This window comes from Ambystoma mexicanum, chromosome 5p (genome assembly GCF_040938575.1).
Source record: "Ambystoma mexicanum isolate Mex_15411 chromosome 5p, UKY_AmexF1_1, whole genome shotgun sequence".
NCBI lineage: Eukaryota > Metazoa > Chordata > Amphibia > Caudata > Ambystomatidae > Ambystoma > Ambystoma mexicanum.
The window spans coordinates 146,399,159-146,543,337 of NC_090930.1; positions in this window are offsets into that span (position 1 = coordinate 146,399,159).

Consider the following 144,179-nt stretch of genomic DNA (forward strand, 5'->3'; position numbering starts at 1 on the left):
ACAGAATAGGAATGAATTTGAGAAATGGCAGCGTTGTGTTGTCACAGGTAGACCAAGTGATTTGAGCTCGCTACTGATTCGCTGTTTGGCTTGATTCCCCACGCCATGATTTCGTAGTGAGCGGGAACGGTCGGGAGCTGAGTTCCACTACTTTTATTTTTTCTGTGTCCATTCCTCTACTTTCTACGACCAAATTCGCCATTCTATACTGAGGATTTGTCCATTCATGTCCCTGTGCACGTGTAAAGTTGTAATAGGAGCCTTAGTTACTAGTCACTTGGACTACTGCAATGCCCCGACCGCAACACCTTGCCACATGTTGCACTATGCTTCCACCTACCCTCTCCCCTGAAGGTACCACAGCTCCACTACTTTTTTCTGTACACTGGTTTCCCATGACACATGGGGGTGTCGCCTGGTACCGAGAACCTGTTTTTTCACTGCTCCCCAACCCTTAGTGTCTGCCCTGAAGTCTCCCTTTCAGATACAGAGCAGTTAAAAACAGCCTTTCATCCCGTGGCTAAATTGAAAAGAGAGGGCCAGGAGAACAGGACACTCTATTGGACCTAAATTAATTCCTCACCTTTTCTGAGCATGAGATCCATTAAAGACACAGGGCCTGGTTCCCAAAAGTGTTTTTTTAATGAGGAAACCCCTTTGAAAAATCCTTAATAAATCATGAGCATTTACACATTTGCCAGAATTCAATTTCTAAATGATTTTTTTAGCCAATTGTTTGCAAATGTTGAATTTATTTGTGACGTGGGCTTGCCTTTCTAGGGAAATAGGTTTTGCACATTTTAACGAATAATGGTGGCTCTTGACAGATTTGAAAAGGAAGAGGAATGAAAAATTAACAGAGTTCATGAGAATTGACAGATATTTTAAATTTTGCAGAATCTACATTTGGACAAAAATCTGCTCTTCCACAGTCCACACTTTCTGGAATGAGTGAATCAGGGTTGGGAGTGATTGTAATTGGTTATTTGTAACCCACTTAATGCCCAGAGGTTTCTAAGCGCTGACCCAGGGATCGAACCGCTGTTGCTCTGTCGTTTTGGTTCCAAGGCGAGCGCATTGCCCCTGAGCTATCCTCCCGAGTGGATTCGCTCCAATATAGGCACAGGAAGCAGAAAGAAGACATGTCCTACGGTAATGAAGCATCCTTTGTGACTTTCCACAGCAAACTGTGCGAGTGATACCGGGAGTGTGCTTTGAGGAAATATGTGGCAAACTGCATTTACACAGGACAGGGCATAGGGGAGACACTGTTACTCTTCCCTTCCTCCCTGTGTCTTCAAGTAATTCAAAAACAAAAAATCTATCTCCAGTTATCAGTGTGACAAGGATTTGAAGCCAGATTGATGGGCTTGTAAGCTAGGGGAGTGCTGTGGGGAGCTTGAGGGGGGGGTTACAGCCCCAGGTATTTTAGTTGTAGCCACAGATAGAAGCTCAGGTGCTACAACCAAAAGGTTAGCTAGCCCGAGTCCCGACAGTCCCAATATTAGCGTATTGACAGATTTTTTCCAGACCTGGCAACACCCCTGCATGGAGGCCAGTCATTTAGGCACAAGGCTATCCGAATTGCTCATCCCAACCTGTGAACACTCTTATATTGATATTATGCTACATAGGGCATGTTTTTGCTACAGATTCTTAGACATAAAAGGAGCACACCTTTTTATACCTAGCCATCATGTTATAGGAACACCTGTTCTCTTGGCTAATGTTGTTTCCTGTGTGCGTTCTTCAGTTGGGAAAGACAAACTGAAAGAAATGTGGATATTTCACTTTAGGATACGTTTGGTTCCTCTGATGTCACTTCCCATGCGTACGTCACAGTCCCCCGCATTGTTTATAGACCCTGACTGGGCCAGCACGTTGTTGGAAATTCCCAGATACCCACTTCGCTTACTGGCCAATAAAGCTAGCCCATTACCGTTTTTGCAGGAATAACTCAGACTTTCATAAGTTGATATTTTCAGAACCAATGCATTTAGCAATAGCGCACTGCAGCACATCCAAAACACCAACTGTGGCACACATGCATTTGCAGTGGCAATCTATGCAGCTATAAAAGGGAAAGCTGAGACCGATCTGGAGCAGTGGTCGAAATGAGTGGGAACGGTCGGGAGCGTAGTTCCACTACTTTTAATTTTTACTGTTAACGTTTGCAGTAATTTTTGCAACTATTTTATCCCACTGATCTGGAGTCTCAACATTGCAGGTAGGAACGTCAGATTGTGTTAAAAATGTCAAGGATATACAGCGGGAACACAGCTGTGGATCCTCCGACAATTAATCAAATGTGGGGCTGATTACCCTCCCTAAATTGTAACCTGTGTACCCGCTCTCTTTCCTGGACCTACCGAGGGCACCCTTTCCTGTATCCATCGGATCATATTCTGGCTAGAAGCCCTGTTACTCTATTCAATTGTTGTACACCGAACTAATGCTAACCGCTCGGTTCGTGCAATCGTGCTACTACACCCCGACAAATGCACACAGCACATGCATATGCACTTTTTGCGGAATTTTACGCACATTTTGATGAATGTTGGTGATTTGTGACCCATTTTGAAGGAAAGGATAGGAGGAAAAAAAAATCAATTAATAAAATTTGGAAATATTTTCAAATCAGCAGAAGTGCACAAAACTTCACATTAGTTGAACTCTGAAAAAAGGAAGAACTTGACAAAATTGCTCATGGCCTTAATAAATGGAACTAGTTTGAGTGAACACTAGTGTGTGTTGCAGGACGGCGTCGGTGGATTCTGCGGCACACTCCACACCATCTACCGGAGCCGACTTCCGTTAGAGTTCCATTAAACACGGGGGATGAATTGTCTGATTTAAGAATTATCGATGGCGACATTATGCCGCAATGCGTATTGGGTCTGTTATTGTTTAATTTTCTTATCGTGTTGTCCTTACTTCTGTAAGAAATTGCCCCCCAAATTGAGTAAGGAAGATATTCAATTCAATATCTGGCGAACATTGATGATATCATGCGTTTTGATTTTACCCCGGATGACCTGGAGAGAAGCTTTTTGGCCATTACCAGATATTTGGAAGGACTGACGCTAGAAGTCAGCGGGGTTAAGACTAAAATCATGTTCTTCCCTACAATGAAGATTGCACAAAAATCTCTGGGAAAAGGTGGTGCGAATTCTATTGATTCAATTGACAAAATGTGCTACTTTGGTACTGACCTAAAAGTTACAATATGTGAATTTACACAAGAAGAAATACTGTAAAGCTTGGATCAAAATTAACTAGTTAAGGCCTTTCGATGCCAATCACAGTGGTTTCCCTCCGTTACCTCTTATTAAGGTTTACCAGCAAAAGGCAATACCCACTGCAAAACTCATCTCAATACTTGAATCCCTTCTCCTGGTGTATTGTTCATTGCATTGTCTAACTGTGTATAAGGTCACTGTTGTAGGCCATATTCTGCATGACTAATGCACCCTGAGACTAATGAATGAATATCCCCTATAATAAGCGCTATCAGTTTATTCCAGTCCCTTCCAACACCAATCTTGAACACCAACAGGGTCATGCACTATGTTCTCCCTTGTCTCTGAGTTTTAGTTTCAGAACAGGTCTGAACGTCTGGCCAAACAGCCTCACCAACAGCCTCCAACACCAAGAGAAATAACTGTAACGAGGGCACAACCCAAACAGCAGAGAGGCTAAAGAAGTCAACCCTCCCCACCAATGAATCAAAAGGACAATAGACCTTATAAGATGATCAATCCAACCCAGCTACAAGAAACATCAGCACTGACCGCCAGGACATTCCTGCGATAACACCAACATCTCAAAATACCTCACGAGATGCCAGAAACAATCTGCACCAGTTTCACAACCATAGTTCCAGGAAACCCCATAGATAGAAGAAGAGAGAGTTGAAATGTTTACCTCCAACAGTCCTTGAACCTAGATCCTTAGCTTAGTCTAAGAATAAAAAAACAACCCCTGGGAGAAAGGCAGCCCATGAGTCAAGGACACTTTCCCCCATACTTTGAATCACCTCAAATGACATAATTCATCAGTAAAGATGCCCCCACACTAACATAGAATAGAGCCAGGAAGCCAATGTCAACACTCAAAGGAAGAAATTACCCCCTAACTATGAATGAATCCAGTACAGAAAGACCACCCACCAGCATCATCCCTTACATCAAACAGCTCAAAGAACCCACCCCAGACTCACAGAGGGGGCAGAGAGCAACTGCACAACGAACCACTGTCTCCGCAGTCACTGCTCCATATCCAGGCATAGCACAGACATCAATAACCTTCACATTGAGGAAAAAATGGGCTTACTCTTCACAACCAAAACCCGGCTAGCACAGGATCATACGAGCAGTAATCCATGAGGCACATCCAATCAGGCTGTATGATCAAATTGTAATCTGCAGTAAAATAAGACAAATCACACCTGTACAAAGATTTCTACAATACACATTTATAACCCTAATGCATCAACAATTTTGGATTACAATTAACTTGCTTTTTTATTATTTTAATTTGGTTTATTGCAAACCTTTCATAAAATCAGTTACATAATTCCATTTTAAAATCTCACAATTTACATCATAATTCATGTTTCTTCAAACAAACCATATTTCATTGTTCCCCAACGACATCTTTTGACTTCCAATTGACAGAGAAAAGAGACGGATAGGAGAAGATAAAGAATAGGAAGGGTCTAATTCACATTCTCATCAATTAATACATTTGTTCAGTTTTGATTCTTACAATTTCAATACATCTGTTAAATACTTTGTTACTGCTAAAATCATGTTGGGGTTTCCCCCCACTAGTAATAAATCCCACCATTCATCCACACTTAATGAGCTACTGTCACTTTACTCAAAAATCGCTGTCTTTCAGGTGCAAGACTCTCACACTCACTTACCAAATGTTTTGTGGTTTCCACTTTTCCATTAATTGCATACAATCTACAAGTTGGGCCTTCATCAATAGTTGGCTTTCTCATTCCAAGAATCTCTCTCGTCGGTAAAACGTTTAATCTTAGACGCATAAACGTCTCTCAATGTTTAAGACTTGGAGACTTTTCTAGGTTTCTCGGCAGTTGGTTCAAAGTTCTTATTTCGTGGCAGAGGTCTAGGGATGCTTTATACAAACTTCTCTTTTTCAGAGTATTTATCCAGTCTTGCATTTTAATACATAGTTTGATCTTTTCTGGATTTGATGTTAAGGTTTCTTTAGAATGATTGAGTGTGTCAATACAAGCTTGGCACTCAGTTTTCCATTTATCAATCACTTGTTCTATTTTGGAATTGTCTCTATTTTTTTAGTATCTCAAAGGGCAATAATTCCTCTTTTTCAATACACTTCCGATATGGATCAATTTTACGCCATTTGATCATGGACTTTAAAGATTGCAGTCCTAGTTTGAATTACATTGCAGATATCGGCCAGCATGTGGTAAATGCAGGACTTTTGTTCCAAAATTGACATTCAATAAAATCCCTACTTTGGTATCGTAATTGCTGTTTTTGCTCCATATTTTTGGATAGGTGCAACCTTTTGTTTGTAGGACACAACTGCCGGAATTAGAGTACATTTCACACATTTCTTTAGTATTATAATTGCCTGGTTGGTCAAACTCAAGCATTTACCTCTGATGCAATCTATCCAGCTTTTGTCTTTGGAGGTACAATTCACTAGTACACCCAATTCCATTATTCATTCCACTTTCTCTAATGTTTGATTCACAAGTGTCCATTTAAATTCACAATTACTTCCACCCGTTTTAGTTTCCAAAATCATTTTTTTTTGTTTTCTTTATGTTTATTCTCATGTCATTTCCCTTGATATAGATGTACAATTGATCCAACCGTTGTTGCAGTCCAATTGGAAGTAGGTCCAACATGACCAGGTCATCGGCGTATAAGACCCATGGAATTTCCTGGTCATATATTTTAGGGGCAAATGTCGTTACCTCTTTTTGTGTGACTGCCATATCAAATATTAGGACAAATAATATTGCAGCTAAGCGGACACCTGGATGACATTGAATCCTTCTTCAGTATCATTTGGCAATCTGATGAGCTCCCAGCGCACAATTTGACATTTGCTCTTGTCTGGATGCTGGGGAGAAGGGGTGTGAAGAAAGTTTCTACTGAGCTAAAAAGTTTGTATTTGTCCGGTATTTGCGCCAGGAGATCAGAAGAGTCTTGAGATATGTAATTGGAGGCGCGCTTTTTTCTTGATATTTGATGATGTGGCTCTTGCTCAGTAAATATTTGGTAAATAGGGTGTTGTGCTTCGGTTGGTTGAGGTGTCTTTGATCATTCTTGGGGCACCTCTCCCCTCTTGATGTGTTCTTCAGGTATCACCAGCAGTGCGAAATGAAGTGTTGCAAGCGGACAATAAACCCCTCCATTATGGTGGGAGGTGTAAGTACGCCCGTTTGCTGCACACCCAGTAATAGTCCATGATGGCAGTCGTGCCTTTCCGGAGATCAGGAATGACGAGGGTTCTGTTGCAGTGTGTGTTAGAACCCATAGGCACTTTGCCTTTGCCACAGAAACACAGTTCATAACTCTCTTTTTGACAGACCTTAATTGGTTTCCCAAGGGCTTTGACCCAGGTTAGCTTTGTGATGTGGTCCGTCCACATTTTCGCACATGTTCTATCCATCCATTCTAGTCTTGCATCCGATAATCCATGTAGTGCCTCTGCTTTGCACATGTAGGTCGACTCTAATCGTTTGTTTTCTGGAAAATGTGTTCCTTCAATTTCCAGATCCCGTTCCTTGAAACAGTTTGAACATGGTGACCCTTCTTTGCAGAGTTTTTCATTTTGCGGGAGGAGTTTCAAATTCACTATGCATGCTTGGAAGGAGTTTTTTATTCTACAAAAATGTTGGTGTTCCAGAAGCGTGGGGTATTAATGAACACACATAGCAACTGCTGTTGGCTGTTCTTTTCGAAGTTGCACTCATGTCAGAATACCACCTGTTAGATTGCCCAGAGTGACGCAAGTCTTCAACCGTGTCTAACCCCAGCCCATGGTATGCATCATTTCGGTGTTGAAGCGTCTGTCTCTTTCATCTTCTATTAGGCAAAAAGAGATGGTGGTGCTTGTGTACATTTTCTACACATTTCATCATTAGTACATAGTAGTCCCTGAGCTGTTATAGTGTGTTTGCTAAACATTGGAAAAATATAATCATTTACATTTTCATTAGCACTAGCAGCAATGATATGTCTGTACATGGTAGGAGAAGGGGACACAATTTTTATAATAGAGGCTGGGGTATGAAGCACACTGTTTTTTCTACTGAATGATGAGGTAGGCATTATAGTTAGTTGAGAGGTAACTTGTGTCTCTGTAAACATAATTGGAGTATGGCATTTTCTACATTAGATACACTCTCAGTTTTATTAGTTGCAAATGCTCCGTAATCTGTGATTGTTCTTGTTATGTTTTTGTGCAGGGTGGTGAGGTTTGGGACCGCTTTATGATTCCATGTTAGTTTTACCCCCACCCTCCTTCTTTTAGATGGCCCCCCACATAAAAAATGCCCTCCAATAAAGCCCCAAGCCCAACATTATGATAGTAAATACTATTGCTATAAAGTTAATGCCACAGTCATAGGTATATGCTTTAGTGGCACTTATTCTGTTCATACTGCTATCTAACTCTGTATTTTCAGTTGTAAGTGACTTTGTCTCCACCATTGTAGTACCTACAGAGAGGGATATAACAGGATGGGGAATAACAAAGTTTTGAAACGGAATAAGCAATAAGAGAAGAGGAGAGCAAGAAAGAAGGAAACACTTCACATTTCAAAATATACAATACTTTGTTATAATATATTTATGTCTATTTCATTTATATATTTACATCAGTTTTCTCTCTTATTTGTTATACTCAGAAATCTTTTTAAGGAACTGCCACCTCTTTGTCACAGCTGTGTGACGTTTCTGGTGCTACGCTGTCGTGGGCCTTTCTAACATCAAAGAGGTGGACCCAATACCTGAGCAATAGATGACCTGGTAGAGTCTGTAGAATCTTGGGGAGTTCCATTTTCTCACGAAACTCCGGACATACACTAATTCTCCTGGCATTAGAGAATGCATGTGGCTGCCGGCTGCTACAGTTGTTGTGTCAGTTTTGTTTTCCCTTGTAAATGGAGGTGCAATTTGTTTGGTAGTGCATCTCACCACTCTAGTGAGCTGGGTAAGATACTCTTTCAACTCCTCTCCTAGTACTGCAGGTTCTCTGTGTGCAGGCCAGTTACTATGTCATGGGGGAATAGGCGGTGATCTTTGCTACTCTAGCTGTGCAGCTGAAAGAGGGCTAAGGGCAAGAAATATACCCAGTTCTTTTTGAGGGAATGGCATAGTTTTGATAATCTACACTTCATAAGGCCTTTGATTTTCTCTACCCCTCTGTTCACTTGTGGGTTGTAAATTGAGCACATTTTATGTTTTATCCCTAATAATGTTATTACTTCTTTGAATAGTTCATTTACAAATTGTGTTCAGCTGTCGGATCTTATGATATCACATATTCCCCAACCATGGAACACTTCTCATACAAGAAATCTAGCTGTGCACTTCGCATCAGGGTGGGCACAGGGCCCTGATTCAACCCATCGCGAAAAGGTACAGACGACCACAATCAAATAAGGTGCCCTCTTGCATAGGTCCCCCATGTCTGCATAATCAATGTGTAGTTCACGGAATGGTCCACTGGGACGGGGCAAAGTTCCACTCAATGTTTTAAGAGTCATCCCTGCGTTAAACACTTTGCATGTTGTGCATTCTATCACCATTTTATTCAGGTGTTTATGAACATTCGGTATAAACCAATCTTCCTGGAGATCAGACGCTATGTGCTGTTTAGAAGCATGTGCCAGGAAGTGTAATTGTTCAAATGGCACACCTAGTGATTATATGGGCATTATTACCTTCCTTCCTACTAGTTTTGTCACCACAGCAAATCAGTGGGATATTGGGTACACCCTCTTTAAATCCACAACTATAGCTCTGTGGGTGGGGCCCTTTTCTGAAGGTGAATTATTTTGGTGATAGGTAATGAGTTGAATCCTTCTTATTTAGCTTATTCCTGCATGTTTATCATTATGCACTCTGTGGACATTGGGATGGGCAGATATGCCACCTCTTTATCTGGCGCGTCTGCTGCAGCGTTTCCCAAAGATATTTCGTCATTGTTATGGGTATGTGCTTGGCATATAGGGTACTGCCAGTGCTTTGATTAACTTGTTTAATAGCTCTGCATGCTGTATTGGAGACTCGTCCGCTCTTCTAAAGCCCTTTCAGCTCCATCCGGACAATCCGGCATGTACCATGATTGTTACGTATGCCGAATCAGAGTATATTGTCACAGTACAACCCTTTGCAGTATGGAGTGCTTCGATCTGTGCTACTAGCTCTACGGCTTGGCCATAATAATGCATGGGCAATCATTTCTTTACTCGCACTTGATATTCCCCTTTCTCCAGTCTCACTACTGCCGCCCCATGTGCCTTTCTCCTGTTTCTGGGCATATTGATGCTGACTCATCTACAAAGTGCACTTCCCCCTCCTCTAATGCATTCTCTCATGCCTTTGGGATGTCATGCCCTTCACCCTCGTTTGTGGCACAATCCTTTACAGTGCATTGCTCTGTCAAGAATGTAGCGGTGTTCACTGTTTTGCAGCGTACTACATGAACACTGGGGCTTGAAAGAATAATTTCGTACAATGTGGCTCTCTGTGTTGCTAGGGTAGATTTTGAACTTTCTAATATTGCAACAGGGAGTGTTCAACGAAAAAAGTGACAGAACATCCCATAACAATTGTTGAGCTCTTTTCAACAACAAAGGCGGCGGCTGCGAGGGCTTGTTTGCACGTGAAGTGGCCTTGGATTACTGAATATAGCATACCGCTGTAGTATGCCAATGGTTTGTAACCCAGGGATGATTTTCGTGTCAGCACTGCTGTCATGAGTGTTCCATTGGAGTGTGAGAACAGGAAAAATTCTCTGTCATAGTCAGGTGTGGCTAAGACAGGGGTTGTGCTGATCAATTCATTTCATGCTCTCAAATGCTTGTTGCATATCAAGTGTCTATTTTATGTGTGTCTTATCTTTCTGTGCTTCTTTTAGACCTTGGTAAAGGGGCCGTGTATAAGCTGCATAGTCAGGTATCCAGGCCCTGCAGTAATTCCATATTCCAAGGAACTTCTGCATATCCTTAACTGTGTAGGGTCTGGCTGAGGCACACACTGTTGCCGCCCTGTCTGGTATTATTAGTTTACCATCTTTTTAAATCAATTGGCCTAAGTACAGGACCTCAGTCAGACAGTACTGCAACTTCTTTTTGTCCACTTTATACCCCTTGTGGGCTAATAATTGGCACAATGCAATAGAGTCTCTTTGACAATTTTCGTCATTCTCACTGCAGACAAGGAGGCCGTCTACATACTGTATGATTGTGCTCGGGTCTTGAATATTGCCGAAGTCTTCATGCAATATCCTATTGAATATACTTGCGCTCTTGCAGTAGCCTTGAGGCAACCAGTGGTGTCTGTATCTTCTCCTACCCAGTGTGAAGGCCATGAGATATTGTGAGTCAGGGTCGAGTGTACCAAAAAAAAAGAATGCGTTGTTTAGGTCCACCACAGTAAAATGAGTGGCTTGTTTTGAAATGCTGCACAAAATAGAAGCAGGGTTGGGGACAAGAGTAATCCTTTTGCACTATGTCATTGAGGGGGCGGAGGTCTTGGACCATACACCACGCCCCCCCTGTCGCTTCCTTAGTCGGATACACTGCTGTATTACATGGAGAGGTCGAGGGGACAATTATACCTTGCTGGAGCAATGCACTTATTGTTTCCTGTATCCCTTCCTCCGCCTCTCGGGACAATGGGGATTGCTTCACCCTGGGTAAAAGTGATCCTGGTTTTAGGGTACATTTCACAGGTGTTACCTCCATTAGCAATCCTACATCATGGGGGTTTGTGGTCCACAAGTGAGGGGGCACTTGTTGCATGTCTTTGTCATTGTAGGGGTGGGGTGCACTGACTACGGCCATGAGGGGGCTCGGCACCTTTCTGTATTGTACCATTTCTTCACAAGGGATACTTATTTCCAAAATAATCTCCCCATCATTGTCGCCATCAGTACACAGCTCCTCATCAGATAATTCACGTAACGGTATGCTTGGGTCAGTACTGTGCGTCACTTGCATCCATGTGTGTCCAATCCTATTACCACTATTATCTTGGCAGATACTTGTACTCCCTGTAAGTCCAATGATAATATTGTGCCAGCAACAATCTCAGGTGCTGCTACAGGTCGGAAAACAAAATCTGAGGGTACTCTCCATTCTTTCCTAGACAATTCAGGTACAGCCCTGGCTAAAACCCTGATCCCACATACAAACATGTCAGGCTCTACTGGTACCCCTCTTACCTTAAGTTCATTAGCCACAGAATGTATCAACAGCATTGCTCTAAGGGGGCACATACCAGGAGTGGAACAAACAATCCCTCTATCAGTAGATTATACTGTCATATTCAGTTTGCTGAGCAGATCTCGCTCTAGTAAGTTAACAGGTGAACTTTCATAATATAGTAGGGAGGCTCGTAATATTTTTCCCCCCACCTTAACATCCAAATCTTCTGTAAAAGGATCCGTTACCACAGCCCCAGAGAACCCTTGCATTTCAAGATTTTTGTCCGATAACCGAAAATCGCTGTCACATATACATGATTTCTCCCCCCCCCAGAGTCCACCATAAAGATTAACTGTTTATTTCCTATCTCTGTCCCCACCAGTGGTTCTTCTTCTGGACTTAAGGTAGTGGATATGACTGGACACGCAAGTGCTCTCTGTGGGCTGTCCTAATCTGGGTGGGTGTCTGAGCCGGGGTAGGAGAAAACATTTTCGCTGACCACGCACGCTCCCTGGTATGGTACTGGTGTACCATTTGGGTAGTGGCAAAAGGGTTTTTATGCCGATGGGCCATCTGGGTAGGGCGGTTTGGCTGTGACTGCATGGCATGTGGGGGGTGTCAGAGGGAGTTATAACCTCATATTGGTCTACTATTTGGCTGGTCGTCTTGTTTGTAACTTCCCTGGTGAAGGCAGTATGGGCTACCCGGGTATGGGTGCCCACATTGCGGTTGATTATGGTATTCCTGATTGTACTGATAATTGCCCCCTTGCCTGCTGCAGCATTCCCGTGAGAAATGGCCCCACCTCCCGGACGACCAACACTATTCGGGCCCTCGGCCCTTGCCCTCCATATCTCCCTCCTTTCTGATTCCGAAACCCACCTCGTCCTCTTGCTGTACTTCATTGCCATAAAGGTCCCATATATTGCTGCTCCCCTCCCCACTGCTACTGTCCATTGTCTGTCCACAGTGCAGCCATTCTAGCTTGTGTAGCCACAGAGATGCCTCCCTACTGCCCTGTCGGCCCTGTGGGCAGCGCTGCTGTTACTGCAGCGACCTTCACCAGTTTTGTCTGTACTAATTTTGCTTCTTCAGCCAATCGTCTCTGCATTGTTGCCCTCTCTCTTTCTTTGATCCTCCTTCAATGGTGCACTATGATGCTTTGACTCTCAGGCCAATCTTTGGCATCTATCCCAGCTATTTTACCAAGGGCCTTCTGTACTTCCTTTGGTAGTCCTCTTTTAATTAAAGAACATAAGCGGGGGGAGGGATTTAAGGAGCTTGTTTTTATCCATCTGTGCCCAAGGTACATATTGGGGTCATCCTGCTCCTATGTGAATGAGGGGCATTTGGAGTTTTCATTTTACCTTTCCATTGCTCACTTTTGTTCTTTTCTTTTTTACTAAACCTATTCTTGCCATCCTAGTTCGGAGCCTTCCTTCCCACCCTTCACTCACTGTCTGTTGCACTTGCTGTATTCCTCCCACAGCCCCTCCTCTACTTTGTCAAAATCACTCCAGTATTCGTCATCCCGTATTGATGCTACTATGTCGCACCCTCCACTATCTACTTCCCCCTCCCTCGCCCTCGGACTGTTTTTATGGGGGTACGGTCTCCTCTGAAAAGGAAGGCCCCTGATTTCCATTCTTCCTCTGGTAGAAGAGAGGAACTTTTTAGAGGTTGCTGACCTGTCTCTGATGTTTGTGTCGCTTCACATGTTGCTCTCAGACGAGCTAATACCGTTCGGGTGGACGTCAGTGCTATTTCAAGATTTTAAGTACTTGGCCCTGTGGGGGTCATGGTGGTGGCTAATGGATCGTAAGGCGGAGGTGGGGCAGTGCTAGGTGTTGTTGGAGTACTACCTCTGAGTACATAGTCTGGGTCTGTGTATCCCTCTGCTGGCCTTGTAAGCAAAGGATATATCTTTTTGGGTTCTTCCTCCCCCTTTGCTTTCTCCCCTTCCTCACCTTTCATTACCTCGGGGGACCCCAATCCTGTCTCCCTCTTATTTATGACCAGCACTGCCTCAAAAATCCTCCACAAATCCAACACTTCACGTCTGTTTTGACGTTGTTTTCTCTTGTATTTTGCAATTACATATGTGGAGAGGTGTTCTAATGTTCCCTTAACAAAGGACCCCTCTTCTGGCCAGTCATGAGAGAGTCCCTCCCCCTTTGTTTCCTTTACCCATTGATCGTGATATTTTTTTATTTGTTCACTATAGGGGGGAGATGCTTACAAATATGTGACAGTGGGGTATCCATTCCCCTATCTTCTATTAATACTTTCTTAGTCCCTTATCAGGCCTTCTTCCCCTTCCCCTTCCCTGTGTTACCTTGTGCTTTTCTTTTCTGAGGTATTGAATGATATCTTAAAACCTCTGTCTTCTCAATCACAATGCACAATATTATTTACACATAAAAACATTGAACGTTTTTTAGAGATCCACAGAGACGAACTGAAAACAATAGCAAAAAAAATACATATATTGAACACACGGAACAAATAGACAAAAATACAAATACCCACAACTCTTCTCCCCTGCCTTTCTTCTTTAGAGCATATTCCCTATCTCACTCACTAAAACCTTCACATCACCTCTGCCCCTCCTGGGCCTAAAAACAAGGGGGGTCCTGGGAGTCTCTCTGCTAGACATTAGTCCTGGTTGTCAGAGCCTTACCCAGATTCTTTAGCTCACTATCTTTCACAGGGGAGAAATAGCCCAAACATATCAGTCTTTGTCCTGCCCTGGGGCAATCCAGCACCGAAATGCTAGGCAATTCTCCTCTGAACAAGAGTACCAACAGCAACCCCAGACACGTGTTTCGGTCTGGTTGGACCTCATCAATAGGGTGTGTTACACTCACCTTGTCTCTGCAGGGGCGTCGGGCGTTGCTAGGCATGAGGAAGTCTTCAGGATGCCAGGTTCGGGCAGTTCTGGAGGTCTGGTCTGCTTGGAATCTGCTCCTATGATGGATGAGGAGAGCGGGGTTCAATGAGTGCTGCCGGTGCTTATGTCTGGCCCTTACTTCCTTCCCCCTGTGTCACATCCCCTTTCCGCGTGCTAGACTCCCTTCCTTGGTTGCTCATCTTGTAACTGTTTGGTGGACTCTCCATCCTGCTTGTGTTTTTGCAGGGGCTCTGTTGCAGGGTGCAGGCTCTTGTGGGGCCGCGTTGCGTCACTGGTCCGCTTTGGTTTGTATAATAAAGTCAAACCCAGGCCAGCTGTTGCTATGACTCGCCTTGCCCTGACTGGCTATTGTAGCCCTTGCTGTGCGGCTGTAGTTTGCCTTCTGTTGCTTTCTTACTTGTCTTTCCTTCTGTTGTCTTATCATTGTCCGTTCATCTAACATTTGTTTTCTTGTTGTTTCCTGCCTCCGCAGATGCTGGAATGGGTGCCGTTGCCAGCCTGAGAAACTAGCGATCACCGACCTGGTCCTGATGCTGAGTGGAGGACGGGGTGCTTTACCAAGCTGAGGTGACAGATAAGTGTTGGTGCGCAAAGCGCTGGCGTTGTGGAATGCACGCGAGCTATCCTAAACTCACGTTCTGACCTGTTGTTTTCCTTTTCAGGTGCAGAGGGTCTGCAGCTCTGTGGAGCGATGACAAACATCAGAAGTTCTAACGGCAGGTGTCCGGATCGCAGTGCAGGGAGCTCGTAAGATATGCTTTTTTCCAACAGTGTCTTGTTTGTTCTTCTGCAGCAGGCTGACAGCTGAATTCGGTAAAGTTTCCTGAATTCAACAGAGTGAAGGGAGCTGTTTGCGGTGAATGTCACGCTGCTGAAAAGCAGAGCAACGTGAAGCACGCTTCTAGGCCGGGCGTGGCTTATATAGGCAGCCACGCCCGAGAGTCCCACCACACCCAAAACACTAGTCTGCATAGTTTGCATGGTCAGACATAGGGAAATAGGACTGTGGCTCTGTTTCCTCCATGTTGGGATATTCAGAGGTATTTGAGCATAATGTTCAACACCATCACTTCCCCATTTATGAGCCTAGCGCCAAAGGCACCACGACAAAGACCAATCGACCCTTTTCCAGTTTCTAAGGGCGGTGAGGGTGGCACACCGGTGTAGTGACCCACTGACCGTGACAGTGTGGAGCTCTGCCTCTCTAAGAATAGTGAGCAAGGGGTCCATGTCTGGATTCCCCTCTTGACTTAGGGTGAGACCCAAAGTTACTTAAATATGTTATGTTATGTTATGTTATCTTGCATTTATATAGCGCCTTATATACCATTGGTATGGTCTGAAGGTGCTGGTAGGTTGAACACCCTTGGGAACCGAAGTTCAGATCAGTAGAGAGAGGAGAGAGAGTCAAAGGGTCATGTGAGCACCAGGTATGTGTGCAGCTGGTGCGGGATTCATGTGATAGCTGCTTTTTAGCGGTAGGTGTGGTTGTTGAGGGATCTGTAGTATGTGTTTGTTCTGGCAGTTTTTATCCTGACCGAATGTGGCTGCGTTAGGCCTGAGGAGAACGCCTGGCTGGGGTGTGTGTGACCAGCAGTGTTTACTTAGAATGATGGGAAGTGAGCGGCAGGTATAGGTATGAGAACAGTTATACCGAATGGTGTCATAGTATCTCTGTGTTCTAGTTGAGTGGTGGTGTAAAGAAGAGAGTAAGCATGGTGGTGAGATATGATGGGTTATATGCTCTTTCAAACGATCCCAGCATTCCAAACCATGACATGTATGTCACGCAATTCAATGCGCTCCAGTCTGTTCCCTGCATTCTTATTCGTTCCCCCTCTACGCATACACCCCCTCTACACACTCACCCCCTCTACGCACTCACACCCTCTATGCACTCACACCCTCTACGCACTCACACCCTCTATGCGCTCACCCCCTCTACGCGCTCACCCCCTCTACGCACTCATCCCTCTACGTGCTCATCCCTCTACCCGCTCATCCCTCTAAGCGCTCATCGGCTCCATGCACTCATCGGCTCCACGCACACTCATCCCCTCCATGCACTCATCCCCTCCATGCACTCATCCCCTCCACGCACTCATCTCCTCCACGCACTCATCTCCTCCACGCACTCAGCCCTTACCCGCATTCATCGCATTCATCACTTCTACGCATTCATCACTTCTACGCGCTCATCCCTTCTACGCGCTCATCCGCCCCCGTACTCATCCGCCCCCATATTCCACCACTCCTTGCACTCCTGCGCTCCCTGCACTCCTCCACTATGATCACTCATCCGCTCCCCTCACTCATCCGTTCCCATCTGCTTCCCGCACTTATCCGCTCAAGCACTCCTCCGCTCTATGCAATCCTCCGCTCCATGCACTCTTCGCTCTATGCACACCACCGCTCTATGCACTCGTGCTTTTCCATGTTTTCAACTCCTCCGCTCCTCGCAGACGTCTGCTCGGCTCACTCATTCGCTCTGTTCACTCATCAGATCCCCGTACTCATCTGTTCCCACAATCATCTGCTTTATGCTTTTAACTCATCCGCTCCTCGCAGTCGTCCGCTCGCCTCATTCGCTCGCCTCATTCATCAGCTCACCTCACTCTTTCGCTCCCCGTACTCATCTGCTCCCTCCTTCATCTGCTCCATACACTCATCCGGTCTATGCGCTCATGCTTTCCACGCCTTCAACTCATCCGCTCTATGCACTCATGCTTTCCACGCCTTCAACTCATCCGCTCCCCACGCAATCGTCCGCTCTATGCTCTCATCCGCTCTAGGCACTCATCCGCTCTGTGGACTCCTCCACTATATAGATCACCGACTCTATACATTCATCCATTCTATATATTCATCCGCTTTATCGACTCATCCGCTCTATACATTCGCTCGGTCTGCACATTCATCAGCTTCAGCGAACTACACATTTTCCTAATTTCCGTACTCACCTGCTATCCACACTCATTAGCTTTACATATTCATCTGCTCTGTGCTCTCATTTGCTCTACATACTTGTCTGCTCTATATATTCCTCCGTTCTACATGCTCATCCTCTCAGCACACTCATCCGCTTTACATACTTATCCACTCTACATACTCACCCGGTCTACCTACTCACCCGCTCTACATACTTATCCGCTCTACATACTCATCTGCTCTACATACTCATCCGCTCTACATACTCATCCGCTCTACATACTCATCCGCTCTACACACTCATCCGGTTTACGCTCATCCGTTCTCTACATTATCCTCGTTTCTCTGTATTTACGCACTCATCCCCTCTGCACGCTCGTCCGTCCTACACGCCTTCTACAACCGCTTAATACGTTCATCCATTTTATATACTCATCCGGTCAACATAGTCATTAGATTTACATACTCATTCAATCTACAGTCATCTGTTCGACCACTCTTGTCATCTTCCACTCGGCGCATTCGTCTGTTCCGCACGATTCATCCGTTCTAATCATTTCATCCACGCCATTCACTTTGTTCGCTCCTCATACATTATGTTCATTTCAGCAGTTTAAGTCTCTTTACTGTTTCTTGTGCTTTAATCTTATGATCCACTTCACTGTTTTGATCTAGTTTACTCGTTTACTTCAGGTTGTCCTTCTAGTTCATGCTCGGGATTATTGGCTATCATTTCCGCATGAGGTAGTTTGTTGGATTGGTGTCATTGAGATGCCGTTATTCTGATTGGGTTGGTTTTGTACCGGTTGATTCTATGGGAAAAGCCAGGTTTTCAGCAGTTTGTGGAAAGACGTTAAATCCTCAGTTAGGCGGATGTGATGTGGGAGCGAGTTCCACAGGGTGGGGGCTAAGGCTGAGAATGATGATCCGCCCAACTTGACTGAGTTTGTTTTAGGTATGACTAGGAGGCCGGCTGAGCTTGATCTTAGGGTGCGTGGGGGGTGATAGGGTTTTAGCTTGTCTTGAAGGTATTTAGGTACGGTTTTATGCATTGCTCGATGGGAGCTGCATAATGTTTTGAAAGTCACCCTTCAGGCTACTGGAAGCCAGTGTAGCGTTTTAAGGGCTGGCGAGATGTGGTCTCTTCGTCCAACGGCTAGTAGCATTTTGGAAGCTGCGTTTTGTGCCCTTTGGAGTTTATTCATTTGGTACGCGTGGATTCCGAGGTATAGGTGATTTGCGTAGTCTAGTCTTGATATAATGATTGATTAAACCACAGAGAGTCTGTTGGGGAAGGAGAGATACGGAAAGATGCGCCTAAGGGTTTTAAGGTGGTAGTGGCAGGACTTTGAGTCGTTGTTGACTTGGCGCGAGAGTGTTAGGTCAGAATCAAGGGTGCATCCAAGATTTTTCACTGAGTTGCAGGGAGTCGGTGAGCTGCCCATGGCGGGTGGCCAGGTTAGTGGGTGCGGAAGAAGCCCGGAGTTGCCACATACCATGATTTCTGTTTTGGAGGGGTTTAATATGAGGTGGCTTTGGGTCATCCAGAGTTCAATGTCGAGGAGGCAGGAGGCTAGGTCAGGTCGGGAGTTGGGGTTTGAGTTCATTAGGTTAAAGAAAAAACAAGGGGGGTCCTGGGAGTCCCTCTGCTGGACATTAGTCACAGTTACAGGAGACTTACCCAGAGTCTTTAACTCACTATCTTTCACAGAGGAGAAATATCCCAGTCATATCAGTCTTTGTCTTGCCTAGGGGGCAGTCCAGCACCGAAATGCTAGGCAATTCTCCTCTGACCAAGAGTACCAACAGCAACCTCAGGCACATGTTTGGTCTGGTTCGATCTCATCATATTATAAAAACACTCAAAAATAACTAAAACAACAACCACTACTTATTCCCGAGCCCACTAATTATAGAGGACTCCTAATTTTTTCTCTTCCTTATTTTTCCTCTTCACTGGTCCGGACAGTGTACAGTGGCACCGCCTTGCACCCCCTTTTGGAGCTAGGTTCCCATATCAGCTCTGTATTTTCACCTTTTTTCTCTTCATATAAAAAACTAATGGCCATAAAAAGAAAAAAGCGCTTTAGCTTTACTCAATCAACCTTCTCATTCATACATACTCCTTGCGTGTTCCCTTCAATCATTCTGCTCTTAATTCCCCAAACTTCCCCATGATTGTCATTCCTTGCAATTTATATTCATGTGCCCATGTTCTTCCAAGAGCCTCCGTTCGCGGTCTATCCTCAACGCCTAGGCCTCTCCCTTGGGGCTCAGGTGAGCAGCAGTGTATTTGCAAAGTCGGTACCCACAAGAACCTCTTTCTTCTGTGCATGCATTTTTTGGGAACTGGTCAGCCGTAGGTGTTGGAGGCCCTGCCGGAGAAGCCCTGGATCTCGCCGCAAGTACAGGGGTCTCGAGGAATATCACACAAAGGGGTCACCAAATGAAGGTAGGCCCCCTTAACACACGTGATTTCCAATAGACCAAAATAATGGACACACCCCATTAGGGAATGAGACTATGAGATGAATTGCAAGGATAAACAAAACTTTATATAAAGTAAAGATTGCAAGCAAAGAACTCTGCTGCCCGAGAGCGCTCGGCCAAACAATACATGGACAGCACATTAAAAGGACATATAGCGTCATGGATGACGTTAACAAATACTGCCATCTGATTGGGGGGAGGACTATGCCACAGTTGATACCATAAGGGAGGCAGGATGCTAAAGGTCGTTGCTCCCAGTCGCTCCTGGCACACATGGGTCTCCTGGGCTCATCTCTGCGGTGTGAAGGTCAGGTCAGGTGTGCAGTATAACTATCTAACTAAACTAAACAACAGGAATTGATAATACGAAAATAATGACCCACATGAAATCTTGCATGAATGGAGGTGGTTTGGTCGAATGAACTAATATATTGGCATTCCAATCCTTTCACTCAAGGTTCTCTTTGATACCTTTATCCCAGCCCCAGGTGCCCACCCCAGGGGATTGACCTGCCATCTGCTTCGTTTGAATTTGTCTGATATAGGTAGGTGTGTGTTACTGTTAGGAGGATATACTGCGGTTTTAGGATTAGGCCTGTGGTTGGTGTTCTGGAATGAACAACGTGAGGTGGTCGGTTGGGTCTCAGCATGAAAGGGGGTGAGGGGCTGGGGACTGGTGGGGTGGGAGTTCAAATGTTTGTCGTATTTTGGTTGGACCTGCATTTAGGAATCATTTAAAAACACAAGATCTGAGTGCAATGTGTATTTTTGTTTTGTAATTGTAGAGTGCACATTACAAAATGAAATGCTCACAGGTGAGGTAAGATCTCTGAACGAAGCAACAACAAATTCAGATTCGATAGGCCTACAGAGCCTTATAGGAAATCAACCCTCTCCTTCCGCTGACACATATGGGCCATTTACACGACACATGGGGATCAAAGTCAGATTCCACACCAGATGAATATCCCGGTTGACCAGTTGAAAGTCCACTGGAAAAATAAAAATACCACCTCAAATTTGGATTTGCATTTTATTGTGCTTCTATTGCACTTCACGTCAAAGTGTTGTATATAATGTATATGAAACGGTACATAGTGACTAATATGAGAATTGCAATGCAGAACAACAGAGAAGAAAGGATCGAGACCAAGGAAAATACCATAAGAAGTGAAATTTAAAGAAGTCCAATAAACTGACCAATGTAATGCAGTAGTAGCCAATTTGGCAGCCAGAAAAGCTGCTCTGTGAGACAATGAAACAAAGCCCACCAGTCCCCACAAGTGAATGAAGAAGGTGAAGGTCAGGAGTTCACCCCCGGAGTGAAATCAAATCAGAGGAGGTGAGGGGGCAAACATAGAGATGGCAAAGAAGGAAAATATAGCACAGCATATCCAGACAGAATGTCAGATACACTTAAATAAATAGACACAATTTGCCACTGAGGATAACCACTTTCAAGATGCCAGTGGAAGCAACTGTAATTTTCAGCACAGCAGTTCAGAAGATGTCCGAATACCCAAAGGGAAGCAGCAGGATCCAGTAAAATCCATTTGCACCTGACAACTAGAACATCTATCCGGACTGTTTGCTAATGTGGAGGTGCTCCTAGCATTGGGATTTTAGGGCATGTACTGGCAAGTTATCTTTGTGAACTAAGCGCTGGCTATAGATCCTCTATTTCCGCCTGCAGGAAACGGCTGTGCATCCCTGCAGGGCTCAGTGTATCCCTTCTCCTTCCGGGATCGAAACATTTGGTGATCGGTAAAATTGGTTCAAAAACCTACTTATAAATTTTCAGAAAGTGCATTGTAAAACTTGATGTTATCAATGTACACTGTAACTAATGCCAGAAATTCATCGCTTCTCCTCAAGGGGGAGCCCCCCCATGAGGCCAGGGAGGTGAGGCCGCTCTGCAATACCCTGCCTAGGGGTAGAGGCAAGAGGGCACTCACCAGGAGAGACTTTCTCTTTGGGGACAAGGACTCCAGTTCTGATGAGGGACTCCTGAAATACCCACTTCATGATTCCTCTGAGAACCTCTAATGTAGAACCATTCATGAGGAAGAAACCAGTATCTGCTTTCATGCAGAAACCATAAAAATCTCTTTAAATGGAATTTCCCATTCAACTCGGATGAAGAGACCAAGCGAAAGTAATAACGAAAATCCCATGCGTACGCCGGGATAGTTCCAAACATATGCCATAATGACAGAGGGAGGAGCCTCGGAAAAGAAAAAGCATGTGACTTACAAAACACGGTTGTTGCCAGTTGCTGGGAGAAAAGTGGATGCACAAAGTCTTACCTGGCAGAGAGAGGAAGAAGCAGACACGCAGCGTTTTACTGGGAGGAGAGAAGGAGAAACAGACACCTGACATCTTACCTGGAAGAGAGGGGAAGAATTTCATTCACAGCGTCTTACCTGCAGAAGAGGGAGAAAATTGGACACCCAGCATCCTACAACTAAAAGAGAATGAAAAGCCTAGACAGACGTGCATGTCTTACCTGGAGTAAAGCCAGAGAAGCAGACGGATGCAGAGTGTCCGGGAGTGCAGGCAGAGAGAAATACATTGAAGGTTGTGGCATGACCACAAAAGACTTGCGGTGGACCGGGAGTCCCACAAACAACACCGAACCAACCTCACAGGCAAAACCACGGACCATAACCTCATAATAATTGTTCTTTTATAATGTGCTTTATGCCAGAGACCAGTTTCTAAACGTGAGACCAGGATTCAAACCTGAGTTGCAATGCGTTGTCTAGCAGGAAGTACCTTATTACCATCCTCAACATCAACAAGGAAAAGAAAGTCTTAATGGAATAAGAAAGAGATACCTAACAGTACAGAAAACCAACCCGAGCATCAAGAAGCCCTGGTGATGTACCCCCAGAAGTCTCAGGTAAAGAGAAGGAGAGGAGACCCGGAAGGGAAGTGAGAATCGTTATGGGACTAATTATACTCATCCCAGTCAAAGTAAAGAGACTGTTAAACTTGAACCAAGAAGGGATTCTTAATAATTATGAGACCGATCTTACTAATCTCAGTGAATATAAAGAAATATAAATAGTGAAACCTCAAGAAGTGAATAAGAATCAATACTGTACTATTCAGTCCTATAGGTGTAATGCCCAACAGAGGAAATTATCAGGAGCGACTTATACATTGTGGAATTGTTTATCTCAGGAAGAGAGAAGAACAGGTTCATATAGGATTAATCAAGGAGAAAGTGATCAAAAAATCAAAAGGATAACCATCTAAGAAAGGCAAAGCCAAGCCATATCATATATGAACTGCATGAACTAATTAACACTGTACCCAGAGATTACTTGAAGATTAATTATTGAAGTGAAAGTTTGAGAAAAGCAAAACACACACCAGGAGGAGAGAGTCATTCCCCTGTCTTTAGTGGTTGTTGTAGTGGTTGGGTCAGTGAGGTTAGTTTTGGAGTGTGAACAATTTATGTAAAGACGTTAACGGATGACTGACGAGCACCTTAGTTGTGTTGGGTAGCGACGCTTTATAGATCGGGAAAGATAGGCTTTTTTCCCTTTTCTTTAATAAACCTGAATAGGAAGGTGTACACGCATTTTGCCGAATGAAATGTCATCTTGGGACATTTAATCGCCGGAATTCTCATCGCCAGAAACCCTTTTTAAAAAAAATATTTTTGGGGGGTGTTTTGTGCGGGTTGGGGTATGATTATTAAAGTAGAGGGGGTCTGGGGGGGGAATCCCCCCAAAAATAAAAAAATAAAAAAATACAGGGTTCTGGCGATGAGATTTCGGCAATGAAATGTCCCACGATGACATTTCATTCGGCAAAATCACGTAGAACCAATAGGAAATGGTTCATCCGAAGCCCGCCTCCTTCGTCTGACCGTCCACAGCACCCACTTTCTTCAAAACCCACAGAAGAAAAAATCGTGCACTCGCTTTACCATAATCATACAGCGATATGCATATGTTGTCAAAAGTTACTATTGTTAACATTCAAGTTTGGTTGATAGGTTTTGATGTCAACATCCTATGTAACTGTTTATTAATTGTATTGTATTATTATTGTATTATTTATTTGATAATGCGCACAAAACCCAGGGGTAGCCGGGCTCAGCAGTCATAAGAATACTTGAGCTTAGGTTACATACATGGAATACATACAGGGAGTGCAGTTCATGAAGAAATTACAGAGCAGGTGTACAGAGTGCATTCGGTGCCGGATAAGTGAAGTACAAGTTCCTAGTTTGGTAAAAATTTTGGTAGGTCCTGGCCTAACGCTATTGTAAGTCGTCGTTGGTCCAAAGCCAACTTTTCACTTTGCATCTAAATCTGGTGTAGGGTAGGTTGGCTCTCAGTGCGGTGGGCAGTGCATTCCAGGCGTGAGCAGCTCTAACCGGGAAGCTTGCCCCACCCGCTTTGGATAGTCTGAATCTGGGTGTTTCAAGCAGAAATTGGTTAGCAGCTGTAGTGTGTTGAGTGGAGGATTTTCTTGTCAGTCTGGCCGAGATATATGGGGGCGCATTGTTATTCAGGCCTTTGTGGGTGAGGGATAGTGTCTTAAGAAGAACTCTTTCACTGATTTTTAACCAATGCTGGCCTTTTCTGATGTTAGAGATGTGGGCTCTATGGGGTATGTCCAGAGCTGCTCTAAGAGCATTATTCTGAAGTATTTGCACTTTGTTTATGGCAGTTTTGCTAGCTCCTGCATAGAGGGCATTGCAATAGTCCAGTTTTCACATTACTAAGGCATTGGCTAGGGTGATGCAATTAGATTTCGAGAGGTAGGGTCTGCAGGCCCTGATTACTTTGCAGGTGTAAGCTGTGGAGGACGCTAGGGAATTAACTTATTTTTTGAGAGATAGCGTGGAGTTGAGGTAGAAACCTAGTGTTTTTACCTCTGTTGCCACTTTGATTATGTTGCCATCAATGTTAAAGGCACGGTAGTTTGGGCTAAGTTTTCTAAGGTTGGAGTCGGAGCCCAGGATCAGTATCTCAGTTTTGCCGTCATTCAGGCAGAGGCCGTGGGAGGCCATCCATGCCTGAATGATGAGGTAGATCTTATTTACTAGAGCTGTGTCTTCGACAAAGTTGCCAAATAGTGGTAAGAGGATTTGCGTATCGTCCGCATAGTTGGTATAGGTTACCCCTAGTCTGTCCAATTTGTCGAAGAGTGGCTTAGTGAAGATGTTGTACATGGTAGGTGAGACACATGAACCTTGTGGGACGCCACAGGTGATATGTATTGGGTCCGCTGAGGCTAAAGGGGAGAACACTCTCATCGTACGGTTGGCTAGAAAGGATTGTACCCAGGCTATAGCTTCACTTGAGAAATGGGCGGCAGACGCTAGGTGGTTGCATAACACTGCGTGGTCCACCAGGTCAAAGGCCGCTGATGGATCAAGGAGGAGGAGCATAGCTGTTTTACCTTTATCCTTCAGCTCGTCGATTTGTGTTTTGAGATCGATAAGGGCTGTTTCAGTGCCATGTAATGGTCTGAAACCAGATTGGCGAGAACCTAGTAGTTGGTTTGTCTCCAGATAGTTTTGGATCTGGAGGTAGGCTACTCTATCAATGATTTTGAGGAGGAATGGGACTGTGGTGATTGGCCTATAGTTGGTAGGGATGGCTGGATCGAGGGTCTGTTCTGTTTTTTAAGGAGGGGTAGTATCCAAGATTCTTTGAGGTTAGATGGTACAATGCTACATTTAAATGAAGCATTAATTAGTTTAGCGATGAAGGGTGCTAAATCTCGTGCTGCGTCCTTAATGGCTTGTGCAGGGCAGTTGTCACCTTGACAGTTAGAGGGCTTTAGTGATAGGATCACCTTTTCGGTTTCTAGGATGGATATGTTGGTAAAACTGAAAGGTTGGCAATTGTATTGGGTGGCTGTTCGGTGTGAATTAGTCGAGTGGATAGTGTGGGCTTTAGTAGGGCTCAAGGTTGCTTTCTTCTTTGCAATTTTGGTTTGCAAAGTTGCAATTTTGTTAGCTAGGGCATTTTGGATGCTAGTGCACCACTGTTTATAATGAGCCTACTTATAAATTACCAGATTATTTATTTGACATTTTACCATTTATATAGATCACACCAATAACTGAACTGTCTGGTGGTCCTTCTTTTAATAAAACTATAAAACATTATTTCCAACATAACCAATATACATGTAAATGCATTTAATTTAATTTCAATAACATCATTAATGACCATTTAACAGATGGCATGCATTCATCAAATACCTTAATACGTCATATACATTTTTTCACCTAAAAATTCCTGGATTAGTATTTAAATTTGTACGAGTGCACTAATTAATGTGGCTAAATGGGCATTTATGAGCTTTGTCCAAAACTATTCAATCCCAAAAAAAGTTGTATTGATTACAAACCTTTGAAACTCAGCAGCTCTAATGTTAAATGTTTTAACGGATGCTGTTGTCCAATGTTTTAATGTTTCAGTATGAGCATACTCCTTACATAATCAACAGTATCTATCTTCCTTCTTTATACCTCTAATTGGCCCCCACCTATTTAAGGTTCCTAATAAATGAAACCTAAATCGCATGTAGAAATGTCTGTATTTATATCTAGGGAACCGCATGACATATAGTGGGATACTGTTCTTTTTTATAGAACTTAGATGTTTATTGACATTTTTTCAGAATTACAAATCGCAGGAATACGACACAAAGGGAGTCATTACAAGCATGGCGGTCCGGGAAATATGCCACCGGTAAGCATGCCGTAGTTCCCGGACCGCCATACTACGTGCTCGGCTCGCGGGGACTGTTTCACCCACCAGGTTTTTCCTGGCGGGTGTAACGGCACCCGCGAGCATGGCACGTCGGATGCACCGGCACAACTCTGAATGTGCCGGTGCATCCGACGTCCCCATCCCCATTCAGGCCTATGGGGCAGAATGGGGATGGGGAGGCCCTTGATTCGGGCACCCGCAAATGGGCAATTACCGGGTCTGCCAAGCTCGGCATGACCCGGTTCTTGCCCATTCGCCAGCCCCGCAAAAAATGCAACTCCGGCGGCAGCCGTGCTGTTTTTAACAGCACGGCTACCCCCTGAGTTGTAATGAGGTCCAAAAACTGTAAAAACTTCCTTGAACAAGCCCCCCTTCCCACCACCCACAGTAAATTACACACTGTGACTATTCTACCAGACAGGACAACAGGTCAGTTAGTTACATTAGAACAATAGAATGAAATTCAGTGCCGGCACCGGGTCATTGTATTCCCCTTTTTTTCCCTGTGGTTGTTGGCCTGGTTTAGGGCCAGCCCTTTCCCCTCATAGCGAGTAACATTTTAGAGGTCAAAGTTTCAGCCTGTCACTACCCCATTTCAGGATAAAAGTACCCATTCAACATGAACCGACCCCACACAGTCATTAACTATAGCCAACAGTTTCTCATACATATATATATCCAAGAGTTTGTTCATCCAGTCTTTTTTAGAAGGTATAGAGTTGTCTTTCCATTTTGGGCTAGGGCCGCCCTCCCCACTCTCAGCATGGCGACACTAAGATTTGGGAATCTTTGCTCATTACTGTCCTCGTCCGAGACTCCCCAAGGCACTTGCTGAGGGAGCAGGTCAGGGGCTATTCCCACTGTACCGGTAATCCAACTGAGGACTTCTGACCAGTAAACCTTAACCTTTGGTCAAGACCATAGGGCAGAGGGGGGAGGTAGGAACATCTTGGAAATTCTCAGGGGAGGGAGGTGTCAGCAGTGCAGTATTTCAAAGTTGTGCTCCATCGCAAGGTATAAAGGTTGCCAGAGAACATCAGTTTATAGATTTTATCCCAGGTCACTTCAGAAATCTCCCTCCATGATTGGCCAAAACTGCTTGAAGTTCTGCCTCCCTTCTAGTTCTGACGTGACCATCACTTTGTGTATTTTGTACAGGATTCCCTTTCGTGAGGTGGCTTCGTTAATGACTTTCTCAAAGTGGTCGAGAAATGGGAGTGAGTGGTCGAGAAATCTTGGAGAACCATTTTGGGTCGGATAAATGGCCTTGAGGCTGAGGCATTCAAAAACACGCAGTGAATCAGCTCCCAGGGTCTCAGACAGGGGAATGTACTAAATGAAGTGCCCTCAGTGAACAGTTGCCCAGCTCTTTCTAGACCTTTGTTGGACCATTTTTGGGTGTGGCGGAAGCCCCTCCCACCAACCTCCAACGGTGAGCCCCACACTAAGCTCAATGGAGATGGCCAGGAAGAGAGGTGGTTATTGCGTTTACCCTTCTTCCATAGACTACACAGGATATCCAGAATTGGGCGTTTCCTAATATGGTTGGGGATACCTTTCGAAGTCTTTGACTTTCTTGGGGTGGTTATGTAGGTCTTCGATGTAGGCCCAGTATGTTCCTAGGTCACCTCTAAGGTGCTCTAACATGACACATATCTGGGCCACTTTATAGTACAACCAGAGGTCAGGGAGGCCAAAACCCCTGAAATCTCTGTGGAGGGTTAAAGTCGACAGTTTCATTCTAGGCCTCTTCCCTTTCCATATGAATTTGTTTATCATCTGCTTTAGTTTGGCAAAGAAGGATTCTGGGAGAGGGGTCAGAAGGGCAGTAAACAAGTACAGCAGCTGGGGTAGTACGTTCATTTTAACTGTCACATTCTCCCAAACCAAGAAAGAGTTAGGGGGGGCAATCATGTAAGGTGTGCTATAAATTTCTTTACATGGGGGTAAAATTGCACTCTACCAGTGATGGGAAGCCCCTGGGAAGAATGATTCCCAAGTATGGAGTAGCTGTATTTTCAATTCTCATTCCACTTATGGTTCCCTTATCTCTGGTTGTGGAGTCGTTGGCTACAATGGGTATTATGTTAGATTTGGAGATGTTTATTTTAAGGTCTGAGAATTGGCCAAACAGTTTAATTTGAGAGAGAAGTTCCAACAGAGACTTTTCTAATGTCTGTTAAATAACACAGGATGTCGTCCTCAAACAGGGAGAGTTTAAATTCAAGGACCCACACTGAATCCCTGAAATCTTTCGGTTTTCCCTGATTGCAATGGCCAGGGGCTCTATAGTGAGGGCGTATATCGAGGGGGAGATGGGACAGCCTTGTCTGGCTCCTCGAGTCAGGTGGAAAGGGGCTGACGTAGTGACATTCACTACTACTCTAGCTACCAGGTCACTGTAGAGAACCAAAACCCATTGCGTAAAAAGTTGCTATGAAACCCCATCTTTTGCAGGACCTTTTCCATTTAACTCCATTCTACACGGTCAAAGGCTTTCTCCGAGTCTATTGAGACCAAGTAAGCAGTCATCCCCTTGTTTTGCGTCTCGTACATTAAGTTAATTGATTTTCTTATATTGTCCGAACCTTGACGCCCCGGAATAAACCCCACCTGGTCCCAATGAACCAAGGAGGACATTGCATGATGAAGTCTATTAGCCAGCACTTTCACCATTATCTTTACATACTTATTCAACAAGGAGATAGGGTGGTAGGATTTGCATAGGGACGGGTCTTTGACTTCCTTAGTGATGACAACTATGAGGGCTGACAGCATAGATTTCAGGAGCAGGCCAGTTTCCAGAGCATTATTAAACATTCTGGTCATAAATGGGGCTAGAGTGGAGCAGAAGCTTTTAAAGAAACGGACCGTGAAGCTGTCTTCCACTAGCAGCGTGCCCACCCCTTAATTTTACTAATGGTATCAAGAACCTCCTCCTCAATAATTAAGGCTTCCAATGCAGCTACATTGTCTGGAGTCAGACACGGGATGGGGGGTTGTGCCAAGGGTTTCGTAATAGTAATATTTTCGAAATTCATCTGCTGTCCGATCATCGTCTAGGAGTCTTTCTCCTCCCACTGGTGTGATTGCAGCTACCCTTCTAGTATTTCTCTGTTCCCTTAACCTCCAGGCTAAGATTGTATCAGTTTTTTCCCCCTTCTCCGTGTATTTGTGTTTCAGGAATGCCAATTTATGTTCCGTTTGGTGAAGGGCTTTCAATTCGGCTCTGTATTTCTGGAGTTTCTCCCGGTCACCAGGCAACATTTGGGCTTTCAATCCCTCCCACCCCCGGTTGCAGCTTTCTATTCCCCTTACGGCTACCTCTTGCACTGCTCTGTCTCTCTTCTTTTTGGCTCCCATTCCCATAACGACACCTCGGATAGTCACCTTATATGCCTCCCATATTCCCAGAATCCCCACCTTACCATTGTCATTGAAGTTAAAGAATTCTCTGATCGACTTCAACAGTGTTTGGGCCAGTTCTTTATCTTTAAGCAACAGGTCATTCCAGGAGCATCTAGAGTTGTGTCTATCCGAGAACCATTCCCCTTATCTGATTTTGACCAAGTCGTGGTCTGACCACGGTATGGGCTCCATGGTTGATTCCAACAGTATGTTTTTAATGGCCTTTTAATTAGGAGGTAGTCTATCCTTGAGAATGCACCTTTGAGTAAAAAGTGAATGGGGGTCCTGCCTACTCACCTGGGGGAGGGAATCCACCACCCCTAATTCCACATTAGTCTGCTGAAAGCAGAGAGCCTTCTTGTACTGCATTTGGGATGGTGTGTGCGGGTCTGCCCTTTTCCTATCTATGTCATGGTCAAGGACCTTGTTAAAGTCACCGCCTATGAGCAAGAAACCTTCGACAAATGATTGGATATTACCCTTTGTTGTGTCCCAAAATTGGTCTTACCCATCATTCCAGCAGTATACGAAGACCAGGGTAATTGCATTGTCTTTTACTTCTGCCTTGAATATTATATATCTAACACCAGGGTCCTTTGATTCTGCCTTCGGGACAAAATTAAGCTTGCTGGCCACCACAATTGCCACCCTTTTCTTCTCTGACTGGTTGGAGGCGTGCAAAACCTTATCTATAGCTTTGGCTCTCATGGCTGGTTCATTCCCCCTCTGCGAGTGAGCCTCCTGCAGAAACATGATATTCAACTTAGATCGGTTAAATTCATGTATCGTCAGAGATCTCTTATTCAGGGAGTTTAAGCCTATTATATTCAGTGAGCCCATTGCCTTTGTATAATCCACCTTATCAATGTAGGTCTGTGTTCGGGCCATTGTTCCACCACATGCTAGAGCTGTCTGACTTGGTAAATAGGGTCTGGAACCCAACATTGCTGTGTTTTAGTATCCCAACCTTCGGGAGTCTTAACTAAGGTTTTTAATGTAACCACCCCTCCCCCCTGTAACCAGCCCCAACCCCAACTTTCCCCCCATCTCCATCTGGCGTCTGTTTGTTTGTTTGTTTTATTTATTTCTATAGCACACCTAACCCGTGGGTATCTGGGCGCATTAGAGCATAGATATAATTGTTAGAGACAGTCAAATTACAGTTACATTTGTAGAAGAAGACCTAGAGCTCATTAGGACAAGAATGCAGTTGTTACAGGCATGGGCACGCAGTCAAAATACGGTTACATTTGATGAGGAAAGGCAGATGGCAAGTTGTGAGCAAGTGCCAATTTACATTACAAGCAACAATGGAATCCGCTAGAAGGACAGGAATACAGATTATACGTTGCAGTCTGTGCCTTATAAAGTAAAACTCTTGAGTTTCGTTAGTTCTTACTGATTAGCCAGGAAATGGCGTTTCTCCTGAAGTTTGTGAAAAGCTGGGTCGTCTTGATAGCAGGTGGGAGAGTATTCAACAGTTGGGTCGCCATGACAGGGAAGCTGCTCCTTCCTGATTTTTTAAATTTATATCTAGGGACCACCAGGTAGGACATGTTAGGTGATCTGGTGACCTGTGTGGAGGATCCGATAGTGAATTTGTCAGTTAAGTATGGTGGAGCTGTGTGGTGCAGGGATTTAAAGGTAAGATACAAGGTTTTCAACTCTCTAACTTCCTTTATGGAGAGCCACCTGTGTTGTCTGGGTTCTCAATGACATCTGGGTCACCGTTGGGCAAGGCCACCATTTGCTACCCCACCACTGGGCCTTCTAACAATGCATTGCCACCTCTGAGCCCCTCTCAGTAAGCCCCCCTCCATTATGACTAATGTAGATTCTGGTCCTCCCACCCCCAAGAACATACCAGAAACAATATAGGGAGAATAACCAGTCAATCGCGTGAGACTTCAGAGTCCTCACAGCACTTTCAAAGCTGGTAAAACACATGCATGTCTCCTAACGTTTGGACTGTTCGCTGGTTTCCTCCCCAGAACTGCCAAAATGCACCACAACCCCTCATGATTGTGGGGGGGATGCCGGGTTTAGCTTCTTAAATTTTCAAAGCCCCTTGACACAGTGTCTGTTCATAGTTCCCTTGCATTTTGGGGCCGTACTCTGCAACCCCTCCGGACTCAGAGGGCAGCCCCTGGGGCAGCATCTCCAAGCACCTCATGCGTTGTGTTGATGTCATCCTCTGTGACTAGGTTATATTTGTACCCCTCAAACTCAAAGGCGATAGAGAAGGGGAACCCCCATCTGTAGTTCAGTCCCTTTGTGGTGAGCCATTTTGTTAGGGGGTGCAAAGTCTTCTCCGGGACAGGGTGAAGGCTGTCAGGTCCTGGAATATGGTCATTTGTGGGGCTCCCGGGGACACCGGACCCTTCTTTCTTGCCATGTCCAGTATCTTTGCTTTCTCAGAGTAGTAATGGAATTTAGCCAGCACTGACCACGGCCTGCGGGTACTCCATCCTGCTCTTTGTGCTCTCTATCGATGGTGGGTTTGGTGGTGTTGTCGTCATTGACGACTTGTCTGATAACGTCGTTTAGGCTTTGATTATGTCACCTTAAATTTCTGCATCCCTTTCTGGAAAGCCAAAAAACATCAGGTTGTTCTGGCATTCTCAGTTTTCAAAGTCGTCCATTTTCAAGGCACACTGCTCTTCCCTCCTTTCCAATTCAGAGATTCTCATATCGTTCTTTGTGTCTAGAATGTCGATCAAGGTTTGGTTTGCCTCCAGAGCCTGGATTCTGTCATCCATATTGACTACTTTCTTGTCCAGCCCTTGAAGCCTTTTGCCAATGTCTGACCTGAAGCTCCTTATTTCCTCCAGCAGCACCGCCATGTCCTTCCTCATTGCTTGGGAGTCCTCCATGACCGGTGTCGGTGAGGTGGGCGTAGTCACCTGGGGTTGCCGTGGTCCTGCTTCATAGTGGTATTTTTGGAGCACAGATGACCAACTCATGGGTGCAGGGCTCTCCAGGGAAGGCAGCAAGATGGCTTCATATGCTTTACTCAGAAAGGCTCCTGCCCCAGACCAATGACCACGCTGATGGGTCAGTAAATCTGATGTGGGCTCCAGTGCTTCATGCCCTTGAGGTGGGATTAGGCCCGTAGATAATGTGCCTGTGCAGGGGGAGAAGGGCCACGGGCGAGCAGCCCTCAATGAATGTGCCTTCTTGCTCAGGATTCTCTCAGGGTCAGTTATAGGCAGAGCAGTGTACTTATCCTTATGCTGGGTGTAGTGAAATAATGGACGGGAAGCCCCTGCGTAACAAGCTTAATTCTTTATTGTTGAACTGCCACATATATTGCTAGGCATACAAAAATGTATGGCATAAAGTCCATGGGCAAATGGCCCTCAACTGTGCTGGATGGTGCAGTCCATAAAGTATCCATAGTGTGTTTGTTTCCTCACAGGAGAGGAGCTCCGGGAGCACGACCTGATCCGTGTCGTCTGCTCCTTCGTATAGCGCTTCACGCTCACGCAACCCAGCTCTTCCAGGTTACGTCAGAGGTCTTGCGAGACTAAGCATCACGCAAGATCTCCACACACTGCCCCTTGATAATGCAGCAAAGATTATTGCATAACCTAGTCATTATACTTCACCGGTCCTCTGTGCTCCCTTCCCTTATTTCCTGCCACTGGTGTCCAGTATCTGACTTGCTTCATGGGAGGCTTCCGATGCATCTCCTTCTGTTCCTTCCCCCATGGTCTCTCTCACACTGGCTTCTGGTTCTCAGCAGTCTCTCTGTCAGGGCCTGTGCAGGGGTTGTGTTCCTCTTGTGACCTTTCTACTTTGTGATGCTTCTCAAACATGGCCCCTCGCTCCATGTTCCATATGCGGCCATCCTCGATGTGGACGTGGTTTGTCCCTCGATGGATAACTCGAATTGGTTGACTGAACTTCAAACCTGTCATTTGGTCCTTGTTTGGTAGTCGTATTTTGATCCAGTCTCCTTCTTTGTACTCGCGACATTGAGCTGTTCTTCTTTGATTGCTCCATCTTTTCATGCGTGCTTTGCTATTTTCCAGTCTCCACACAACTTCAGTCATATCCACCTCTTCATCCTCTCTTAGTCTGGTCAACCATGGTGGTACCAGTGTAGATGCTGCTCTCCTCCCTCTCAACATGCGAAATGTCGAAATCTGAGTGATCGTGTTGGGAGTTAACCTGTGAGCCGCAATGGCTTCCTTGACCGTTTTGAGGGGATCCATACCTGAAGCAGTTGCTAGTTGGATGGCTCCTTTATTGAACCTAATGGCTCTCTCCACAAGTCCATTTGCTTGGGGATGGTACAATGCAGCTTTTCTCTGATTAATGTTGTTTCTGTGCAGGAATGACTCCATATTCCTTGACACTAGCTGTACTCCATTGTCTGTGACTAGCTCTTTGGGAAGCCCTTCCCTCTGAAATATGGATGTGAAGGAGGATTGTGGCAGTTGTGATGTTGGGGATGAATTCAGCTTCTACCTACTTCGACAGTTAGTCCACCAGTACTATGCCATACCTATACTCGGGCCTCATTGCTTCCAGCGGTCCTATAAAATTTAACCCCACTTTGGACCACACTGCTTCAGGGATATCTGTGAGGATCATCGGGGCTTGCCTTGTCCTCCAGCGATTATCACTGTTGAGACGCTTGTGGCATCTCTCTAATATTGCACAAATTTCTTGATCCATGGCGGGCCACAGGACGCTTCCCTCACTCTTCGCCATGTCATGGTGTTTTCTAGATGCCCTGAGTGGGCTCTGCACAGAACAAATTTTCTCTTCCCCACCGGTGGTATCACTTGATTGCTTTTCATGATCAATCCATCCACCTCTGAAATTTCTTCTGCCACTTTTCAATACGGCCTCATTCCTTCAGGTAGAGACTTTTCACCTGGCCATCCATTCCTAACCCACTCTCTGAGTCTCACCATCGTGGGGTCTTTACTGTCTTCTTCATTCCAATGCCCCACGCTTAGTTCTTCGGAAATCTGGGCCCCTAAGGTGTTGAATTGACACTACAATACATTCATTCTGCAGGAAGGTGGAGGCTTTGTCTTTGTCCTCTGCTAGCCTTGACATGGAGTCCGCCTGGGCATTTCTCCATCCTGCAATGTGGTTAATTTATTTAGTGTATTCCTGCAGTTTGGCTGCGATGCGTGCCAACCAGGGTGTCGACGATTTTGTCCCTCCTGCACTGAGCATATGAAGGAGGGGTTTATGGTCGGTGACCAGTTTAAATGTGGTGCCCCACACATAAATCCAAAATGTTCAACAGCCCATGCGCAGGCCAGCATCTCTTTCTTCACTATGGAGTAGTTCTTCTCAGCCATGGACAGAGCTTTAGAAGCAAATGCCACAACATGTTCTGTGTCCCCTTTTTTCTAGGTGAATACGGCACCTAACCCGCACGCACTGGCATCCGTGGTGATGGCTGTACTCCATTCAGGATTGAACGGCTGTAGGAACGGTGCTTCCACTATGCGCCCTTTTATATTCTCAACAGCCCCCTTTTGGGCTTCCCGCCAGGTGACCTCTGTGCCTTTTTTGAGTAGGTCTTGCAGTGGCGTCGTGATTAGTGAAAACATGGGGATGAATTTGGCATAATATTCTGCGAGTCCTAGAAACAACCTCACTTCTTCTTTGTTAGTTGGGTCAGGAGCCTTGATCATGGCTCGTATCAGGTTTTGTTTGGGGCTTATGCCCTGGGATGAAATCTTGTACTCCAAGTATTCAATTTTGCGTGCCCTTAAGACAAACTTTTCATACCCTTGACTCCGGCACCCTGTAGCTTGGTGAGGACTTTCTATAAAGTGACGTCATGTGCATGTTCGTAAGCAGCCTATACCAGTATATCTTCCTGGAAGTAGGACACGTTTCCTATGTCTCGTAATAATGAAACCATCATTCGCTGAAAAGCCAAAGCCGCAGACGACAGGCCAAAGGGCATCTTGGTGAACTGGTAGGTGCCGAATGGTGTGATGAACGCAGTTAGTGGCTTGGAGTCTCTGTGCAAGTGAATTTGATGATACGCATCCCTCATATCCAACTTGGAGAACACTCTGGCTTCTTTCATCCTGAGGATGAACTCATTTATGCTTGGAAGGGTGTAGCTGTCTGAGATGACTTCCAGGTTGAGTCTGAGGCTTTGACCTCTTCAATGGTGCCCTCCTTCACCATTTTGTCAAGCTGAGTTCTGAGTATGTCTCTGGCTGTCGCTGGCACAGGCCTTACTTTGTGTTTTACGGGGACTGCATTTGCTTTGAGCAGTATCTTATATACGAAGTTCTTCATTTTTCCTCGCCCCTCTGAGAACAGCTTGGGGAAATCTTCTTTGACAACCGGCGCTCCTCTTGTGCTGACTGTTAACACCTGATCTTCTGTGCTGGGATCAAGTTTGATTTTGAGTTTGGCTTGATCTTCCCAACCTAGGACTGCTGGGCCTTCTTGGCTGAAATATATTCTGGTGGTAGTTTCTCTCCCCTTGAACTCCACTTTCCCTTTGATGTATTCTAGTAGATCAATGGATTCACCTCCGAATACTGTGGGCTTGTGACAGGTGCTGAGGTCTTTAACCGTTTCAGTGCCCATCATCTCTTTGTATGTGCGAAGGGGCAGTATGGTTAAGTCCGTACCCGAGTCTGCCATGACTCTCGTCTCCATGCCATTTACTCTGATAGCACAGTGGGGCTTTTCTCTCCTGGCTTGCAGGCTGATCACCATTAACACAGTGGGCCTCCCTTCTTCTTCGGATGAGAATTCTCTCTTTGCGTTGTACTCCACATTGACGTTGGTAACCTCTTTATTTTGTCACCTGCATACTATCGAAAAAAGTCTGATTTTCGTGCACACCAAGCACTCATTGGTCCTCATTACGCGGTAGGCGGTAGCCATGGTGCTATGAGCACCATGGCTACCTCCTTACCACATTCCGGGTCCGGGTTCCCAAAATAGGGACTTACCGGGTCATTCCAACCTTGGAGGACCCGGTAAATCCCATTCCGAGAACCATTCCCCATTCCCATTCGAGCCCCCATAGGGCTCAATGGGAATGGGGATGGAGATAATAACGGTACTGCAATTTGTGGTACCGTTATTAGCACTGAAGTCACATAACGGGTCCCGTCCTTAACACCTGGTCAGACCAGGTGTTAAGGACGGGACCCGCTAAAGGACCTCAGAGTAGGGCGGTAAGGGATTACCGGCACCAGTGACCTTACCGGTGCTGGTAATCCCTTACCACCTACCGTGTAATGAGGCCCATTGTCTTTCGCAGGACATTCTCTGTCGTTCGCCAAGTGCTTTGTGCTGGTGCATCTGTGGCACTTCAATGGTTCTTTCCTTACCCACTTCCCTTCTCCTGCATCAGTGACTGGCTGCTGGGCCGGGGCTGCTGACATATTCTTTCCGTCGTCCTGTGGTCTCCTCAACCGCTCTTACAATCTCAACGGCTTTTTCCAGCTGCAGTTCTTTCTCCAAAATAAACTTGTCCTGCACTTTCCTGCTGTTAGTGTGTACCGTTAGCATGTCGCAGATCATTCCTTCTGCGTTATTTCTGAAATTGCACAGTGCGGCTAATTCACGTAGCTTGTCACATAGTCGTCCACAGGTTCAGATGCCTCCTGTTTGCGACTATAGCACCGTATCCTGGGCAACACAGTATTCTTCTTGCTGGCAAATTGTTTTATTATTAATTATTCTCCTGACTGCCTCCTTATACACGTCGTCGTTATCATCAGCCACCACTTCGGGCGTAAGGCTTGCAAACACCCTCTGGCCTTCCACGCCTAGCACATTTAATAACATGGCTCTGCGCCTTGCCGCTGTGTACCCTGCACCTCCCAGTGCTTCCTGGTACATAGTAAACAGGAGAAAAAAAAGCAATTGTCCTCGACTTGCCGCGCTCAACACTGGGTTACCAATTTGTGATTTGAAAAATGCACATTGCAAAAAGTACCCAAAAGGTTTTACCTGTGTGACTGTATTTATTGGAGAATGCACATCAAAAAATATACGAGAATGGCTTGTTTTCAATACAAATCAAAAACTGAAATGATACAATTGGCCCAATGTGCATTTTTCAAATCACAAATTGGTAACCAAATTTTGAGCGCGGCAAGTCGAGGACATTCGCTTTTTTTCTCCTTTTTTCTACCAAATAGGTGACCTAGGGAAGTCACTCGATCCTCCACTACAGCAGCAAAACATCTTCCAATACATTTAATTCAATGAAATCCGAGTGTACGTGCACTCCACATTAGGTTCCCTATCTTTCGACGTACTAAACAGGGGTTGCCATTGTGGCCATGGAACGGTAGGCAAACCTGGCGTTTTGTAGAAAAGGCGGGAGTGGAGTTCCTCCTTTTTTCACTTGGGAGTCCATCTGTCCCCAGAGTTTTGCTAGTAGGCAACTGCCGCACCACCTCCCCTAGTTCTTCTAAGGTAATTGGTGCATCTAGTTCCTCTCTCTCTTCCTCACTTATCTTGGGGAACCCTATGTCCTCCAGCGTTTCTACCATCATAACGCGACTACTCTCACCATCGTACCCATATAATGCCTTGTAATAGTCCACAAATGCCTGATTAACTCCCTCTTGGGTGTCTACTGCGCTACCGTTTTCCCTCTATATGGTCCTAATTGTGACTCTGAGGGTCTCACTCTTATATAACCATGCCAAAAGTCTCCCCGGTTTATCACCTCCCGCATGCTGTCTCTCTACATATTTTTTATAATTGAGGTTACATAATCTATCCCAATATTCTGCACATTTTTGCTGTAGCCTGAGTGTCAATTCTAACTTCTCTGCTGTATCATCTTCGCCCCTTAAAGCCTCTTCCAGTTTCTCTTCCGTCTCCTGTAGTTCAGCTAAAATCCCGCCTTGTAGACCTTTAGAGTTTGCTATGGCTACTCCCCTCATCACAACTTTAAAAGCCTCCCATAGTGTTCCCGCCGAGTTCACACTCCCAGTATTTGTTTCAAAATAATGTACAATCTCCTCCCTCAAGCCCTCCCTAAAGAAGGGGTCTCTCAATGCTTCTGGTCGTAGCCTCCATGTCGGGATCCTCGCTCTCGGGGGGCAATATTGCCATTCGAGAATCAGGGGCAAGTGGTCCGACAGGACCCTAGCTTTGTACTCTATTCGTGTAATCTCTGCTATCATATCAGGTGAAGTGAAGACATAATCCAACCTCGTGGATAACTGCTGTGGGGCAGAATAATTTGAGTATTGCCTTTCCCGGGGGTGTCTCACTCTCCATGCATCCTCCAAGCCAAAGTCACACAGCAATGTCCGTAGCGCTTTGGCAGCAGGGGTCGGTCTGTCCATCTTCCCATCCGACCTGTCTACCCTAGGGTTCAGTGCGCAGTTGAAATCCCCATCCCAGATCATCGCGCTTCCTACGCATGCGCTCAAATTAGTACACAATGTTCTAATGTATGCCGCTGTGTTCTGGTTTGGGGCATCTGTATTGACTATACTTATCTCACTATTTTCCACCAATCCCCTCAGTATAATCATCCTCCCATCCGTCCCAGCTACCACTTGCAATCGCTGAAAAGGGACATGTGGCGCCACCCAAATAAGCACTCCTCTCGCATAGGCAGAGTATGATGAGCCCACCAACACTCCCTTCCACTTCCCAGCAATCGTATCCATCCTTTCCCGTGTAAGGTGGGTTTCCTGCAGCAGCTCAATATCTCCTTTTTGCCTACGCAGGTACAACATAACTTTATTCCTCTTTAAATAACTGTTGAGCCCCTGTACGTTCCACGTAACTATTTTCAGGTCTCCCATGGCCCATACAAATGCCCTTCCTCCTCCCGCAGGTGCAGTCTAACTCTAAGTTCCAATCCAGTCTTTATAGGCTCGTTCCCCCATTTCAAACACCCCTTAACTAGAAACACCCCAAACTCCCCACCCCCCCACCTCCCATCCCTTCCCCAATATCTTCACACAAGCCCCTCCCTCCCCCCTCTCCCTCCTACCCCAACCCCAACAACTGCCCAGCTCCATCCCTGGATCTCAGGCGTCCCCGCGTTTGGTCCTACCTCGGAATCCCAAGCTAAGAACCCAGCAGGGTGTCACCGCACTCAGTGACCTAACTAAACTCTAAATGGGGGTAGAAAGACTAGCTCCCAGAGGCTCCCTTACCAAGCAATAGTCTTAGTGCTCACTGAACATATTTGCTTCCAACCTGTGCATGCCCACCATCAAGTTGCGCCAATGACTATAATCAAGTCCCATAGTCTTAAGTCCTGACACCTCCAGGTGCCCCCTCTATACATTACTTGTCTCTGCTTCCTCCATCTCCCGTCTGGATGTCCAGCTCCTGGGGCCAGCCCTGCGTGTCGAGCATCCCATGGCGTCTTCCGCAATATCGAAAAACAAGGTTTTGTTTTTATGAAAACTTTCGGCCTTGCTGGGTAGAGCAACATGTACTTGTGGCCCGCTTCTCGCAACCTCCTCTTGACAGACCCAAAGTTCATACGGCTCCATTGCACCTGCAGGATGTAATCCGGGTAGGCAGTTATATTTGCTGCCCCTCGTTTTATTGTTCTGTCCTTGCGGAAATGTTCAAGGATTCTTTCTCGATCCCGATAATTGAGGATCTTGGTGATCATTGGCCTAGGCGGATTACCCGGCGGCGGTCTCCTCGTCACGGCTCTATGCGCCCTTTCTACCGCAAATCCCTGGGACAAGGCTCCCCCAGTGATCTCCTGCATCAGCATAGTCTCGATAAACTCTGTAGGATTTGGACCTTTGGCTCCCTCAGGCAATCCCACTATACGGATATTATTTCTTTGGGCACGTCCTTCCGCCCCCCTCAGCCCTGCTTTCCAGGTTGCCCACACGTTACACCAGGGCATGCAGCTGCAATTTGTGCGTGGCACAGTCTGCTGCGGTCGGGCCCGCCTCTTTCTCAAGGTTCTCCGTGTGCTCCGCCAGTGTCCTAACATCTTGTCAACCTTGAGATCCAGCGCTGTTTTTAATTCCGTCACAGCCAGTTCGAGCTTGGTCTCCCAAGCCACCTTCAAATCGGCAATCGCTGCAAGGACCTCCTCGTTCGTACCCATGGCAGCCATACCTCCAGCTAGTGCTTTGTCTTTGCTCCTAGCTCCTTCCGGGCCAGGAGGTGTCCTGGCGTATTCGTCTAGTGTATGCTGTTTGCTCTTCAGTCTTGGAGGCTTGTTGGACATTTCGCTGCAGCCGGATTTGTGGGTGAGCCCCCTCACTTATGATTCCTAGCCCCGTCAGGGGCAGACTACTGTTAGCGCCTGGGCCCAGGGGGAATTGCTCCAATAGCGTCCCAGCACTATTTCTTGGCCACAGGAATGGGTTGTGCTCTCCCACGTGATCATATGGTTCCCTACTTTGACTCTGCTGGGCCTCAGGTGCGTCAGCTACATGTGCTCCTCTCGTTACCCACACCTCACTGCCCACAGCACTGTGGGCATTTGATGTTATTTGTGGTGCTGGAACCCAAGGACCAAGCCCTGCCCCCCGTCATCACAACCTCAGGCAGCTTATTGTGGTATGTTGCGCACCCAGGTTCAGTGCAGTGGCGTGCTCTCGCCAGCTCTGCTGGCTGCCCAGTTTTACTGGATGGTGTGGTGTCCCTGGCTCCAGTGCTGTCCAGCCAACCATATGAGGCACTATGGATGATAATTCGTAGGGCAATCCGGCTCCATATCTTCTATATCACTCCTGTGGTTGCCAACGGGTCTCTCCTCTGGTCCATGAATCCGCTACCAAAGTGTGCTGGCAGTGTCAACCTTACATGTCCGTGATCCCACTTTATATTTCCACGCGGTTCCTTTACTTCCCAGACCGCTTCTTCACTTATGCAGCTTACGATGGGTTAAAGCGTGGGGCCCGCCTTCTGTCCCTGTTTGCAGCCCGAGGCACCGAAACAGTGCCGCGCCTGCCTCGCCAGTCCTGGCCCCTGCTTATTGTATGTTGCGCTTGCCGAGCGCCCCGCTGCCGCCCCGGCAGCCCCCAAAGGTAGGCTGGAGGCACGACACGCTCGCTGCGCAAGGCAAGCGATGCCCCTCACGAGCGCCGTGCAGGCGGCAGCAGCGCGTTGCAGTGCGTCTCGGGGGATGTTAGTGGGGTCAAACAAACAGCCGGGTCTCGGGACCTTCCACCGCCCGTTCTGTGCACAGCTCGATGCCGCTCACCATATTCCAGTCCTCCTCTGGCCGTGAGCGCACACTTCATATCGGGGCCGCATCCGTGCTCCCACTGCCCTGCTTCTCTGTCTGCGCCGATCTTCCACGTAGCTGGCCAACACAGTTGTTTCTTGCGGACCCCTTTGTTCTCCCTAGATGTCCACCATCTTGGGTCCGGGCACTGCCAGCCACCACGATCGAGACAGTGCTCTATGCAGCAACGCCGCTGCGTTCCATGGGTTTCTGGCAGTCTAGAAAGGGGCTCATTACAGTCTTGTGTCTGCTCCCTTATTTTTTATCTTCCACAGGCTTCTGTTTTTGCACAAAATTATGGATCATTGATGCCACGTCCAGAGCTCCTCTGGAGATACGCCTGCCTACATGGCTCTGTAGCCACGCCCCCGGGAGTGGAGTTCCTCCTTGCATGGAGCTTCGTGGGTTCAAGTCCTGATCCTCGTCACCAAATATGTAGTGAAATAATGGGCGGGAAGCTCCTGTGTAACAAGCTTAATTCTTTATTGTTGAACTGGCACATACATTGCTAGGCATACAGTAATGTATGGCATAAAGTCCATGCGCAACTGGCCCTCAACTGTGCTGGATGGTGCAGTCTATAAACTATCTATAGCGTGTTTGTTTCCTCACAGGAGAGGAGCTCCGGGAGCACGACCTGCTACATGTCCTCTGCTCCTTCGTAGGGCGCTTCGCGCTCACGCAACCCGGCTCTTCCAAGTTACGTGCGAGGTCTTGCGAGACTAAGCGTCACGCGAGATCTCCACACTGGGATACTCACAAGGTCAAATAAAAGCTCAGTACTGAAAATCAGGCCCAATCTTGTAGCACTGCTTTCTCAGTTAGGATAGTGAAGTCATTTTCTGTTTCGTAGTTGAGGAAGGGCGGATTCCTTGGAGAGTACTAATTCTTGTACCGTTACGTGTCTGCTGCAGTTCTTTGGTAACTGTATGTTACAGATGCTCCCGGTGTCTAATGCACCACAAGTTCTTGTGTTGGGCCTCCGCAGGAGCAAGCAACAAGACTTTCTTGAGAGGCTGGGGGACCCTGCAATCTTTCCACTGGACTGTGCCACCCTTGGATTGGAAGGTGGTATGCAATGCTCCTCTGTTCTTTCTAGCCAGCTATCAAGTCCAAAGTCTTAACATAGGCAGAGCTGTGTAGTCAGAGGCATCTTAGGTTGATGCAATCTTGCCTAACGAGAATAAGGCCTCATGTAGCGGGCCTCCGGGAGGCTAATCCGCTAATCCTCTCCTCTCCTCACCCCTACACTCATCCAGTAGTTAAATGAGACTCCCAGTCCACTCACCTCAAGTCAGGGTCGACGGCTGCTAAAGTTTCCTTTACCCAGGTGTGGAAAACCTGGGGGCTGCAACAGCTCGGACCTCACAGGGGCCAGGACACATCGCCGCAGTGAGGGTGCCCTCATCCTCTCTCCGCCATCTCGAGCCCGGCGGCTGCTGCGCTGCCAATCCTGTGCTCTGGTCTGGCCAGGTAGGGGGTGGGGACAACAAGGGCTTCACGCGACTGTCCCTCTCTTCTCACCCATGGGTCCAGAGTTCCCAGGTCGCCTCTCTCCCACACCGGGCCGCCAGACATCCGCCGCTGCTCCTCCCCCTCACCAGACTCACCGGTCTCTTTCATGTGGTGCTCACGGCCGACCCCAGAGTAGGACTCGCCCTTGGCGGGCCATCTTGGGCCGTATCTCAACTCTTCCCTGGCCCGGAGTATGGGGAAAGGCTTCAGGAAGTCACTGAAGTGTGACAGACCCGGGGGGGGGGGAGTCACTTTCAATCACAAACAGGGACTCTCTGGGGGGGCTCTAATCCCAAAACGGCCCCGTGGGTGAGGAGCTATGCAGAGCAGTTACAACATCTATGCGTCGCCTGGTGGCGAAAGTGGGACACTCTTATAACGTCCATAATCTTTTGCTGTTTCAGAATAGAGGTTATATTTTGCTATGTGATCATGGTCTGCACACCATGCAACTATCATTGCCTTCTTGTATAGCTTTGATGGTTTCTCAATAAATCGCATCTTATGGCGATCCAATTCCTCTAGGACTTTCCCACCATCCATTTCGAATTGGAGCAGTGGTATACACGTTTTGCCTTCCAGAGCCAAGTTAAGATCTTCGTATAATGATAATGGTGGTTGAACTAGTATGTTATATAATCTTAACTTGGCGATGTTTGTTTTTGTCTGTCAAGAAGGTAGACACAACCCATGTCTTATAACAACAAAAGGCATAGCTGCTGGTAGCCCCAACAATGTTTTTCAGAACTTTCCTTTAATTCGATTTAAGGATATAAAGTCCAGGTTTGAAAGATGCATGCCATAAAGCATAGCAGTTATCACCTTTCCAAGGTAAAATTAGTTACCTGTATGAGTGAATATTTTCAATGTTTGCAAAATCTTTTTCTTGTTTGCATGAACAAATGACCCAGTTTCGTTTTTATTCTAGTAGCTGCCTGACTCACCTTCTCTTTCTCGCTTATCACAAATAATATAACACAATGGACCAGTGTGGATGTAGGATGACACAATTCTCTATTTCTGTTTTTATTTTTACATTTAATTTTATTTCATCAATACAAAAATATATATGTTCTATACTGTTCTTCTGCAATACATATCAGTACCGTTAAGAACAAATTCACACACACACACACCGCCCACCCCCTCCAATTCTTGACTTTCTTGTACAGGTGAGACCTCATATATCACCATCTTTAGAAAACACATCATTTAACATTGGGCCTCATCCCGAGTATGGAGGTAAGGGATAGCGGCCACCGGTAACGAGACCGGTGGCGGTGATCCCTTACCGCCATACTCCGAGTTCCCTTTGCGCCCTCGCCCTTAACGCCTGCTTTGAGCCCTATGGGGGCTCATTTGGGAATGGGGAAGAGCCTTGGTGAATGGGGAATTACCGCCCCGCCAACCTTGGAATGGGGCGGTAATTCCGCCATCCACCAAGGCGCTGCCGGTCCGGGTACGGCGTCAACCAAGGCGTTAAAAGCACCATTGGTTAGCGCCGTACTCGGAATGAGGCCCATTGTCTTAAAGACCTTTCTCGAATACAGGTGTCAATGTCTGTCCGTTTCTATCATGAACAGTATTCTGTTTCACAAAGCCAAGATATGTTAAATCAATTATTGGATTTTATTGGATTTTATTCCTGCTTCTCAGATCCTCCAATCAGCGACTTTTCTTAATGTTGTTGTATATATTACCAACACTGAAGTTGTATTTGTGTTCATTCTCAAATTATTCTCTCCCAGGTACTCATGTAGGGTGTTCAGAGATCTTTGAAGGCCAATATACGTCTAATCAATGAGGATAAGATGATCTGCAAACAACAATGCGTAAAGGCCTGTGGAACCAATCCTTGGTGGGAAAGAATGACATGTAGTTATGTGCTCCAGCAGGTCTGACAAATACAAATTAAAATGACAGGGTGTAAAGACGCAACATTGTCTGAGTCCCAGAGATGTAGATATTGGAGCTCCTAAATTGCCATTAGTGTTTATTTTCATTTGAACCATGGTGTTCGAGTGTAGTTCAATTAATAATCTTAGCAGGCCACATTCGATCTCCAAATCATATGTATTATTCCATAGTATAGTTCTAATAACTGTGTTGAATGTGCTTGCCAGATCCACACTTCCAATACACAGAGGTGCTTGACCTCTTCCCAAAGCTTGTTGTCTTAAGAGTTTCATAATCAACCTGTTTAGAGTGGCTCCAAGGTTTTTTCGGAAACCAGTTTGAAATGTTCTGTTTTTAAAAAGAAAGTAGCCCAGTCAGATCATTCTTGTAAAATTAAGCCTGCAAATATTTCTGATGATGAGTCCAATAGTGCTATTGTATGCTACTTCCTAGGTCTCTTAAATCCCCCTTCTTTTAAAAATTGGCAAAATATAGGAGTCTTTCTATGTCCCAAGAATTTTACACATTGCGTCAACTGACCCGAACATTGCAGATAAAGCTCTTGACCACAGCGCAATATTGTTTTACATTACCAGGTTTGGCATACCATTAGGCTCAGCCACTCTGGATACTTTCACTTTTTTAATTAATATTGTACTCAATATCCAACTGTGTGAAGGTTTCATCCCACATACCCAATTTATTAGCATCAAAGTTAATATGGGAGTTGTCAGTTACCCCAAATCCCCCCCATCCACTGAGGAAATCGCTGCATATCTCCTCTGGAATTATATTATCCAATGCCCCATTTGTGCCACAGACCTTGCTATACACTCTGTGCCTGAAAATAAGGGGTTAAATATGGTGGCTATCGTCAACATTTCTTGGCTGTCTCTATTATCCAGGTTTTGGCAATGGAACTTCAACCAATTTCGATATTGCTGCTTGAATTTCTTGATTTCTCAACTTTCATCCACTTTTGTATTTTATATATCCTTCCTTACTTTTTTGATGGACAGCCTTAGGCTCCTCTTCTATTCCTGATATGATTGGGTCAAATGTTCTCACTCTTTGAATATTTCTTCGGTTAAATCTAATAAATAAGTTTGAGACTCTCTATCCAATCTCCTGTATCAAAGTGATATAGTGTTGGAAAATCTTCTCCCCATGCAATCCCCCTTGGCTTCCTATGTTCATTAATTATTAGCCTATTGAACATTTTGATTCTGTTATAGGACCATGTAAATCTAATCATCTGTCCTGACATGTCTAAATCCACCGGACCACCCTCTCGTAATATATGTGCCACTACAGTACGCAACCACAATGTAAGGTAGGCATGGTCACTAGCTGAAGTATACTTCACTTATAATCACTCAATTAATGGAAGAACTTTTTCCGATGCCCACATCTAGTCTATAGTTGGCTTACTCTCCCCCCTGCAACAGGTAGGGTTACTTGGGATATCTCTTTCTATTTTCTATTTCATTTACAAAGGGACCAACTGTGTAAGAATTCCACCCATATATGCCCTCGTTCTTTCCGTCCCTTCTGTTTGTGTTTGCGATGCACACTTTCAACATACAATCTCCTGTCCTACTCCGGGACTGAACAATTAAAATCCCCAATAATATTGTTCCATCTCCTACAAATCCCAACAGTTGCACTGGATCTTCAGTGGTGGGCCTTTCGGGAGAGCATCTTGGAAGGAGAACCGTTTTGGCAACCATGCCCGCATATAACAGTAGTGACGGAAGCCTCACTCATGCGGTTGGGAGCCCATTGCAACGACTTGACCATTAGTGGTCAGTCTCCATCGGAGTTCAAACTAGATATTAACCTTTTAGAGCTGAGGGCAATCAGACTAGCACTGAAGGCCTTCCTGTCATCTGTACGGGGAAAGAATGTCCTGATAATGACGGGCAACACAGTGGCCATGTACTACCTCAACAAGAGAGGTGGTGTAGAGACAATACGACTTTGCAGAGAGACAATACAAGAAGGAATCTGTCTGCAGTTCACCGAGCCAGAGAGAAGAACACCAACTCTGTTGGTGACAGTGCGCAGTATAAATACCTTTAACAATTAACAATATGACTTTATCTGTGTCATAGCTTCAATACCAGTCATTCAACAGCGTTTACAAATTCTTTAAAAAAATCACAAAGATCGGTACATTTTTCATACCAATAAATATTGATAATGAACAGATGCTGGATCATGACTTTCGTCGTTTCTGATGATCAGGACATTTTCACCACCAGAATATCTGGAGAGTCAAGCTCCCTTCCTTTGGCACTTTTGCTTCCTTTACATTTTCCATAAGGACTCTCCTGCTGCCATCTATAGTTACTGAAGATTTAATATTCGATTGTCCAGCCCTCAATCCATCTTGTGAGGGGGCTCTGTGGAGTTTTCCTCTCCACCTGCTCGTTATATGGATATATTTCGAACCCCATAGTCAAGGGTGGCTGAAATTTCTTTAACATTAGGTTACAGGTGGCGTTGTAGGATATATGCAAAACCACTACACCAGTTTATCGACAATCAATACATTCCGCTTGAGCAGTGGCACCTGAACGATTCAGCATCTGCAAATATTGGTGGGTCACACTCGATTATGTGGTCAGACCCGTATAATATTCACTGGTCATGTTTTCTAGCATTATCCAGCAAACCTACATGCCTACATACGTTTACAAAAATCATCCCAAGCCTACTGGTCAGACCCCCAGGTCTATTCCACCTTCCACGTGTGTGTGTGTGGGATTTGATGGTGAATGACCTGTACTGGGTGAGCAGATGCCTCCACCTCACTGTGATGCTGTTTCCCTAGTCATGTGCTGGTTTCAAACAAATGCATTCTGGGAGTTGTAGTCTTGGATAACTTCAGTGGAACAAATTGGATTTCACCACGTCTTGCCAATGAATTGCAAAGGGAAAACCCAGGACTAAAAAAGATGACTAATTCCAATGGGTACACATACTCAGGCACAGACCTCACAGCCATGGGCGCAATTTTAGGGGGGACAGGGGTGTTTGTCCCCCCATAACTTTCATGCCACACTATTTTGTACCCATTCATTTGGCTGGGGCTCCTTTTCTTCAGATGTCATGTCCCCCCCCCCCAACTTTTTCATCAAAGTTACTGCACTGCTCACAACACTGTGCTACTGTTAAAAGATGCCAGCCCAAATGCTGGCTACCCACCAGAGGCGTTTCTAAGGGGGGTGTAAGGGGGCTATAGCCCCTGGTCTTTTGGTTGTAGCCCCGGATATAAGCTCAGGAGCTGCAACCCAAAGGTTAGCTAGCCCCAGTCCCGTCCCGACATTAGCGTAGCCCAGGGTCTTTTCCATACCTAGCAACACCCCTGCTACCCACACTGTTTACAGCCCTCTGCTGCTCTCGAGCTAGGCCCGTGATTTAAACAATAAAATAAAAATAAAAATAGATGAAGGTCACTGTGATATGGAGTTATGTGTCCACACTACCTTTCTAGGAAAGTGTCCGTATTTACTGTCTCTTTGTTGTCGTTCAGGCAGTTTGCGGGTGGCAAGTGTGTGATTGCACTGCAGGTTCGTGGGAGTTTCTTTAGGACCTAAAGCATCGCCCAAGACCGTTCCTGTGCTTCCACGGTATGCGGTATTTAGAAAGCAGACGGAGAACGTGTCCAGCCTGCCCTCGGCCACGTAGACTCGTGTGTATTTACTCACCAGTCACCTGACCTTGTTTTTCAACTTGCGTCATTTTACTGTTTTTCTTTCATCACAAAACGATCCTCGCCTTTCAAAGCTATTTGACATTTATAACAACTTGTACACAAGCATAGCACGTGCTGCGGACTTGCGGAAACACTCTTGGATTTCTATAGCGGTGTGAATAACAATGTGTACTCTAGACTGCTCAGGTTTCCCATGGCCATGCACGAGGAGACCATCCAGTGCTGTGTTTGCTTTGAGTTCTGGGTATTGTCGTTTTGCTAAACTTCAAATGGAAATGTAAAAAAAAATCTACAAGCCCAGAATCAAAATGTAAAAACCAGGACTGGATGCCATGCTCATGCATTGCCACAGTCAACCTGAGAGCTCTTTGGTCCATTTCATCAAATTTAAGTGTATGTGTCTATTGGTGTTTAAAGCGCACATACCAAATTCAATAACCTCTAGGCGCATAGAGGCTCATTTTGATTTCCACTGGTGATATACTCTCTTTCCTGCAATTTTAGCCAGTCTCTTTGCACAGCAGGGATGGATCTGTGATTGACTACATACGGTGAAGCAAGTGGAAGACCAGGAGCCCCCCCACCCACCAGCTTTCTTCACCCTTCAACATACACACATGCCCGTTCCGGGTTAATCTCCATTGTGCAACCCAGGCCCTGTCATTGCAAAATAGTCAATTTGCAGGACTCTCAAGTTTCCCAGTTCCACGAGTGAGAAAGACATCCAGTCCAGGTGTTTTCCGTGAATTCTGGACTTGGTAGTCCTAAATCTGAAATGGAAAAGGCAACACTCCAATTCCTACAATTCCAAGGGAAAAGCAGGTTTCTTAGGTGGCTTTGCAACTGCGAAACGTGAGCGCTCTAATATTTGCTTTTCTTCCATTGATTTGCGCAGAATTCTCCTGTTTTTTGCACATGCGCAAAATCAATGTGCAAGCCCTGCTCATCACCTGACCCGAGAGGCTGGCGACACTTATCCCCGTCTCATAAAAATGTGTCGCTGACTTTCTCCGCAGCCCCTTTATTCAGCTAGACAGATTAAAGCTAGAACATTCTAGTTTCACTTTTATTAAAAGATTCTTATCAGTTTTTGAATGAAAACCATACAATCAAAATCACACACTGTAATATTACAAACAGATAACGTTGATTCAAGCCACACAATTAAATAGCAATAATTTACAGCTCTAAATGTGTCTAAGTGCATGGCCTATACAAATGTATTTGCTCCCATTAAGTGCACACTACAATAACAAGTCAAGTTATGACTACTGCAAATGTTAAGTTATTAATCCATTCACTTAAAACCATGATTGCAATTATCGCACATACTGCATTAACATGCCATCCACTTCCAACACAGGGAACGAAAAAACAGTTAAACTATGGCTGTCCAAACTCGCAGCATACCAAACCATCATTCTTGCATAGACTTGAGTGACTGCCCTCTTAGGGAGGAGGAGGCCAAGCCCAGCCTCCTTTCACCTGTCACAAAAGTGTCCATGAGTGACACCGTAGGCCCAACACACCCTCCCTCACTCTTGAACATTGCCTCCCTTTACTGTGGATGGTCAATGGGGGTTATTGCCTTGTGCTACTGGATTTATAATGGGGAAGTCCAGGACTGCAAGTCCCAGAATGAAAAATGAAAACCAATACTGGATTAGCATTTCTCAAATGAGATGGATAGTGTTGGCATGGTCAACCGCTGCTGGGCCTCCCCCTTCCTGGGAAGGACAGGTGTTCTTATTTGAACTTTTCTCCATAGTCCCTCAGAAGTTTATTCCATTGACAGAACAGCTCTGTCTCTCAGCATTAAAGCTGTTCTGCATGGCACAGCCTGGGAGGGAGGTTCAGTAAGAAAGGGGTGGGTGGCAGGGAATTACGAACTCTCCATACATGGGTCGTAAGAATTGTTAGATTTGCAGTATCTCTTCAGTTAACTTGTACTAGTTTTCACTGTGAGTAACCTCTTTAATGGCTTGCCATGGGAACTGTTGCACAGGGCGGAGCTGACAACCTGTGCAATCTAACTAGACCCATTCCAAGGAATGTTTTTTAACTGAGGCCTGATCTAACCAGTTCCCTACAAAGAAGAGTTGTTTTTTTTCTTTTTTAATTATTTGTGTCTTGAGTATGTTAACAACGATGCGTCTGTAAAGTCATTGCATAGTTGTTAACTTAAATTGAGTGTAAGGGAACAAGAGGTCATTTCCTACCAGCAAACTTTAATTATTCAGAACTGGTAGCGCAGGCTGCAAATGGCCATTTTTAATCCAGAATTTAATTCTCTTTAGTCATATATTTTACTGTTTTTAATTCCATATTATCATGTGAAACTGCTTTGATTGTAATTTTATGTTTTTCTCATTTTCTGATTTCAATAATATATGTAATATTCATATATATATATTAATATATTAATTCACCCCTTAATTTCATTTTTTGGTGTATATTGCCAGTTTTGTTTTACTTGCTGGTTAGGTTATGTTATGTCAGGTTATATTATGTCATATTTCGTTATATCGTTTCACACCAATGTCAAATGTCAAGAACTTTGAAGCATCCATAAACACCAAAATAAATAAATAGTATGTGTGCAGCGTAATGACAGTGCACGCCGCAAGGATCGTCTGACAGGTCTTACTCGGCCTCATCAGATCTAGGGTCTCACATTCCATTAGAGGAAGGTACCTTGCTACAGGGAACCACCTCACTGTTGCTTTGACCTTCTGGCCGAACTGAAGCGCTCCACAATCTCAACCTCTGCATCCTACCTAATCAAGGTGTCTGCTATTCCATTCACCTCATTCCCGACTATCAGTTCTACAATACCTCATCCAGTAGTTCACATCCATGAGTAATGTAACTCTGCAATTTAAGATTGCCTTGATAAGGACCGAGGAGGGTCGAAACACGTGTCGGCTACATAATACAGATGTTTTGCTTTGAAACACTAGAATGTGCTTGCTATTATGAACTCAGACATTGATGTCTTAAGCAATTACTTACCGAGCGCATGTGATAAGAGCTCTTCAATGTTCACCATACACACCCTCTGCCATGGGTGTCCATTGCCACTATACATGTTGATGAATGTGACAATTGACGCTCAGGTCAGGCACACCAGCCCAGTCTGGCTCATCCATGGATAAAGCAGCAGACAGGCATTCAGATCGTTCTGTCACTTCCCTGTGTTATCTGACAGGGTAGATCTCAGCTGCTGCTTCCTCACATGGCCGATGTCAGTGAAAGTACCATGACTGGAAGTTGCTTGTCCATAGAATGCAGATACTCATCTACAAGGGTAACCCCACACTCTGGTGATGATCCCTCCTACTAAGTGAGGATATATAACATATATTTCAACAAAAGGAAGGAATGTACAACAAACTATATAAAACAGTGAACTTATCCCCTCAGAAAGCAGAAATACATAACAGCCACTAAATCAATATGGGCTGCATTATGTATTCTCAATACACATAGAACAGTGTTGTTAGAAAATATCATTTTTAATATATTAATCTCTAATTCAGCACAGGTAATACAAAAATAGTTACAACAACATATACACATAACACAGTCATATACATGTTAAAAACATTCCACCTCGCGATATAGAAACATTTACGCCGACAATTAGATCAGCATAGCACCAAAAGGCAACTTAATTGATTTCATTTACCATTGTGTGTTACAGTCCAACTATATAAGTTTCTGTCCTCTGTGTTCTCAATAACCGGACATTCATCAGGGGCAGAGGTAATCCTGTGCTTCAGGTAGATTTTTCCTATTCGACCAACAACTTGCTATTTCTAAGGAGAAAAGAGAGAAACATGTGTCACTGACACCGGCATAATTGGTTTAATTTACTCATCACTGCCACGCCCTAATCACCAATAGGGTACCAAGTATAAAATGAATCATATACCTGGTCTAAGGTCTCAAGAAATATATAACTTGGACCTCAAAAGCCAACCCATTTATGGCTCTTCACTGCAGAAGCAGAAGGGATTCAGCATCAAGTCCTACGAAATACCTCCCCCAACGCTAAAATGTAGAACTCTCTCAGTCATAATAGCTGTTCTTTTACCCTGAGTAGAAGAAAATCTAGGCATCTCAATCATCGGTTGGATCCTGGTACAACCCCAAATTTCGAAGATCTAATATATGGATAGCTCACCATGTATTAGATCTTCGAAATTTGGGGTTGTACCAGGATCCAACCGATGATTGAGATGCCTAGATTCTGCAGTGAAGAACCATAAATGGGTTGGCTTTTGAGGTCCAAGTTATATATTTCTTGAGACCTTAGACCAGGTATATATATATGACACATGTTTCTCTCTTTTCTCCTTAGAAATAGCAAGTTGTTGGTCGAATAGGAAAAATCTACCTGAAGCACAGGATTACCTCTGCCCCTGATGAATGTCCGGTTATTGAGAACACAGAGGACAGAAACTTATATAAATTGGGCTGTAACACACAATGGGAAATGAAATCAATTAAGTTGCCTTCTTGGTGCTATGCTGATCTAATTGTCGGCGTAAATGTTTCTATATTGCGAGGTGGAATGTTTTTAACATGTATATGACTGTGTTATGTGTATATGTTGTTGTAACTATTTTTGTATTACCTGTGCTGAATTAGAGATTAATATATTAAAAATGATATTTTCTAACAACACTGTTCTATGTGTATTGAGAATACATAATGCAGCCCATATTGATTTAGTGGCTGTTATGTATTTCTGCTTTCTGAGGGGATAAGTTCACTGTTTTATATAGTTTGTTGTACATTCCTTCCATAGAATGTAGAACCATGTTTCTGTAGCCTCGATCTTCCATGGACCGGTACACTGAAGGCCACAAGCTCTATGATCGTGGCATCAGTAGTGATGGAGTGCCTTAGGCAGTTCCCTGCACAGCATCCATCCATGGACAGGGCATGCACGTGTGCCCTACACGCAGAGAACTGTTCACCAGTGCCAAGCCCAATGAAGCAGGTACACCATAGGCAAGGAGAGTCACAAAGGCAGACACCTCTAGAGGCCACAATGCATTGCATGAAGTGTGTCCACAACACATACATTCTGTGGTCCATGCGGATTTCAACACCATTGAATGTATTGGCATGTTGTTGCTGTTGTGGTTTTACATGTACATCAGTAGGCAAAAGCACACATGACTGCATATGTTCACTGAAGGGCACATTGATTGTTCATGGTGAATGTCCTCCCTGCCTGCATGCTCCAGACCCCTCTACCTGCATCAGTCGTCCCTTAGCCCCCAATCATCCAATCATCCACAGCCCCCTAGGTCACAGTACCACCACCTCAACACTGCAACCAAGGACATGCGTGCAATTGTCAAATCAACAAGAGTGGACCGCAAGTGGGGTCCAAGTGGATCATCAAGTAGTGGTCCGTCATCCGTTTGCCATTCCCAAGTTTCCTGCTTGTGGATGCAGCAGCCGGGAATGCCTTCCAGCAGATGTAGGACACCCACATGTTTCATCAAGTAGTGGTCCGTCATCCGTTTGCCATTCCCAAGTTTCCTGCTTGTGGATGCAGCAGCCGGGCATGCCTTCCAGCAGATGTAGGACACCCACATGTTTTGGAGCCTGTTGCTGAACAGGCACTGCTACCACCAGTTCTGTTGCTTGGCCTGTTGTGATATCAATCATGGTGCAGTATGCTGGTGTGGCTCACACTGGGCAGTCCCTCTTTTAGGTGTACATGACGTGAGCATGATAGGGCTACTCGCAGACTGCATTTTCCTGGGGTTTGTCGGGGTCAGTTATTCAATGAGGCGTTCTGCATAGGCCATGCAGTAGCTTGTGTAGCGCCTCCTGCTGCATATTAATGTGGGCACAAGACGCCTCCATTGTGGAGCAATGTGGGTACATGGCACAGTTTGGCTGGCCGCCTGGGGGACAGTTGTGGACATGTAAAGTGCTACTGTTTTCTCTTTGCACCTTTGGGTTTTGACCAGCGTTCATTTTGTGAATGATTGGCATGACACAATCTTAGCGGTGGTGCTAAGGCGTTGCACTAAAACATGGCTGTTCATTCAATGCAATGCCTGCGCTGTAGTTCTGCAGAACTGCAGTGTGCTTTATGAATACCTATTAATGTAGCACGTGGTCACATTTTACTTTGAGTAAGCCCAACAAAATATCTCACAACCTGGTATTTTAGTTTTTAAAGGAGTCATTTTTTGGCAACTATCAGCCAACAGATTCAGTGGTAATTTAAATGACGTTGCAAAAATCGAATCCTTTTCAAATGATCACTGAATCAAACATATCACAATTTTCTAGGGTTTAATCTTAGAACGGTTCGATGTCCAATCTTGCTTCTTTGGCAATGCTGTGGATTTCAACTTTTTTGACATTCTCATGATTCAAAATCTGTTCTTTAATAATATTTTAATTAAGGAAGTGGCACTAAAAAGCAAATATTATCTATCTACTATTAAAAAGTACCCGTAATCTGCACAGATTCTGTGGTTTCTGCAGCCTTGGATTCAACCATTCTTATTCGTTGTTGTTCAAGCCGGTCTTGATTCTGCTCAGTTGTTTCCGCAGCCCTCAACTCATTATTCGTTGTTCAAATCAGACTTCACACTGTTGAGGTGTCTCAGCTGCCCTTAATAAACTCACTTTCTTGGATTTTTGGATTCATTTGTCCAATAGATTTTTTGATTTTTGTGATGATTGTTTCTGTGCAAAGACCTTCATCTGGTCTTTCTATGACCACATTGATGTTTCGCCACTTTCAGGCAACCGTCTCATGTGTCAAGGGGCTGAAATCCAGGCACAGGGGTGGGGTGTCCAAATGGCATGTAGCCAGCAATCTCCCAAGGGTCCAGTCCTTCTACAACCACATTCAGGTTTCAACGATTTCAGGCAACCATCTCCTGTGTGAAGGAGCTAGAATATTTATCCGGTGGGGTGTAATGCGTTGTGGTGCAAGAATCTAAGAAACTGTGCATCCTAGTGCCTTGAGACGTGGTATGGGATCTTGATTTTTGTTCCTCGTGTCGAGACACTTAAAATCTGTTTTATCTGGTCCTTCTACAACCACATTGACATTTCACCGATTCCATGCCTTACGGTGCAAATTTCTCAGAAACGGTGCGTCCAAGGGCCTTAAAACGTAGTTTTCGATATCTGTTTTGTTGCTTGCATCGAGACGTTTAAAATAACACACATTTTGATGTTTCGTTGCTTCCAGGCAACCAACTCATGTGTACAGGGGCTGAAATCCAGGGAAAAGGGTGGGGTATTCACATGTAATGTATCCAGTGAAGGTTAGAGTGTCCTCACAGGTAACTATGCAGAACGGTGTGGAATTGTATAAGGAACAGATTTTCAATTTTTATGTATATAGATATATAGAGAAAGATACAGACGTTTATGTCGAACACACATTTGCAACAATTTACGAACGTTCTACAAATTCTGAGCAGCCTGCACCATGTGTAAAATATACATAAACCTATATCACTCTAGTCTGCTAATTTGCATAGATTCTGCATGTTTTGAAATGCCCTCAACTGTATGTGCTTCACAAAGGTAATATTTTCATGGGGGAGGTGGTGTCTGTTTCATAAAGCGAATTTCAATAAGACACATTTTCATTCTCACAGTTGCCTAGCTAAAATCTCAGACTTACCCCGGATTGCACCAGGAGTGTTTTCCTATCCGGGGACAAAAGAACACATCTTGTGCTTCTACCATGTTAGTCCATTGCCAAAACGCCTGCAGTATTTTCTCCATTGTGTCTGTATTGGCATTCCCTGTCCTGAGCCAATCCCTTGACACTCCCATAGTAAAATATAACGGAGCCTATGCTCAAAGGAGGCCTTTTTGGTAATTGACATAGGTTTCAGAGACTTCCTTGCAAGTAATCAATAATGTCATACAATGCCCGTGACTATGAAAGTCACAGATCACAGTGAGTATAATACACAAATCCTAAGCACTTTTGGAGCCCAGGGCACAGACACCTTCGGTGCCCCCCTCAACCAAACCAAAGGTATTAAGGAATCTGAATAATTGGTTGCGCACCTTCATCGCAATTACCACCCATAGGTTTAGATGCAGCATTGCAACAATCAAAATAAGCCTGGGTACTCCCTTTCAGTCACATTCCTCGTCATTCTTGCTGCAATCAGAATGCTAAAGAGGCAGCATTTCAAGGGCAACATTAGCCGTCTATGACAAGGGTACTTGTGATCTAGCGTAGGTACCGGACACTTTTCCTCTAAAGCAGCCATGAAGAAGGTATAACGGCCATAGTATTAACGCAGGACACGATCGCATGAAAAAGGTGCAATAATCCAGAATAGACAGACGACTCAGATTAGATGCTGCACAGAATGTCCAAGTGCTCAAGCATGAATAGAGGACACCAATTGGAAGCAAGGAAAGAGCTACACATACCCTAGCATAGATAGTGGATGAAGATTAGAAGCTATCAGGAAGGAGTCCATAGACAGACAGACTGGGATTAGAACAAGGGCCATAATATTCAAGTAGTGTTGCCATTAGAGAGAAAAGAAACAAGTGGTTGTGCTGTGCAATAGATAACTGTTCACCATTTCTATAGAGGAAGAAACACCATAGCTAGTGAAACCATGATTGGGGCTTTTTTGATGATCACATCCTCAGAACAAAATCACTCTGAAGGGTTTAGGGACAAGTCATTTTGACAAGTTAGGTAACACGAGATTAAATGCGATAAGGATCACATATTGGTCAAGAAGTGGCGCTGGGATTAGCAGCCGTTCTGCAAGTGTATAGAGGCATAGTATGCTAAATGGGAATGACTCTAGCCTCATTGTCTCCATCATCAAGGGAAGTATATATGTAGTAGTATCCTAATTGATGCGCCCTTAAACGATTTTATCTGGGTTTCGCTATTGTATTTTAAAGCTTTTAATAGACCCAAAAATGCATGCTTGTGACATTTTTATTTACAAACGTGCAGGCTAAATCTTTGAGTTCTACAAAAAAGCAACTGATTTTTGTGTCAAATGAACAGACCTTAAAATATGCTTGTCCGAGACTTGCAATATCTGGTCTTCTCCCTTCTGTCTAGCACCCCTTCCACTCAAATGGCCTGTATATAAAGAAAGATCAAGTAATGGGTTAAACAATGCCACCATCACGTGAGAAGGCAAACCTTTTCACAGAAATACAGTATTGACAGTGATATAAGATGATTTGTCCAGGATCACTCTGTCGTCTGCTGACAAAGCCAGGATACACAAATTAACGCTTTGGTTCCACAGTCTTGAATTTGGGTACCTAATCACCTCTCCAAACTAACACTTTATGCTCATCATTAGGGGAGGCTACCTAGATTTTACAATGACCCGTCAGAAAAAAACGATTCCAAAACCTTCACCATACTGATGCTATGTTTGTTTTTATAGCAACCACTATCTGCTGCAGATACGATGCTGATAATAGCTCCTGTTGTGCTACAAAACAAAGTGCATATATACATGCAGGATTATCAATTTCAGTCGTAGGAAAGGCTGAGATGGTATTGCTGGAATTTAGTTTCGTACACTTGCATATGAAAACATATGTTGTTATACCGTTGTGATTTATACCATGCACCGTTGCAATTTTCATGGTCTCCAGGATCCCTTTCAGATCTTACATGGAAGGGGGTTGGTATGAGTTAGTTAGTAGGATTGAGAGGGGAAAGCCCAAGAGAGCTTTGATGTGTTGTTGGTGGGTTCCGTTTGGGAAAACCGGTCACTGTGTGCTAGTATGTTTTTAGTTCATAAACATTTGTGTGGTGTTTGGTGGGTGGTTGTCTGCAGGTGTTTCATGTACATCTTGGGTGTTGTGGAGAGTTGGTAGAGTGTCTTTAGTTAGGGTGTTTATGTGTTGCGGCAAAGGTATGTGTTTTGTATCTTCAGTGTTGGGTGGTGGGTATGCAGAGAATTAGAGAGTTTTTAGTTGGCTTGTCTGAGTCTTTTTCTGCATGTTGGGTTGGTCCATTGGGCTAGTGTTATTTTATTAAGTTTGGCTCAAGTTTTCTTTGGGTGATCTGGTTTTGCAGATACTTATTGTGTTGCGTTGGTGGTTATTCTCTCCCCTCTCCCCAGGGTTCTTTCTTTAGCTTGGTGCATTAAAGAATTTTCTGAATTTTTGGTAATCGTCTGGTAATCTTCTGTTATTCATATTTCCTTTGGAAGCGAGTTCCAAAGTCTCAACGGTGTTGCAGGAGAATGCTGATCCAGTAATTTGTGTTTTGCATATTGTTTTGGTTCGAGACGATTGTCGTTGCTGAATCTTAGCGTTCATGTTGCTTTGTAGATGGAGATTTATTCTTGTATAAACTCTGCACCTTGTCCATTGATTGCTCTGTGTGTTATGCAGAGTGCTTTGACCGGTAACCAATGTAGTGTTCTCAGCTATGAGGTGTGTTCTCTCTTGGTGAGTCTGAGCAGTAGTCCTCCTGTTGCATTCTGCATTTTTTGTAATTTCCTCATAAGGTATTCTTCCATTCTGAGATAGATGCTGTTGCCGTATTCTATTCTTGACATTACGAGAGAGATGATGGCAAGTGCTCTGTGTGTGGAGGTGAAGAAGGGAAGTGTAATATTGATTGTGTAGGTGGAAGAAACATTTCTTAACTACTGCATTGACATCTGGCTCTAGTGTTAGTTCAATGTTCAATAGGAGTCTGAGATTTTTGCCCACTTCAGAAGGTTCTGGTGGGTTTCCCAGCTCGATGGGCCATGGGATGTGGCGGTTGTTCAACGTGTGGTTGGGTGCAATCATGCCTTCAGTTTTGTCTGGGTTGAATTTAAGGCTGTTGGTGTTCATTCACTGAGGCAGTTCAGTGGGGCAGTTGGTGATTGAGTTTTGTTCTTTGCTGGTGTTGAATGTGTAGATGATTTGTAGATGAGTTGAGTTTCATCTGCGTAGTTGCAGCAAGTGAGGCCATGTTTTCGGATGAGGTTGATGAGGGGGGTCATGTAGATGTTGAAGAGTAGTGGCGATAGCTAAGAGTCTTGTGGGACTCTGCATGTTGTTTTACGAGGAGCTGACTTCAGTGGTGCTATCCAAATTGTTTCCATACTTTCTGTCAAGAGGGATTTTAGTCAGGGGGGAGCTGGGTTGATGATTCCAGTACATTCTAGTCTTTTGATTAGTGTATCATGGTTGACTTTGTCAAAGCTGCTGACAGATCAAGTAGTAGTGCTGAGTTGACGTTGGAGACTGTGTTGGTCTTTATATTGTCCCATATAAATAGTAATGAAGTTGCCATTCCTCACATGGGTCCGACATCTACGTGTGCCTGATTTAGTATCTGATTGTTTTCTACATGTCAAGGACCTGGTTGCAGAGGTACCTTTCTAGTAATTTTGTTCGGTATGGGACATTTAAGATTGGTTAGTAGTTGGTGAAGTCTTCCGTGTTTCCCAAAGGATCTTTAAGGAGTGGCTTCATGTAGGCCGATTTGAAGGCTCGGGGCATGCTTCCTGTTGCTAGTGAGTGGTTGAGGTAATCTTGTGCATGTGTTCTCTGGGTGAGGATGCTTTGTAGATGTCCGGTGGGCCGGGGTCTGCTGGAGAGCCAGCTCTTTTTCACAACAGGCTGTTGAATCCACCTGTCGAGATCGGCGTGAAGGTGGTTTAGTCTAGTAGGTGCTTCTGGTGTCGGCAGGTTGAGGCGGTCGAGGGAGCTTTTAGGCTTGTTATCTAGAAATGCTGGATGTTTGAGCTTTTGTTCCTGAAGTGGTCAGCAAGGTCATCACATAGTTTTTGTGAAGGGGTTGGAGTGTTGTTGCACACTGATGGGTTTCATAGCTCGTTTATGATGTTGACATCTCTTTCTGGGTGTTTCTTGAGTTTGTGATCCATTCGTTATGGAATGTCTTTTTTGCTTAGTGTATTTCAGCTTTGTATAGTCTGATCTGTCTTTGGTCATAGTTTTTCTTCCATTCTTGCTCCAATTCTCAGCTGTTTTGTTAAGTGCCCTGAGGTGGGGTGTGAGCCATATTGTCGTTAGGTTTTTCAGTGAAGGGGTGAATGGTTTTTCTGGTGCAATGTCATCCAGTGTTTTCACAATCCACTTTTGGATTGTGTCTGTGCTTTCTTCTATGTCAGCTTGGTCTGGTCTAGAGCAGTGATTGATGGTTTTGTAGCTTCCATTCTCGTGTTTAGGTCCACATTGTTAATAGATTTCCAGTTTCTTTTCAGAATTGGAGGATTTTTTGGGAGGTTATTAGCTATTCATGTTGACAGTTGGATTACAAAGGGTACAATGAGGTGGCCGCTCCAGAGGATTTCCATTGGGGTGCTGTTGTGACCAGGTTTTTGTTTCAGAAGATTGCATCTAGTGGGTAGCCTGCTGTGTGTGTCTGTCCTTACACCAGTTGTTGTAGATGAATTGTTGCTAGTTGGTTAGTTAGAGTTTTTGGTGGGTTGATGTACTCTTCTTTTAACCAGATGTTAAAGTCTCCAAGTATGATCAGGCGATCATGTTTAATGGTGATGGTTGTTAAGTCGGTGGTCTGTAGATAAGTAGAAACGTTAGTTTGTTTTGTGTATCTAAACCTAGGTGTAGGAAGAGTGATTCGCAGTTTGACATGTTTAGCGTTGTGGCTGTTGTTATAGTTTGTCCTTGTATGCTACTGCGAGACCTCCTCCTCTTTTCCCTTCTCTGTTGGCTTGTCTAAGTTTACGATTGTTGGGTATGCAGCCGTGGACTATTATCTTGTAGTTTTGAGTTAGCCAGGTTTCTGTGAGGAATATGATGTCTGTTTCTCCATCGCTTAGCAGTTCATATATTTCTGTTGCGTGTTTTCACACTGATCTTGTGTTGACTAGGTTGCAGTGTTTCCTTTTGTTTCCTGCAGTCTGTTTGGTCTTTGGTTGTGTATTTTGGTGATTGTGTTGGTATTCATCTTTTGTTTCACCTGCTTTTGTGTTCAGATTTGTTGTTGCTGTTTCTTCATTGAGTAGTTCATCTAGGTTTCTTATTGGATTGATGTCTTCTTCAAGGTCGTCTCCCTTGTGTGATGCATGGTGTGATGGTATTGTTTCTTTCTGGTTTGATTCTGTGTGCTATCCATCTTTCCACTGGGTTTCTGGTTGACCTACTAATGTGCTTATTGTTCTTGAGGATATATGGTTATCTGAGTGGGTGATACATTGACAGGTCGGGCGACGAAGAGCAATTTTGTTCTTGCTCTGAAGAATGGACTTGTTTAGCTGAACGTGTAGGTGTGTCATTTCTTGGTTTAGGTTGGTTCCCGCGTGTGATGTTCTGAGATTGCTTCACTTCATTTGTTCGTGCTTTGGTTATTCCTTGTGCATCAGTCGTTCTTGGTATGGGGCATTTTGTGGTTGGGTGTATCCCAAAAGTAGGTCTATTTAAGGGAGAAGGATTATCACAGATTGGGCTGACCAAGGAGAAGGGGCTGTCCTACGGGTCGGGGTATCCCATCGGTTGTGAATCTGTGTTTCGATCTATCCCGAGAATGGGGTCAACCCCAGTGGGGGCTATAACATGGTCTTGCTGTCCCTGGATGCAGGGTTGTCCTATGGGTTGGGGGTATTCCCTGACTTGTGAACTATCCCTGGTGGTGAAGGACTTCTCTGGTGATCAGGGACTAACCCTGGTGTTCAGGGACTAACCCTGGAGGTCAGGGAAAAACCCTGGTGGTCGGCGGCTAACCCTGGCAGTAGGCGGCTAACCCTGGCAGTCGCAGACTAACTTGAACGGTCTTTCTTGTGGTTTCTGATCCCTTGTGTTGAAGGGTGACTTAGCTTGGTTTTATTCTCCCTATGGTTTGGTCTTCCTGTGTGGGGTCCTGTGTAGTTACCTGGGTCATAGTGGCAAATGCCTCTGTGTGGTTATTTTTCAGTCTCAGAGACTCCTGGAGCTTGTGTGCTCCACTTTTCTGGGGTTTAAGAGTTGTATCAGGTTCACAGTGGTGAAAGCCTCCCTTTGGAGACCTGTGGTTTGATGTTCCCTTGTGGGCTCCAGTATAGTTCACTCTCCTGTATTGTAGTTCTAGTTGTATCGGGTTCACAGTGGCAAAAACCTCCCTGTGGGGACCTGTGGTGGCCTGTGGTTTGATCTTTATTTGTGGGGCCCTCTATAGTTTTCTCCCCTTGCGGGGTCCATTTAGTTATTTACTTCACAGCAGTGAAGACCTCTCCAAGGGGGTTGTAATTCTGTTTCAGAGTCTTGTAGGTCCATTGAGCTTCAAGTGGCTGGGGATTTGCAGCTGTATCAGGTTCTCTGTGGCAAAAGCCTCCACGTGGTGGCCGGACACTCGGTAGCTGCAAAGTGTAACAAACCTTGTGTCCGAACTGCACTGTGGGAGAAAACACAATGTGTTGTAACACACCACCAGCAGATTAAATTGAACCGAAGCCTGATTTAAGGAGTTGTGGGCAAAGAGTGTATTGGTGTGGAACACAATGTTATCTGGTTTCAGAATGCAACATTACCACTATGACGAAGTTCCTTACCTGTGTGTCACTGCAGACAGCTACAGCTATCCCTTGCGGAGATGGGACACCAGGGCGAACTGGCAGTCAGGCAATGGAAGTGCCCCAGTGGGGTGAGCTGCCTTTGGCTGCCCAAATTTCAGAGCAGAGACGATTTAAAGCATTGGTAAACTTCACTGGGCACCACGATTCAACACAATGGGCCTCATTACAAGTCTGTCGGTAGCAACGTACCGGCACCCTTTCCGGACCAGCAGACTAGAACTGCGCCTGCCAGTACAAGTCTGACCTGTCGCACGCAACGGCCCCAGTAGGCACAGTTGTCACTGAAGCACTGGCACTGTTACAAACTGTGCTGGTGCTTCTGAGTCCCCATTCCCATGGAGTCCTCTGGGACTCGATTGGAATGTGGACTAACATTTTATGTCGCCTGATATCCTGGGTCGCCAGACATTGTAATGTCCCAGTGGCACCAGGATATCAGGCGCTGGAAACGGTACTACATTCCGGCGGCAACCCACCGGTAGCACTGGCAGTTTACTGCCGAACTTGTTATGGGGCCCAATGTCAACTTCCGAGTGCAGCAAGATATAAAGGAGTGGTAGACATAATAACAGACTTGAGAGCACAGAAAGATTTACAGCAGTGGCAAACTTCAGAGGGCGCCTAGATTCAAACAATGTCCAACCTCATTGCGCAACAAGTTTCGAACAGAGGCATGTAATATGGTTAATTGTGCCCAACAAACCTTAAAGAAGTGACAGACTTTGGAGTGCACCTGAACTCAGGCATGTTGGTTAACTTCAGAGCGCAGCAACTTTCAAGCAGTGGTGAACAAAATGGAAAACTTCAGTGTGCAGCAAGATTTAAAGCTGTGGCAAACCTCCCGTGGCACCTGAACTCAACAAAATGTCTAACTTCAGAGTGCAACAACTTATAAAGCAGTGGCACATTGCACAATGCATCTAGATTGAACAAAATGGCCAACTTCAGAACAGAGCAACTTTTAGAGCAGTAGTAAACACAATGGCTTACTTCAGAGCGCAGCAACTTTTAGTGCAGTTTCAAACTTCACAAGGTGCCTCGATTCAACGAAGCGGTCAACCTCAGAGCGCAGCAACATTAGAGCAGTAGCAAACACACTGGCTAACTTCAGGGGACAGAAACTATTAGAGCAGTGGCAATTTTCACAGGGCACCTGATTTTAACAAAAAGGCTAACTGCAGACCGCAGCAACTTTTAGAGCAGTGGCAGGAGTCACACGGCATCTGGATTCAACAATGTGGACAACTTCAGTGCCCTTATCCTACTTAGTACGAGAGTGATTGTGCTCTAAATATTCACCTAACTTCAACAGTGGCTATACTGTGAATATTCACCTAAATTCAGCAGTCGCTATATTCTTAAAATTGACCTAAATTAAACAGTGGCTATACTTTGAAGATTCATCTAATTTCAGCAGTGGTTATAATCTAAACATGCACCTACATGCAACAGTGGCTATACTGTCCTTCCTCTGTACTCATTCGTGACCTATGTGACTCTCTCTCACTCACTATTCTCCGTTCTGGCCCGACTCACTCTGCAGGGCATACTATGGATGTTCTGATCTCCTCAGACCTTCCCCTCTCTGATCCTCTCTCCACACCTCTCCTGGAGTGATCACTGTCTCCTCACCTCCCACCTTACCCTCCCTACCCCTCAGGCCAAGCCACCTCCATCCCTGCCACCTTCCTTCACAGTCATATGACCCATGGAACACGTGTCAGCTGAGGCTTTCGCCACCACCTTCTCACCCCCCGTCACCCTTTGGCTGACTCCCACCCTGACACAGCCCTCTCCATGCTCCACTCTGCTATCTCTGGTACTCTTGATATCCTTGCCCCTGTCATTAAGAATCCGCCTGAAGCCCAAAGCCAAGTGCAACTCCTGGTACGACTCAGACCTCCTCACCCTAATACGTAATTGTAGGGTGGCAGAGAGAAAATGGCGTGCTTCATGTACATCCCCTGACAACTGGCCTGCCGCCTGCTGCAAAGGTAATACCGGCTCTCTGTCCTTACCAAAATGAGAGCTCATATCCAAGCCTGCGTCTCTGCGGCATCCAACAACTCAACTGAACTCTTTAAAATATGCAAAGAACTGGCCAATCCTGCCACAGTCTCTACCTCCCCTGTCCCTTCCCAGGCCCTCTGCACAGCATTGGCCTCTCATTTCGTGTCTAAAACTCAGGACATCCTGTCCTCGCTCTCCGCCTATTCCCTCCTTTCTCCTACTCCCTGCTCCTCCTCTGGCCCTCCTGCAGCCACTCCTCCTCCCTCCTTCTCTTCCTTTCCCCTTTTCGCCACAGACGAGGTTTCTAGACAAGTCTGATCTATGAAAGTCTCGTCAAAACAGGTACACCCCTGTTCCTCCAAAACAATCAAGGACCACATTGACTCCCTGGCTCCTGCCCTGGCTGATTTCTGCAATCACTCCTTCGCCACCAGAGTCTTCCCATCCCCCCTGAAGCACTCCCTTGGGCACCCTCTTCTTAAGAAACCATCTGCCGACCCCTCCTGCCCGGCTAACTATCCTCCAATCTCCATTACTCCCTTCCTGGGCAAGCTCCTGGAGAAACTGGCCATCTCCCAGCTTAATCTCGACACCAAATCTGTTGGTTGTCTTCATGACCATCAGTCTGGATTCAGAGCTGCCAAAGCACAGAAAATGCTCTCCTGAACATCCGTGAAGACCTGCTCTCCAATCTTGACTCTAAAACTCCTTGTGTCCTCATCTTGCTTGATCTCTCTTCTGCCTTTGACATTGTCAACCATGCCATCCTGCTCAACCGTCTCCATGATATCCTGGGTGTCACTGGTCAGGCTCTGACGTGGCTGACTTCTTTCCTCATCGACCGACCCTCCCAGGTCCAACTTGGGTCCTTCCTCTCTGATATCTTTTTCTCTACCTGTGGTGTCCCCCAGGGATCTAACCTCTCTCCCTGGCTGTCCAACCAATACTTGGCACTCCTTGCCCACCGCATCGCTGCTCTCTGCCCAGATTTCCAGTGCTATGTGGATGATACCCAGCTCATTTTCGGGCTACCCTCAGCCTCCTCCTCTCCTTCCCTCATCTCTGACTGTCTGTCTGCTATCCAGTAGTGGTGTGTCGCCAATGACCTCTGCCTTAATGCCAGTAGACTGAGATTCTACTCATCGGCACAACCAGTCCCTCCTTCCCTGCAGCTTTCTGGCTGGCCTCTCTTTGCCCTCTTCCTGCTCCCACCTGTAAGGCTAAAAACCTCAGGGTCATCTTCGATTCCACACTCTCCTTCTCTCCTCACATCTCTGACGTCTCTTAGAAGTCACACTACCAGTTGCACCTCCTCAGAGGTATTCTTCCTTTCCTCTCCTTCCCCCAGAAGCTCACCGTTTCCAGAGCCCTGGTTCTCTCTAGGCTGGACTATTGTAACAGCCTCTATCTAAATCTGCCTGCCTCTACTCTCCGCCCTCTTCAATTTATCCAGAACAGGACTGCCAGACTTATCCTTTGCCTCAAGCCCAGGGATCGTATCTCTCCAGGACTTTAATCTCTGCACTGGCTCCCAGTGGCTGCGAGGATTAAGTTCAAAACCCTCTGCATTGTCCACAAGGCCTACTGGGGCCGCACTACCGTCAACTCTCTCTTTCCAAATATCTTGCTTCTCGAGCTCTTTGCTCATCCGCCTCCAACTCCCTCAGGGTCAGTCGCTTCTCCAAGCAACGAGTTGGTGGCAGATCTATCTCTTCAGCAGGGGCCTCCCTCTGGAACAGCCTTCCTGCCTCCCTGAAACTTCAGGAGAACCAGCTCCGGTTCCGGAAGCACCTAAAAACCTTCCTCTTTGCCTCTGCTTTCTCTCCCTCTCTCCCCTGCTGAATTCCTGGCTGAAACTGCACTGGTTACCTAGCCACCCTTTCTGATCTAGGGCCCAGGGCCTGCCAGTTGCACAAATGCACTTCCTCCCTGGCAACCCCTAAGACTGTTTTCTGTATCCCTACAGTCACCCTACCAGCTGTCTGCACTTACCTCTCACTTGCCACCATCTGGCCATTTTATTTCCTATTTATTCTACTATCCCATATACTGCACTTTCCTCTCTCCCCTCCCCCACGCACTTTCCCCTCTCCCTCCTTCCCATGCACTTGCGCGATTTGAATGACACTTGGCCTAGTAAGATCGTTGTCGGTCCTCCCTTGTTCCCCCTCCCTTGCCTCGTTGCGCCTTGAAACACTTGTGTATAGGCGCATTATAATTGCCATATCATATCATATCATAACATTAACCTAACTTCAACAGTGGCTATACTCTGAACATTCACCTAAATTAAACAGTGGCTTTACTCTGAGTATTCGGGTCATTTCAGCAGCAGCTATAGTATGAACATTCACCTAAATTCAGCAGGGGTGATACTCTAAAATTTCACCTACATTCAACAGTGGCTATACTGTGAACATTCACCTAAATTCACCAGTGGGTATACTCTGAATTGCCACATAGATTCAGCAGTGGCTATACTCTGGGTATTCACCTAATTTCAGCAGTGACTATTGTGACGAAACCCCAGATTGTGCCACTTCTACCATAGGGGAGCACCTTCCCATGAGACCAGGGAGGTGAGGCCTCTACCCAATAGTCCCCCTGGAGGAGTTTCTCAACAGGAGGGTCTCATGGGGAAGGAATCCCCCTATGGGTTAAGTGACGACCTGGGAAGAACATGGTATCCCCATAACTCACCTAACCCTAACACACCTTCCCACCCCCCATTCCACCAACAGTTTCCCTAGTGTTCCTATATGTTTTTGCCATACTGTCAGTATAGGAAGTACTGGGACAAGAAAGAGTGTGGACTTCTCAAGGGACATGTATCCCTTAAGTACTGGGACGAAGGAGAATCCAATTGACTCACTGGAAGACCTCAAGTTCATTACTGGGACAAAGAAGAAGTACAGAAGCATAAAGAGCACTCATGAGAACTTGCATGGAAAGTCTAGGCTTTCCCAAAACCTGATTCGGCAAAAGCTAAAGAGGGAAACCAGGAAGGAGAGAGAAGCCCTCTTGGAGGAGCCATGAAACCTGAAGCCGACCGGAGCAGAGAATAGAGAAGCGTGCAGCTTGGGACGTTGCCCCACAGTCAGAGCTGTCCCTATCTGGTCTGCTGTGGAGAGACCGACCAGATTCGCAAAGAAGCAGACATCCAGACATGAAAAGCAGCTGGAACGAGCGGTCAACTGGAGACACGTAGCCCACGAGGAACCAAACGCTGCAGAGCTGCCGCAGCACACGGGGAAGCAGCAGGTGCTGTGAAAGGTCCGAAAGGACACAGAGAAGAGCCGCGACTGACCGAAAAACACCAGCAATACCCTTTCAGATACCTGGGTTGCCAGGATGGCTGGTGGATCTTCAGAAGAGCTGTGCAGTACTCTTTTATGAAGAGTAACCTAAGTCATAGTCCCAGTATGTGGCAGGATAGTGAACCAGGACTGCAGTAAAAAGAAGGGAGAATCCCAGGGGTCTGGGACCCATACCATTTCATGAAGAGTAACCTAAGTTATCTTCCTAATCACAGTACCTGGTAGGATAGTGTCCCAGGTCTACCGCAAAAGGACAAGAGAAATACACAGGTCTGGGACCCGCACCTATAAGAGTAAAAGTTAATGTGGATTGTGAACTTTTTAACTGCAAACCAAGCCTGGGGAAGGGCGACATTCCCTCTGGTAATATTGATTAATATTGATTAATATTGAACTGTGAATTGTGAAACCAAAAAGGCAAAGAAGCCAGGGGAAGGGAGGCATTCCCCCCCGGCAGTGTGAACTGTGTATTAGAGCCTGAGAAGGGCTTGGGGAATGGAGTCATTCCCTCAGCCTTCGAGAACTTGTAAATCAAGAGTGACCACAGGAACGAAGACCTATCCCCTGGTGTTGTATAGAGTGAAGCCGGGAAAGATCAGGGGAAGGAAGCCATACCCCAATGGGGTTGTGTATAGTGAAGCCATCCAGAATACAGCCTGGGGAAGGGAGTCATTCCCCCTGGTAGTGTGAACTGTGTATTAAAGCCTGAGATGGGCTTGGGGAAGGGAGTCATTCCCCCAGCCTTCGAGAACTTGTAAATCAAGAGTGATCACAGGAACGAAGACCTATCCCCTGGTGTTGTATAGAGTGAAGCCGGGAAAGATCAGGGGAAGGAAGCCATACCCCAATGGGGTTGTGTATAGTGAAGCCATCCAGAATACAGCCTGGGGAAGGGAGTCATTCCCCCTGGTAGTGTGAAATGTGTATTAAAGCCTGAGATGAGCTTGGGGAAGGGAGTCATTCCCCAGCCTTCGAGAACTTGTAAATCAAGAGTGACCAGGGGAAGAACAACATATCCCCTGGTATTGTATACAGTGAAGCCTGGAAAGATCAGGGGAAGGAAGCCATAACCCCTGGTATTATTGAACCGTGACTTGTGAAACCAAAAAGGCAAAGAAGCCAGGAGAAGGGAGGCATTCCCCCTGGTAGTGTGAACTGTGTATTAAAGCCTAAGAAGGGCTTGGGGAAGGGAGGCATTCCCCCTGGTAGTGTGAACTGTGTATTAAAGCCTGAGAAGGGCTTGGGGAAGGGAGTCATTCCCCCTGGTAGTGTGGACTGTGTATTAAAGCCTGAGAAGGGCTTGGGGAAGGGAGTAATTCCCCCTGGTTGTGTGAACTGTGTATTAAAGCCTGAGAAGGGCTTGGGGAAGGGAGTCACTCCCCAACCTTCGATAACTTGTAAATCAAGAGTGACCACAGGAAGGAAGACCTATCCCCTGGTGTTGTATACAGTGAGCCTGGAAAGTTCAGGGGAAGTAAGTCATACCCCCTGAGGTTGGGTATAGGGAAGCAAAACAGAATAAAGCTTGGGGAAGGGAGTCATTCCCCTGGCACAGCGGAAGCATTGAGAAAACAAATGCCTGGAGAAGGGAGGCATTCTCCAGGAACCCAATAGTGAAGAAAACTATGGGCAATAAGGAAGGATGTTTGAGTTGGAACTTCATCTTTTGAATTGGTACTGATAACTTCATAGCATCACAAGCGGGAACTTTGTTCCCTTTGAAGGGACCTGAGACCTGAGGAAGGAAGTCATTGTCTCAGGTGAAGTTCCCACCTACGATTGGAACTCTGGCTCATTGTCCAGAAGAAGGGAATCATTCCTTTGGATCAGGAAGATCCACTACCACTTTAATATTAGTTACAAGTGTAAAGGACAGAAATAGGCATTTTGGCAACATGACGGTGAACTCTTTTTTATTTTCTTGGGCATTCTGACCGATGTGTTAGTTCCTTAGTAGAAGAAGAGACACCCTTCTTAGAGTTAAGGAAATATAGGTTTTCCTTTATTCTGCATATAAATACAGGTTTATGCCAACAAGCATGCCACCTGTTTGTCAGTCCCCTTCTGCACCCTTACACTATACTCTGAGCATTCACCTACATTCAACAGTCGGTATAATCTGATTATTCACCTAAATTCAGAAGTGCTGATACTGTAAAGATTCTCCTAAATTCAGCAGTGGCTGTACTCTAAACATTCATTTAAATTCAGCAGAGGCTATACTCTAAACATTCACCTAACTTCAACAGTGGCTATACTCTGAACATTCGCCTAACATCAACAGTGGCTATTCTGAGGTGTCTGAAATGAGAGGCGGACATAAAGTGGTAGTGTTTTCAACAACAGACATCTTTATTAAAATAAAAGGGTTGGGTAAAGGCCTATCTCTCCCTATCCTAAATAGGGTTTCCCTACATAGGAAATTAAAACTAAAGATTAGTTTGTGTCTCATTGTCAAAATGGTACTTGTGTCCAAAACATCAATCTGACCCTCACACTAAAAATGAACTAACGGTGTAAGGAAAATGTCTCTGGTTGAGTCTTGGCAAAAAGTGTTTAAAAACAAGATAAGAAATCCAACAAAATAATCTTTAGATCCAGACGGTGGTACACTTTCCTTGGATGTCTCAGGTAGGATGGCAAAAGTGTCTCCTTCGAATAATGACTCCTTAAAGATGGCAAAACTGCCTCTTTCAAGCAACCGCTTCCTAAGGATAGCAATAGTGTATTTTCCAAACAAAAAGTTCTTTACGGATAATGAAAGTGTTTCTGTTAAAATAATAAATTCTTATGGAGAACCTCCTGGTATACTCCCCTGCCAGGAAGCCTGTAGTAGGTTTAGCAGATCCCCCGATAAACTCTTCCTCCAGGTATCTTCCCACAACGGCAACTTTATTTATTTAATTTCAACTTGCCTGGTGCTTGGTCTGCCAGGACAGCTATTCATCTGATTTTTACAGATCATCTGGTCTATTCTCCTGCCAGCTATCTGCTCACAATGTCTGTGTCCTCTCTGTATTTCAAATGAATTACCTGCTATACTCCCCTGCCAGGACTCCCTTGGGGTCTGCAGATCCCCTGGCATGCTTCTCTGCCAGGTATCTTCTCCCCAAGGGCTTACTGCCTGATGTGCTTCATTCACGTGGGCTTCTTTTTACTGTTTTCGCTGTCTTTCATTATTGCACAGTTGTATTCCTTCACTGTCTATACTTTCTCGGCTTCAGGTTCTACTTGTTCCAACTTTCCCGACATTGATATCTCATATACGGAGATGTGTTCCTGTTTGACCTTTTAACTTCTTCAGTAGTATTTGTTTGCTTTTGATAATACTTGCTTCAACTTTCCCCATATTGATGTTTCATATATGAAGATGTGTTCAAGTTTTGTCTTTTAATTCCTGCAGTAGCATTCATTGGCTTGTAGCAATACTTACTCCAACCTTCCCCATATTGACATCTAATACATGAGGATTTGGGCAATGTCTGTCTTTGTTTTTGACTTTGTCAGTATTTAAAATAAGTTCTTCATGGATCACGTGCCTGTCAGTGCACCCCGCGGTCCCCAACTTCGCTGGGCAGACTCACTGTTATCTCCGACCTGTGACACGTGGCGGGGAAGCTTTCACCTTGGAATGGCATTCTCTGCTATGCAGACCTTCTCTCAGCTCTTCTGCTGGCTTCGCGTTCGTAAGCCGGTAAACCGGCTGTTTCTGCTTTCTCCAGCATGGTCTGTTCCCATGCTGCCTCCTCCACCTCCCGTGGTTCTGCTTCCTTTTCCTCCGTTCGGCTTCTCTCTGTTCCTTCAATGCGGACACCATTTTTAAATGTCCCGCACAGTTGGCCTCATTACAACAACTAGCCGGCAGGTTCAGCTCAGTGTTTCCTTTGATCCAGATTAACTCCTTCTTCACTCTTACTCGTCGCAGTACTTGAGGCTTTATGGGAGTTGGAGGCCATAGGGTTTATAGGACTTCTAAGGATATTTTGTTTGGTGTAAATAGTATTCTGTGTATAATGTCTGGCTGGAAGGGGTTTTAGGATTTTCTAACTGGGGAGACTTGTAAAGTGACAACAGGTCATCAGGAATTTTTATTAATTATAGGGTCTTCTTCATTTGGAAGGGAAGACTACCACATCTCTCCTGATGGGGTCACAATGTCTCCCCAACAGCCATCTCCTCCCATGTGATACTCCCGCATAGTAGGGTCAGAATCAGGTAGCGGCTGCTGTCCCCTTGCCAGTGGCAGAGCTATGGTAGGGGAGAGGTGGTCAGATGCCCCCTCTGGCTCCTATCCTGATGCACCCCTCCTTGTTGCCCGATGGGCCAGGCAAATAAATGGCCCGCATTCCATGTATGATATTTTTGTTTCTAGCTCAGCTGCTGCTTAAGGGAGCGAGGCTGGCTGGACTTTCTCCGTGCAAGTCCAGGGCTGTGCTTGAATTTCAAAGTAACACCTTTGAGAAAGATTGGCTCTGCCTTTACCCTGCAAGTCCCTGGCCATGCTTGGTGTTCAAAGTAACACCTTTGTTTTAGCTTCACTTTCCCCAGACTGGCTGGTGCCTGGGAAGGAGACTCAAGCACAGAAGTCCCAGGGAGTGGGAGGTGAGAGAACGAACCCACATGGGCATTTGTTTAGCATAGTGTTCCAGAGGCGGTCACTGGCCTGGTTCCACAGCACCCCTGTAGCCAGGCTGATTGACTTAGTTTATAGGTGCATGCATAGCCAGAAGAGGGGAGGTCACAGCCAGAGCTAATTTCACCTCATCCACTGGCAAGCTTTTGACAACCACTAAAACCAACACCCTGATATGGAATTATTGCAGGCGAGCAACAAAGGTAAGGTTATTTGTACAAATAAAATAAACTGAGAGGAAAGGGATTCTGCTGCTGCTTATTTTCTCATGCCACGGTCTGTCCCTGCTTCTTTGACTGAGAGCCGAGTGGGCTGACACTGCTCCTGTGACCAGAGTGTGAATGCTTTGTGAAATAGCATCTTTAAAGTACGAGCCAAGACACTTGTTTAAAGAACTGGACAGTCCCTATGCACATTATGGGCCCAATTCATGGAATATTTGCCCGGTTCAAAGTGAATTTGCACTGCTGGAAAGTGGCTTTGCACTGCCGACACAAACCATGATTCATGGAACTGTGCAAAGTGTATTTTTGTCGTGCATAGTCATTTTGTACTGCAAGAATGACTATGCACTGACTTTGCCCAGACTTTGCAATGCAAAAATACTCTTTGCACGATTCTATAATACAGGGTTTGTGTCGGCATTGCAAAGTCACTTTTCAGCAGTGCAAAGTCACTTTGAACCGGGCAAATATTCCATGAATCGGGCCCTATGATTTTAATTGATGTTGGTTGCAAAGGAGTGTGCTGTAATCCATGTGTGACACATGTGAGCTGTTGCACTTTATTAAAAACATCCGAATTCGAATGTGCTCACTATGGGCCATCTCTTTAAGCAAACATCTTGCGCAATGCGCTTAAATATGTAATTACACTTACACATGGTGTGTGTGAGGGTAAATGCATGTATATGCAGGTCAAGATGCTGGCTTGTTTAAAGAGCCAGCCCAGAGCACATTATGATATACATTAAAGGGGGTTATGATACATTTCATAAAATGTCATGTGCTCCCGTCCGACAAACGTGGAGACCTTTATAAAAACATTGATTCAGAGCCCACTTCAATTTACTTCACAGTGTGCTGTGGCTTGGGCCGGCTCTTTAAAATAGCATTATGCTCAAAGCACATAATGGCATGTGTAAGTGTAATAACTAGGAAGGATTTAAGGCGCCTTATAAATGCATAAATAAATAAATAAATAAATAAATAAATAAATAAATAAATAAAGGCCAGGCGGGAGCACAACTAAACCAGAACTTTGTGAGACGGGGGATTCTAAATCGTCAAATGGAAGAGGAGTGCCTACCGTTACAGAATTTCTTTGGGCGGGGCAAATTTACTTGTGTGGTGCCCCATAGCCGTTGTCCCAACTTTTGTAGGCACTAGTGTCAAATTAACTACCAATGGTGCACACGTGCCAGCAACATTGACAAAAACATGATAGGATTTAAATAGAAAATGCGCATTTGGCTGGTATTACATGGCCATGCTGTGGTTGTGGTTTGATGTACGGTTGGATTGTCCGATTGTAGTTCATGGTGTACATCATGCTGCGTTTTTTAATAATCCCATATAAGACTCACTGGCGCTACAAATGAAGTACCTTTGAGGTGTCAGTGCGTAGCCAGAAGGGTGGTCCCAGGAAACTGACTAGATACTATGGTCCCTAAATGTGTGCCACAACACAGTGCTACGTAACAACGCGTCCCCTAGCTTAACAACACATTTCTTCACACATCTCTAGCAGCAAAACAACTCTAGTTACACAACAGTACAGATACATCAACACTATTCTCTGCACTCTGTACAGAACACTCTGATAGGCACTACAGACAACCACACAAATCAATTAGTTAAGCAACCTGGAGCACCATTAACCACTGCCCTAGACCTGACGCAAAATATATAAAGTGTGCACATTACAGGCAGCCTTCTCTTTTCAGATCTGCACACATCAACACTGCAACACACCATCTTTCCCCTGGCCCTGTGTTGGTCTCCTACCCAGGGCTGAAGGCGAGGATACACACAGGGGGGGACTGAGTCCACCGACTTTTTTTAGAGGGTAGACTCAGTCCCCCCAGTTAAAATGAGAAATATTGAATGTCCTCTTTGAATTTATGAATTAAAGCCTACCTCAGGGATCAAACCGCAGTCAGATTTGCAGGCCAGACACTTCACCACTGCACTATATCACCTGATGAAAATTAATGAACAACTAAAGGTGAAATGTTCCATTTTGGTACAGCAAGCTCCAGGGAAAACATTTGTATTGGTTCTTAGAGTTTAAAACATGCACACCTTTTAACGTTTTCAAAAACTATTAGAAAAAAATATCCTGTCTTGGTTGTGTGTGTGCGTTGATTTTATGAAAAGGCAAATGCCATCCGTCCTGTGCAATTTGGGTGGTTATGCAATGCCAATTTAATGAAATGTGCATATTTCACCTTGATATGCTAATTTCTGGCAACGTCACATCCCATTGCATTTGTTGATGAGTCCCCCCACTTTAATTTTTAGGACTTGCCCCCTGCTCCTACCCCACCACTTCCTGATGCTACAAGAAATTGTGAGGAATGGAGAAAGTGTACTAAGCAAGATTCAGTAGCATAGCTTAACACATTCTCTTTTCGGGTCGTACTCTGAACAGCCCAGGCAACTTTGGTGACCGCCAGTAACAGGGCAGGAAATTAATGTCAATCAATAAGCAGTGATTGGCTGGTTTTAGGACGATAGCTCACGGGCAACATGCGCCTTGGAAGCAAGATGACACGGAGCACCACAGGTTCGATCCCTGGGTCCACGCTTAGAAACCTCTGGGTATTAAGCACATTATAAACACCTATCATATCATACCATACCATATATTGGCCTGCCAAATAAAGTGACATGTGATCTGAGGGGGACCACTGCAACAATAATGAAATTCTAGGTGACAGCCTTGGTGGCCACTAATGAAGGAGCACACAGGCAAAAGAATAACACAAAATGTTCACCTGCTAAGTGGACATGGAAATCGTCTGCTCCACACCTAAGCAAAAAAAAATGTGCAATTAGGTAAGGAGGAACAATCTCTCTGGATCACCTCAAGATTAAAATTCTCTGGACCAAAGATAATTTTAAATAAATCGATTGACATGGCCTCATGGAACACCAGAGGTTTTTGCCATTTAATGACCAAGAGTGATGTTAACTTAGGTCGATGGGATATAATCTGCCTTCAGGAGACTTGGCTACTAAAGAAACCCGAGCTGGATGGATACACAACTTTCAGCACCCCGGCAAAAAAAGGATTGACTGGGAGACCATCGGCTGGCTTATTAACAGTGATCCGTTCGGGTAGCGGCCTGGAGGAACAGCTGCAAACATCACATCTATTCCAGGTTTTTACACTTAGTTGGAAACACACAGAGCCACCGGCTACTGGGGAAATCGAAGAAAAGATCCTTTTGATGAACACCTACTGGAACCCCGAAGTGTTCACCAATGACGTGTAGTTGGAATCTTTGAACAACTTCTTAAACGAAGCAAGTATAAATCACCAGCACAACTGTACAATAGTAACTGGTGACTTCAACGCCATCTGCCCTGAGATAGGAAATCAAAGGCCAAATTTAAACAACTCTGTGCCAATATTGGAGAGAGGAAGGAGCCTGGAAAAAACTTTAGTGGCAAGAGACCTTGAGAATTTACATTGGCTTAGAACAAAAGCAAACGTGGACATACCGACATGGCGATCAAACTGGCACAATTGACCATACGTGTGTGTCAAAGGAACTCTTAGGGCTGATGACCAAATTTGTAGTAGAGAAAACTCATTACAGCGACCACAACCTACTATACACCTGTTGGATTAACAACCAAAAACCAACGCATTGTTACCACCATGAACTTGAGGTGAATGTGAGGGCAATCGCCTCAAGCTTAACGAGAACTCCATTACACAACTGACGAAGAACTACACTGTAATGTGTAACAAAAGAACTAGTGGGGGTGGAACTGAAAACGACACCTCAAACTATCCAACTCTTCTACAGAATTTTACGATAAAGGGAAAGAACAAAACCACACAACCTGAGCACCAACCTGCCTATAATCAGGAAGTAGTTGTAAAATGAAGAATCCTGAGAAAAATAAAAAGGCTTGCAACAGCTTCTGGTACACCAGAGAACAAGAGGAGATGGATCACAGCCCAAAAGGAATATAAGACCTGGATATGACAAAAAAGAGCCCAACTGTAGCAAATGGACTCCGAAAAGGTTTTGAAAACTCTCTGTGGACGAAAATCTAAAGACTTCTGGTGCCTTATAAACGGAGTAAGACCCACAACAAACAACATACTCCACAACAGCGTAAGCAAAACCAGGTGGATATCACACTTTGCAAAATTTTATGGCCCAGTCTACAACGCAAGCTTTGGGAATACGTGCAGAAATGACCAAAAAGGCGAGACGAGACCTTGGAATATCCCTGATAGTGAAGAAGAGATCCTGTTAAAAATCAAAAAAACTAAATATCTCAAGGGCACCGTGCCCTGATGGGATTGCCAACAGTGACCTAAAACTAAATCCAGAACTATGGTCAACATTCATCAGCAAGGTATTTAAGAACTGCAACCAGGAACACAACATCCCGGAATCGTGGCGTTTGGCTGTTGTGGTCCCAATTTTTAAGCGAGGGGATAGAGAGGACCCAGCGCACTACCGTCCCATCCCGCTTTTGGGTGTAATTGGGAACATTTTGGGAGCTTTGCTGTCCCCTAGCTCCTGCACTGTATGATTCATATATTGCAGATTACTCAGACGCGGATGCCAAAGTGAGATGTTTCCCACCGAAGATCGAAGGAGAACCGATAGCGCGTCTTCTTTACGCAAATGACATTATTTTGTTGGGCCTAACGGCAGTAGGACTACAGTGGCTACTGTCAAATTTGGCAGGTTACTTGAAGAACAAAAACCTTGAAATGAATATAGCCAAAACAAAGGTGATGACATGAGAAAGCTCTGCAAGAACGAACCAAAAACTGAACTGGTTCGCGGAGGGCCAGAAACTTGAAAGAGTTAACATCTTTAAATACTTGGGAGTCACTCTGAGTAATAACAGTACTGAAAGACCAATGCAGGACACGCTCTGGATAAAACTCAACGCTTTAACTACACAAGCGCAAATAATCGACAAAAAGTACGGAGTACGGCAGATTCTCGCTCGTGGCAGTAATCACCTTTTATAAATCAAAGGTGGTTCCAGAAATACTGTACGGGACAGAAGCTATGCTCTTTCTTCTGGATAACCTTTGGATTAAATTGGAGAGCTACTTCTGGAGGCGAGTCCTTGGACTGTCAAAGACCACTCCTATGCCAATAATCAGACGCGAACTATGCCTGTCCTCACTTAAAGCCATCAAAGAGAGAAATACACTGATGATGTATCGTAAAACTTATTAGACATCAAACCAAAAGCTCTATATTTGATCGGAAAAGAAATGGAGGCTGATAACTTTCAAGTATTGACAGAATGGAAGAACCAGAACATCAGTCTATTAAACGAGATTGAAGCCTCGGTGAAACAGCTGCTAACAAATCCAGACAAGATGTCCAAAAAACTATTTGAACAGGACTGGATATCCACGGGTGATACTGCCATCAACTACAGTTTGACCAAACATTTCCCAACAACAGTTAAGAAATTAAACGATACCAGAAGCTACCTTGAAAAATTCCCGGACAAAACTCACAGCAGGTTGTTTTTGAGATTCCGCCTAAACCAACTCAAAACAAATGAAATACTCTTCTTCATAAGAAAAGAATCTTTAACGGACAAGTGCAGATTTTGTAATAAGGGAGATCAAGTGGAAACATGTAGGCACCTACTACTGAGTTGTGAAGGGACCCAACAAATTGGAACTGTAGTTCTGGGTAAAATAATGTCAACCTTTACAACGCTAACAGAATATGAATGGTGGAGGGTGCTGTCAAACGGGGTGACCTCCTTTTTTAAAAATATTGACTTGGATCAAAACGCGAGATGAAAGCTTGAGGGCCAGAGATGCAAGGCCCAATAGATCTAGAGAGTTTCGCCCCATAAGCCCTCACGGACTATCCGGCTCCAATGGACATACCAGCCTCTGAATACCGTATGAACTCATAAACCTTTTTGGCTAGTCAAGGTGCTTCACATAAGGGAACTCCATGTGGGGTACAGACTTGACTGAGGGCTTATTTTGACGGTTTAATTCTTCTACTTTGATGGACTAGAGGACTTTTTCAGATGGATGGATTTTATTAATTCTTCTTTTTGTCAAAATTGTTAAATCAATTAAACCAAATAAACATATTTTCCCAAATAAATATGGGAGCACACAAAGAGCGAATTTTGCCCTGAAAATCAGGAAATCTGCCCCATTGTAAGGTTGTTTCTTTTATAGCATGACCATAAGCAAGGCCAGGTACTCCACTTTTTACAGTTAGGCCACAGTGAGATTAAATAATGTGCCCATGGTCTCACACTTTGGTTAAGCAGCAACACAGGGAGTTTAACCTGCTCTGCAACTTATGCACTTGACTACATATCTTCTGATCTCAATTTTATACATATTTAAGCTTTCGCTTTCAAGGACTAAAATAATATGGTCGTATAGTGTTTATGTGAAAAACGCACAAATCTCATAGTAAAACAAACTGACAACAAGTAAACACTTCTTTAACCATGTAAAGCCAAAGAATATAATTATAAGACCTACAATGAAAAATAATGATAGTCTGCAAAATCTCCTATTGTGAACCACTGCTTTCAGAACTATGAGAAATACAGTGGCGATGTATTTAAAAGAGAAATAATGTAGATTCCCTGTTACATTTGCACTTAACAAACAGGTCCCCTGCATGCAATTTTAGGAGTTCTCACCGTCAAGTTCAAAACAAAGGTGTCAATGCAGGCATAAATGACAATGCGCCTTAGGTTGTACACGTTTAGTTCAAATGGGCTAAATGCTACTTGCCATTTATGCATGGCAGGCAACGTTTGCAATGAATTCCTTTGCGATCCACCTGCTTACAGCTGCTATAAATAGAAGGCAGATTCCGTAAGAATCCAAAGCATTTGTGCCAGCTTAAAAATGTCATGCTGGCGTAAATGATGTTGAGTTTTTATGACGTAGAGCCTCGGCGTGGTGGAAATGGCAATTCTGCTTCGTGCTCCCTCTCTGCCATATACATGAATGAAAATATGGCTGTGTAAAAAGCATGCTTGCAATGTTTACACATACATTTTGTACATGCTTTTCATGCTATGCCATAATAAACATGGTCCTGGTTCATTTGGCATAAGGATAGATTGGGCCTCATTACGAGGTTGGAGGTAGCCATGCCCTTAAGAAGGGGGCTACCCCCAAACTCGGGTACGGCTCCGGGTCCCGCAAAAGGGAAATTACTGGGCCATTCCGACCTTGGAGGGCCCAGTAATTTCCCTTTCACGGGACCCAGAGCCGGTATGTCCCCGTTCCCATTTGAGCACCTATAGGCGTCAATGGGAATGGGGAGGATGATAGCAGCGGTACCGTTCATAACAGTACCGTTGCTACCATCCTGCTCTGCTCGCGGGTGCCGCTCGGCACGCGTGGTCTGGCCAGGCGTCCAAAGCGGCACCCCGCGGCAGAACTCGTAATGTGGCAGCCCGGTATGATGGGTGCCAGTGCCTTACCGGCACGGTTCATTCCGTGGCCGCCACAGTTGAAATGAGGCCCTTGTCACAGACTTCCAGCTTGATATTATGCATGATGTTGACAACATTTGATATCCGAATAAAAGCAAACCCTTTTTTGCACGTCAAGGTAGTAGACATTATAGATATAAACTAAGCTTTAAAAGGCAGCTTTATTGTGCTACTCACTTTTATATTGCCTGGGATGTAGACTCAGATTTGCTAGTTAATTGGAGCTGTATGGGGGTCTTCGTGCTGGAAATACCCCATTGAAGTGCCAATTGACCAAAGCTTCACTCCCAAGAAAAGCACTGCTGATAAGGAAAGGAGAGTAATTGCATAGACCCGGGTCTCCACTTATCTGCATTATGTCCAGCTCACGATGACTCTGAAGATCAGCAGATGCCTTCAGAAATGGACTAGAATGTCAAGGGCGGGGGCAGGAGTCTACTTATCCCAATAGTGTTGCGCCCTTGTGGCCAGGCCAACCTAGATTTCATAGGCTGTGTCCCGTGTCCTGTCCACACACAGCCTGCCCGGGTCTTTTAGAAGCCCCACTTTGCCCCTCTAAAGCAGGGCCATTTCACTTGTTCCTGTGGTATTTAAAGTGCAGGGAAGGTTTGTGGCCCACCCTGAGGTTCTGCTGTATGTGAACAAAGCATCACAACAACACTGGGTACCGGTTGATGGTGGAGACACAGGGGTGTCTGGGGCTGGGCCTTTGTTGCTTTGGGGGTGCAAATGTTTGGTGACAATAAATGGAGGCTGGCGTGCTACATCCTGTGAAATAATCACTCACGGAGATAAACATATAATACGTTGCATTTTCTTTCACTGTGAATATAGTTTGAAAAGCCAAATGACTGCTACTGTCATCGCGCCTTAAAGGATGGGGAAAACGCATGAGCAATCATTCTTTCTGCTCAACATGATTATATAACAAATTACGTCATTTCAGATGTGTTATAGGATCCCTGTACATTCAAGACATTGTCATCAAACACATTATTATATATTCTCTTGAAACCCACACCTTAACACATACTTATATAAATTATAGCTGGGAAGATGGGTGGCGCAAGTGCTTAAATCGCAAAACTGTGACCGAATCCAGATTTCACTAGCTAAGCCAAGATGTGTGATCCTGGACGAATCATGTACTGCCACTGTGCCCTGTCTGACATAATTAAGTGTCCCAAAAGGTGTTTCCGTTGTCAGCTTTTACTATTAACAAGCCTCTCTTATGGTTTACTATACTATAGCCTTGTTACAGCAGGCATTCCTACATGGCACACCACTGAGATATGTCTAATATCACTGCCAATGATGCCCTGGAAATCACAGACAGATGACACTCACTGCAATGTTATTTCCTGTGATGTCACTTCTGGTGCTATCAATGCACAAGCAAATTGGGAGTCTGTCTATCTTCTGCTGCTCAAGACCTGTGAATTCCCAGAACAGGCCCAGGTGAGAAATCTAACAGGTCAGCGTGCTGCATGCACAACAGCCCTACAGTGTTTTTTTGTGCAATGTTTGCATCAAAATGCCCTTTGCCACTAATGTTACCATAGAATTGGTCAGGGGACAGAGAGGCGCAAATGATGTCATACGGAAGTTGAATACCCCAGTAAAAACATAATATATGCGCAAGTGAAGTCACTTGATTTAGTTACCGGTCTGGTCACTTTGCACTTCATGATTTAAATTAGAGTTGGTTTCAATTCTTGTCCCTTGTGTTACGCACAGGGAGCACTTTACTAAAAGCTCTTTAAACAAGTGTCTTGCACGATGGCCTAAATGTGTAGGTCAAAAGACCAGGGATTAAAGAGTCAGCACGGTGCATCACGGTCCTTGAGTGAACAGAAAACCTATTTCTGGTCCATAACGACAATGTTCTTTGACATCCCTTTTTCCGATTCCTTAATTATGATGTTAGGGACTTTGCCCAATTTTCAAACAGCGTGTTCTTCCGCATGTGTCACATTTCGGCTAGGTTTGTTGTGTTCATAGAGTTGTGTTCCAAATGGTGGACTTCTTCTTTAGTGATGCCCTCAGCAAAGCTGCTGATACAAAATAGCTTTTTAATTCGCTGGATTTCCATCCTTGGATGGAAATGAATTTTTAGGTTCATTTCTGCTTTATCAATTGCTGGTTTGATTCTGAAATCTATTGCATCTTGAAACGATATTGCAGAAGGTTCTCTGTGCATTTGAATTAAGTTTAGGTCCTGGTGCTTTTCATAAAGCACTCACCATGTATGAAGAATACAACGATGGGGCCCCTTGCACCGACCGGCCTCCTTTCCATGCACAATTGATCATAGTTTATACCTGCAAAAGATTTTGAAGGCACGACAATGACCCCATCCAATTAGTGCCCCCGATGAGCTCTTCCCCCACCCCCTGCCTCTGCCACTGCCCCTGGCCACATGGGAGGAGGTCTCTGGCTGGGGCTCAGTGATGACTCCACAGGATTCATGACACTATACACTGAATATTCACCTACATTCAAACATGGGGCTATGCAGATGCATGCAGTTAGTTAAGGAAAGTGACTCCAGTACAGTACTAACTATGTGCACAAAAGTCACTGTCTCTTACCTGAAGGTTGCTGCGGACGGCTTTAGAGGCTTGGCTGCTGCGCCAGAGCGAACATGCAAATAGCCTGTGCGAGCTGCCCAAGGGAACTGCCCTTTATCTTTGGTCCTTGACCAGCTAGCTGCGGGGCTCGAGAGAAGGTGGGGAAGTGAGGATGGAGTCTCCAGGCCTGGTGTGGCGCACAGGCAAAGTAATAATCAAGTGCTTACCGCGCAGGTGTTCACTCTGCGAATGGGGGTCCAGGGACTGGGACTCCCAGAGAAAACTCTACAATGCTTTCAGTGGTGTCATCCACGGGACAGTATCAGTGGCCAATAGAGAGTCAGTGTGGGCGGGCAGGAGGAGTGTGGAGAGGAGGTCCTGTGAGGGGGCTGGATGGAAGGTGGGGGAGCAAGGAAATGGTGTCTCCAGGCACATTATAGTGCGGAGGCAAAGTAAAAATCAAACGCTTACCGTGCAGGTGTTCAAATGAGAGGCCAGACACTGGGACTCTCACAGAAAATTCAACGATGCTTTCGGTGGTTCCACCCACCTGACCGGATCAGCAGCCAATGGGGAGCCAGTGTGGGTAGACGGAAGAGTGCAGAAACGAGGGTCTGTCAGGAAGCTGGGGAAGCAAGACAATGGAGTCTCCAGGCACTGTGCAGTGCAGAGGCTAAATGAAAATCAAGCGCCTACCACACAGGTGATCGATCTGTCTGCAGGTGCAGCATTCGAATCTCCGCAATGAGTACTTAACACTCTGAGCTATCTTCTGAATCATTGCAGTGCTCAGATTCATCAATATGCATTTCAACTTTCGCGATTGCACGTGATAAATATGGTTCCCACAGAAAGGTGTGAATGACACTGCAGTTGTGCCGCAGTGATTGCACACCCAATGTAAAATCAATGTGTGGTTGTAAGACATGTGCGTCCTGCGCACTCCTGTTGTTGTTGGCAAGTGCTACTGAAAGGTGGAGTAGTGCTCTGGAAAAGCTAACATACAACCCTATGTTAGTGTAATTTGTAATAGCTTAGTGACCCAGTGCACACACTTCCAAAGAATATTATACAATCCTCAATCAGATGCCACTGGTTCTATTTTAGGAGCACAGGTTTTTTTATGATTAATCCTGTATATATCTTGTTGCTTGAGAAGGTATGTCCTATATGGATATAATTTTCATAAGCACACAAAACAATTATTAAAAAGTTGATGTGCTTTGTAATCAAAAACCAAATTCAGAATGATAGCGGTGCATCCATTTCAAGTAAAGTGCATCACAATTTTGTAAAAAACCTATTACTGCAAAGTTGCTAGGTTGTTGCATTGCAAGTGTACACAAAATAACAATTATTGCATAGTTGTTACGTTTTAGAAACCAAAGGCCGACTGCATGGACATGTGTTTCGTCCATAGGGCTTTGTCAAGGCAGAAACGCAAAGCCCCATGGGCGATCCTTGTGGCCATGCAGTCGACCTTTGGTTTCTAAAACATAGCGACTATGTAATAATTGTTTATTTTTTTATGTGTATACAATTGTGAGGCAAAAACCTAGCAACTACGCAATAATCATTTTGATTATGCAATTGTGATGCAGAACTGGAACTAAGGAAGCTGGAAGCCAGATATCTATGCAGAGATGTATGCAGCTTTATATGCATACTGAGGTCCACAATCTCAGGACTGAACACAGACAATGAGTTGGGAGTATTTCTATGAAAGGGCTGCAGTCTGTATGACAGTGAGGATCTTCATTTTGCTAAGGATTATGTACAATAGGGAATTCCCAGATGAAATTAAGACACCTTGAAAGGTGTCAGGGAGTCCTTATACGCAATACTGTACCCTACAAGTAGTACAGTAAAAGGATTTTTTATTTGGAATGTTTTATATGACAAGTGTATCGTTGAATTCAACGGAATATCTGTTGTCTTTGCTATGCACTATAACGATATATGCTACATTTGCTGTACTCTAGGTTTAGGATTACTGAAACACAAAAGATGACTATCAGTAAAGTAAGAAAGTTTGACTAGTCTAGGCGAGTCCTCTAGCATAAGAGCATAAGCAGACGGCAGGCTTAATAACTTTTCCTGCTTTGCTTTGAATATTTGCACTGTTCTTCATATTATCACCACACTGATGTCTGCCACAACCAATAGTTTGGATAATAATTATCGGATATCTATTTGAGTATAACCTAATGTACTACAACCCAAACATGAAATACTTAACTATGTCATTTAACTATTCTTCCATAGCCATTCGGATTAGCAATATTAATCTTTTTAATATTACATAGATATAAGTCCACTGGCATCAATGTGGACAGTATTACGTACATGGGGCCTCATTACGAGTAACTCGGTCCGGAAGAAATGGCGGAAAACATGCCGGTAATTCCAGTTCTGGCATTTATTTCAGATGGGAATACTCCGAGTCTGCCGTTAGGGGCAGTGAACAACTGGCAGGCCTGACCTGCTGGTAGTTCATGCCCCCTACTTGCAGAAAAATCACTGAAGCACTAACAGTGGTGCCGCTGCATAAGTGGTTCCTATTTAATGGAGTCCTATGGAATGCCATGGGAGTGGGGCCTCACCCTTCCTCCGTTGCCCGTAATATCCCGGTAATACCAGGCTATCAGGCAGCAGAAGCAGTAAACCGAGGTTGCCGGTAAGCCACCAGTACCACAGGCCACTTATCGGCAGCCTTGTAATGACCCCCAATGTCAGATAAGGACATCACACGTACAGTAAAGACACCATCACTTCATCCCAATCTATGCCACCAAAGATTCTGAAAAGAGCTGACAACCTGGCATTTCCGGATCGAGCGCGCCCTTCTCCAATAGGGTCATTTTTTTTTCTGCAAGCTTGCCTCAGAGCCATGACGCCAGATGTGGCATGCAACATTTTTTAAAACAATGGGAACGTGGTGCACTTTTAGGAAGGAAAGTGGTGCACTTTTAGGAAGGAAATTGGTGCACTTTTAGGAAGGAAAGTGGTGCACTTTTAGGAAGGAAAATGCAAGATGATATTAGTTTCCTTAAAAGATATCAGCAAATGTTGCAAGCCTACACCAGGTTGGACCATTTACTTGGTTACAAGGAACCCAGTAGCAAATGCAGGTATTATGTTTTGTGAATCCTCAAACTGTACAGCCACTAGATCTTATCCAGCTGCCAGGCACCACATCTTGGCCACCGCAATCACCAACGGCACCCATCTTTATTTTATGTGTGTCCCAGCTATGCTTGTGCGGTATGCATTATGCACACATAAAAACATGTTATGTGTGCAAGGTGCACTTCTAATTACATCTCTGATTCATGCATAGTGTGTGACTTTTTTTATATCTCTGTTCACATAAAGTGCCCACAGCCTTTACACTATATAGAAGATCCCTTACAGCTTTGCCATCTTGGGTGAAAGTGAGCAATAAAGATATCAGTGTTTACCCGACACTTGTTCCACGAGAGAGCCAACATTCCATTCACACAGTCCAGCAAGAAAGTCATGCTTCAAAGTCCAACCCAGACGTCACTCCCTAGTGCACTGAATGAAAGAGAATGTATGCGGAAACATGGTGCAACTATTTAGAAGCGACACATGTGTCGGCCCTTCACAGTGCAGGCCCTTCATCTGGATAACCTTAGCATTCTATTTTACTTGATGACACAGCTATTAGAGCTGGGGTGTAATTGATTGATGTCTTTCTTTCTAGTGTGGAGAAATCCTTTTTCGACCGATATACCTATTTAAGCCTGAAAAAGGGCTTTGTGAATTAGCCTCCACATATTTAAGACCATATGGGGGAAGAGGGGGTCATTATGAGTTGCGGTATCCTGCCGATAATTCCGGTTGGATACTGGCAAACTGACTCTAGCCTTTCCGCCACCTGATATCCAGGTATTACCAGGATATTCCATGTGGCGTAAACACCAGTACATCCCTATTCCATGGAGTCCCATAGGACTCCAAGGAGGTAATTGCAGCATTTATTTGCCGGTGGGCGCTTGATTTACTGGCAGCTCAGGGCTAGAGGTAAATTAGTGCCCCCACAAAACTGCCGGTGCCAGAATTACCAGCAATTATACCAGAATTTTATCGGACCAGCAAAACTGTAACTGGGCCAATTTTGTGGAAGAGAATGCTACCAAAAGGGGTTGCACTGTATTTTTTTACATGTTGTATTTGAAACTAAAGATGTTATGATGAGTAACAGTGATCTAATTTTGGAGAGGTCAGTTCGATTCACAAATAATTTACTCCTGATTTGTGGCAATCAGGAGTGAGTCAGAGTGAGTCATAGCCACTGATTGTAACATCTTTGTGAATCAACTCCCTTAATGCTTGTTTTATGTTTTTAACCTCACTGACAATATTTCTGATCTTTTCTATTTATTTTTCGTTGCATTCTAGAAGTGTTGATTTCTTTTTTACGTTTCAATTCATCTCAGCGGACATTATCGCAGGGCATACAGTGGAAGATGTCACACTCTACAAGGGAATGCCATTATTTAGTTTTTTAATGTGAGAAACTTGCATCTTAAATAACTTTTTTTTTTGTTTAAATGTTTCATTTATTTGAGGTACATTTCAGCATCTGGTCTTAGAACACACTCACATGAAAATTATTTGTATTATCAGAAATGTAATTTATTTAATAAAATGCACACATTAATGTTCAGCACTAATTAAGTAAAATCACTTGTAGGATAACTCGGTGAGTAAAGTATTTGCTGCAAACATGGTTTGCAGCCTGAAGGTCGCAGTGTCGGATATTCTGTGACTACAATTGTTAATTCTCCTAAGGTGCACCCCCTGGATTAACACCCTCTTTTGCAGCGGGCCCACCCCACAATTCTGGGACAAGAAAAATGCTGTGCTTGGATTTAAAGTTCTATTTTCTTTTTTTAAATGAAACCAAGTGTGGTCCCTAACTTTATGCCGGGGAAATCACCAACCAAGACATATACTCACAGGCAGCTTGTCTACAAAAGATAAGAATTCAACCTGCCTGCAACATGTTGCTCCTTTTACTTTGCATGCACACGTGCATCCATTATCAAACACATCTAGATATCTATATAACTATTTTTAGGCATCAAAATACAGTTTAATTTGGAAATGTATGCTTATCGGCCAGTATTATTTCAAGACTTTCATGAATCATGTGTCTTTGAAATCGCTTTACTGTGGTTGTATGACAACATACTTAAATTGTTATTTTCCATTGGTATTAGATCAAATACATTGGCATCAATATAGATAAAATGTAGTGTGTATTCCCGTAATGGTATTATATTCCCCTATATATGTGTGGTGCTTTTGTCTTTTAGTATGCAAATGCAAGTAAAGAACAGCCATGGGTGGTTGCATTAACAATCTACAGGCTTGAGTTTTAAGGAATCTGTATTTTCATTTTAGAAAACATAGAAAATTGATTTATTTAAACAGCACAGGATCATAGTTTTCTGATTTTCTGAATGTATAATATGTAGTCCCCCTCACTTTGCTATGCAGATTGGGTTTTTTTGTACTCCTTTCTGGATTTTTCACTTGTAGGCGCCAGAACAGCACAACTCACCACAGCTCAAGGCAGCAGTATGCAGTTAGCTCGGCCCACTTGTCTCTCTTTCCATCTCATGGAATCTGGTCTACTTTCAGCAAAATACTGCATCAATTTTTTTCTGGGTAAGGTCCTCCTAGGGAGTCCTGCCCTCATCAAAGTATTATCCCATTTTGGCATTCATCCATTTTCACAGGGTCCTGTCTGCAGTCTTCCCAAAATTCAAGAGTTCCCACTCTACTTCTTGTGGTTTTATACTTAAATAGACTTTTAATTTTCCCTCAGAGTGCCATACATCATCATTTCTGAATGGTTGAATCTTCCCTTTGGTTCTCTTAAGAAGCTGACACTCCTGAAAATACACCCCCTAATTTGATAGGTTCATCATATTTTAGATATGTAACAAGGATTGGTTCTCGACAATTTAGACTCCATTTCTTACTTTCTTCAGTCACTATTGATGGAAATGTTTCATATTAATGACATATGGATTTTTAGAGGTGCATGTTCAGGCCAAATTCAGGCACATGTGACATGGGATTTTCTATTTGTATTTATATAATGCATTAATTACTGATGTATAGGAATGTGTCATATTTGGTCACCTTTCGTCAGGCACACTCACCTAATTTCAGAACTGTTTTCCTTGTTCCTAACGACCTAAGCATTGCAGATTTATAGCTGAATCTGTCATTTTCAATATTCTGTGCTCTCCAAAATAAACACATCACTTTGGGCCTCATTAGGACCCAGGCGCTAAGGGGTTAACGGCGCCGTAAAAGGTGTTGGCGCCGTTAAACCCTTAACGCCTTACTTCGAGGTCCCTTTGCGGGACCCGACCTTAACGGGTGGTCTAGACCAGCCGTTAAAGTAGGGGCCCGCAAAGGGACTCTCGAGGTAAGTACGGTACCGCAATTTGCGGTACCATACTTACCGCCTTCCCCCTTCCCATTATGCCCTATGGGGCAAAAATGGGAATGGGGAAGGGTCATGGTGGCATGGGGAATTACCGCCCCACCAACCTTGGAATGGGGTGGTAATTCCCCATTTCGCCATGGCGGGCTCCGGCATCGACCATAGTGCTAATAGCACCATGGTTTTCCACCGGAGTCCTAATGAGGGCCTTTGTCTCCTATTATTCATGTACATGGGAGTTCCATATCTGCTAACCATTGACTTTAAGGAAGGGCAGCTCTTTTCTCTGGGGATTTGAGTCACCCATTATGTTAGCACAGATGCACTTTATGACCAGGAAAAATTATTAAAAAAAGGTCTCTGTTAAGTGGATCTAGACCATTTGAGCCTAGTGCTGAACATGTAGCCTCCTTCATAAACTGAAATGGGAAATGTATGAGTTCTGTCGGAATGTTAATTCTGTTAAGCTTACTTCAACACTACAGCTAAGTCAATGCCTAGTCTGGGATGCTGAGGGAAACCCTTATTGATATATTTTTAGGTTCAGTTCATGTATTCTGGATGACAACCCTTATATAACACCTCTCTCTTAGAATCGCCCTGAACCCACTGAGCCAAGAAGTAGGTCTGTTTTGCAAATTTAAAAGGTTTATTTGAGAAATATAAACAATATATATATATATCACACTTCTATAAATAAATTGATAATGGATATTACACTTGTGAATATGAGCAGTAATCAGCAAGAGGTAACTTATGAATAGGAACAGAAGAATAAGGTGGGAAAGAATGCTTTATATGGTTCAAGGAAACGCAATGATGAATGAAATGCAGTACAGAAAATAACTTGATATGGCTTCAACAAAAGACAATGTAATCAATTTTCCCCTGGTGGCAATTCACCCTCCCCTATATGCAATGCAAAGAGATGGAAGTAACACACACAGTCTTCAGGAATACAATGAAATACAATACGGAATTCAGTTCCCCCCCCAGCAAGCTTAGAGGAAACAGGCAGAAGTTTGAAACACAGGCGCAAAATGCTTTTAAATGTGATGGCAATGGATGGGAAAATGTGCTAACTGATTTTAATTCCCTCTAGAGATTCAGGGTGAGTGAGAGATGCTTGTTGGTATTAGTTCAGGCTCACTTTAGCAATGCTCTATGAGTTATTACCAGGTTGCAAACGGATTTTTAACAAAGGAAAGAATGGAGCTGCTATTTTGATAAGTGGAGAAATTGAGCCAAAATCGCAAATCGCGGTAAATTTCGCTAGTGCGGAAATCGCGATTGCGGAAAAAGTATAGGGAGTAGGTTCATTGGAAATCCTAGAATCACAGCTTTAATATGAAAGTTAAATTTCGTTCCTAGCCCAAACGGTTCAAGAGATACGGACGATTTAATAAAGGTAGATTTTCGGATTTAAAGTAATACTCAAAATGACAGGTGACAGTTTGCAGCTTTAGAATGACAGATGACAGCTCGCAGCTTCAGAATTACGGATGACAGGATTACTAGGAGGCAGTTCTACTTAGGTTAAAATAGTTTGGATTAGATTATTTTAACTAAGAGATTGGGTTCTGCACAGTTCTGGCGGATACTCACTCCTAATTTTGAAATGAATGGGCCTTGTCACGGATCTGGTCAACACGTCCAGCGGCGGTTCTATCTGCTTGGCGGGTCAATCAGGCACCGGTTCTGCTCACAGCGATCCGGATCTCTGGTTCTGCTCACAGCGGTCTGGGTCTGGTCTGCGGTTCCGGCACAAGTTCTTGGCAAAGAATTCAAACAGCTCGCCCGGCTGTTGAATAGTTTGGTTAGGTTTGCTGGATTCTGAAGGCCTGCTGAGAATACTTTTGCTTGCAGTCGGCCTTCTTGGTTCAAAGTTCTGTAGTCTCTGTTTAGCTTGGAAGTCTAAGTGTTGGATCTCTGGATGTGAAGTCGTCGGTCAGCACGCTCCGCAGCAAATAGAATTGAATGTCTCTACCTGTCCCAAAAGTCTCTTTTTATGTCTTTTGAAAATGGGTGTGTGCCTGGGCCTAGCTAAGCCTGCCCCTCTCTACTTGTCATTGGCCCAATTCTCCCCTCTCCCATGAATGGGGAATGAAATGGATTGTCATCATGATGAGGTCTGTTTATGGGTCAGAGGATCCTCCCCTGGTCAATTTGCCCACAAATCTATATTTGATTCAAATACATATTTCCCAGATACACAATTTGTTGAAATTACATGTACACATTATATATTCCTTATGGTCCATGCTTGTCCGCCTCTGATCTTCCTGGGGGCTTGCATTCAAAAATGACAACATTTTGCGCTTTTTGACTGGTTTACCAATATCGGACATTTACCAAAAATTACACACATGTGCGCAAGGAGTATGGACATTAATTGATGAAGTGTCAGATTTTGAACATGCAGGCATTTGGAGTAAGACCCTATTTTCCGCTAGCAACCCCCAGCATACACCACAGGGTCCTAACACCTCTTAAAACGTGCATCACAAGAATAATGATATTACTTATATAATTCTGACAAGTCCGTTCTATGAATTATCCATCTTTTTTTAAAATTATGCTCTGGCCCAGATGGGTGTGGTTTAGGTTCCAAAGCACATGGGGGAAGCTTCTGTCTGCCCCCGCCTCCAGTTCGGGTGGCTCCCAGAGGCACTTCTCCTCCCACTTCTCCCAAGAGGAAGCCACTTTACAGCCCCCCCAATATAACATTTGCCTGAGTCCAGGACAAGGCTTTGTTCAACCTCGTGCGGTGCCCCTCCCCTAATCTAATCAGAGAGGTGTCAACTCCTTTTGGTGGGGAAGCAGGATGCAGCTAGGCCTGGGAAGAGTGGCTGAGCAGGTTTCTCTTGTCGGGGGTAGTTGTCAGGCAGAATTCAGCTAAATGTCACTTTAGATCCCAGTTGAAATCAAACTTACAATTTGTACCTATACATTAAATAATTACTTCCTTCAAGTCATTTCAGAATATAGTTTTACATTGTATCCACCTCTTAGCAAGTCTTTCCTTGGTCTGGTTTGGGTTCCTCTGTTCAGTTTTACACAAACGTCTGGTGGTTTTAAAACGCCGGCTTTCTGATAGTGGTGAGTACCGGTATTGCAACCATTTTTGGGATTAAGAAAATGAATTCCCCACAGTTCTGAGTTGCTTTTTGGCAATCAGCATTGCCATTCCCAATGGTTTCAGGCTACTGTGTGTGTAGCCCAATGGTCGTTTTAGGCAGTGCCCCTCCTGTGCTCACAACATAGGCAAAAATGGGTGGCAGCCTATTCTTCATGTTTTCCCTGTGCACTCTCTGGGGAGTTCTGGCCATCATGATTTTTTCCATGCCAGTACTGCACAGTTTTATGGTAGGGCTTGGATGCATGGGTAAAAACATCCCACAAACCCCCCCTCTTGCGATGGCCATTCTGTCCTTTCACTGATGGAACTCGCAAGATCTGGGATGTTCGCCTCCTCTTCTTACAATTCCATAGATGGCACAGTTCAGCATCTTTTCCTCCCTCCAGTCGATCAAGCAGTTCTCCTTGCTGGTCCTGATGGGAGGATTGGGCGGTACCCCGGGCCCCTCAGATCTTCGCTCCAGGTCCCCAGGTCGCCTTCCGTGGTCAGTCTCCATGTTTTCTTTCTCCTAGGATGACAAAGGAAAGCGGCAATACCTATTCATAGACATTTCTCCCCCACTATTGATATAGTAGGCCGACATATACATTTTATACTTTAATAGACATAGCATTCCAATTTTTAAAAACAAGATATAATTCAGAGACAGTGGCTTACAAGCGTCTTAATATTTTAGAGACTATATATGGGATATTTTAGGGTTGGAACTGAATTACTCTGGAGTGGCCCCCTCTGGTATTCCAGAGGACTCCTCCAGTCGCTGCAGAGTGTGCCTGGGATGGCAACACTTCAGCTGATTAATATGGACCCACTTATCTTCCCCTTCCGCCAAATTACCTTTGGGGATGTGGATTTTGTAGGCAACAGGGGAGATCTTGTCTATAATTTCAAAGGGTCCCTTCCATGTAGGCAAACATTTTTGCTGTTTGGCCTGGTTCCTTTGGAAATTGTATAGATAGACCCGGTCTCCCACATCATATTCCTTCCTGGTGGTTTTCAAATCATAGTGCGTTTTCATACTCTCAGCTGATCTTTCTAGATTCCGCTGAGCATAGGCAAAAGCATGTTGGAGGTGTTTCCTTAAATTCTCCACATACTCATGAGTTGTGGAGGCATTTATCAGTGTCTGCTCTTGGGTCCTGTAGAGCAAATGCTGGGGAAGCACCATCTTGCGTCCGGTCATCAACTCAAATGGTGACATTTAAGTTGCAGATGAAGGGGTAGATCTGATGGCCATTAGGACCAGAGGTAATCGGATATCCCAACTTGGCCCAGAATCTGCCACAAACCTTTTTAATATGCTCACAATGGTTCGGTTGTATCTCTCCACTGCTCCAGAAGAAGCTGGCCTGTAAGCAATGTGTAGCTTCCTTTTAACCCCCAGTATCTCCCACATCTTTGTCATTACTTCACTGGTGAAGTGGCTACCTCTGTCTGACTCAATCCTTTGAGGTAGACCAAAACGGGAAATGATGTGGTTAATCATCAGGGCAGCTGCTGTTTGTGCCTTGCAGTTTGGGGACTGGAGACATTCCACCCACTTGGTAAACAAGCATGTAACGGTCAACATGTACTTGTTTCCTCTAGACGAGCGAATTACAGGGCCTACAAAGTCGATTTGCAAATCTGACCATGGCAGTGTCATCCCCCTCTTTTGGAGAGGCGCACGGTGTGTGAGGGATGATGGCTGAAATTGTGCACACACAAGACACCCCTTCAAGTATTGGTCGAGGTCCTGCCCCATGTGTGGCCAGTATGCAACCTCTCTTAAGATTTTCAGTTTTGTGTGAAACCCCCTATGACCGGCTGTGGCCGCATAATGGGCGTGACTTAACATCAGGCTTCGGAATGAGGTAGGAACCACCCACTGATCATGGCCAGCTTGGGCTTTCCTTACCAACAGCCCGTCTTGGATCCGGAACAACTTTGGACATTTCATGAACACTCTTAGGTCCTCTTTCCCAATGTAATCGGTATCCGTCAGGGGAAAGTTCTCAGGGTCCTCAATGTGTTGGTAAAACTTACCAATTATTGGATCCCCCTTCTGAGCTGTAATCAAATCAGCATCAGGGGTCTCCTTACTCCATTGTGCAGTTGAAAGATCATTGTGAGCATTTGTCTGGGACCTAGTGATAGCAGTGACCTGGATTTCCCCCAACAGGGACTCTATTTCGATTAGATCCCCTTGGATGGCCCCGGTTTTGGCCAGCTGATCAGCGAAGTCATTTCCAGTTTTGTCTGGTCCCTCTACTTTGGAATGACCCTTGATCTTTTTCCAGTAGATGGTCATCCCATTCGATGTGACCAGATCATCAATATTTTGGATTAGCTTCCCATGTTTCAGGGGTTTGTTATTAGCACATAACATGCCTCTGGTTTTCCAATTAACCAGGTGCTCCATGAACCCGTTCCGTACCTAATCCGAATCTGTGATTATGACCAGTTTGTGGAGTTGATGTTGGACAGCAGTGAGGATGGCTTTTTGCACAGCCCTCAGTTCTGCCACATGACTACTTCGGGGACCAATTTTGTACCCAGCGGAGGGTTCAGGAAACTCCTTCACCCATGCATTCCCTACGCCGGCCACCAGTTCTTTCTCCCCGCTGTTGTCAACATGGTAAGAGCATCCATCCACATAGACAGTGGGCATTCCTTCACACTTGTCTTCTTCAAAGACTTTGTGTGGGGAATTGAGGTATGCCTCCATGTTGTCCTTGATTTTTAGACTTTCGTCCTCAAGACAGTTTTCTCTGGCACAATCATGCAAGTCAGCCAGACCTTGCGCGAGGTGACTCTTCTTGTTTTGGCCATATCTGACCTCTACTGGAAAGCCTTGCATTGACAGACTCCAGGAAGTAATTCGGGAATTACTCACATTTCCGGCCCGGATTCTGTCACTTTGGAGATATTGCAGAGGCTGGTGTGGAGTCTCCACTATGATTTGTTCCCCCTGGGTAAACGGGCGGTAATTCTTCAATGCCCACACCGTTGCCAGGAGTGCCTTCTCACAATCGTTGAATTTTTCCTCCACAGAGGATAAAGTTTTGCTCGCATAGGAGATTACTTTATTGACCTTGTCATGCTTTTGGTATAATACTGCCGTCAAGCACGTATTAGAAAACCCTGTCTCCAAGAAGAACTCCTTGTTTCTGACAGGGTAAGGTAGGCAAGGCGCTTGTGAGAGGCTTCTTTTGAGTTGTCTTACTGCCTCGGATTGTTCTGGACCCCATTCATACTTGACCCCCCCCCTTCAAGAGATGAATCAGGGGTCTAGTGATCTCTGCGTAGCCTTCAATGAACTTTCTGCTGTAATTAGTCAGTCCAAGGAGGCTCCTTAGTTCCCCCAGAGTTGTGGGATCCTTCAGTTTCTGAAGTGCTTCCACTTTCTTTTCTTGGGGACAGAGACCCTGAGGAGTAATCTCATGCCCCAAGAAATGAACACGGGTTCTACACCACTGTGCTTTCTGAAAGGAAAGTTTTGCTCCGGCGGCCCTCAACTGTGTCAGAACATAACGGATCTCCGCTATGTGTTCCTCCACAGATGAACTTTTGATGAGGACATCATCTACATAAGTCAGGTTACCCCTCGCACCCAGGTCGGGCATGGCCTTATGTAGGAAAATGTTGAATTCATTGCCGGAGTTGAGGTATCCAAAGGGAGTCCGGGTCCATGTGTACTGCTGGCCCCCAACGGTAAAAGCCAGTTTGTATTGGTCCTCCCTACTGACAGGCACGGTCCAGTATCCATTGGTCAGGTTTATTGCTGTGAATACCTGTGACCCCTGAATCTGGGCCAGCCCTTGGTCAATGTAGGGCAGAGGTCATCGGGAAGTATGGACCCGTTTGTTGAGCTCCCTAAGGTCGGCGCAGAGTCTCCACTGGCCGTTTGACTTCAATATTATCAGCACCGGATTATTGAAGGTGCTGTGTCCTGGACGGATTATTCCCCGGGACTCAAGGTTCTTAATTATTTCAATAAGGGACTCCATGGATGCGAGAGGCAAACGATATTGCTTCACAAACACTGGAGTCATTCCTAGGTCCGTGGGAATTGTTGTGGTGTGGATGTCGGTGCGACCACAGTCATATGAGTCTAACCCAAAGAGATCTTGGAAATCCAAGAAAACTTGTTTCAACTTTGCTTCTGTTCCAGAGTCACGCAGGCATCAGCTAGGTTGACTCTCTCTTCCACCATCTGCCTGAAGCCTGGAAAGAATTCTGGTTTGGCTATATCAGCGGCCTCCTCCAGCTGGGTGGCAAAGTCCCTGGTCAGAGTGCTGATTTGGACTGGAGGCTTCAGGTGGGAAAGGCAGCCCTCATGGACCTGGAAAATCACCTCGTCCCCTCTGAAGTCACAAGTCACATCTTCCTTACCATAAGAGCAAGAAGTGTACACCAGGAAGTTCCCCCCATGCCGGGTGAAAATCCTGTCTGTTGTTGCATTGTCATCCCGGTCACTGTCAAAACTGTCCTTGGGGATTTGTCCTAACAGTTCATTTTCTAAATCAATGGAGAAATGTCGGTCATCAACCGCCATTCCAATGATGGTGCCTGCGGCTAGAGTAATACTCTGTAAGTCGCTGTTATCCACCTCTATTGGAATGGTGTCATGTTCTATGTTGACTAATGGTGTTGGGTTTACCCCTAGCCCTTGCTGTTGGAGAGAAGCATTTAGATGTATATAAGCATCAGGGTTTTTCAATTTTTGTCCTCTTTTAACTTTCACTTCCAGGGAGAATTGTCGGGTCCTTTCTGGGATGGTAACTTCCTCTTTGATCTGAATTTCAACTGCATAAGGTAGCAATTGAGCTGACCTAAATGCTTTTTCTGGATCATCAAAGCCCATGGGATTATCCGCTAATCGGGACCAAGCTTTGAAGTTTATTAGGTCCAAACTAATGGCAAAGCTATTGAGAATGTCACTGCCTAAGTAAAAGGCGGCAGTGACGTCTCGCACGACCCAACAATTACGGACTATGCTCTTGTTACCAATGGAGATTTTGAGCATACACCTGCTTGGCAGGAGATGTTTGGAATTGGGTGCTTCCAGATCCATTGCCCATTTGTCTATCAGTTTGAATGTGGGAATGGCTGGATCTTTTGGGAGTTGGCGGAACATGGCTTCGCTGATGAAGCACTTACCGTTGTTCACACACACTCGAGCGAGAACAGAGTCCTTCCCATCATTTAACTGAACAGGGATTAACAACCGCTCTCCAATTTGCTGAATATCAGTCAGGCACTGAGCTGATTTCACTTCTTTCTGGACTATAGGAGTGGGAGTGGCTGATTGTGGATTGGTAAAGAATTTCAGAGTGTTGCCTTCCAGTGTGGAATACCACATTAAACTGGAAGGAAGGTTGATTTTCAGAAATAGAGAGGACCCCCCATCACCAGTCTGTTGTCCTACTGCTATTACTGTCACGTCTGGAATTTGGTTGTTCTGGAAGTGAAATTCTACTTGGTCAGATTTTTGTTCAACCATGTGGCAGGTGCTGTTTAAATTAACATGGTTGACAATCTGTTTTAATTTTATTGGTCGGCTAGTCTGGGTCCAGAGGACGTTATTTACGCAATATATTAGGGGTGACATCCTTCTCAGGAGGTCATTCCCTAGTAAACAAGGGGTGCCCTCTGGAGTCACTACTATGACCGGGTGTTTCACCTTGTGTCGCCCAATTTTAATGTCCAAGTCTGCAGTCCCTTCGACGGGAATTTCCTTCCCGTCAAAGTTCGGCAGTTGTCCAGGAAGAGAGGTGAGAGGAATACGGTAATTCTCCCCCCTTCCTGCATTCAGTTCATCAAAGGCCCTTTTGGACAGAAGGGTAGCTTGGGATCCAGGGTCCACCAGTGCCGAAATTGTACCCTCACCCTGTACTTGTACCGAAGAATAATATCTTCCCTGCTTCTCCTCAAGGGGGCACAGATGATGCACATTTTTGGACAACTGGTGGGCTAATTTTCTGGTTTTGGACATTGCTAGCGAAGAGATTTGGGCAGAATTCTGTGGAGAGCCTTGGGAATCTGAAAGAAAAAGTTGGCAACTGGAGATCAGAGCCATTGTGGGTTCCCCTGGTTCCGGTTCTGGGCCGCCCCACCCTTTTTGGAGGCAGTCATCAGGATGGGTTTGACCCTTGGGATTTTGGTGTGGTCGGTTCTGAGATGAGATGATGGCGGCGGTAGCTCAGTCTCCATATCTCCCCAGGCTGGATTAGAATCCCTTGGGGCCCATTTTTTTTGGGAGGAGTTCCCCCATCTCTAAAGGAGAAGATCCTTATCCCAGGATCTTCTGAGGATCCCTTTCCCTCAAATTGGAAGACCTGTACCTCCTCCACAAAGTGGGTCTGTTTGTGTCCTTTGTTTCTCCTACCCCCCTCTGCTCCTTGGGAGGCAGGCTTTCAGGGGCAGGAGATTTTGTTTCCGGTTCCTGGTTTTCCAGGGGCTGTTTACAAGCTGGGAAGGAAGCTTCCTCCAAGGCTTTACACCCCCATTCCCCTTGTGCCTCCTCCCTGGGAACCGGTGGGTTATCGGGGTGCTGCCCCCGTCATTGCTCTGGAGCACTAGGTCCAGAGTTTGGGGCATTCTGCGGTGGCATGCTCATCTGAGGGTTCTGTTGAGCCCTCAGTATGTGACCCAGATCCCGTGCCATATTTTGGACCTGGCGCTCAAGTTGTGAAACCCGCTCAGGCTGATACGGGGCTCTATTTTCTCCCCTGGGCTGATCCCGGGAAGGGTGGCTATCCCTTCTCTGGTAGTACCCCTGGTTGGGAAGATTTTGGTACCCGTCCACCCTTGGCCTCCCCTCTCCCGGATTAGGTTGTCTGGGCTCAGGGAATTGGGGAAAGAAGGATAGATGATTTTGGGGCTGGAAGTTGGGCGGATACCTGGGGAAAAAGTTCTGCCCAGGATTTGGAGAATTTCTGCCCTCCTGTGGGAAGTTGGGAGGGAAGTTCCCTGGTTTAGGTGCTTGGCTGGATCCCCCCCTTGGGCTGAAGGAGTCCACACATAACCCAGGATGGGTCGGTTTCCCTTGTAGAGGGGACTGACATAATCAGGGGAGTGAGTGACCCCATTTGTGGGACTACCTCCTTGGCTCCCTGTCTGTGACTGGCCCGAGGGCCTTCTGGGCTTGGCATTATTAGGTTCAGGTAGGTTTTTAGGCCCCCCATCTCCAAATCCAAAACGGGGGTGACCTTTACCTCTGCCACCTTGGCAGCAGCAGGGGTGCTGTTGGTTTTGGGGTTTTTCTGCGCATTACTTTCATTTTCTATGGGCTTCTGCACCTCATAGATCCGGGAAGCCTGTTCAATGACACAGTCTAGTGACCTCTTCTCGTGAAAATCTCTCACTAGCTGGGTCATGATGTATTTGGGCAAGGCATGGAAAAAAGTATTGATAAATTCTCTGCTATCCGTGCGTGCCCTTCTGGTGGTCTGCGCAAAAGCACGCTTTAATTCTTGCACAAACTCTTGTGGGGCCTGATCCTCCCCACATTGCAAATTGTAGGCTGCCTTGCGAGCCTCTTGAGGATTTCTGTGCACAGAAAAATGTTTCAAGATGGCCGCCCTATATGTGGATCACCTTGAATGGTTTTGATCCTCCAGCCCTGCAAAGAAACTGGAGTATTCCGGTGAGAAGGTCCATTTGACGTACTGGATGCAGCTACTGCTGTCCTTCAAATGGAAAGTCTCCATCATTTGCTCATAGAGCTCCAAGTGTTCCCAAACAGAATACTTGGCGTTCTTATGATAAGGCGTGATGACACTCCTTATTGCCTTTATTTGTTTCAATGGGTCCTTAAGCAAGGCCCTTTTTGCCTTATTGGCCTTTTTGGTTCGGGTCACCCTGGTCCATTCATCCTCTGACTCCAAAGCACTGCTCCCAGAGGTGCCCGTCTGATCTTCCAGGTTTTCCCGGATTCTGCGAGCCTGGGAATAGCTGGCAGAATGTGGGGACCTGGTTTCCTGTGTCCTGTGACGCTCAGAGGAGTCTTCAGATCCCTCCTTGCTACCAGGATTTGATGGGTAACCCCCCCACTGACCTAACTGGGCAGAGGTTTTCAGGATGCCCTTAGTGGGCCTACTCTCCTGGGGTTCCCCACTAAATTGCACTGTGCTTGGGTGGCCATACCCAGATGCCCGCCCCTCCATTCCTGGGAGGTACTGGCCTATGAGCCCCATACTTCTAGCTGGATAGTAATCTGCCATCCCCGTGGCCCTGGGCTCATGTGCGCGAGGGGACATGAGGGTGGCAGAGTCCAGGGACTGGGAGAGATGAAGGCCTCTGGTACTAGGGCTCCTGAGGTTATGCTCAGGAGTTTCTCTTTCCCAGCGAACCTCATCTCTATCCGCCCCTGTTCCCTGTTGCAATGTAAGAGCCTGCGCTTTCAGTTCCTCAGTTAAGGCCTTACTAGACTCTATCAGTCTCTCCTGCATCGCTACCTGTTGCTGGAGCCTATCATTGTGCTGGCAGAGAGCCTCATTCTCTCTCTGTGCCTCCTGATTGGTCCTGGAGTACTGGGCCAGTCTTTGCTGCAGGAGGGTTACCTCCTGAGCTGTGTCCCTATTGGCCTGCTCCTTTCTTGCCAGAGCATCCTCCACCCTCCTGGTGTGCTCTAACAAGTTCTGGTGTTCTTTTTGGAGGTCACCCAGTCCCTGGAGGGCCAGGTGATTTTCTTCCATTTTCCTTTTTAAGTGGCAGACTTCCTGGCCTAAGGTATCCCTTTCCTGACTAAGAGCCTGCATCTGTGCCGCCAGGTCGTCTCTTTGCCTTTGGAAGGCACCAGCTTTCTGGCGCTCCTGGTCAAACTCTGCCTGGGTATCCAGGTCTTTCAAAATCAGTTTATTGCTCTCTGCCTTCTCCCTATCTAGGTGGCTTTGCAGGGTGACTACCTGCTCAGCACATGCCCTATTGAAGTCTAACTGTTGCTCCAGCTTTTTCTGGCTCTGCAGTAGGGAGTCCAAACCTTCTTGGTACTCCTTCTGCAAGGCCAGAAATCTGGTATCCTGGTCAGCCTTTTCCTGTTGCAACACATCCATATCCTCCTTTATTTTAGTGATGTACTGTCTGCTGTCCTTTTCTGACTCCTGGCTCCTGAGCAGCCTCTGCTCAGAAGAGACCATATCAGATTGGGCCTTCTCTAACGCCATCTGTTGCCTATTTGCCAGATCTTGGCCTTCAGCACATTTGTCGTGCATAGCCCCCATATATAGGTACAAATTTGCCGCTATCCTGGCAATCTTATTATGTTCATCTTTGGCTTTAGGGGCCATATATAGTTCACTCAGGGCCACATGTAGGGGACCCTGATCTCTCCATTTATCTGACCCTGTTTCAGTGACCTGTTGCGCGATTGCCTGCAACCAGACCGTTTGGTCCTGATGAGTCCATTCACCTCTCACAAATAGCTTATGTAAGAAGTGCTCTCTGGCTATTTTGATATCTACCAGTGTCGTCATTCTGGAATTTGAGTTCCTTCCTGACTTACAGAAGTTTGTATTTTATTTTTGCAAAACAGACTGTTTCCTTAGAGCGTTCCTTTGAGGAGTGCTTTACAGCGTAACACAGCATGGTGATCCTACCGGATGTATGTCACCTGTCAGTTAGCACACTGTATTAATCTGCACAAGTGATAGATCTAACCCAGAATCTCCGGCTACGAGCCCCCACTTTGTTAAGCGGCTTCACTTCAACATTACAGCTAAGTCAATGCCTAGTCTGGGATGCTGAGGGAAACCCTTATTGATATATTTTTAGGTCCAGTTCATGTACTCTGGATGACAACCCTTATATAACACCCCTCTCTTAGAATCCCCCTGACCCCACTGAGCCAAGAAGTAGGTCTGTTTTGCAAATTTAAAAGGTTTATTTGAGAAATGTAAACAATATATATATATATATATATATATATATATATATATATATATATATATATATATATATATATATGTATATATATATATATCACACTTCTATAAATAAATTGATAATGGATATTACACTTGTGAATATGAGCAGTAATCAGCAAGAGGTAACTTATGAATAGGAACAGAAGAATAAGGTGGGAAAGAATGCCTTATATGGTTCAAGGAAACGCAATGATGAATGAAATGCAGTACAGAAAATAACTTGATATGGCTTCCACAAAAGACAATGTAATCACTTTTCCCCTGGTGGCAATTCACCCTCCCCTATATGCAATGCAAGGAGATGGAAGTAACACACACAGTCTTCGGGAATACAATCAAATACAATACGGAATTCAGTTCCCCCCCCAGCAAGCTTAGAGGAAACAGGCAGAAGTTTGAAACACAGGCCCAAAATGCTTTTAAATGTGATGGCAATGGATGGGAAAATGTGCTAACTAATTTTAATTCCCTCTAGAGATTCAGGGTGAGTGAAAGATGCTTGTTGGTATTAGTTCAGGCTCCCTTTAGCAATGCTCTATGAGTTATTACCAGGTCGCAAACGGATTTTTAACAAAGGAAAGAATGGAGCTGCTATTTTGACAAGTGGAGAAATTGAGCCAAAATCGCAAATCGCGGTAAATTTCGCAGTTTTAAAATTTCGTTCCTAGCCCAAACGGTTCAAGAGATACGGACGATTTAATAAAGGTAGATTTTCAGATTTAAAGTAAAACTCAAAATGACAGGTGACAGTAGCAGCTTTAGAATTACGGATGACAGGATTACTAGGAGGCAGTTCTACTTAGGTTAAAATAGTTTGGATTAGATTATTTTAACTAAGAGATTGGGTTCTGCACAGTTCTGGCAGATACTTACTCCTAATTTTGAAATGAATGGGCCTCGTCACGGATCTGGTCAACACGTCCAGCGGCGGTTCTCTCTGCTCGGCGGGTCAATCAGGCACCGGTTCTGCTCACAGCGATCCGGATCTCTGGTTCTGCTCACAGCGGTCTGGGTCTGGTCTGCGGTTCCGGCACAAGTTCTTGGCAAAGAATTCAAACAGCTCGCCCGGCTGTTGAATAGTTTGGTTAGGTTTGCTGGATTCTGAAGGCCTGCTGAGAATACTTTTGCTTGCAGTCGGCCTTCTTGGTTCAAAGTTCTGTAGTCTCTGTTTAGCTTGGAAGTCTAAGTGTTGGATCTCTGGATGTGAAGTCGTCGGTCAGCACGCTCCGCAGCAAATAGAATTGAATGTCTCTACCCGTCCCAACAGTCTCTTTTTATGTGTTTTGAAAATGGGTGTGTGCCTGGGCCTAGCTAAGCCTGCCCCTCTCTACTTGTCATTGGCCCAATTCTCCCCTCTCCCATGATTGGGGGAAGGAAATGGATTGTCATCATGATGAGGTCTGTTTATGGGTCAGAGGATCCTCCCCTGGTCAATTTGCCCACAAATCTATATTTGATTCAAATACATATTTCCCAGATACACAATTTGTTGAAATTACATGTACACATTATATATTCCTTATGGTTCATGCTTCTCCGCCTCTAATCTTCCTGGGGGCTTGCATTAAAAAATGACAACATTTTACGCTTTTTGAATGGTTTACCAATATCGGACATTTACCAAAAATTACACACGTGTGCGCAAGGAGTATGGACATTAATTGATGAAGTGTCATATTTTTAACATGCAGACATTTGGAGTAAGACCCTATTTTCCGCTAGCAACCCCCAGCATACACCACAGTGTCCTAAAACCTCTTAAAACGTGCACAGAAAAATCACAAGAATAATGATATTACTTATATAATTCTGACAAGTCCGTACTATGAATTATCCATCTTTTTTTAAAATTATGCTCTGGCCCAGATGGGTGTGGTTTAGGTTCCAAAGCACATGGGGGAAGCTTCTGCCTGCCCCCGCCTCCAGCTCGGGTGGCTCCCAGAGGCACTTCTCCTCCCACTTCTCCCAAGAGGTAGCCACTTTACGGCCCCCCCAATATAACATTTGCCTGAGTCCATTGTTCAGTTTCATGCAGTGCCCCTCCCCTAATCTAATCAGAGAGGTGTCAACTCCTTTTGGTGGGGAAGCAGGATGCAGCTAGGCCTGGGAAGAGTGGCTGAGCAGGTTTCTCCTGTCGGGGGTAGTTGTCAGGCAGAACTCAGCTAAATGTCACTTTAGTTCCCAATTTAAATCAAACTTACAATTTTTACCTATACATTAAATAATTACTTCCTTCAAGTCATTTCAGAATATAGTTTTACATTGTATCCACCTCTTAGCAAGTCTTTCCTTGGTCTGGTTTGGGTTCCTCTGTTCAGTTTTACACAAAAGTCTGGTGGTTTTAAAACGCCGGCTTTCTAATAGTGGTGAGTACCGGTATTGCAACCATTTTTGTGATTAAGAAAATGAATTCCCCACAGTTCTGAGTTGCTTTTTGGCAATCAGCATTGCCATTCCCAATGGTTTCAGCATTGCCATTGCCATTCCCAATGTGTGTAGCCCAATGGTGGTTTTAGGCAGTGCCCTCCTGTGCTCACAACATAGGCAAAAATGGGTGGCAGCCTATTCTTCATGTTTTCCCTGTGCACTCTCTGTGGAGTTCTGGCCATCATGATGTTTTCCATGCCAGTTCTGCACAGTTTTATGGTAGGGCTTGGATGCATGGGTAAAAACATCCCACAATTCAATGGTTTTCTGACTATTTTTCCAAACTGAGTATGTGTTTCTAGTGTTCTACTTGGCCTAATGTGTTTTCTATGATGAAGGTTACGGCTGTCTGGTTTATGCCTGGTTGCTACTTGTGACCAGACCTAAACCAACAACAATATAGTTGTTCCTTCATTACAGTATAAACTGAATTTAAATTAATGAACTCATTGTTTGTTGGAGGGACACAGCAATCTCCTAACTAAATCTATAGTTCTCCTTTCTGTACTCAATAAATATATTTTAATTTTGCCTTAACCTGCAGCATCAGTTTCCTGGAGTCTTTAACACTACAAGACAACTTATAAAAAAGTAGTACAAGTAAAAAATTCCAGGCTATCAGTGCACTTTGGTTCAAGGTTATGTAAATAACCCGCCTTTTAATATGTTCAAATTTCAACAATTATCAATACGCTTCCAACAAATCTGATACTTAAAGCAAACTTATTACCTTGTCACAACAGTTTACATATTTCTTTTAGAACCAAAATAATGAATAACACATTGCAAACGCAAGGACAAGTAACATATTTGTATTTAAACCAAAATGATATACATCTGTATAATAACGCAAAAGCCTAACTCAAAGTAAAGTACCTCCATTAACTCATTAGAGCATGTGCTAATGTTTCGCCCCTTAGTGCTGTATCCAGATTAGTATGATCCTTTGTTTTAACAAAAATATATAAATCAGACAGTACAAAAGCAAAAATGCATACTATCTCAAACCACAGTACCCCTGTAACTTCTTTAGAATTGATCTTTTGAGGTCTTCCTAATCCTAGGCTCATCAAAACTATATGTAAATGTAATTATAAACAGTACAGTTGTACATTGTAAGCATTCTTAATCCACAGTTCTACCGTGGATATAAAATCTCTCTATTGAATAGTTTTAGTTCTCTGGACATTCGAAGATCTTGATCCTTTCCACTCAATCAATGAAAATGCACCTGGGTGATCACTATCTGGTTGTCTGCCTTTATATCAGTAGACATTCCTGGATGACATTCCTATACCTTGTCAATTGCATTTTCAATCATTATTTTATGTCATTTGTTTTAATCTTCACCCTTGACAATAAAGTTATTTCTGCTCTTCTTTACACTATACATCCTAGCTGTTTGGTCAATTCTGATGTACACTGTGGGCCTCATTACGATCCAGGCGGAAAACCATGGTGCTAACAGCACCATGGTCTATGCCGGTAACTTACCGACTCCGCCATGGAGAAAGGGGGAATTACCACCCCATTACAAGGTTGGCGGGGCGGTAATTCCCCCTTCCTCCATGGCCCTTCCCCATTCCCATTAGTACCATACTTAGCACCAAGGTCCCTTTGCGGGTCCCTACTTTAACGGCAGGGACTTCGTAATCAGGCGCTAATGGGTTAACTGCGCCGCAGCCTTTTACGGTGCCGTTAACCCATTTGCGGCAGGGTCGTAATGAGGCGGTCACAAGATGCGGCAGCGTCCCACACGTAATGAGGCGGTCACAAGATGCGGCGGCGTCCCAAACGTAATGAGGCGGTCACAAGATGCGGCGGCGTCCCATGTGTTGGATGCCCACAGTAATTCATCTCCCATACATGCATAGAGAAATAACAATGTGCTTGGTAAATGTATTGCTGTTTAGAACCATAAACACTTGTTATATTTTCTTGTTATATTTTCTTATCATCTGCTACACATTATGCACTAAATACACATTACAGAATTGAAAACAGTGCCAAATTTCATATATTTATCTTTGCAAAAATAAGGTACAGAACCTGACAAAATAAAATGGCATTTTCTTCATGTTGATTTACAACGAAGCGCTTTAATTGCAACTAAATGGAACGATTTTCAAGGGGATGTGCAAAACACTAGTCCTTTAGGACATTATTACTTGTGTTTTATCACACGCTAATTATATATAAATATGCTTCTGCAAAATGTTCTTGTGGATTCCAGACCATTCGTAGGGTGGCTTTCTAGCAAAGTGTCAGTCCGCCTTTCACAGGCTCCATATTTCTTATTTGTGGAGTTTGGTGAAGTATAATCGAGGGCAGTAGAGCACTTTTACTTGAATACAATAGGGGACCATTTCAGCACCGTGGATTTTAGTTTAGGATATAGGGCCTCATTACACGGTCGGCGGAGGACCAAGGTGCTATTAGCACCTTGGTCCATGCCAGTAAAATACCGGCACCGCCTTGGTGGAAAGGGGAATTACCGCCCTATTCCAAGGTTGGCGGGGCGGTAATTCCCCTTTCCCCCATTGCCCTTCCCCATTCCCATTTTTGCCCCATAGGGCTCTATGGGAATGGGGAAGGCCCTAATTACGGTGCCGCAAATTGCGGTACCGTAATTAGCTCCCTGGTCCCTTAGCGGGTTGGTTTTTAACGCCTGCAAAAAGCAGGCGTTAAAGTCTCCAACCCGGAAAGGGACCTCGTAGTAAGGTGGTAAGGGTTAACGGTCACCGGTACCATTAACGGTGACCGTTAACCCTTACCGCCGTCCGTGTAATGAGGTCCATAATGTTCTATGACTATTCAATTTGCACAGTTAACACGTTTAAATACCATTACATCTGGTGAAGCCTTTCATCCTTCTGAGAGTGATCAGGTAATCAATAATATCACAGTAACAGCTTTTATTGACATACTTTTGAAATGGCAAAGTTGTGCCCTGAAGATTTATATATACGGCAGAAGTGGGATTGTGAGTGTTACAGCGGGAGGGGCTGCGGACCGGTAATCAAGTTGCTGTTTTGGGACACACTTTCTGTAGGCATTGTGATTAGGCTGACCTTTAGTCCAAAATCTACAAGCTTGATGTAAAGACACACTCTACTCGTACTCCAATCGGTATCAAATTCTCAATACTGAGTCCATGATTGGAGGTTCCTTCTCGGTTTTCAATGATCCGCTGGGTTTCTTACATAGTTTGATCAAGTTCAAAGAGGCTGAAACGGATTACGGTAACATGGTTGGTGGTGGCACGTTGCAAAAACCATGGGACACGTAAGTGGGATTGGAAAAGAGCTTGAGGATGAAGTATCAGGAATCCCCCCTTTTTGTTGCATCTTTCCCTATACTTAACGGATTACATCGTTAAGTACGTCATCTATTGTTATTTCCGCCGGTCAATGTTTATCATTGGATGGGCCAAAGCCCTGTTAATGTTATTTATTTATTGAACATTTATAATTGAGCATTTATAAGGCACACCTTACAGCAAAAAGTGTTTCTAGGCGCCAGAATCTATTAGGTTTATCATGAGTAGCATTGTATTTAGATGGAGGCTAGCTTGCAAGTGAACGCTCGTAACGCAATGAGCTTCTAGAATTGGATCTAGAACACCGGAGCCTAGCAAAGCAGGCGCCAGACTGGCTTGGTTGTGCCTCCTCAACCCTGTCCCTCAAGACAGGCGCATACTCAAATGAGCCAGAATCAACCTGCCCCGGGTCACTACTAAAATCATGGCAAACGCAGAAAACAATCCGCAGTGTATTGTGGCAACAGAGAGGTATGGTTTCCATAATAGCAAATATCATGCCAAGCAAAGGGTCTATACCCGCAAAGTAGGAGGGCTGGTAAAGCGTAAGTACTCACATTAAATTGTTATTGAAAACAATGCCTGGCCTCATCCAGGACACCGTGCAGCAATTATGGGATGGGTGATTGTTGACAGGAACACATTCGATGTGTGCCTCTTTGGTTGGAAATCATTGAGAAGATAGAGGCGGAATCTTTAATTTATTTCATTGTTTTTTTATAACGCACCTAATACCGTACCTAAGTTCGGTTTCTAAGGGCAGATCCGGGATTCGAACCTCGCGTGGCCCCTCTGCTATCCTCCGTTCAATCCATATTCAAACTGACCTCAAAAACCTAGCCTAAAGGAAGAATACGTTGTTTTACTCTTATCATTTACTTTGTCACAATGAGCTTTCATTATGAAGGTATGGCACATTCTCCAATTAACTCATGTCTGTTTTATTCTAGCGACCTTTTCTACTGGACTCCACGTGGGGCATGGATGTTGTCTTTTGAACTGCTTGCACATGAGGCGCCGCATGCATGGGCTGGACTTCATAACTGTTATTTGGGATTTATTCTAAAAGCAGCCCGAACTGGAATGTTTCACTGTAGACATCAGGAGAGAGAACGAGCAGGTGTTGCGATGGGCATGGCTAGTTAGTTCGCTCGAGGGAGCACTCTGCGGCAACAGTCATGTGATCTACAAGGCAGTCACCTGCATCAGACGGACCAGTGTGGAGGAATGGATGGACTGTAAGGGGCAGGATGTCTCGCTTTTGCTATTGTGGCCTAAGACTGAGGATTCTGGAAGGTTCCTGATGATAACTTATAAAGTGAGAGGTCTGGAGGGTGGGTCTGGTTGTTGCGTTGTAAGCCTCATGCAGCCCATCATGCCAGATGCCTCCCACTTCTTTGATGGATGGAAATAACTGGTGTCATTACTTTCTCTTTTATGGTAATAAATGTGTTGATGGATTTGTTATTTATTTAGCGCTTTCGCCAAAGCACTGTACATAGAACATATTTACGTATCTTTATCACCAATCAAAGTTGGTACTCATTTATCGACCTCGAAGGATGAAAGGCTGAGCTGGTCTTGCTGGGATTTGAACCTGATCACAGACAGATTGCAGCTGAGATCCTCAACGTACTCATCTTATCAGCAACCACTCCTTCGCCACTCGAGTCTTCCCTTCCCCCCTGAAGCACTCCCTTGGGCACCCTCTTGTTAAGAAACCCTCTGCCGACCCATCCTGCCCAGCTAACTATCACTCAATCTCCATCACGTCTTTCCTGGGCAAACTCCTGGAGAAACTGGCCATCTCCCAGCTTAATCTCCACACCATATCTGTTGGTTGTCTCCACGATCATCATCCTGGCTTCAGAGCAGCCAGAAGCACAGAAACTGTTCTCCTGAGCATCTGTGAAGACCTGCTCTCCAACCTTGATTCCAACACCCCCTGTGTCCTCATCTTACTTGATCTCTCTTCTGCCTTTGACATAGTCAACCATGCCATCCTGCTCAAACATCTCTGTGATAACCTGGGGATCACCGGTCAGGCCTTGGCGTGGCTGACTTCTTTCCTCTCTAATGAACCCTCCCAGGTTCAACTTAGGTCCTTCCTCTCCTCTATCTCTACCTGTTGTGTTCCCTGGGGGTCTAACTTCCCTCCCTGGCTGTTCAACCAATACCTGGCTCTTCTTGCACACCGCATTGCAGCACTCTGCCACAACTTCCAGTGCTATGCAGATGACACCCAGCTCATTTTTAGGCTACCCTCAGCCACCTCTTCTCCCTCTCTTATCTATGACTGTCTGTACGCCATCCCGGTGTGGTGTGCTGCCAATGATCTCTGCCTTAATGCCAGTAAGACCGAGATTATCCTCATGGGCTCCACACTCTCCTCCTCTCCTCACATCTCCGACATCACTAATAAGTCACACTACCAGCTGCACCTCCTCAGATGTATTCTTCCTTTCCTCTCCTTCCCCCAGATGCTCACTGTCTCCAGAGATCTGGTTCTCTCTAGGCTGGACTATTGCAACTGCATCTTTCTAAATCTGCCTGCTTCTACTCTACGCCCTCTGCAACTCATCCAGAACAGGACTGCGAGACTTGTTCTTGGCCTCAAGTCCAGGGATCGTATATCTCCAGGACTGAAATCTCTGCACTGGCTCCCAGTGGCTGCGAGGATTAAGTTCAAAACCCTCTGCATTGTCCACAAGGCCTTCTGGGGCCTCAATACCTTCAACTCTCTCTTCCTAAATATCTACCTTCTCGAGCTCTTCGCTCATCCGCCTCCAACTCCCTCATGGTCAGTCGCTTCTCCAAGCAACGAGTTGGTGGTAGATCTCTTTCTTTGGCTGGGGCCTCCCTCTGGAACAGCCTCCCTGCCCCCCTGAAACTTGAGGAGAATCATCTCTGGTTCCGGAAGCACCTCAAAACCTTTATTTTTGCTTCTAATTTTTCTCCTCCTCTCCCCTGCTGACTCCCTGGCTGTAACTGAAACTGCACTGGTTACCTGGCCACCCTCTGATCTCGGGCCCAGGTCCCCTCCCCTGCCAGTCGCACACCTGCACTGCCTTCCTGGCAACCCCCACACTTGGGGATTATTTTCTGTATCCCTACAGTCCCACTACCAGCACTTGACACCTGACGCCTGCACTTGCCCTTTATCCTTGCACGTGCCACCTGCTGGCCATACTTTACTTATTGTTATTTATTCTATTATCCCGTGTACTGCACTGTCCCTTTCTCTTTCCCACGCACTTGCACAATCTGTATGACACCTGGCCTAGTAAGATCGTTGTCTGTCTTACAGGCGTGTTATAAATACCATATCATATCATATCATTTCTTCCCAGATGAAGGATGCCCAATCATGGGATTCAGACATGTGAAGTGCAGGGCACACTCATGTCACAGACCAGTGCTTTGCTCCTGAACTATCCACCTGGGCACATTAATGAGGAGTAGGGTAAAATGGAATCATTAGCGTCCCATGCTTCCATGAGGATCGCTCATGGAAGTCAACCTATTTATTTTTTCTGTGAACACACTATGCATCTTAAAGAAATTCTGGTTGCAACCATCATTGTCCATCCATCTTTTCAGACAGTTCAAGCAGCCCAGATTTTGTGGTAAACAGGAGGTATTTAGCAAATATCTCCCACCTGATTATTTGACAGGTAATATTTTACTGTTTCTTGTGTTCTGTTCTGGAGAATAGTTCATGCAACAAATAGCATCTTATAATTTTTTTTAAAACTTCATGAAAAAATCCTGTTTTTTATCGTCACCAAAGCTACCCTAACATTGTAAAATCCCCCAAGAATGTTGAAAGGTTTTTATTCTGGGAAGTGGAAACCACAACGAGTTTTAAAAGTGTGCATCCATAATGAATATCAGCACATCCCCTTTAAAATGTGATGCACAGAAGGGCCAATACTGACCCTTCTGGGTGTTATTAAAAATAGTGCACTAGCTGTGATCACACACTTAACCCATTCTATGTCAATCCTCAAAAGAAGAGGGGAAATGTATACAATAAGTGTGAACATTAAATATTATGGATTGACGGAAATACTACATTGACGGATTGTCAGATCTTCATGGGCCTTCTAGGATGGGAGGCTAATGAGTGGCAAATAATTGTTTGCGTGTGGATTTAGTTGGCAAAAGAAGCATTTGTTCATTTCGGGATATTGCTTTGCTGAAATTAGAATTCAGTAGATACAAAGACTTTGTATTGTGTAGATGTCACCTTGTCACTAAATCTTAGTGCTGTTATGATTACCGGGGAGACCACATTTAGGCACTTGCACTTTCAGATTTGGTTTAATAATCCTGGAATATATTCAAGAATATCTTATGTATGAAGTTTATTGCATGCTTAATATTTTCTGGTTGAAATCGTTGTAAAATAGATCACTACGGATTGATGTAAATATTACTTTGTTATTGAATATGCTATTCGGTGAGAGAACCAATTAAGTATTCGTTTTTTTCTGCGCTTATTTCAGATTTCTTCCAAAAAGTTCCTTACCGCTTGCCTCACTATAATGCATTCATTTAAACAAATGCATTCAAAGAATTGTTTGGCTTATTTTGCAAATTATAAGAACGCCTTATAGTTAGGCCTTGTAGAGAAAGCATTGGCCCCTCTACCAGAGCTCTTGAAGATACATGTTCAACGGTGCTGATATGTATCAGAGGCTCCATGATGCAGAACTAGTGTATCATTCTGAAAGTTGTGCTATAGCGGCAGCCATTTTGTGGAAGCAAGTAGAACAGGATGGGCCTCATTCCGAGTATAGTGGTAGTCATGGCGCTATTTGCGCCATGACTACCTCCCATACCGGTACCGACTCGGACCTGGTTCAATGGGGACTTACCGGTGTAGTCCGACCTTTGCGGGACTGGTAAATCCCCATTGAAAAATCAATTCCGCATTCCCATTTGAGCCCTTGTAGGGCTCAATGGGAATGGGGAAGTAGCTAATAACGGTACCGCAATTTGCGGTACCGTTTTTAGCTCTGATATCCATTAACGGGTCCCGTCCATAACGCCTGGTCAGACCAGGCGTTAACGGAGGGACTCTCTATGGGACCTCATAGTAGGGCAGTAAGGGATTACCGGCACCGGTCTCCTTAACGGTGCCCGGTATCCCTTACCTCCCTACTCGGAATGAGGCCCGATATGTTTGAAAGAGAGTTGTGATTGTTGATTTTAAGAGCTTCTTTAGTTACCATGCTTCTTGGTATATTTGTACACTATGTTTTGTGATAAATGTTGCTTTATATTATTATATTAACTGTCAAAACAAATAGGATTCACATCTTACATTCATTAAATACAATTATGAAAAACAGTGGGCGCATTTGACTGACTAATGAACATAGATGAGTGTAAACAAAACACATATGTAGAATTGGGTCCACGTTAACCAACCCTGAGCTCCAACCCCAGGTACCCTCCCTCCTCCCAGTGCAGTCCCATCCCATAGCTGTCGAGGGATTAGCAACTATTCTGAACACAAGTCCGAAAAAAGGATCCCAGACGTCATTGAACATACGTTCCGAGAAACTCTATCTTATTGTAACATTTTCCATAGAGGCCCGACGTTCAGGTATCTTGTAGCCTTCCAATGATTAAGGATGATTCTCTGCTCACTGAGCCTGACTTCCTTGTCCAGAGTTCTTCACATAGGAAGTCATGGGGTTTGGGGCCCACAATGTGTTCAGAAGCAGGATTATTGTACCAAGAACCTCAGCTCAGAATAAAAAAAAACTATTCTCATAGGTGCAAAACATACGAAGGTACACACAGACCTCCGGCACCTCCAGCGTCTAGTAACCCGTCATCAGGTTCGGCAAAAGGAATGAGTTTTCACTTTGATATAAATGAAGAACAACGACACATGCACAGGGCATGACACTATACTTTGCAATGGGCGTACACAGCAAACTGTTACATCAAACTATGTCCATGTATAAAGTTCCACCTGAAAAACACAAAATCAATACACCTCGCATACCGGTCCTACATGGTCTACGGCATATAGTGCTGGTATTAGAATCGACATAAAGATAGACTTGTTTGCAACAATGAAAGATAACAGATGGGAAAAAGACAAACTATTGTAACAGGTAAAAGGAAAGTTGTTGTGCACTGTATTCTGCCTATAGAGAGACTAAAAACGTTCACCTGTGGTATGGTTGCTTTTAACAAGTCTATAAACCCTACCCATAGATACATACAAAGCAAACACTAGCACCATGCATGTTGTCCATGGGTGTGCCATATGTTCCATGAAGAAGACTCTGGGCCTGATTCACAGAACGTTTTCCTATTGGATTGCACCATTATAAAACGCTTGTGTGAATCAGGTCCTCTGCATCACATTATCCTCCTTCGGGACAAGAAGCAAATAAATAAGTGAACAAAAGCAAAAATAAAAAGTATGCACAATTTCTAAATGCTATGCTTTCAAATCGAAGTATGGGGTGAAGACGGGTGTCATGTATTGACTGTGTTGCTTACACCTCGCGATGTTGATGCCTTGCAACATCAAAGCAATATTAGAAATAGCCTCAAATACCTGTTACCCTTCAGTGCTATCATATGGTCCTGCCATAATAGTAACCATGAATGTTTCCTCTTGAGGGACAACAATGAAAATATTGATGATGCTAATTGTATTTACCAATGGAAAGGGGTTGTTGATATCCATCCATCGGTTTCTAGAGACTATGAACATGTACACTGGTGACATGCACGACGATGCCAGTAACCACCGAAGGTAAAACTCACATAAAGTGTAATGCATATCTGTGGCACCCTAGTCCATGCCTGATTGATTGATGACAGAGCAGATGTAATGTATCATTCTTGTGAAATGTGATGAAGGTGGACAAGATTATATAATATATGGATTATACAAGCAGGCAATATTGGCAAACACATTTTAACTGTGCACATTTTAACAACATAATGACGATGAGTCTGACCACAATATCTTCAGGAAAGACTCGAAGACCTGGCTGTTTCCCAGAGATTGACTCTTTCATGGTGGCCTGTAACTGAGATCTGTCTTAAGCATCTTGATGTGTCTTCTGAGGCGACCTGTTGCACTCTACAATATGTCTACCTTCCTACCTACCCACAGCCATGCCTGTGATTTATTTTGATACACTAAGTAAAAAAATTACTTAACCAGCACTCATGATACAAACATCTAAATATGTTTCAGAGACACACTGAATTGATATGAAATAATACATCTTTATATGCAAATAAGGAACAGCATTGTGAATTTGTAAAGGTATTGAGTATTATACCACTATAGTGGCTGCCAAGAAGGATAACCATAACTTAAGAATCTCCTTGGCTTCCTCCGACTCGAAGGAAGTGTTTAAGATTCTTAAAGAGCAGGAGACTACACCCCAACCTCAGGCATCCACAATTGTCAAAGATGCCAATTGGTGTCTTGAAATTCAAAATGCTATGGTTCTCAAACTTGTGGGTATTCGAGAAGGCATTACAGCTAAATAAAATCTCTGTCTGTAACGTGGACATCAAGGAGCGTAAACCCTTTGTTAGAGATGCTACTATCCCAATTTTTAGCTTTAGACCTATCACCACGGAGTAACTCGCAATAGTGATTTCCCAGCTCAAGGCTACAAAATGTAAGGGTGATCCTTTTACGCCCACCTGGTCTCTTCGGGGGCATTGGGGCACGGTTTCAGCCCTCCCAGGGATGTGAGTGGTCCATGCGACGCTGAGCGTCTCGTTGCATCAGCGTGCAAAATAATGCGAAGCACGAGCATCGTGAACAGAGCTGCTTATATAGCTGGCTCCTGGCCCTGCCCATCAGCCTGGCCTACCTGCCACACCTAGTAAGCTGCACGTGGGGCTGGCCCGTGGATACCGGTCCAAAATGTAAATAAAGTAGTCCCTCTTCTGCATAAGAGCCTGGAGCCAGAGGCGCCCGTGCACTGAATAACATGGAACTTGACTCGTGCCTGTATGTGCTTTTACACCTAGGGCATGTCCACGAATATATGCTGAAACTCATTAATGTTTTTCTGCTGAAACCGATGAATAATCCCTACCCGCGGCTATCCCAAAATAGGTAAGTCCGCATTGTTAAATTGTATAATATGAACGTAACAGTATTTTATCAGGACTAAGTAATAGATACAGTTATTCAAGTTGATCAGTGTATACACTGACATCAGCTTCTCTTCATGCCCTAAACATAACAGCATTCATCCTGACGCTGTTTTATTATTTTTTCTGCTCCTCACCTAGGGCACATTTATTAAAATTACACTGGAGCAATATGTTTAAGTCTACTTCGCGGATGCCTTAATATAGGTAAGACCGCATCTTGTGTGTTCCACAATATGTACTGTAAGTGACTTCAATGCAGCACTGCAACTAAGTGAATGCCTAGTCTGGGATGCCCAATGGAAGCCCTTATTTATATATTTTTATGTCAAAGTTCTTTAAATCTGGATGATGAAACCTTATATAACGCCCCTCTCTTTGAATCCCCCTGACCTCACTGAGCCAAGAAGTAGGTTTGTTTTGCAAATTAAAAGGTTTATTTTATATATATATATATATATATATATATATATATATATATATATATATACATATATGTATATATATATATATATAAAACACTTTTATGAACAAAATAATATCTGAATAGCACACTTATGAATATGGACGGTAATCAACAAGGGGTAATATTACAAAATCAACAATCTCTTTAATCACTTAGGAATATGGAGGATACGGTAGTAGAGAATACTTTATGTGATTCCAGGAAATGCAATAATGGGAAAGAATGCAGCACAGAAATAGACTCGATATGATTTCAATCAAAAGGTAATATAGTCACTTTTTCCCCTGTGACTACACACTCCCCCCCTATGCAATATGAAGAGATGGAAATGAGGGCACACAGGTTTCCAGAATACAATCAAGAAGGCAGTTCAATTCTAGTTCCCCCAGCAAGCTTAGAGAAACAGGTATGATTTTAAAACAGGCAAAAATACTTTTGAATGTGATTGCAGTGAAAGTGAAAATATGCTTAATTGATTTTAATTCACTAAAGGAGATTCAGCACTGGTGAGAATTACTTTAGATTGCTTCAGGTCAACACTAGCAATGATTCATGAATGATTATCAAATTGAAAACGAAATTCAGCAATTGCAAACAGGAAACAGCTATTCTGGCATGTGTTGAACTTGAGCTAAATTGCGATTCGCATCACTTTTTCCGCGTGCGTGAAACTCGATTACAGAAAAACTATAAGGAATTGGAATGTTGTGTTGGGTTCGTTGGAAAGCTTAGGATCTTAGCTTTAAAATGACAGTTACATTTTGCTTCTAGGTTCAAAAGTTACAGAGGTTTTTCTGAAGGTAGATTTTGCAGAAAGAAAGTCAAGATTTCAAAATGACAGATCGCGCTTACAGATTTGGAATCAACAGGATGGACACTAGATTCTATAATGCAGTTCTGGACAGGTTAAAATGGATGGAAGAGGATTACTTTAAACTAAGAGATTGGTTATGGACAGTTCTAGATACTCACTCTTAGGCTTGAGAATGGAGTGGGCCTTGTGAAAGATCTGGTGAAGGGTTTGGACTTCACTCTCGCCACCGGACAGGTCTCAGGCACTCTGGGTTCTGTTCTCAGCACTGCACAGCAGTCTGGGTCTCTTGAACTGGATCTGACGGGTCTGGATACTGCTCTCTCTGGGTTCTAGCATAGGGTTCTTAGCTAGAACAGCAAAACAGCTCAGCCAGGCTTTTGGATTTTGAGATGCCCCTTGGAAGTTTAGGGGTTAGAATCAGCTTGCTAGATTCTGAGGCCTGCTGCAAAGAGTTCAGTTTTGGGTTAGGCCTCTGCTCCAGGGTTCTAGAGTTTGGTTCTAGAGTCTGGTCTCTGGATCTATCTGGATTCTGGAATCTCTACCTGGATATTGTCTGGATCTGGTCTGGCAGGGTGCTTCGCAGGAATCGGTGAGTAGTGGAAAAGAGTGTGTTTTTCATCTGTCCTAGCAGTCCTTATTTATGTGTTTCCAAAGTGGGTGGATAGGCTGATTCTCTATGCCCAACCCGCTAAGGATTTGATAGGTTAGAGAATTCCCTGTCCCCTGACTGGAGAAAGGATCAGCGTGTCAGAATGAGTGAGAGTGATGCTGTGTTTATGGCTTAACTGAAAGCCCTCCCCTTTGCTTTTCCATAGAAAAACTATTTTTCCCCAAAAACCTATTTCCCAGATACACAAGTTGTTCATAATACATATACACATCACAGATTAATTAAGGCATGCCTCTGTTCAAGTCCCATGTTCCTATGAGCTTGGGTTCAGAAATGACCACTTATTCGCGCTTTTGGTGGGTTTCCCAATATTGGTTCTGCACCAAATTTTACACAGGCATTGTTACGCTCACCTGATTCCCACGGGGACGTCGATCTGGACTGGCCTGGTGCCACGTAGAGCCAAGATGACTGACTGGACAGCCCCACTTATTTCGTTTGTCAGCTCGTATGAATATCTTTCTGCAAAGGAGAAAGGGAATGAACCTCCCGTAATTTGAGCGTTAACCCACCTTCCACTCCCGTTGTCTGCCCACTGACCACTCCCGATGTTCCCTCTTATTCTCACCTGATGGTTTGGAAAGATGAGTTCTCCATCCTGCATCGAGCGCAGGGGCGCGTAGACGACCAGTTACTTCACTGGCGTGGAGGAATTGGTGAGGTGAGTTCCAGTATTGACTCTAGAATCCAATAGTTTGTAAGAGTTCAAATGTCTGATCTTCACTCTTTCCGATTCCTTGTAGGTTGCTGGCTTAACCACCACGAAGAGTCCAAATGGCAGTTGGTGAGAGTCAGGTAAGTCTATAGTGGTTTTCCCCTTAGGGGCCGGGGTACGGCGATGATGCAGAGTTAACTGCGCCGACCCGAGATGAGGTGAGTACCCCCCTGTGGTAATCCGGTAAGTCTTTGGGGGTAGCTTGTATTGCCCTTTTGCATTCCCGTGCTCACCTGGCTTTTCTTGTCCCCTTAGATATCGGAGAGCGGTTTGGAAATGCTGAGTTCGCGATGGAGTGAGGAAAAGCTGCACTGGATGGTGAGTTCAGCGCGGCGCTGCGAGGTGCGTGACGACGCACGTGCGATGACTCCTTCTTCAAGATCGACGGCGCGATGGATCAAGAATTCAGGTAAGGTTTCAAGTTTGAACCTCTTCTCCTTCTTTCTTTTCGTTTCCAGGTGGTCCAGGACTGAAGCAGGCGTGGCTGAAGACTGGAAGCTGCTGAATGCAGAATAACGCGAAGCACGTGCGGCTGTCCGGGCGTGGTTTAAATAGCCTAGGAAGAAGTCCCAGGTAAGTATTCTTCCACAGCCCCCACCCAAGAAGAAAGTAGTCCCTTAGGTAAAATAGTCCCTCCTAAGCCCCATTTGGCTTGTGGCTTCGTGCAGCATGGTCTGCACCAGGTAAGTATGCAGCATGGTCTGCATTAGGTAGGTTTTCTGTAATGAGCCTGGCGCCATAGGCGCCAGGACTGCACCCAAACAGCCCCTAACTGGGGTTTTTGGGCATGCTCCAAATGGCATGATGCCTGCTTCCGGGGTTGCTGGCCCTGGTCTGGCTTCCTGGGGGCAGGCATCATGACAGGCATACACACCCTCTCTGAGCATATTACTGTAAGTTTGTATGTTTCTAGCATAAACACTGTATCTACAATATGAATAAAATCCGGGGTTTAGTCTCAGAACATCACACAGTGTCCAGCTTAGTCTTAAATTGTGAGTGAATTTTTCATTTTAACCGTCTCAAAGTTTTACATTTTTGTCAGCTTGGTACACTTTGTTATAAGCAATTTTATAAAACATATATTTGCTGGGCTATCTGAATCCACAATGGTTTGTCTCCGCCTCCCAGATCTGGCTGCCTCAGAGGTCACATGTCCTATCTCTCCCAGAGCAGTTGTTGACCAGTTACACCCAAATCAGCATATTCCTATTCATCCCAAAGCCCCCATTGTTCCTTCCTCCGGGCTGCAGAGAAAATTTCCTCCTCTCCTGATTTACATGTCAATGCGATATCCTGTCCTGTTTGTGGGAAGGCCCAAGTTGTGAAGGGTTCTCATGAAAAGAAGGCCTCTTGAAGTTTTAACTAAATCAGATTACATTCTGGTCAATTGCAACATAGTTCCTTGTAAAATAAAATACATTTATAAACTTACAATAAGCAACATATCTTTAAATCAAGTCTTTTTCAACAATGAAATCACTGTGTGGCACTCTATATGGCATTTTAATGGAATTCTCCTCTTTGGCATAGTTTGGGGTTTCATTTTCAACTTTACCCAAAATAGTTTTGAAACGGTGGCTTTCAGGTAGAGGTGAGCAACGGTACTACACCCATTTTTGACAGCTGTCTTTCCATCAGTATCCTTAAAATAGGATTTTGTTCTGAGAACATATGATTTTTTCTGACATTGTATTTGTGTGGATTCTTGCAGTAAATTATGTGGAACACCCAACAAAGAGGTTGGATCTTTAAGGGTGGTTTGTGAGCCATGATTTTAGCACTTTTACACCCAGGAAAACAGATTTTTGAAACTAGCTCTGTTTCTTTTTCAATCAGCATTGCTATTTCCAAGTGGTTTCAGGCTGCTTTTTGGGTAGCCCAATGGTGGTTTTAGGCAGTGATCTCCGGTGCTCACTAAGATAGGCAAAAGTGGATGGCAGCCTATTTTTCAGGTTTTCGATGCGCATTTTCTGGTGATTTCTGGTGAGCAGCATGCTTTCCAGTGGCCATTATGATGTTTCTGCTGCCAGCAATGCACAGTGATGTTGCAGGGCTTGGATGAGTGGGTTGATACATCCCACAAGCCCCCCTCTTGCGATGGCCGTTGATCTTTCATCAATGGAACTTCGCAAGACTGGGATGTCAGCCTCATCTCTCCGGATTCCACAAATGGCACAGTTCATCGTCTTTTCCTCCATCAGGGGTGGATCGCTTGGTTCTCCTCGCCAGTCCTGATGGGAGTGTTGAGCGATACCCCGGGCCCCTCGGATCTTTGCTCCTGGTCCCTGGGTCGTCCTCCTTGGTTAGTCTCCATGGTTTCTCTCTCCTAGGATGACAAAGCAAAAAGGCCAAAACATATTCGTAGACATTTTGTCATGGGGCCGGTTTCTAGTCGCCGGTGGGGGATATGGAACGCCTGGCGCTGGCGGCGGCATTAGAATGTTCCGGGTTTTCGGTCCACTTCCGGGTTTCCTGCTCTAGTCATTGTTCTGTTTTTTCTGGCTTTCACTACTTAAGCTCCGCCCTCTTCCGGGTTCGGCGCGTTGCAACTTTGTTATTCTACTTTGTTGCTTGCTCCGTGTGTTTTTTCCTCCGTGCTTCTCTCTCAGCCCATGGGCCCCTGACGGCGCTCCTTTGCCGTCCCTTCTCTCCTGTTTCTACCTCGCGGCATCCCCTGGCCGCTCTGTTTTTTCTTACCTTCTTTCCGCTGCGTTTCTTCGCCCTTCTAGTCCTCCTGTCTTACTGCTTGCTCCCTTTGCTTTCTCTTCCTTTCTTACTTGTTACAGTTGATAATCCTGCTCCAACGTTCGGATTGTTTCCATCACCCGTCTCTTCCGGAACCATTTGAAGGACTTGCCTCACCTTCGGTCTTCAGTCCAGAAAAGCTCCATCAGGCAACCTCTGTCTGTCACTGGGTCTGCAGAATTTCTTTGCTTCATCTTCCGGACCTGTTGAACTATCTTCCTGCTCACAGAGGGTTTTTTTGAGCATCCGCTTTTTTCCCTCTTGTTTTCAGTCCCTGCGGAAAGGAAGCCTCCTGCTTCCTGCTTGGCAGGGAACCAGGGTGGCTTCCCACCGCAGAGGGCCCTATCTCTTCTCACAAAAGAAGACCAAGAAGAAGTCCATCCGCCATTTAACTTCTTCTGAGGATTCAGGTGAAGAGGAAGGGGAGGAGGTTTGTTAATACTTCTTCTAAGGCTGCTGAGTTTGACAGTTTGCAACGCCAACAGTTAAGAGCTATGGCCTCTCCCGAGCAGGTGCAAGAACTGCTCGCAGCTGTGCATACTCTCACACTGGATTTACAGGCAGTCAAAATGGAAAATACTACCCTCAGACAGAGGTTAGACCGTTTCGAGCAGTCTCGCAATGACCTTCCTCCCATGCCTTTATTCTGCGATAAATAAGACGGATCACCCAACAAATTCAAGGAATTCATGGAGGCTTGTGTGATCTATTACACATTCAGACCCCATACTTATGCTGCAGACCAAGCCCGCATAGGGTTTCTGATTTCTAATCTTACCGGGAATGCCCTGTCATAGGCAGCCCCTTTGGTGACTAGTGCCAGTCCTCTCCTTCAGGATTATGCTGGGTTCACAGCCCAGTTCAAGCTGGCGTTTGAACGACAAGAGACTACCCTAGTAGCCAGTGAACAGCTACTAGACATTCGTCAGGGAAACATGGACCTTTTGTCCTACATATCCCGCTTTATCTTTCGTCGAGGTCTGAGAGAAGACCTTAAGGATGAACTAGCCAGAGTTAATCCTCCTTTCACACTCTCTGAACTCTGGGCTTCTGTCATCCAGCTCGACTTCCGGCTATCTGAAAGACGGTCAGAGCGTCGGAGGCAACGTGGGTCTCAAAATTTTGCTGACCCAGCTCCGTCTTGCCCCTCTCCTACGGGTTCAACGAAAGACGTGCCCATGCAGATTGGAACCACTAGAGGCCCACTTACGGCCGAAGAACGAAAGCAGCGCAGAGACCTCAATCTCTGCATGTACTGTGGTTCCAACACCCACGTTTTAAGGAATTGCCCAGATGTACCACCCTGCGGGTCGGAAAACGCCATACCTCGGAACTAGTGGGGACCAGTTACCGAGGGGGATATTCCGGTCCCTACGTCTCTTTGTCTATCACACCAACAGTCAGCGCCACCGAAGACAACCGTCTCATGGTTATCGCAGTCCAGTTGAACCACTCACATCAGACATTCGAAGTCCTAGCGCTACTAGACTGTGGGGCGACAGGAAGCTTCATGGAGGTCGTCTGGGTAGACAAGACAGGTATTAACCACCTGGAGAAGGAAGAAGACCAAAAGGTTGAGGGTGTTGATGGCACGCCTTTAAGCTCCGGTCTCATCACTCACGCTACCTCGCCCATGATAATGAAGGTGCTCCATCATACCGAGACCATCCAATTTGACTTGATCAGAGCAGCTCATTTTCCCGTCATTCTGGGGTTTTCCTGGCTCCGGAAACATAATCCTACAATTGATTGGATCAAGAACCAATTGACTTTCTCTTCTAGTTTTTGTAAAAAAATCCTGCTCAATACAACCTTTGGCTGCTACAGTCCACACACTGCCTGATCCTCATACTCTGACAGATGTGTTATCTGTGAACAAAATTCCCAAGGAGTGTCTTCTCTATCAGGAATTCTTTCTTGATGAGGGCCCACAAGAACTACCTCCGCATCGGCCTGAGGATTGCCACATCACCCTGGTACCCAATGCGGTGGTACCATTTGGACGAATGTTCTCTCTTTCCCTCAAGCATAAGAAAGTACTAAAGGACTACCTTGACTCCAACCTACAACACGGTCTCATACAACATTCCCACTCTCCTGCAGGGCATCCCTGTTCTTTGTGCCGAAGAAAGGTTCTGATGAATTACGACCTTGCATAGACTACCGGGGCCTCAATCAAGTAACGATAAGAGACCGTTACCCCATGCCTCTCATAAAGGATATTCTGGAGGCGGTCCAGGGAGCACGGATCTTTTCCGAAATAGACCTCCGAAGAGCCTACCATCTTCTGTGCATCAATTCAGGAGACGAATGGAAGACTGTGTTCCGCACTCCGTTTGGACATTATGAGTACTGTGTCATGCCTTTCGGCTTGGTCAATGCGCCATCAATTTTCCAGCGCTTTATGGATCGAACCTTCTCGGATCTTCTCTTTCATTGTGTTATTGTCTACCTCGATGATATTCTGATATACTCGAAATCCACCCAGATCCACAACACTCATCTCCTCCAAGTTCTTAAAAGGATACAAGACAACCACCTCAAAGCTAATGCAGAAAAGTGTGTCTTTGGAGTCCCTCAAGTATCTTACCTTGGTTTCATACTATCCTCGGAAGACATTCGCATGGATCCAGCCAAGACCGAAGCTATCTTGCGTTGGCCTCCTCCGGGATCAGTGAAGGAGATTCAAAAGTTCCTTGGTCTTGCGAACTTTTATCGCAAATTTATTCAGGGATTCTCAGAAACGGTTCTTCCCATTACTAGACTACTTAAGAAAACTTTCCTGGACTCAAGAAGCTGACCAAGCCTTCTTACTGTTAAAGGAGAAGTTTTGCTCTGCTCCCATTCTCCAGCAACCGGACCAAGGGTTAAGGTTTATAGTGGAAACCAATGCCTCTTCAGCTGCCTTGGGGGCAGTTCTCTTACAGGAACAATTAAGAACAGATGAACTGGGCTTAGGGTTACAGCTGGTCTGTTGGGCGACACTTGATGCTCGAAAATAGGTGCAACAAATTTTTGTTTTCCCAGAATAATCAGTGTTATTGTTGCAGATCACTGGACTGACGGTAAGCCACAGAAAAAAAAACGTCTAATATATGAACAAATAACATGCAACCGCATGAAAGAGAGTCCAGGAAATTGCACCTTATTTCAAATACTTGAGTTTATTTATATTGGTTTACTATCACACTCGCCCCTGCTTTACACGTGTTTCGGCCATCAAAGGCCTTTCTCAAAATAGGGCTTGAACAAAGTAATACTTAGATTTAACCTAAAATAACATGCAACCGCATGAAAGAGAGTCCAGGAAATTGCGCCTTATTTCAAATACTTGAGTTTATTTATATTGGTTTACTATCACACTCGCCCTTGCTTTACACGTGTTTCGGCCATCAAAGGCCTTTCTCAAAATAGGGCTTGAACAAAGTAATACTTAGATTTAACCTAAACAACATTCACATGGCAATGTGTTACACAATACATGATCAATATTTAAAAAATGAAAAAATGCATAATTACCCAAGTGATGGTGTGGATGCAGGAGAAACAAACAGGGAGGGAGAAAAGGCAACAAATATAATATAAGTAAGGAACAATACCTAAATATTATATACTCAACCACAAAGGCCACAGAGCTTCCAGGTAAAGACTTACCCACTAGGGTGTTCAATGATTCCTCACTCTTCGCAATTATAAAGGGTTAAATCCCATTGTAGTCTATTTCATGTAAAAAGAAAAAATAATAATAACGGGAAAGTCTGTATCATACTACTTTTGAAATACCCGAAATTGTATAATAGTATCAAAAAGCATATTTTAGCTTGCATTCCGTCTAAACTTGCATTTTAAATTCTACTGACGTTGTTCAGTTTAATTCAAGCATATTGCTTTGTCCAAATGCAGCGGTCTCCATACAGTTAAACGTGCATAGCACTAAGCCATGCAGCGTTACCACGAGTAAACGTTACTCCCCGTTTCTGGCATTATAACCTGCCCAAACAGCTATGGGTCAATTTTAAAGGACATTCTCAACCACATTATCAGAACTCTGTATTGTAAAAGTTACTCACCCGCCAGTTAGCAGGACAGTCTCACGCGTCGGCTTCTCTCAATTTAGGCCGGCGCCATTTTGGGACTACTTTATGTGTCCCCATGACAACCAGACGCCGTAACCAGGCGCCTTAAGGTGTTACTAAGCAACGTATCCATTCCGCTAACTGTGCTAATCTAGTTGCACATTAATTCAAAATCTCTCTATCAATCATTATCAGACCAAACACTATATATGTATAGTTCAAAAGTGACAATTCACTCAAAAAATACCTAAAAGTCTAGGTAATGCGCGATCAGCAGTCCTGTCTGATAAAGAACCTTTAAAGGGGTATACACATAAATACCTTAAGTTCATAACCGTTTCTTCTACAACTAACAGGAGTGGCAGTACTTTGCATATTACACATGATAGTTGAGACCTCACATTAATACGTCTTATTCCTATTAGGTGCATTCACAGAAAAGATGCCATTTCTGCATCTAAATTCAGACCCAATACGGTTGTATTAAAATAACAAATAATTTGCGCTTCTGCCTGGCGCAATGCCCTCATTCTGTCACCACCCCTCTTATTCATATTAACTTGTTTTATACCAAAAAACTGAATATCAGATTTATCATCTAATTGATGATTCTTTTGCCAATGTGTCACCAATGGCAGGGTGGTATCCTGACTCCCAATTTTAGCTAGGTGTTCCCTGATTCTAATGCGCAATTCCCTGATGGTGCTCCCCACATACAATTTCTTGCAAACGCATCTGATCACATAGACCACATATTTAGATCTGCAATTAATGAACTGATTTATCACAAACTTTCGTCCATTGTTACCCTCTATATAGGTAGTTTTGTCTCCAGCAAATTTACACATTGAACAGTATCCACATTTCCTAAAACCAGGCTCTGTTTGGGTGAGCCATGTAGTTTGATTATTTTGTGTTGGCTCTGGTAATAGGGATGGACAAATTATTGATTTGAGTGTATTAGCTCTCTTGAATAACATATTAGGAGTATTGTCAAGAAATGTATTCAAATGTTCATCCAATTGTAACAAATACCAGTGTTTCTGCAACGTTTTTCTAATAAGATGATGATCTTTGTTATTTTGTGTCACAAACATGAGTTTCCTCTGTTGGTCTTCCTCTCTTTTTCTTGGGATTAATGTATCCTTTTGTTGCAAATGTTTTGTTTTCTCAAATGCTTTTTGTATCCACTTATTGGGGTAACCCCTTTGTTGGAATCGACCCCTCAGCAGGTTACATTCTTGTCAGAAGGCTCGGTCTTTCTTACAGTTCCGTCTGGCGCGTATATATTCCCCTAAGGGAATATTGCGGATAGTTGAACTTTGATGGCAACTTTGTGCATGTAAGATTGAATTAACTTCTGTTGGTTTTCGAAACGTTCTTGTTTCCAGGTGATCCTCATTCACAAAAATGTTCAAATCTAGAAAGTTAATAGATTTAGTATTAGCCTCCCCCGTAAATTCAATTTCAAACTGATTATGGTTCAATCGTTCAGTGAATTCTTGCAGTATGGTTATCGGTCCATCCCATATTAGGAAAATATCATCTATATAACGAGTCCATAATTTAACATGTTCTTGGAATAGTATGTCTGAGTATACGGTATGTTCTTCCAGCATCCCCATGAAGATATTAGCTAAAGAGGGGGCATATTTTGTCCCCATGGCCACTCCCTTTTGTTGTTGGAATAGACAGTTGTTGAACGTAAATATATTGGAATCTAAAGTAATTTGTAGCATCTCTTTCAACATCTGGATTTGGCCATAATATGACGCGGAATCCTTCCTGGAGGTGTATTCAATAGATGCTATGGCCCACTTATGTTGTATGGTCGTATACAACGCTTTAACGTCCAATGTAGCTAGTACAAAGGTTTCTTTCCAGACAACCGATTGGATCATTTGTATAAGATTGGTTGAGTCCCGTAGGTAAGACTTGACCTGTGTCGCTCGTGGTTTCAAAATTTCATCTAGATATTCCGATAAGTTTTCTGAGATCCAGCCAATGCCGCTCAGTATTGGCCGTCCCTCTGGTATGTCTTGATAGCTTTTATGGACCTTGGGCAGAAAGTACATTGTTGGGGTGATAGGATTATGTAAACTGAAGTAAGATTTCTCCTTGTCCGTTATGAGCCCCTTTCTGTGCCAGCTCATAATTGCCTCCTCAATTTGTCTTAATGTTGTTTGTCTGTCCAAGGGATTGAGTTGCTTATAACACCCAGGTACTGTCAGATGATTCATGGCCATTTTGAGATAATCTTCTCTGTTCATAATTACGATGTTACCACCTTTATCCGCCTCTTTAATAACTATTGTTGTATCTTCTGATAGAGTTTTCAAAGCTCGTCTCTCTCCCTTAGTGAGATTATCATTCATATGTTGAGTTCTGGCATAATTCTTCTGTGCAGACAGTTCCCGGAGGTCATGTGTAACCACTTTATAGAAGGTATCAATTACACTATCTGATGACAATTGAGGGTTACATTTTGATTTGGTTTTTAGCTCTTTGATGGTCAAAAGATCGGGTTTGATTTTTAATTCATTTAGTAGATTATGCATTTCAAAATTATCATCTTCTGATAGTGATCTTAAAGTAAAGATGTCTTCTATATCTTGTATTGAAAACTCACTCTCTGGCATTTTGATTGGTCTTGGCACATATTGGCCTGGTGCTTGTGTCGCAAAAAAATGTTTAAGTCTCAATTTACGTATGAATCTGAAGAGATCAATATGTATATCAATATCATTGAGCTTCTTTGTCGGGGCAAAGGACAGCCCTTTATTAAGCAATGAAGTCTCATCTGAAAGAGTTCTTGACGAGAGCTTAAGTACCAAGTTGTGGCTTATTTGTTTTTGTTGGATTCCTTCGAGGTTGCCCTCGTTAGTCTTTTGTTGGCTACCTGCTCTTGTTCTTCGTTGCTTGAGCCCCCTCCTCCTTCCTCTCCTCCTTGTGGTGGTGTTAGGGCATTCGCCTTTGGGGATAGTTGAAAACAGACTGATTTTTGTGTCTGGGTTCTATTACCCCTTTTATATCTTTTGATTTTATTCATGTAACTTTTTTCCTGTCTTGGTAAGTTTTCGATTTCTACCGTTTCTGGTTCTGATTCTGCCTCTGAGCTGGCAGATGACGTATTTGGTGTATGGTTGCGGGATGATGGTCTAATACAATTATCATATTTTGTTTGAAAGGTGTAGACCCTATCTTCTTTGTAGTCCCGCTCATCTCTGTAACTCTTTCTCAATTTTCTAATTTTCACTTCATCTTGATATATACTACAGGAACATGCTGGTCTCGAATACCCGGTGGCCTACCTTTCCAAGACCCTGAATGTCAGTCAGACTCATTACTCAGTCATCGAGAAGGAACTACTGGCCATGAAGAGTGCTCGTGAAGAATGGCGACACCTTCTACAAGGGGCTATTCATCCATTCGAGATCAGAACAGACCACAAAAATCTCAAAGTCCTGCAGAATATGGAGTGCGTCAACTCCCGCCAGGCCCGATGGGCCCATTTCTTTTCATAATATGACTTTCTTCTGACCTACCTGCCGGGATCAAAGAATATTCTAGCAGATGCCCTTTCTAGGAGACCATGTCCCGGTGGTCCTGCCCGGGAACTTCCCAGTTTGTTGCTTTCTGACGTCAAATTCATATGTACCGTCGATGCATTCTTGGAGAAGGTACGTCAAGTTACTCAGTCTGATGGTCTTCCTCTCACTACTCTATGCTCGGAAGACATAACCATCCAGGATGGTTTGGGATTCAAACAACAACGTCGTTACCTACCCGATTCACAGACCCGCCGCACTGTGCTAAAATGGTGTCATGACAATCTTGTGGCCGGGCACAGGGGGGTAAAGAACACCCTGGAACTGCTTTGGCGAAGTTTTTGGTGGCCTAACATGTCTAAAGAGGTGGTCTTGTATGTTCGCTCCTGTCCCATATGCTGTAGATCAAAGTATTCTACTCAACGTTCCATTGGGTTCCTACAGCAAGGTGAGGTGCCGAAAAGACCCTGGAGTCTTATCTCGACAGATTTCATCGTCGATCTGCCAGCTTCTGAAGGATGTTCCTGCATCATGGTTACAGTTGATTGTTTTTCTAAAATGTCCCATTTCACACCTATGGCTGGGTTACCCACCGCTGTTGAGATGGCGACCGTGTTCGCCAGAGAGATTTTCCGCCTGCATGGTACTCCTGACAAGATAATCTCTGACAGGGGTTCGCAGTATACATCACGCTACTGGTGTGAATTATGTGAGAGGCTGGGCATTGAACGTGCCTTATCGTCCGGCTTCCATCCCCAAACCAATGGACAAACGGAAAGAACGAATGCCACCCTTGAGCAGTATCTATGCTGCTTCACCAACAATCAGCAGGACAATTGGGTTAGCCTTCTCCCTACTGCTGAGTTTGCCTACAATAACTCTGTACACACTGCCACTGGTTTTAGTCCTTTCTACTGTTCCTATGGGTATCATCCCAGCTTTACTCCTTCCCTGTCTCTTGCTCCTTCTACTGTTCCTTCTGTGGATTCTCTTCTCGCTACTTTGGCAGAGGCCCACAAAACTGCTGTCCATAGTCTACGGGCTAGTAGCCAGCGCTATTGCGATCAGAGTAACCCCAAGCGCTTGCCCTCCCCCGCTTGGAAGAAGGGGACTAAGGTATGGTTATCCACCAAATACCTCCCGCTTTGGTTACATCCCTCTAAATTGTCTCCCAGGTTCTTAGGACCTTTTCCCATACTGCGCAGGATCAATCCTGTTGCCTATCGGCTTTCACTACCCAAACATATGCACCGCCTTCACCCTGTCTTTCATTCCTCTCTCTTAAGGGAGTATAGGCCGGACCCCTATCATCGCTCCCTACCGGCTGTGCCGATTCCTGCTGCTTTACCCCCTTAGGAGTACGAGGTGGCCTCTGTTTTGGACTCCCACTTTCAGGGAGGTCGCCTGGAATATCTCATCCATTGGAAGGGGTACCCCCATTGTGAGGACTCCTGGGAACCGGTCTCTCATGTTCATGCCCCATCTTTGGTTCAGAGGTTTCACCGTCTCTTTCCGGGAAAACCTGGGGGGGTCTCTATGGGGAGGGGGCATGCTGTCATGCCGCCGGTTTCTAGTCGCCGGTGGGGGCTATGGAACGCCTGGCGCTGGTGGAGCCATTAGAATGTTCTGGGTTTTCTGTCCACTTCTGGGTTTCCCGCTCTAGTCTTTGTTCTGTTTTTCCTGGCTTTCACTACTTAAGCTCCGCCCTCTTCCGGGTTCGGCGCGTTGCAACTTTGTTATTCTACTTCGTTGCTTGCTCCGTGTGTTTTTTCCTCCGTGCTTCTCTCTCAGCCCCTTGGGCCCCTGACGGTGCTCCTTTGCTGTCCGTTCTCTCCTGTTTCTACCTCGCGGCATCCCCTGGCCACTCTGTTTTTTCTTACCTTCTTTACGTGGCGTTTCTTTGCTGTTCTGGTCCTCCTGTCTTCCCGCTTGCTCCCTTTGCTTTCTCTTCCTTTCTTACTTGTTACAGTTGATAATCCTGCTCCAGCGTTCGGATTGTTTCCATCACCCGTCTCTTCCGGAACCATTTGAAGGACTTGCCTCACCTTCGGTCTTCAGTCCAGAAAAGCTCCATCAGGCAGCCTCCGACTGTGACTGGGTCTGCAGAATTTCTTTGCTTCTTCCGGACCTGTTGAACTGTCTTCCTACTCACAGAGGGTTTTTTTGAGCATCCGCTTTTTCCCTCTTGTTTTCGGTCCCTGCGGAAAGGAAGCCTCCTGCTTCCTGCTTGGCAGGGAACCAGGGTGGCTTCCCACTGCGGACGGCCCTATCTCTTCTCAAAAATGAAGACCAAGAAGAAGTCCATCCGCCATTTAACTTCTTCTGAGGATTCAGGTGAGGAGGAAGGGGAGGAGGTTGTGGATACTTCTTCTAAGGCTGCTGAGTTTGACACATTTCCCCATCACTATTAATGTAGTGGGGTGGGCATATACATTTTATAAATCAGGAGACATTTGTATTATTGTATTTTATAGACTATGGCCCTCATTAGGACCTTGGCGGAGGACCATGGCGCTATTAGCACCATGGTCCATGGCGCTAAGCTGCCAACTCCGCCATGGGGGTTGGCGGACATACCGCCCCATTCCGACCTTGGCGGGGCGGTAAGTCCCCAATCCCCATTTACCCTTCCCCATTCCCATTTCTGCCCCATAGGGCATAATGGGAGTGGGGAAGGCGTTAATTACGCCACCGTAAATTACGGTGGCGTAATTAACAACAAGTCCCTTAGCGCCATGGATTTTTCCGCCTGCAAAAAGCAGGCGTAAAAATCACCATGGCGCTACGGGAACTCGTACTCAGGCGGTAAGGGGAGCCATGGTTTACGCCGGCGTAAACCCCTTACCGCCTGGGTCCTAATGAGGCCCTATGTGTGGAATGGTTTTAGAGTTGGAATTTTATTGATCTGGAGTGGCCCCCTCTGGGGTTCCAGAAGACTCCTCCAGTTGCTGCAGAGTGTGCCTAGGATGGCAACACTTTAGCTGATTAATATGGACCCACTTATCTTCCCCCTCTGCCAAACTGCCTTTGGGGATGCGGATCTTGTAGGCGACTGGTGAGATCTTGTCTACAATTTTAAAAGGTCCCTTCCAGGTTGGCAGAAATGTTCTCTGTTTGGCCTGGTTCCTTTGGAAATTGTATAGATAGACCCGGTCTCCTACATTGTATTCTTTCCTGGTAGTCTTCAAGTCATAGTGGGTCTTCATGCTATCGGCTGATCTTTCTAGATTTCGCTGAGCATAGGCAAAAGCATGTTGAAGGTGTTTTCTTAAATTTTCAACATACTCATGGGTTGTGGAGGCATTGATCAATGTCTGCTCTTGTGTTCTATAGAGCAGATGGTGGGGAAGGACCATCCTTCGTCCAGTCATCAACTCAAACAGTGACATTTTAGTTGCAGATGAAGGGGTAGATCTGATGGCCATTAGGACAAGAAGTAATTGGATATCCCAACTTGGCCCAGAATCTGCCACAATTTTTTTTTAATATGCTCACAATGGTTTTGTTGTAATGTTCTACTGCACCACTAGAGGCTGCCGGTAAGCAATATGCAGCTTTCTTTTAACCCCAAGTATCTCCCACATCTTTGTCATTACTTCGCTGGTGAAATGGCTACCTCTGTCTGACTCAATCCTTCGGGGTAGTCCAATACGCGAAAAGATGTGATTGATCACCAGGGCAGCTGCTGTTTCTGCCTTGCAGTTTGGGGCCAAGAGACATTCCACCCATTTAGTAAATACAGTCACAGTCAACATGTACTTATTCCCGCTAGAGGAGTGAATCACGGGCCCAATGAAATCTACTTGCAAATCTGACCATGGCAGTGTCATCCCCCTCTTTTGGGGAGCCGCACGGTGTGTGAGGGATGTTGGCTGAAATTGTGCACACACAAGACACCCCTTCAAGTATTGGTCGAAGTCCTGCCCCATGTGTGGCCATTATGCAACCTCTCTTAAGATTTCAAGTTTTGTATGAAACCCCCTGTGACCGGCTGTGGCCGCATCATGGGCGTGACTTAACATCAGGCTTCGGAATGAGGTAGGAACCACCCACTGATCATGGCCAGCTTGGGATTTCCTTACCAACAAACCGTCTTGGATTCAGAACATTTTTGGACATTTCATCAACACTCTGAGGTCCTCTTTCCCAATGTAATCGGTATCCATCAGGGGAAAGTTCTCAGGGTCCTCAATCTGTTGATAAAGCGTACCAATTATTGGATCCCCTTTCTGAGTCGTAATCAAATCAGCATCTGGGGTCTCCTTACTCCATTGTGGAGTTGAAAGATCATTGTGAGCATTTGTCTGGGACCTAGTGATAGCAGTGACCTGGATTTCCCCCAACAGGAACTCGATCTCTATTAGATCCCCTTGGATGGCCCCAGTTTTAGCCAGCTGATCAGCTAAGTCATTTCCAGTTTTGTCTGGTCCCTCTACTTTGGAATGACCTTTGATCTTTTTCCAGTAGATGGTCATCCCATTCGAGGTGACCAGATCATCAATATTTTGGATTAACTTCCCATGTTTCAAGGGTTTGTTATTAGCACATAGCATGCCTCTGGTTTTCCAGTTAACCAGGTGCTCCACGAAACCGTTCCGTACATAATCTGAATCTGTGATTATGACCAGTTCCTGGAGTTGATGCTGGACAGCAGTGAGGATGGCTTGATGCACAGCCATCAACTCTGCCACTTGACTACTTCGGGGACCAATCTTGTACCCAGCGGAGGGTTCTGGGGACTCATTCACCCACCATTCCCTACGCCGGCCACAAGTTCTTTCTCCCTGTTGTTGTCAACATGGAAAGAGCATCCATCCACATAGACAGTGGGCATTCCCTCACACTTGTCTTCTTCAAAGACTTTGTGTGGGGAATTGAGGTATGCCTCCATGTTGTCCTTGAGTTTTAGACTTTCGTCCTCGAGACAGTTTTATCTTGCACAATCATGCAAGTCAGCCAGACCTTGCGCGAGGGGACTCTTCTTGTTTTGGCCATATCTGACCTCCACAGGAAAGCCTTCCATTGACAGAATCCAGAAAGTAATTTGGGAATTACTCACATTTCCGGCACGGATTCTGTCACTTTGGAGATATTGCAGAGGCTGGTGTGGAGTCTCCACTATGATGTGCTCCCCCTGGATAAACAGGCGGTAATTCTTCAATGCCCACACCATTGCCAGGAGTGCCTTCTCACAGTCGTTGAATTTTTCCTCCACAGAGGATAAAGTTTTACTCGCATAGGAGATTACATTATTGACCTTGTCATGCTTTTGGTATAATACTGCAGTCAAGCATGTATTAGAGAACCCTGTCTCCAAGAAGAACTCCTTGTTTCTGACAGGGTAAGCTAGGCAAGGTGCTTGTGAGAGGGCTCTTTTGAGTTGTCTTACTGCCTCGGATTGTTATGGACCCCATTCCCACTTGACCCCCCCTTCAAAAGATGAATCAGGGGTCTGGTGATCTCTGCGTAGCCCTCAATGAACTTTCCAATATAATTAGTCAGTCCAAGGAGGCTCCTTAGTTCCCGCAGAGTTGTGGGGTCTTTTAGTTTCTGGAGGGCTTCCACTTTCTTTTCCTGGGGACAGAGACCCTGAGGAGTAATCTCATGCCCCAAGAAATTAACACGGGTTCTACACGATTGTGCTTTCTGAAAGGAAAGTTTGCTCCGGCGGCCCTCAACTGTTTCAGAACATAACAGATCTCTGCTATGTGTTCCTCCACAGTTGAGCTTTTGATGAGGACATCATCTACATAGGCCAGGGTACCCCTCTCACCCAGATCGTGCATGGCCTTATGTAGAAAAATGTTGAACTCATTACCGGAGTTGAGGTATCCGAAGGGACTCCGGGTCCATGTGTACTGCTGGCCCCCAAAGGTAAAAGCCAGCTTGTATTGGTCCTCCCTACTGACAGGCACAGTTTAGTATCCATTGGTCAGGTCTATTGCAGTGAATACCTGTGACCCCTGGATCTGAGCCAGCCCTTGGTCAATGTAGGGAAGAAGTCATCGGGAACTATGGACCCGTTTGTTGAGCTCCCTAAGGTCAGCGCAGAGTCTCCACTGGCCGTTCGGCTTCAATATCCCCAGCACCGGATTATTGAAGGTGCTGTGGACTGGACGGATTATCCCACGGGACTCAAGGTTCTTAATGATTTCAGTCAGGGACTCCATTGATGCGAGAGGCAAGCGATATTGCTTCACAAACACTGGAGTCATACCAGGGTCCATGGGAATTCTTGTTGTGTGGATGTCAGTGCGACCACAATCATATGAGTCCACCGCAAAGAGATCTTGAAAATCCAAGAAAACATGTTTGTTTCAACTTTTGCTTCTGCTCCAGAGTCACACAGGCATCAGCTAGGTTGACTCTCTCTTCAACCATATGCCTGAAGCCTGGAAAGACTTCTGGTTTTGCTATCTTAGCGGCCTCCTCCAGCTGGGTGGAGAAGTCCCTGGTCAAAGTGCTGATTTGGACTGGTGGCTTCATGTGGAAAAGGCAGCCCTCATGGTCCTGGAAAATCACCTCATCCCTCCTGAAGTCACAAGTCACCTCTTCCTTGCCATAAGGGCAGGAGGTGTACACCAGGAAGATCCCCCCATGCTGGGTAAAGATCCTATCTGGTGTGGTGCTGTCATCACTGTCACTGTCAAAACAGTCCTTGGGGATTGGTCCTAACAGTTCATTACCTAGATCAATGGAAAAATGTCAGTCATCAACCGCCATTCCAATAATGGTGCCTGTGGCTAGAGTGATACTCTTTAAGTCGCTGTTATCCACCTCCATTGGAATGGTGTCATGTTCTATATTGACTAATGGTGTTGGGTTTACCCCCAACCCTTGCTGTTGGAAAGAAGCATTTAGATGAATATAAGCATCAGGGTTTTGCAATTTTTGTCCTCTTTTAACTTTCACTTCCAGGGAGAATTGTTGGGTCCTTTCTGGGATGGTGACTTCCTCTCCCATCTGAATTTCAACTGCATAAGGTAGCAATTGAGCTGACCTAAATGTTTTCTCTGGATCTTCAAAGCCCATGGGATTATCCACTAATTGGGACCAAGCTTTGAAGTTTATTAGGTCCAAACTAATGGCAAAGCGATTGAGAATGTCACTGCCTAAGTAAAAGGCGGCGATGACCTCTCGCACGACCCAACAATTATGGACTATGCTCTTGTTACCTATGGAGATTTGGAGCATACACCTGCTTGGCAGGAGATGTTTGGTATTGGGTGCTTCCAAATCCATTTCCCATTTGTCTATCAGTTTGAATGTGGGAATGGCTGGATCTTTTGGGAGTTGGCGGAACATGGCTTCGCTGGTGAAGCTCTTACTGTTGTTCACACACACTCGGGCAAGAACAGAGTCCTTCCCTTCATTTAACTGAACAGGGATGAACAACTGCTCTCCAATTTGCCGAATATCAGCCAGTCTCTCAGCTGATTTCACATCTTTCTGGACTATAGGAGCGGGAATGTCTGATTGTGAATTGGTAAAGAATTTCAGAGTGTTTCCTTCCAGGATGGAATACCACCTTAAACTGGAAGGAAGGTTGATTTTCAGAAATAGAGAGGACCCCCCATCACCAGTCTGTTGTCCTACTGCTATTACTGTCACATCTGGAATTTGGTTGTTCTGGAAGTGAAATTCTACTTGGTCAGATTTTTGTTCAACCATGTGGCATGTGCCGTTTAAACTAACATGATTGACACTCTGTTTTAATTTTATTGGTCGGCTAGTCTGATTCCAGAAGACCTTGTTTCTATTAGGGGTGACAACCTTCTCAGGAGGTCATTCCCTAGTAAACAAGGGGTGCCCTCTGGAGTCACTACTCTGACGGGGTGTTTCACCTTGTGTCGCCCAATTTTAATGTCCAAATCTGCAGTCCCCTCGACGGGAATTTCCTTCCCGTCAAAGTTCTGAAGTTGTCCAGGAAGAGAGGTGAGAGGAATTTGGTAATTCTCCCCCCTTCCTGAATTTAGTTCATCAAAGGCCTTTTTGGACAGAAGGGTAGCTTGGGATCCAGTGTCCACCAGTGCCAGAATTGTACCCTGCCCCTGTACTTGTACCGGGGCATAGTATCTTCCCTCCTTCTCCGCAAGGGGGCACAGATAATGCACATTTTTGGACAACTAGTGGGCTAATTTTCTGGTTTTGGACATGGAGAGAGAAGAGATTTGGGCAGAATTCTGTGGAGAGTCTTGGGAATCTGAAAGAAAAAGTTGGCAACTGGAGATAGAAGCTTTGGGTTCCCCTGGTTCCGGTTCTGGGCTGCCGCCCCCTTTTTGGAGGCAGTCACCAGGATGGGTGTTTGATGTTGTTGGTTCTGCCAGTGTTGTTGGTTCTACCCAGTCTGGATTTGAATCCCTTGGGACCCATTTTTCTTTGGGAGGAGTTCCCCCATCTCTGAAGGAGAAGATCCTTTTCCCAGGATCCTCTGAGGACCCCTCTCCTTCAATTTGAAAGATCTGTACCTCCTCCACAAAATGGGTCTGTTTGGGTCCTTTGTTTCTGCTACCCGCCCTCTTCTCCTTGGGTGGCAGACTTTCAGGGGTAGGAGATTTTGTTTCCGGTTCCTGGGTTTCCAGGGGCTGTTTACAAGTGGGGAAGGAAGCTTCCTCCAAGACTTGACACCCCCCTTCCCCTTGTGCCTCCTCTCTGGGAACCGGTGGGTTGTCGGGGTGCTGCCCCGTCTTTGTTCTGGAGCACCAGGTCCAGAGTTTGGGGCATTCTGTGCCGGCATGCCCATCTGGGGGTTCTGCTGAGCCCTCAGCATGCAACCCAGATCCTGTGCCATGTTTTGGACTTGGCGCTCAAGCTGTGAAACCCACTCAGGCTGATACAGGGTTTTGTTTTCTCCCCTGGGCTGATCCCGGGAAGGGTAGCTATCCCTTCTCTGGTAGTACCCCGGGTTGGGAAGATTTGGGTACCCCTCCACCCTTGGCCTCTCCTCTCCTGGATTAGGTGGTCTGGGCTCAGGGAAGTGGGGAAAGAAGGATTGATGATTTTTTGGTTGGAAATTTTGTGGATACCTGGGGAAAAAGTTCTGCCCAGGATTTGGGGAGTTTCTGCCCTCCTAGGGGAAGTTAGGAGGGAAGTTCCCTGGGTTAGGTGCTTGGTTGGATCCCCCCCTTGGGCTGGAGGAGTCCACACATAACCCAGGATGGGTCAGTTTCCCTTGTAGCGGGGACTTACATAGTCAGGGGAGTGAGGGACCCCATTTGTGGGACTACCTCCTTGACTCCCTGTCTGTGACTGGCCTGAGGGCCTTCTGGGCTTGGAAATAATATGTGCAGGCAGGTTTTTAGGCCGCCCCATCTCCAAATCTAAAATGGGGGCATCCTTTACTTCTGCGACCTTGGCAGCAGCAGGGGTGCTGGTCGGTTTGGGGATTTTCTGAGCATTATTTTTATTTTCTATGGGCTTCTGCACCTCATAGATTCGGGTGGCCTGTTCAATGACCCAGTCTGGTGACCTTTTCTCATGAAAATCTCTCACTAGCTGGGTCATGGTGTATTTGGGTAAGGCATGGAAAAATGTATTTACAAATTCTTTGCTGTCCGTGCGCACCCTTTTGCTAGTCTGTGCAAAGGCACGCTTCAACTCCTGCCCAAATTCTTGTGGGGCCTGATCCTCCCCACATTGCAAATTGTAGGCTGCCTTGCGAGCCTCTTGGGGATTTCTATGAACAGAAAAGTTCTTTAAGATGGCCGCCCTATATGTGGACCATCTTGAATGGTTTTGGTCCTCCAGCCCTGCAAAGAAACTGGAGTATTCTGGGGAGAATGTGCATTTTACATACTGAATGCAGCTACTGCTGTCTTTCAGATGGAAAGTCTCCATCATTTGCTCAAAGAGCTCCAAGTGTTCCCAAACAGAATACTTGGAGTTCTTATGATAAGGAGTGATGATGCTCCTTATTGCTTTGATCTGTTTTAAGGTGTCTTTAAGCAAGGCCCTTTTTGTCTTATTGGCCTTTTTGGTTTGGGTAACCCTGTTCCATTCATCCTCTGACTCAGAAGCACTGCTCCCAGAGGTGCACGTCTGATCTTCCAGGTTTTCCCGGATTCTGCAGGCCTGGGAATGGCTGGCAGAATGTGGGGACCTAGTCTCCTGTGTCCTGGGACGCTCAGAGGAGTCTTCTGATTCCTCCTTGCTCCCATGATTTCATGGGTACCCCCCCACTGACCTAACTGGGCAGAGGTTTTCAGAATGCCCTTAGTGGGCCTACTCTCCTGGGGTTCCCCACTAAACTTCAGAGTACTTGGGTGCCCATACCCAGATGCCCCCCCATCCATGCCTGGGAAGTACTGGTCCGTGAGTCCCATATTTCTGACTGGATAGTAATTTGCCATCCCCGTGGTCCTGGGCTCATGTGCGCCAGGGGACATGGGGTGGCAGAGTCCAGGGACTGGGAGAGATGAAGGCCTCTGGTAATAGGGCTCCTGAGGTTATGCTCAGGTGTTTCCCTTTCCCAGCAAACCTCATCTCTATCAGCCCCTGGCAGACTTCCTGGCCTAAGACGTCCCTTTCCTGAGCAAGAGCCTGCATCTGTGCCACCAGGTCGTCCCTCTGCCGTTGAAGGGCAGCAGCTTTCTGGCACATTTCATCAAACTCTGCCTGGGTATCCAGGTCTTTCAAAATCAATGTATTGCTCTCTTCTTTTTCTTTATCCAATTGGATTTCCAGGGTGGCTACCTGCTTTGTGCATGCCCTGTTGAAGTCCAGTTGTTGCTCCAGCTTTTTCTGGCTCTGCAGTAGGGAGTCCAAACCTTCTTGGTACTCCTTCTGCAAGGCCAGAATTCTGGTATCCTGGTCTGCCCTTTCCTGTTGCAGGATACCCATATCCTCTTTGATTTTAACCACATACTGCCTACTTTCGTTTTCTGACTCCTGGCTCCTCTGCAGCTTCTGCTCAGAAGATTCCAGATCAGATTGGGCCTTCTCTAATGCCATCAGTTGCCTACTTGCCAGATCTTGGCCTTCAGCACATTTGTCCTGTATGGCTCCCATATGTAAATATAAATATGCTGCTACCCTGGCAACCTTGTTGTGCTCATCCTTGGCCTTAGGGGCCATATATAGTTCACTCAGGGCCACATGTAAGGTACTCTGATCTCTCCAGATATCTAACCCAGTTGCAATGACCTGTTGTGTGATCGCCTGCAACCACACATTCTGGTCCTGCTCAGTCCACTCACCTCTCACAAATAGCTTATGTAAAAGGTGCTCTCTAGCTATCTTGAAGTCTACCAATGTCGCCATTCTGGAAATTGATTTCCTTCCTGATTTACAGAAGTATGTTATTTTATTTTGCAAAACAGACCATTTCCTGAGAGTGTTCCTTTTTGAGGGTTGCTTTTACAGTGTAACACAGCGTAGTAGCCCAACAGGATTTATGTATCCTGTCAGTTAGCACACTGTATTAAGCTGCACAAGTTGTAGGTCTAATCCAGAAATCCCGGACAAGCCCCCAATCTATAAGTGACTTCAATGCAGCACTCCATCTAAGTCAATGCCTAGTCTGGGATGCCCAATGGAAGCCCTTATTTATATATTTTTATGTCAAAGTTCTTTAAATCTGGATGATGAACCCTTATATAACACCCCTCTCTTTGAATCCCCCTGACCTCACTGAGCCAAGAAGTGGGTTTGTTTTGCAAATTAAAAGGTTTATTTGAAGAATTAAACAATATATATATATATATCACACTTTAATGAACAAAATAATATCTGAATAGCACACTTATGAATATGGACGGTAATCAACAATGGGTAATATGAGAAAATCAACAATCTCTTTAATCACTTAGGAGTATGAAATGGAGGATACAGTAGCAGAGAAAACTTTATGTGATTCCAGGAAATGCAATAATGGGAAAGAATGCAACACAGAAATAGACTCGATATGATTTCAATGAAAAGATAATATGGTCACTTTTTCCCCTGTGACTACTCACTCCCCACTATGCAATATGAAGAGATGGAAATGAGGGCACACAGGTTTCAGGAATACAATCAAGAAGGCAGTTCAATTCCAGTTCCCCCAGCAAGCTTAGAGAAACAGGTATGATTTTAAAACAGGGAAAAATACTTTTGAATGTGATTGCATTGAAAGTGAAAATATGCTAAATTGATTTTAATTCATTAAAGGAGATTCAGCACTGGTGAGAATTACTTTAGATTGGTTCAGGTCAACACTAGCAATGATTCATGAATGATTATCAAATTGAAAACGTAATTCAGCAGTTGCAAACAAGAAACAGCTATTCTGACATGTGTTGAAACTGAGCTAAATTGCGATTCGCTGCACTTTTTCCAAGTGCATGAAACGCGATTACAGAAACACTATAAGGAATTGGAATGTCGTTTTGGGTTCGTTGGAAAGCTTAGGATCTTAGCTTTAAAATGACAGTTAAATTTCACTTCTAGGTTCAAAAGTTACTGAGGTTTTTGTGAAGGTAGATTTTGCAGAAAGAAAGTCAAGATTTCAAAATGACAGATCCCCCTGACCTCACTGAGCCAAGAAGTGGGTTTGTTTTGCAAATTAAAAGGTTTATTTGAAGAATTAAACAATATATATATATATATCACACTTTTATGAACAAAATAATATCTGAATAGCACACTTATGAATATGGACGGTAATCAACAATGGGTAATATGAGAAAATCAACAATCTCTTTAATCACTTAGGAGTATGAAATGGAGGATACAGTAGCAGAGAAAACTTTATGTGATTGCAGGAAATGCAATAATGGGAAAGAATGCAACACAGAAATAGACTCGATATGATTTCTATGAAAAGATAATATGGTCACTTTTTCCCCTGTGACTACTCACTCCCCACTATGCAATATGAAGAGATGGAAATGAGGGCACACAGGTTTCAGGAATACAATCAAGAAGGCAGTTCAATTCCAGTTCCCCCAGCAAGCTTAGAGAAACAGGTATGATTTTAAAACAGGGAAAAATACTTTTGAATGTGATTGCATTGAAAGTGAAAATATGCTAAATTGATTTTAATTCATTAAAGGAGATTCAGCTCTGGTGAGAATTACTTTAGATTGGTTCAGGTCAACACTAGCAATGATTCATGAATGATTATCAAATTGAAAACGTAATTCAGCAGTTGCAAACAAGAAACAGCTATTCTGACATGTGTTGAAACTGAGCTAAATTGCGATTCGCTGCACTTTTTCCAAGTGCATGAAACGCGATTACAGAAACACTATAAGGAATTGGAATGTCGTTTTGGGTTCGTTGGAAAGCTTAGGATCTTAGCTTTAAAATGACAGTTAAATTTCACTTCTAGGTTCAAAAGTTACTGAGGTTTTTGTGAAGGTAGATTTTGCAGAAAGAAAGTCAAGATTTCAAAATGACAGATCGTGCTTACAGATTTGGAATCAACAGGATGGACACTAGACTCTATAATGCAGTTCTGGACAGGTTAAAATGGATGGAAGAGGATTACTTTAAACTAAGAGATTGGTTATGGACAGTTCTAGACTAGATACTCACTCCTAGGCTTGGGAATGGAGTGGGCCTCGTCAAAAATCTGGTCAAGGGTTTGGACTTCACTCCTGCCACCGGACAGGTCCCAGGCACTCTGGGTTCTGCTCTCAGCACTGCACAGTGATCTGGGTCTCTTGAACTGGATCTGATG